This window comes from Rhinopithecus roxellana, chromosome 3 (genome assembly GCF_007565055.1).
Source record: "Rhinopithecus roxellana isolate Shanxi Qingling chromosome 3, ASM756505v1, whole genome shotgun sequence".
Lineage (NCBI taxonomy): Eukaryota > Metazoa > Chordata > Mammalia > Primates > Cercopithecidae > Rhinopithecus > Rhinopithecus roxellana.
The window spans coordinates 164,903,946-165,036,367 of NC_044551.1; the positions used below are offsets into that span (position 1 = coordinate 164,903,946).

General features: G+C 44.7%; 4 protein-coding genes and 1 long non-coding RNA gene across 32 annotated transcripts; 2 read left to right on the plus strand and 3 right to left on the minus strand.

Moving 5' to 3' along the window:
* Window positions 1–8,210: 8,210 nt before the first annotated feature.
* LOC104668284 (leucine-rich repeat-containing protein 37B-like) lies at window positions 8,211–59,268 on the minus strand. Of its 11 annotated transcripts, XM_030926628.1 has the most exons (12): window positions 59,133–59,268; window positions 42,362–42,451; window positions 34,031–34,140; window positions 30,607–30,772; window positions 26,550–30,088; window positions 24,752–24,823; window positions 21,546–21,617; window positions 18,336–18,407; window positions 17,625–17,705; window positions 14,358–14,429; window positions 13,681–13,755; window positions 8,211–8,431 (listed from the first exon to the last, which is right to left on the minus strand). In XM_030926628.1, the coding sequence occupies exons 4-12, from the start codon at window positions 30,742–30,744 to the stop codon at window positions 8,377–8,379; spliced, it is 4,176 nt and encodes a 1,391-aa protein (XP_030782488.1). In that variant the 5' UTR covers window positions 30,745–30,772; window positions 34,031–34,140; window positions 42,362–42,451; window positions 59,133–59,268; the 3' UTR covers window positions 8,211–8,376. The 11 variants fall into 11 exon arrangements, 10 of the variants coding, with proteins under 10 accessions (XP_030782488.1, XP_030782487.1, XP_030782486.1 ...); XM_030926627.1 differs by lacking the exon at window positions 42,362–42,451 and having other exon boundaries at window positions 34,055–34,140; window positions 59,133–59,264; XM_030926626.1 differs by lacking the exon at window positions 42,362–42,451 and having other exon boundaries at window positions 59,133–59,264.
* On the plus strand, window positions 9,792–62,815 carry LOC115896335. Of its 8 annotated transcripts, none has more exons than XR_004056218.1 (5): window positions 9,792–11,572; window positions 12,937–13,082; window positions 15,901–16,007; window positions 24,952–25,091; window positions 28,627–28,755. XR_004056218.1 is itself a non-coding variant. In XM_030926641.1 (4 exons), the coding sequence occupies exons 1-4, from the start codon at window positions 23,427–23,429 to the stop codon at window positions 62,524–62,526; spliced, it is 321 nt and encodes a 106-aa protein (XP_030782501.1). In that variant the 5' UTR covers window positions 23,360–23,426; the 3' UTR covers window positions 62,527–62,815. The 8 variants fall into 8 exon arrangements, 3 of the variants coding, with proteins under 3 accessions (XP_030782501.1, XP_030782500.1, XP_030782499.1); XR_004056219.1 differs by lacking the exon at window positions 12,937–13,082 and adding an exon at window positions 19,824–20,016; XR_004056220.1 differs by lacking the exon at window positions 12,937–13,082.
* LOC115896334 (leucine-rich repeat-containing protein 37B-like) lies at window positions 61,541–109,393 on the minus strand. Of its 9 annotated transcripts, none has more exons than XM_030926634.1 (10): window positions 105,853–109,393; window positions 104,059–104,130; window positions 101,146–101,217; window positions 98,277–98,348; window positions 97,562–97,642; window positions 94,301–94,372; window positions 93,624–93,698; window positions 74,371–74,454; window positions 66,222–66,331; window positions 61,541–61,822 (listed from the first exon to the last, which is right to left on the minus strand). In XM_030926634.1, the coding sequence occupies exons 1-10, from the start codon at window positions 109,356–109,358 to the stop codon at window positions 61,806–61,808; spliced, it is 4,161 nt and encodes a 1,386-aa protein (XP_030782494.1). In that variant the 5' UTR covers window positions 109,359–109,393; the 3' UTR covers window positions 61,541–61,805. The 9 variants fall into 9 exon arrangements, 8 of the variants coding, with proteins under 8 accessions (XP_030782494.1, XP_030782491.1, XP_030782493.1 ...); XM_030926631.1 differs by having other exon boundaries at window positions 61,541–61,998; XM_030926633.1 differs by lacking the exon at window positions 101,146–101,217 and having other exon boundaries at window positions 61,541–61,998.
* On the plus strand, window positions 89,696–104,776 carry LOC115896336. Of its 3 annotated transcripts, XR_004056224.1 has the most exons (5): window positions 89,696–91,729; window positions 92,881–93,026; window positions 95,841–95,947; window positions 99,428–99,620; window positions 104,259–104,776. It is a non-coding gene; the product is annotated as an uncharacterized LOC115896336 (long non-coding RNA). The 3 variants fall into 3 exon arrangements; XR_004056225.1 differs by lacking the exon at window positions 99,428–99,620 and having other exon boundaries at window positions 89,696–91,515; XR_004056223.1 differs by lacking the exons at window positions 92,881–93,026; window positions 95,841–95,947; window positions 99,428–99,620 and having other exon boundaries at window positions 89,696–91,515.
* An 8,506-nt stretch (window positions 109,394–117,899) lies between the features above and the next one.
* Window positions 117,900–121,192, minus strand: LOC104662210 (leucine-rich repeat-containing protein 37B-like). The gene is given in 2 exon segments (XM_010363190.2): window positions 117,900–120,534; window positions 120,972–121,192. A coding segment is annotated over 1 exon segment (2,175 nt). The 5' UTR covers window positions 120,096–120,534; window positions 120,972–121,192; the 3' UTR covers window positions 117,900–117,920.
* Between the last annotated feature and the right edge of the window lie 11,230 nt (window positions 121,193–132,422).

A 132,422-nucleotide genomic window follows, 5' to 3' on the forward strand; every position in this document is an offset into this window, starting at 1 on the left:
CCAAAGTGCTGGGATTACAGGCGTGAGCCACCGCGGCCGGCCCTATGGATATTTTAAGGCCAAAACCACAGAATAATTTAATTAGTTGTCCGTGACCAAAAAATTAACAGAGTGGACAAGCCATAATTAAACAAAATTCCTTTGTTGTGAGTGCAACCCCACATACTCTAATAAAAGTGGATGGCAATGGAAGAAATGAGATAGTAGATAGCAAAGAAATGAGCCATAAGCAAAAGTGGCCATCACTGGCCTCTGGAGATGGTCTGCACTGAGGCAAAGGGTTTGAGGAGTTCATTCTTTTAATTGCTACATATAATTTCATGGCATGAACATACCACCATTTAATCATCATTTTTGAAGAAAAACCACTTCAAACACTGCATCCATGAACAGGTTTATGCAACCTGTGTGCAGAGGTTTCCCTAGATTGTTTATCAGAATGAAGTCCTGGGTCGGGGTTATGGGATCGAACACTGAAAAATATTCCAAATTGCTAGCGTTCGTTTGTTTCCTGTTTTTACTTTTTACAACTTTTAAATGTTTGCTAATCAGATTAATATAAATTTTTATCTCATTGTTATTGAATTTGCATTTCATGATTATGAGTGAGGTTGACATCTTTTCACATGGCTTATTATCCATTCTGTTTTATTATGAAATGATCTGCCCATTATTTCCATTTTTATGAGGATACTTGTATTGTCCTAAAAGAGCTGTAGGATCTGTACCTAATCTACTGCTACTTAAGTACATTGCAATGTCTTCTCATCTCTATTTTGAATATTCACCTTATTTATGAGGTGTGAGTGTGTATGTGTGTTTCTGTGGTTTGACTCTTGTCAAAACATGAATCTTGGCAGACTGCTATCAGCAAGGTGGCTGACTGGAAGCCTTTACTGCTCATCTCCTCTACAAAGACAGCCGAAACAGTGAACAATTCTATTTTGATGAAAATAACTAAAGGAGCAGTGGAGTACTTCAAAGGAGTAGCAGAAACTCTGTGGAGCACACAAATGCAGGCAATGTGGTAGAGAACCGAAGAAACACCCGGCCTCCCCACCCTATTACCAACCAGGATCAGCTCAGAACAGGAGGAACCTTTCCCTGAAGGGAAAAGGTGAGCAAGAGGATTCCAGAAGACCTATCAACACCTTGGACACCTACAGTCCACTACGGGACCCCTGCTGTCTTTGAAGGCACTGGCCCCTCTGGGAAACTCGTAAGGGAATCCTGTGCTCTCCCCAGAGAAGGAGCCACATTGTGGCCCCACCAGCCACATGGCCCATGTGGCTCCTGCACTATTCCATCTTGGAACTGAACCACTGCCGAAGTGTGTCCTTCTCCAGGACAAGTGGCCATGGCACCCTTCTATCCCTGAGGCTAAGCCATTACTGAACCACTCCTGCCAAAAGATCTGCCCATCCATGAGCCAAACTGTTGCTACACCCTACCCTCTGGGGCCAAGCAGCTGTGGGACTCCTTCATATAACTACACCCCACCCCCCAGTCGCAGTTGCACCCTGCCCCTTGGGGCCTGAGCTGAAGCCATGCACTGCCCCCCAGGGAAAACTGTCTTAGGAAAGCTGCTCCATTTACGCCTCCCAGTCACTGCCCCCTCGGGCCCAAGCTGAAATGGCACTCGTGTCCTGAGGAAACAGTACCTTGGTCCCCCACAGCGGCCATGCTCCCCTGTGCCCAAGCGCAGCAGCACACTGCATCCCAGGGAAACAATGTCTTGGCCACTCAGAGCAGCCACATACATCCTGGGCCTGAGCTGAAGCAGTGTCACCTCCCAGGGAATCAGTTACTTGACTGAGCTGAAGAGCCATGTATCCGAAACTGAGCTGACTTGGTACCCCACGTTCCAGGAAACGGAGCAGTGGCTGATCTGAGACACCCCACACTACAGGTCAAACAACTCTAGTACCCTGCTTCCCTGGAACTGGACAAGCTTCCTAGAGTCTGAGCTGCTGAGACACCTCCTCATTCAGGAATAGAGTCACTGCCACCCAGGGCCCAAGCAACAACTGTGCTCCACCATTCCAGAGTTTTGCTGCCACTTCCACCTGGCCTCAGAGTCTGAGTTACTGCCGAGTCCTACCATCCCAGGGTCCAGACTCACCTCTAACAACGCATTATCATGTGGGACCGGAGTTGCCACTGTGCTCTACTGGCTCTGGTTATGAGTTGCAGCTGTCCCCTGCTCCCCAGGCCCAAATCTCCAGAGCATCTCTTCTTTCCTGGAGCCAGGCCACTGTTGTGCCCTACCTCCCAAGGTCCTAATCACAACTACAACCTGATGACCTGGCTCAAACTGCTGGGGGCTGGGGCTTCTCAGAATCACAGACTCTGGCAATCTGCATTCAACCCTAACTCAGAGGGGGAGCCTAGCCCAAGACCCAGCTGCCACAATAGGCTTGCAAGACCCTTGAGGCTAGGGCCCCAACTACACCGCTACTCTGAGCACACTGAGCCCTGGAACCCATTGTTGCTGAAACTGCTTGTAGGCCATGTCAGATCTAACACCAAGAGAAGCCCTCTTGGCTAAGTCTGCCCATTGTGGGGAAAACTAGAAGGACCCCAAAAGGTCTTGCCACCAAAGACCTAACAACCTGTGCTGCCCCTATCACTGCCACACATTCCTACAGCCTAGGCCACTGAGGCACCTACAGTCATCACTGACATTGACTGCAGCTGAAGAAGCTGCACAAAGGCTATGCCACTGCATCAACTCAGAACCAGAGCCACCACAGCCTTCACAACTGGCACACCAAAACCCGTATGCAGGTGAAAGTCTTTCTGTATTAAAGTTACTCGTAAAGTTTGTAGGACGTGATTGTTCCACAGATTTGCTGACATAAAACAGGAACACAAAAAAACATGAGAAAGGAAATATGACATCACCAAAGGAAAACAACTCTCTTGTAGCTGACCCCAAAGAAAAGGAAATTTACAATATGGCTGAAAAGAAATTCAAAATAATTATTATTTAAGAAAATTCAGCAAGAGGCCAGGCTCGGTGGCTCACGCCTGTAATCCCAGCACTTGGGAGGCCAAGGCAGGCAGATCACGAGGTCAGGAGATTGAGGCCATCCTAGCTAAGATGGTGAAACCCCATCGCTACTAAAAATACAAAAAATTAGCAGGGCTGATGGCGGCACCTGTAGTCCCAGCTACGCGGGAGGCTGAGGCAGGAGAATGGCGTGAATCCGGGAGGTGGAGCTTGCAGTAAGCTGAGATCACACCACTGCACTCCAGCCTGGGCTGCAGAGTGAGACTCCATCTCAAAAAAAAAAAAAAAAAAAAAGAAAAGAAAGAAAGGAAAAGAAAATTCATCAAAATACAAGAGAATACAGTAGAAAATTTCACAAAATCAAAATAATTTATTGTCTGAAAGAGAAATTTAACAAGAGATAGATGTCATAAAAAAGAACCAAATGAAAATTGGAGCTAAAAAACTCAATGAGTCAAATAAAAGACAATATAGAGCTTCAGCAGAAGTCTAGATCGAGGAGAAGCATCTCTGATCTTGCAGATAGATCCTTTGAAATTGTTCAGTCAGAGGAAAAAAGAATAATAAGAATGAAAAAGAGTGAAGACGACTGAGGGACTAATGGGACATCATTAATCAAACAAATGTTTGCATTATGGGAGTTCCAGAAGGAGAAGAGGAAAAAGACAGGGGCAGAAAGTTAATTAATTAAAATTGCTTAAAAACTTCCAAGTCTTGGAAGAGATGTAAGCATCCAGATACATAATGCTCAAAAGTCCCCAAACAGATTTAATCCAAAGGGGTCCTCACTGAGGCACATTATAATTACACACTGTCAAAAATCAAAGACAGAAAGAATTTTAAAAGGAATAACAGAAAAACATAAGTCATATACAAGGGAGTCTCGGCTATCAGCAGTTATTCAGCAAAAACTCTGCAGGCCAGGAGAGAATGGGATAATATAGTCAAAGATTGAAAGAAAACTGCCAGCCAAGAATATTATATCAAGCAAAGTTGTCTTTTAAAAATGAAAGAGATATAAAGTATTTCCCAAACAAGCAAAAGTTTAGGGAATAATCACCACTAGACTTGCTCTACAGAAAATGCTTAATGGAGTTCTTCAAGTAGAATTAAAGCGCTCTAATCACCAACATGAAAACATATGAAAGTATAAAATTCACTGGTAAAGGTAAATACATAGACAAATTCAAAATACCTGAACAGACGCTCTGTAAAACATGTATATCTTCTAGTATAAAAGCTAAAAGTCAAAAAAGGTAAAAAAAAATAGTGATTGATATGAGTGTTAAAATATATGTAATACAAAAAGTTATAAATTGCACATCTAAAATGTAAGTAGGGGGTAACCGTAGACGGAGTTTCGCTCTGTCGCCCAGGCTGGAGAGCAGTGGTCAGATTTCAGCTCACTGCAAGCTCCGCCTCCCGGGTTTACGCCATTCTCCTGCCTCAGCCCCCCAAGTAGCTGGGACTATAGGCGCCTGCCACCGCGCCCGACTAGGTTTTTGTATTTTTAGTAGAGACGGGGTTTCACTGTGTTAGCCAGGATGGTCTCGATCTCCTGACCTCGTGATCCACCCGTCTCGGCCTCCCAAAGTGCTGGGATTACAGGCTTGAGCCACCGCGCCCGGTAAAATTGTTTTTTAAATAAATGCTTAAATACTTATTGGAGAAGTAGGGTAGTATTGTATTAAGCCAAATGTAAACCCACGTAGGCTGTCCTAACATAAACTGAAAAAGGTAATTACTTTGCCTGATGTCAGAATCTTTGCCAGACTTTCCTGGGAGGCTGGCTGAAGAATGAAGGGAATGAATCAAGTGTCAGGTATTTATGTCTTATATGTAGAAAGGACTACATGTAAATTCTTGGCAACTTAATTTTAGTATTTTTTTTTTTATGAGACGGAGCCTTGCTGTTGCCTAGGTTGGAGTGCAATGGCGGGATCTTTGCTCACTGCAACCTCCACCTCCTGGGCTCAAGCGATTCTCCTGCCTCAGCCTCTTGAGCAGCTTGGATTACAGGTGCCCACCAGCACGCCTTGCTAATTTTTGTATTTTTAGTAGAGATGGGGGTTTTACTTATGTTGGCTACACTGGTTCTGGAAACTCCTGACCTCAAGTGATCTGCCCCACCTTGGGCCTCCCAAAGTGCTGGGATTACAGGCGTGAGCCACCACGCCCAGTCCTTAGATGTGTCTTGTGCTTTGCATGCAAGCGTGTGTTAGTAATGGACTTCTTTTGTAAAATGATTTTATTATACTAGAAAAGTGTGTGTATATATATACACACTTTCTGTGTGTGTGTGTTGTGTAATATATACATATATATATATATATATTTTTTTTTTTTGGACAGCATCTCTCAGGCTGGAGTGCAGTGGCGCGATTCCAACTCATGGCAACCTCCACCTCCTGGGTCAAGTGATTCTCCTGCCTCAGCCTTCTGCGTAGCTGGAATTACAGGCACCTGCCACCACACCCAGCTAACTTTTGTATTTTTAGTAGAGACGGGGTTTCACCATGTTGGCCAGGCTGGTCTTGAACTCCTAAACTCAGGTGATCCACCCACCTTGGCCCCGCAAAATGCTGGGATTATAGGCGTGAGCCATCACCTAAGGCCAAGTATATTCTTTTGATTTTAAAAATTAAAATAAAATCCAAACCACAATAAGATGCCACTTCACATTCACTAGCATGGGTGTAATTGTTTAAAAAAAATAAAAATAAAAAGTGTTGGAGAGGATTTGGGGAAACTGGAGAAAGTAAAACCATGTAGCACTGTGGAAAATACTTTGGCGGTTAGTCAAAAAGTTCAAATTAGAGCTACTATATGACCTAGTAATTCTATTCATACATAGTCAAAGGAATTACAAACATATACTCATGCAGGAACGTATACACATTTGTATGCAGCAGCATTATTCTCAATGACCAAAAGGTGGAAACAACCTCCATGTGCATTAACTGATGAATGGATGACACAAATGTGATTGATCCATATAATGGATGTATTCTTCAGCCTTGAAAGGAAGGAAATTCTGACATGGAGATCCCTTGATGGCATTATGCTAAGCAAAATAAGCCAGTTACCAAAGGAGAAATACTGTGTGATTCCACTCACATGAGGTACTTAGAGTGGTCAGATTCACAGAAACAGAAAGTAGAAGGGTGGTTACTGTGGGCTATGGGGAGTTAGTGTTTAATAGGTACAGAGTTTCAATTTGGGAAGATGAAAAAGTTCTGGAGATTTGTTGTAGAACAATGTGACTGTACTTAACACTACTGAATTGTACACTTAAAAATGGTTAAAGATAACCAGGTGTGGTAGCTGATGCCTGCAATCCCAGTACTTTGGGAGGCTGAGGTAGGAGGATCACTTGAGTCCATGAGTTCAAGATCAGCTGGGCAACATAGCGAAATCCTGTCTCTGCAAACAATGCAAAAATTAGCCAGGTGTGGTGGTGTGTGCCTGTGGTCCCAGTTACTTATGAGACTGAGGTAGGAGGATCACCTGAGCCTGGGGAGGTTAAGGCTGCAGTGAGCCGTGATCAGACCACTGCACTCCAGCTGGGAAGACAGAGTGAGACCCTGTTTCAAAGAAAACGTAGGGGGAGGGGGCAGTGATTAGAGTTTAAATGTTATGCCTACTTAACTGTTTGAAGTCACACACAAAAGTCTTATTTAGTGAAATCATGTATTTTATGATTTCATTTATATGAAATGTCCCAAATGGGCAAATTCATAGGAAGTAAATACTTGCCAGGAAATGGGAGAGGAAATGGGGAGTAGGGTCAGTGATTCTGGGGCTTCTTTCTGGGGTGATGAAAATGTTCTGGAATTAAATAGTGGTGATGGCTGTACAGCCTTGTGAATGCTATACTAAAACCCACTAAATTCTGCACTTATTTAAATGGGTGAATTTATGGTATATAAATTACATCTCAATAAAAATTAATAAAAAGGAGTGTTGTGAGGAATTGGGAAAACAAACACACACATATATATACATATATATACACACACATATATATACACATACATATATGCGCCTTAACCCTAATCAGTTCCCTTTGTCCTTTCTGCAACAAAGTTATACCCAACTGATACTATAAGGTATATAGTCCAGATCTATCTGTATCTCTCTCTCTCTCTCTCTGTGTGTGTGTGTGTATATATATATGTATATATACACCTTTATGTTTCTAGAAAAATATGCAAAATGGCTTGGTGAATTTTCTTTTTGATTTTAACACTTCAACTTTTTTTTGGCCAGTCGTGGTGACTCACACCTGTAATCCCAGCACTTTGGGAGGCCGAGGTGGGTGGATCACTGTAACCCAGGAATTCAAGACCAGCCTGGGCAACATATTGAGACCCCTTCTTTACAAAAAAATACAAAAATTCACCAGGCTTGGTGGCACGTGCCTGTAGTTCCAGCTACTTGAGAAGCTGAGGCAGGAGGATCACTTGAGCCTGGGAGGCAGAGGTTTCGGTGAGCCGAGATGGCACCACTGCACTCCAGCCTGGGTGAGAGTCAAACCTTGTTTCAAAAAAAAAAAAAAAAAAAAAATCCAGCCTCGCAGTGGCTTCTTCCTATAATCCCAACCCTTCCGGAGGCCTTTAAGGCAGGAGGATGCCTTGAGCCCAGGAGTTTGAGGCTGCAGTGAGCTATGATTCTGCCATTGCACTCTAGCTTGGGAGACAGAAACAGACCTTGTCACAAATATACATTTTTTTCTTTGCTTTCTTCTTCTTCTTTTTTTTTTTTTAAAGACAGGGTCTCACTCTTTCACCCTGTCACCCCCCAGGTTGGGGTGTAACGGCTCAACCTCAGCTCACTGCAACCTCCCAGGTTCGAGTGATACTCCCAACTCAGCCTACTAAGTAGATAGGACTACAGGTGCACACCACCACGCCTGGCTAATTTTTGTGTATTTTTTTGTAGAGATGGGGGTTTTGTCAGGTTGCCCGAACTCCTGGGCTCAAGCGATCCACCCAGCTCAGCCTCCCAAAGTGCTGGGATTACAGGTGTGAGTCATTGCGCCCGGCCAGTCTTTTCCTTTTACTGTGTCCGTGGTTCAACAGTTTCCTTTTTTCCTCGTTCTCTATGGACTTTCTACTTCATTTGGACTCTGCTTAGATTGGCCTAGTTTTCTCTTTAGTCAAATATTCAGGAAGCAATTTATTAAAATTAAAAATGATCTAACAAGCTTTATTTTTATTATTGTTAAAAATCCTCATTTTGAAGAACACAACCACAAAGTAAAGAATGTTATCGATTTAACCAGCAAAAAAACAATATTTAATAATAACATTTAAAAAACATGGCTCCAGGCCATCTGGATGCCTTAACTTGGGCTCAGGGTTCTAACACTGATGAGGCTTCTTTAGCTTTCTTTGATGCCCTCCTGTGGGATTTAATCTGTTTTGGAAGAAAACACAATTGAGATTATCCATCACAACAACCACTATCTCCAAATCTGTATTCATTCCTTTTTTCATTTTAAGTCTCATCTACCTGATAAGTTGTTTGAAGACAGGAATTGTATGCTGTTCAACAGAGCTTTGATTCTTCCACAGTTCAGTCATCCTTGCTATCCTGCGGGGGACTGGTTCTAGGATACTGCCCCCCGACCATGCCAGAATCGGTGGATGCTCAATCCCTTATAATGGTGCAGTATTTGCATATAACCAACACACATCCCCCCAAATACTTTATTTACTTACTTGGAGACAGGATCGTCCTGTCACTTAGGCTGGAGTGCAGTGTCACAATCACAGCTCACTGCAGCCTCAACCTCCTGAGCTCCAATGATTCTCCCACCTCAGTCACCTGAGTAGCTGGGACTACAGGTGCATACCACCACACCTGGCTATTTTTTTTATTTTTATTGAAGACAAGGTCTCACTATGCTGCCCAGGTTGGCCTCCCAAAGTGTTGGGACTACAAGTGTCAGTCACCATGCCTGGCCCCATGTACTTTAGGTCATCACTAATAAAATGTATAGATATTGTACAATGGCAGCAGTTGTTATACTGTACTTTCTATTTGTATTTTTATTGTTTCTTCTTTCAAATATTCACCTCATCCAGTTGAAACTGAAGATGTGGATCTGCTGATGAAGAGGACTAACTGTATCTAACTTAGGGTCTTGCATGCAGCTGACACTTAATGCATTTTATTGACTGTTTTAGCTAACATTCAATGGACAATTTCTAATAAAAAACTCTTAAAAGTATGAAAAAAAAGGAAACCTGCTCTAAAGTGGCAGGAAAACCACCCTGGGCAACATAGCGAGACCTTGTGTCTACAAAAAAAGTTTTAAAATTTCACTGCCTGCCTGTAGTCCCAGCCACTCTGGAAGCTGAGGCAGGAGGATCCCCTAAGCCCAGGATTTGAGGTTACAGTGAGCTAGATCACACCACTGCTCTCCAGCCTGGGTGACAACAAGGCCCTGAGAAAGAAAAAAAAAGGAAAGGAAGAAAAGGATGTAAGTATTGAAAAGGAAGAGACAGGCCGGGCACGGTGGCTCAAGCCTGTAATCCCAGCACTTTGGGAGGCCGAGACGGGCGGATCACGAGGTCAGGAGATCGAGACCATCCTGGCTAATACGGTGAAATCCTGTCTCTACTAAAAAAATACAAAAAAAAAAAAAAAAAAAACTCGCCGGGCGAGGTGGCGGGCGCCTGTAGTCCCAGCTACTCGGGAGGCTGAGGCAGGAGAATGGCGTAAACCCGGGGAGGCGGAGCTTGCAGTGAGCTGAGATCCGGCCACTGCACTCCAGCCTGGGCGACAGAGCGAAAAGAAAAGGAAGAGACAAAACTATCATTATTTGCATATGAAAATGATAAATGTTAGACAGTCAAAGAAGCCTAAGAGAATCAGCTAAGATTTTAGTGGAAGCAATATGAGGATTCAGTACGGTGGCTAGAAACAAAATCAAGAGAGCAGCACACAAAAGTCAAATACTTGTCAGATGTACCACCAATAACTAATTAGAAAATGGAAGTAAGTCCCATTTACAATGGCAATACAAATGTATGAAGTATTTAGGAAGAAAAATACAAAGATCTGTTATGTAACAAAAGACGTGTAAGATCTGTATGATGGAAACCCTAAAACTCTTCTGAAAGACATTAACAAGAAATGAATAAATGACATGAAATACCACGTTCCCAGAATGTTGTACAGATGTCAATTCTCAAATTAATCTACAAATTTAAGGTAATCCTATTCAAATCCCAAGATAGTTTTTGGTGGTAGCTATTTTTAAGACAGGGTCTCGCTCTGTTGTCCAGGCTAGAGTGCGGTGGTATGACCACAGCTCACTTCATCCTCAACCTCCCAGGCTCAAACAATCCTCCCACTTCAGCCTCTGAAGTCTCTCATATGGTGTCCAAGAAATGGGGACAAATCTCACAAAGGGACTAGGCTCAGGAGGGCTGGAATATTCAGGGAAGGTGTTTTTTTTGTTTTGTTTTGTTTTTGTTTTTGGAGGCAGAGTCTCGCTTTGTCACCAAAGCTCGAGTGCAGTGGCCCGATCTTGGCTCACTGCATGCTCTGCCTCCCAGGTTCACGCCATTCTCCTGCCTCAGCCTCACGAGTAGCTGGGACTACATGCGCCTGCCACCACGCACAGCTAATTTTTTGTATTTTTAGTAGAGACAGGGTTTCACTGTGTTAGCCAGGATGGTCTCGATCTCCTGACCTCATGATCCGCCGCCTCAGCCTCTGAAAGTGCTGGGATTACAAGCGTGAGCCACCGCGCCTGGCCTATTCAGGGAAGGTTTCAAGCAGAAAGATGAACTTGAGTTGGCTTTGGAGAGATTCATGGGACTCCCACAGGCAGAGTGAAATAAGGGCATTTTAGATGGACAAATGCACAGACAAGAGCAGAAATGCGGATGGTGTGACTGGGGTATGGTGAGGGGCTGATCTGGCTGGAATGGAGGGCTGCCACAATAATGGAAATGGTAAATGAGGCAAATAAGGTTGGATTGGGAGCATGGCGTCAAGGTTGCCAGCTTATTAAATCACTCTTCCAATATGCTAGCAGTGGCCTCTTGGGAAAAGTAATACATCATGTAATCGAACAAAAGGCAAACAGAGGCAAGCTCCAGGAATGGGCACTGTGAACAGGACTCGCCCCAGAGTAGCCAGATGTAGGCTTTAGACATGTTAATGCAGGTTGAGCATCTCTGAGCCGAGGGGGAATGTCTCACATGGTGTCCAAGAAATGGTGACACATCTCACAGAGGGCCGAGGCTCAGGAGGGCTGGAGTATGAGACATTCCCCCTCCCCTGTGAACTTAAAAATGTGGCCAACAATTTTTTTTTTAAATGGCTACTCTGTAGTGCTTTAACTGGACCTATTTAGACAATGCCTTACACACTGGAAAAGGATGATACTGTGTGAATCTAATAAGTCTACAAGACAATAGTTCTCTCTATTGGCTGTCTCCTTCCTCTCCAGGGTGATGACAACTTCGTGAGGGTGATTATACGTCTCTCATCATTTCAGCAACAAGGAAATAAATTAGTGGCAGAGTAAGGGGTGACTTGGTGAGTACATCTAATTGTTGACATCGTTTTACGTGGGAGAAATTTTGCTATTACATCAACTTCTTAAAATAGTCTAGTGGGATTAACTTGGTTTCATTTCACAGAGACCTCCTGGAAATGAGGATCCTTTAAAATCCTGGAATATATACTGCAGTAAAAGAACAAAGTATACCTCAGCCTTAAAGGACTGAAAAAGAATGTCAAGTAGCAGCAGGTGGGGAAGTGGCTTTGGTTTTCAGTTTGTGAGCTCTGAATCCACAAAAAGACAGGACTGCATTCTGAAAACCTGAATTACTGTCCTTACCTCAATGAGACAAAAAATTATAACCACAATTGTTAGTATTACAGTCACAGATACTGCCAAGATGATTTTGTAGTCAAAAGCATATCCTGGAAAGTCTTTCATGAGCCAAATCCCAGCTCTTTGGGAGACCAAGGCGGGTGGATCAAGTGAGGCCAGGAGTTTGAGACCAGCCTGGCCAACAAGAAACCCCATCTCCACTAAAAATACAAAAATTAGCTGGGTGTGGTGGTGCGAGGCTATAATCCCAGTTACTCAGGAGGCCGAGGGAGGAGAATCGTTTGAACCTGGGAGGCAGAAGTTGCGGTGAGCTGAGTGAAGGGGTGGCCTGCCCCTCCACACTTGTGGGTATTTCTCGTTAGGTGGAAACGAAAGACTTGAGAAAAGGAATAAAACACAGAGACAAAGTGTAGAGAAAGAAAAGCGGGGCCCAGGGGACCGGCGCTCAGCTAAAAGAGGACCCACGCCGGCACCGGCCTCTGAGTTCCCTTAGTATTTATTGATAATTATCTTTACCATCAAAAAGATAAGGGAGTGGCTGGACAACAGGATCCTTGTAGGGAGGAAATCAGCAGTAAGACATATGCACAAAAAATCCTTGTAACATGAGTAAGTTTAAAGGAAAATGCTGTGCCTTGAGATGTATATGTGACATCTCCATAAACCTTTTAGCAGTATTGCTCCAGCAAGTCCCACCTTATTCCTAAAGGCGGTTTCTCCTCACTCAGTAAACAAGGCACACAATGGGTACTACCCGGAGATGTTCCATTGCCCAGGGAGGGGCAGGAGACAAATGTTTTTCTCTTTCTTGAGATTTAAGAGAATGGTGATGACCTTTAACCATAAGCAGCCTTTAGGCACTTGTTTAACAAAGCACATCCTGCACAGCCCAAAATCCTTTTAAACTTAAGTCACCACAGCACATGTCTCTTGCAAGGACAAGGTTGGAGGTAAGGTCACAGATTAACAGCATCTCAAATACAGAACTAAATGGAGTCTTTTATGTCTACTTCCTTCTATATAGACATGGTAACAAGCTGATCTCGCTTTCTTTTCCCCACAGCTGAGATCTTGTTGCTGCACTCCAGCAACGAGGCTCTGTCTCAAAAAAAAAAGAAAAAGAAAAAGAAAAATCTGCTGGGTCGAGTGCGGTGGCTCACACCTGTAACTCAAGCACTTTGGGAGGCCGAGGCGGGTGGATCAATTGAGGTCAGGAGTTCGAAACCAGCCTGGCCAACATGGTGAAACCCTGTCTCTACTAAAAATACAAAAATTTGCTGGGCGTGGTGGCATGCACCTGTAAGCTAAGCTACTCGGGAGGCTGAGGCAGGAGAATCGCTTGAACCTGGGAGGCGGAGGTTGCAGTGAGCCTAGGTCATGCCGCTGCACTGCAGCCTGGGTGACAGTGAGACTCCGTCTCAAAAAAAAAAAAAAAAAAAAAAAAGCGAAGTGAAAGAAGCCAAACATAAGAGGCGACACGCTATATGATTTCATTGATAAGACATTCTGGAAAAGGCAAAAGTATAGGAACAGAAATCAGATTAGTAGCTAACAGGGGCTGATGGTGAGGGGAGGGAATCGACTACAAAGGGATACAAGGGGCCTTTTTGAGGCAACAGAAATGCTTGATATTGGGAATGTAGTGGTGGTTATGTAACTATACATCTGTCAAAACTCATCAAACTGTACCCTTAAAAAGGGTGAATTACATGAAAATTATATATCAATAAACCTGACTTAAAAAAATAATAAAACAAACCTAAAGATCCAATTAAGTAAAAATAAATCTAAGAAAAAAATAACTTACAGTTTTTCCAGTTCAATAGTCATCGTGAGAATGTTCTTAAGTGTTGCAAGTGGGACTTGTGTTTTTCCCATGTCTCTGAAGAAGAAAGCAGAAACATTCATGATATGAACCCCAATAAAACATTCTGTACTTAAAAAGATAATTCAAAGACATGTGATTACTTCAATATCGGCTTCTCTATAAAACAAGTCAGCTCAACAGTTTATTTGCCACAGAATTCCAGAGACCTCTTATTAAAGAAATTTGATTTGCATCATCAAATTAATGATATTCAAGAATAGAACTCACATTATTTTTTCTTTTTTTTTTTTTTTACCATTTATCTTACTTCTCATTTCATATTGCATTCAGCCATCTTGATTATTTACTCTTCTCTTCCTTTTTAGAATAATGAACACCTATTCTTCTTTGCTTTCTTGGTTAAGTAATATTCCTCCATGTGTCTACATGTTCCAAATCTATACAGGTTCTTCAACACTGTTCTCTTGCCCTGCTGGCTGTCTTGACCATTACACATCCTTTCTTAATCCTTTTCTTTGCCAATAACTTTTTTCAATAACTCAGTTAAAATTTAAATTATGACTTTTTAGCCTAAATGCAAAATACTTAATCTTTGATGAAAAATTTAAAAAGAGCATAAATCATCTCATGACTCATGAAAGTACTATAGTACTTACAAATATTTTAATGCCGGCAATTTAAAGAGATACGGATCTTCAACAGTTGTCAGAGGATTGCGATTGAGAATTCTGAAAAATGCAATAGAATTAAAATTATCTGCATTTTCAAAGTGTGAAATTGCATAAAAAGTTTATAGTCATTTTTTGGTATGGAACTTGTAGGTAAAAAAAAAAAACATTTTCTATTTTTACCTAATAAATCACCATTAGACTTCGTAAAGCACTATTCCTTTGGCAACTACCTAGGTCTCTAGAAGATAAAGTAGAGGAGAGAAACAGGGGAAGAAATAGAAAAAATTAAAAAAAGTGGATAGCAAAGGAAAAATATGCCACAGAACTTTTCAGGTCAAAAACCCTAGAAGTGACTATGTTGGTAGGAAGCCCTGACTCTGTAGGAAACACTATTTCTAGTGTCCTCCATAATTCAGGTTGCTTGTCCTACTTCAAGTTGCTCATTTTTGTTGTTGTTGCTGTTTTGTTTTGTTTTGTTTTTTTGAGATGGAGTTTTGCTCTGTCACCCAGGCTGGACAGCAATGGCTCCATCTTGGCTCATTGCAACCTCCACCTCCTGGGTTCAAGCGATTCTCCTGTCTCAGCCTCCTGAGTAGCTGGGATTACAGGTGCCTGCCACCACTCCCAGCTAATTTTTGTATTTTTAGTAGAGACTGGGTTGACTGGGTTTCATCATGTTGGCCAGGCTGGTCTTGAACTCCTGACCTCAGGTGATCCACTCCCTTCAGCCTACCAAAATGTTAGGATTACAGGTGTGAACCACTGTGCCTGACTGCTTGCCTTTTATCTTTGCAAAGTTTTTCAAATTCATGGTTTAATTTGCACAGTTAAGGAAAAAAATAGGACCAATTCTTTTGCTTTATAGCCAAAGAAAAAGGGATAAATCTAAGAGAAGGAAGAACGGGTCAAAACCATACTCCCATCATATACTCCCACTTGTCTTGTATGACATCACAGCCTTTGTTACATTGCATGTAATCACCTGTCTACTTGTCAGTCTCCTGGACTATCAGGCTCCTTGAGGGCAGAGACCACATCTTATTCTCATTGTCATCCCTGTGCCTGGCATGATGTCTGAAATTTACTAGGCATTTAATAAATGTTTATTGGGCCGGGCGTGGTGGCTCATGCCTGTAATCCCAGCACTTTGGGAGGCTGAGGTGGGCGGATCACCTGAGGTCAGGAGTTTGAGACCAGCCTGACCCACACGGAGAAACTCCATCTCTAGTAAAAATATAAAATTAGCCGGGTTTGGTGGTGCATGCCTGTAATCCTAGCTACTTGGGAAGGCTGAGGCAGGAGAATCGCTTGAACCTGGGAGGTGGAGGTTGTCGTGATCCAAGATCGCGCCACTGCACTCCAGCCTGGGCAACAAGAGCAAAACTGTCTCAAAAAAAAAAAAAAAAAAAAAGTTTACTGAATAAACAAACGACATTTTGTTTATATGTCAATAAAATGAATAAATTCATTTCGATGAGAATTTTTATTCCAAAATGCTGCAATCTATTTTCTTTTTAATTCTTTTCAGTGAACAAGAAAAAGAAAAGAAATAGGAAGAAATAAAAGAAAATCAGCCTTTACATTAACCCAAGAATCATCACTTTTGCAGAAATTATAAAAATAATAATAATTACAGTGAGTATCTATTGGGCTGCTAGGTGTTTGTGATCGGCATTTCACATTTAATCCTCACAACAACCTTCTGTGCTAGATATTATTGCCCTATTTTATAAATGAGGAAACTGAGGTTACACAACTTGTCCTAGGTCACCAAGCTATTAAGAAGCTAAACTGCTGGGTGCGGTGGCTCACGCCTGTAATCCTAGCACTTTAGGAGGCTGAGGCAGGCAGATCACCTGAGGTCGGGAGTTCAAGACCAGCCTGACCAACATAGAGAAACCCCATCTCTACTAAAAATACAAAATTAGCCGAGTGTGGTGGCGCATGCCTGTAATCCCAGCTACTAGGAGACTGAGGCAGGGGAATCGCTTGAACCTGGGAGGTGGAGGTTGCGGTGAGCCAAGATCGTGCCATTGCACTCCAGCCTGGGCAATAAGAACAAAACTCCATCCCAACCCACAAAAAAAAAAAAAAGAAAAGAAAAGAAAAGAAAGAAAGGAGAAGCAAAGCTGTAATCTGAACTCATGTGCTTAATCTATAGGAAGAAGAAGGGTTTACTTTAACCTTACGGGTTTTTACATTTTTCTTTTCTTTCTTTCTCTTTCTTTCTTCATTTCCCTCCCTCCCTTCCTTCTTTTGAGTCAACATTTCCATTTATTGGCCGGGCATGGTGGCTCATGCCTGTAATCCCAGCACTTTGGGAGGCCGAGGAGGGCGGATCATCTGAGGTCAGGAGTTCCAGACCAGCCTGACCAACGTGGTAAAACCCCATCTCTGTCAGAGTCTCGCTCTACCACCCAGGCTTGAGTGCCATGGCATGACCTCAGCTCACTGCAACCTCCGCCTCCCGGGTTCAAGCGATTCTCCTGCCTCAGCCCCTTGAGCAGCTGGGATTACAGGCACCTGCCACCATGCCCAGCTAATTTTTGTATTTTTAGTAGAGACGGGGTTTCACCACGTTGGTCAGGCTGGTCTCAAACTCCTGACCTCAGGTGATCCACCAACCTTGGTCTCCCAAAGTGCTGGGATTACAGGCATGAGCCACCACCACGCCCAGCCTTCATTTATTTTTTGTAACTTCTATTTTAGGTTTAGGGGTACATGTGCAGGTTTCTAATACAGGTAAATTGCATATCACAGGGGTCTGGTGTACAGATCATTTTGTCACCCAGGTAATAAGCATAGTACACAATAGGTAGCTTTTTGATTCTCACCCTCCTCCCACCTGCCACGGGAACAACAGCTCCCCGGTACCTGTTGTTCCTTTCTTTGTCCATATGTACTCAATGTATAGCTCCCACTTATAAGTGAGAACATGTGGCTCCCAAAGTGCTGGGATTACAGGCCTGAGCCACCCCACCCAGCAACAAGGCTAATTTGAGGGTCACTTGTTTGATGCCTTTTCTTGCCCATGCCAAAGGTCAGAACTAGCACAAGCAGAGCAGGTCATATATAAGCTATGTACGTCTCTTGGCCTCTTTGTACCTTAGTTTCCCCATTTGAGAAAAATGAATGGATCTTAAGACATACTTTTCAGAGTTCATAATGGGATTATACCCAGCTAACCAATAATTGTATGTATTTTTATACATAAATAGTTGTTTACATGTATTCATCTTCTATTTCACTTACAACTTGTGTAAAAACTGCATTCCGTGCCAGGCCTGAAATGTTCCAAAGCTCAGTTCTGCGAGTAAATTGCAACGAAGATTTCTACAAAAGAAGACACAAGCCAAAAGAAAAAAAAATTTCAGAACATTTATCATTTGTTGTGATTCTAATTTATATAGGATGGAACATAACCCTAATCCTTTCTCTATGCACTAAGGAAATCTCACTGTGGAAGATACTGGCTTATGATTTATACCTTACCATTGCACATGTGGTGCATTAGCTGCAAAACAGTGAATGCTCAGTAAATACCTGTGATAAGTGATCTTTATTTCTCTAGAACAGGATTTCACAACTTCAGTGCCATCGACATTTTGGACTCTATAACTGTTTGCTGTGGGCATTTGTCTTGTGCCTTGGAGGATGTTTAGCAGCATCCCTGGCCTCTGCCCACTAGATGCCAGGAGCACACTCAGTTTTGTCAACCAAAACTGTATCCAGACATTACCAAATGTCACCTGAGTACAAAATCACACCAGTTGGGAACCACTGCTCTCTCATGATTCACTATGATCTTTGTAATTCTCACACTAATCTTTGCTAGAGACAAAAAGGATTTGCTGTATAATTTTAGTAGCTTCCTACTGGTAAAATTTTAATCATATTTCAAAGAGGTTTACAATTAAGTTTTAAAAAAATTCCAAATGTAATCAAGTGATATTTGTAACTTACAGATATTGCAAAAATGGTAGTGGTTCAAATGTATGTCTTTCAACAAACTGTATTTTATTGCAGGATAAATCTCTAGGAAAAAGTAAAAGAAAAATATTGCCTTGATTAGTTATTAGAGGTTGATTAGTATGAATAATAGCAAGAGTTTAGAATAATATTGAATACACATTTTTCATCTCAAGTCTAAATGTCTCGACTTGTGTTTGAACTTTCCAGAGCTCCTAACCCTGCCCATACCTCTCCTAGAGTCTCACCTTCATGGTTTTCATAAATAGAATATACATCTTTTTTTTTTTTTTTTTTTTTTTTTTTTTTGAGGCCGAGTCTCACTCTGTCGCCCAGGCTGGAGTACAGTGGCCGGATCTCAGCTCACTGCAAGCTCCGCCTCCCGGGTTTACGCCATTCTCCTGCCTCAGCCTCCCGAGTAGCTGGGACTACAGGCGCCCACCACCTCGCCCGGCGAGTTTTTGTATTTTTAGTAGAGACGGGGTTTCACTCTGTTAGCCAGGATGGTCTCGATCTCCTGACCTCGTGATCCGCCCGTCTCGGTCTCCCAAAGTGCTGGGATTACAGGCTTGAGCCATCGCGCCCGGCCAGAATATACATCTTAATAGACTTTGGAATTAATTTTTCCTGAGAGCAGCAGACTTCATTAGATGCCCTTTTGTAGTCTCATCAAGTCCTAGATTATGAGCTCAAAGTTTTTATATATAGTTTCTAATAGTAAAAAAAATAGTCCCACTTTTTTTTTTTTTTTTGAGACGGAGTCTCACTCTGTCACCTGGGCTGGAGTGCAGTGGTGGGATCTCAGCTCACTGCAAGCTCCGCCTCCCACGTTTACACCATTCTCCTGCCTCAGCCTCCTGAGTAGCTGGGACTACAGGCGCCCGCCACCTCGCCCGGCTAGTTTTTTGTATTTTTTAGTAGAGATGGGGTTTCACCATGTTAGCCAGGATGGTCTCGATCTCCTGACCTCGTGATCCACCCGTCTCGGCCTCCCAAAGTGCTGGGATTACAGGCTTGAGCCACCACACCCGGCCATAGTCTCACATTTATACACCTTCCTAGTTTAGGTCTGTTTTCCTAAGCCAGTTCAATATCAGAAGAAATAAAACACATCCTTTCACATCATTTGAAAGGAAGTTACCCCTTTAACTAACACATAACTTTGAACTAATTCAAATCATATTCATAGAATCAATTTCTATCATATTAATAGAAACTCATTTTTGGTTTTATATTGCATTAATACTTCATGAAAGCAATTTCTTCAGTTATACAGTGATGGGGCTTGTCCCTCCCTCTTTACCTGGATTTAATTTGGAATTAATTTGGTGTAACGCTGTCTGGCTGATGTCTCCATCTCTAGTCTCTTCCTTCCTAAACTATCCTGCACACAGTCATCAGATAAACTCTCCAGAAGTGGTTTGCAAAGACCACCATTTCCTGGGAAATTATTGAAGATGCAAATTCTTGGTCCCACTCTAGACCAACTGAATCAGTAACCACGAGGGCGGAGTCCGGAACTGAGTTCTAACGCGCCCTCTCAGTGATTGTGATGCAGATCTATCTACAGCACTGCTGCAGTAACACGGTTCCCCACGATGGCTCCTCAGCTGGGCATTCAAAGCCCTAGAAGATCTGGTTCCAATGTCCTACTCTCCCTCCTTGTACTCTACAGGTACTCATGGCATTCCTCGAATACTTTCCTGTGATTTGCCCTTCTCCCATTTTCCTTTTGCAAGTTTAGAATATTTTCCCTAAGATGTCTGTCTGATGTTACACAATGGCCCTTCAAAGTCCTATTCAAACGGCATTGTTTAGTAACATCCTCCTGGGTCCAGATTGAAGGCATTTTCCCCTTTTCTATGCTCCAGAAACAATGTATCCCTCCTCATGCCCACATCCATTTCTTCTTTTTAATGTAGTTATTTTTTATACCATTTCTTCTGAGCATAAACTCCTTGCAAGCATGGACTAGGTCTTGCTCATCTGCATTGCCCACCATGTTTAAAACTGACACATGGAAATAAAGCAAATTCAAATATTTGTAAAATAAATGAATAGCTGGGGGAGTAGGAGGAAAATGACTATTTTAAAGGAAATGTAGTTTTATTACTTCACAGCCACTGTAGCACTTTGGCATCCACTTGAGGGTCTTTATATCCACTTGCCTTGATTCCTCTACATTTGAAAGAATGTTTGCAAAACAGCATCACTAATGAGCTTAATAAGGATTAACGACATACACACCTCTATGGACAAAGGATAAGAATCAAGCTTCCATAGCAATGAACATAGTATCTTCTCGTCTCTAAACAGACAGAAATACTATGCAGGTATCCCTTTCTTGGTAACAGGGCTGGGGAGACAGTTATTTTGTAATTGGTGAAGAGTTAGGGGCATTTCTGGTATGCTTCTTAGTGTAAACATTTCTAGCTCTACCACTTAACCATCATTTTAAACATCTGTTTTCATATAACAATTCTTGAAATGAAATCCTTAATACTAGTCTATTCTGTTGGTAGCTTAATATTCTTGATCTATTATTTATACAATTCAGCTGATTTTTAATATTTAATGTTATTTTAATTCATATTAAATTACCAAAAGTTTCTGGATTAATGATGTTCAAATGAATGTAGGTGGTCTATATTTTCTTCTCCTTTAGGTAACAATCTGAAGTTAACTTTAATTCCTTTCATCCTACTCAACTAATTTTTTCAAATCTTTTTTTGTGAAAGTCAGACAGTAAATATTTTAGGCTTTGTGGGCCACATATGATCTCTCACATATTTCTCTTTCTTTTCTTTCACTTTCACAGTCCTTTAAAAATGCAGAAACCATTCTTAACTTAATGGGCTATTTAAAAATAGACCATAGATTAGATTTGATCTATTGGTTGTAGACTGAATAGAAGAAGATGGTGTGTGAACCCTTATAAAACAAGGTTCATATGAGTGTCAGTCACTGCTCGTATCTTCTTACCATGTGAAACTTTTTTCTGTCTGCATTTTGTCTATATAATTTAAAAACTGAAAATGCACAGGACATAGCTAATGCTAGAGATGGGCTGAGACCCTATACAAACCTACAGAATTGCAGAATTTTATTGCTGGAAGAAATCTTAGGAGATTATCTAATTTGAACCCTGTATTCATTTTACGGATAATATGACTAAAAACTTATAAATGTGATTAACTAACTTACAAATACTGGAGAGATAGCAGGCCTTCAAATGAATCCTTATGTAATTCAGTCAAATAATTTTCACTGAGAATTCTGGAAAATGAAAAAGTCATTTCTAGATTAAAATGCAAAGTACAACTATTTGCCACACAGGACTATGTCCTGCATGTGGGGGAAAGCTGGGTCATGGTCATTTCAAGACAGTGGTATCTGCTCTGCTTTCATTCAAACCTTTCCTTACATTTTCCTTGTTGTGTCCATCTCTGTCCACCACTACACACACACACACACACACACAGGCACACACAGGAAAGCACACACACACACAAGCACACCCCTACCCACTCTTCCCACCAAACTGCCTCCTCTCTAGATCCCAAAGTCCCTGTTAGAATCCACCTCTGGGTGGCACCAAGATCAGCAGAACTTCCATTTCCTCCTCTTTTCCCAAACCTTATTATGAAAGCCCCACATGGAACCATGTCAGGGCTGCAAGTGAAGCCATTCAACCTTTTTCCCCTATCAAAAAAAATGTGAGAACTACAATGTGCATACAGTGCACAGGACATCAATGTTCTTTGTATTTTATTTAATTTAATTTCTGAGACAGGGTCTCATTCTGTTCCTAGACTGGTGTCAAACTCCTGGCTCAAGTGATCCTCCTGTCTCTGCCTCCCAAAGTGTTGGGATTGCAGACATGAGCCACCTCACCTGGCCAAATATTCAGTTTAATAATTAAAAAGGAGATACCCATATTGTTACAAAAGAACACTGCTAGCATCCCAGAAGCCCCAGTGTGCCCCTTTCCAATCAAATCCCTCTCTCTAAGCCAAATTAGGTAACAACTATCCTGACTTTTGTAATAATTGTCTTGCTTTTAAAATGTAGCTCTGGCCTGGCATGGTGGCTCATACCTGTAATCCCAGCACTTTGGGAAGCCAAGGCAGGTGAATCACCTGAGGTCATGAGTTCAAGACCAGCCTGGTCAACATGGTGAAACCCTGTCTCTACTAAAAATATAAAAATTAGCTGGGCATGGTGGCGGGCACCTGTAATTCCAGCTACCCGGGAGGCTGAGGCAGGAGAATTGCTTGAACCCAGGAGGTGGAGATGGTGGAGGTTGCAATGAGCCAAGATCGTACCACTGCACTCCAGCCTGGGCGACAAGAACAAAATTAGGTGTCAAAAAATAAATAAAGCAATTCTCCTGCCTCAGCTTCCCAAGCAGCTGGGATTACAGGCACCCACCACCACACCTGCCTAATTTTTGCATTTTTAGTAGAGACGGGGTTTCACCATATTGGCCAGGCTGGTTTCAAACTCCTGACCTCAGGTGATCCACCCGCCTAGACCTCCCAAGGTGCTGGGATTACAGGCGTGAGCCACCGCACCTAGCATGTGTTTTATTTTTAATTTAGAACTCATGTATGGCTTGTCTATATAAGTTGAACTGGTAATGTGACACACAAACTGTTGTGAAAAATGCCAGTTACTTCGAATGTAAGCATTTTTTCCAAAATCATTTGTGTCTACATCAATTCCTTCTATAAATCAGTAAGAAAAGGATGAAACAATTCAACAGGAAAAAGAACAAAGGATAGAAAACTCAGAGAAGAAACACAAATGTTCCATAAACATATAATGATATTTAATTAAATTCATGAGTAATCAGAAAAATTCAAATTTAGGTGGAATCCCTTTTATTCATCCATAACATCAACAAAAAGTTGGAGAATACCCAGCGGTGAAAAGGTGTGGGGGAAATGAATGATGTCATCTCCCCACACCTTTTCACGGCTGGGTATTTTCCAACTTAGAGTAAGTTGGCACAACATTTTTGAGGGCAATTAAAATTTTATATCTACATAGTCTTCACTTCAACAATTCCATTTCTAGATATCTATGCTACAGGAATACTTGCCCATGTTCACAAAGAAGCATGTACAGGGATTTCACTGCAGCAATGCAGGTAACAAGAAAACTAAGCATAATCTAAATATTCATCCATTGGGGAATTATTAAATAAACTATGATGCATCCAGACTATGGATGATGCAGGAGTTTAAATGAATGGGGTGACCATCTGAGTACTGGGAAGGAAAGAATCTAAGACATATCATGAAGTGAAAGAATCAAATTCCAAGATGTTACCATTTATGTAAAGAAAAAAGATTTTTCAAACAACACAACAAATCCATTTTGCTTTATGTAAATATGTATGTAGGCAAATGGGAAAAACTCTGGAAGGATGCATACTAAATGCAGAGAAGCATTACCTCAGGGATGAGGGAGTAGGGCACAAGGAGGGTTTTTGTTATAACTGTTATTGCATTTTTATACATTAAAAATAGAATCGGGCTGGGGGTAGTGGCTCATGCCTGTAATATGAGGATGTTAGGAGGCCAAGGTGAGAGGAGAACTTGAGCTCAGGAGTGCAAGACCAGCCTAAGCAGGATGGGAAGACCCTGTCTCTACAAAAAATACAAAATTGCGTGGGCGTGGTGGCGTGCACCTGTGGTCCCAGCTACTTGGGAGGCTGAGGTGGAAGGATCGCTTGAGGCTGGGAGGTGAAGGCTGCAATGAAATGTAACTGTGTCACTGCACTCCAGCCTGGGGGACAAAGTAATATCCTGACTCTGAAAAAAAAGAGGAAAAAAGAGAATATAACCATGTATTATTTGTATGATAAATAAATTTAAGTTGCCTCTTAAAGAGAGCCTACCAAATTTAATTTTAAAATAACCATAGGATTGCAATCAACAGAGGCTGGTTTGGGGAATGGAGGGGAAATATCTTTTTTCAGAGGTATTGACCTCAAAATTCTGGACTGAGAAGGATCTTTTTTTTTTTTTTTTTTTTTTTTTTTTTTTTTTTTTTTTTTTTTTTGAGACGGAGTCTCGCTCTGTCACCCAGGCTGGAGTGCTGTGGCCGGATCTCAGCTCACAGCAAGCTCCGCCTCCCGGGTTCACGCCATTCTCCTGCCTCAGCCTCCCGGGTAGCTGGGACTACAGGCGCCGCCACGTCGCCCGGCTAGTTTTCTGTAGTTTTTAGTAGAGACGGGGTTTCACCATGTTAGCCAGGATGGTCTCGATCTCCTGACCTCGTGATCCGCCCGTCTCGGCCTCCCAAAGTGCTGGGATTACAGGCTTGAGCCACCGCGCCCGGCCTGAGAAGGATCTTACAATGCAGTTAGTTTTCTGTCATATTCAGAGAGAATATACACTCACAGTTTCTCGGTCCAACTGTATGCTTTCCATACATTTCCATCAATGTGAAAAATATAGTTTCCGTGGAAATCTCTGTGAAGAAACACAGTTTATATCCTTGAATAGGCAGGACAAGAATGAACAGGATAAGTAAAAGAATCGTGGCAACCTTGTCGGGGATATTCCGTTACAGAAAATAACATCTGCTTTCTCATTTCCAGAGCTATCAGCTTCCCAGTTTGCGCAATTCATCAAGAAACAATGTGGGGCCACTGGCACAAATCATGAGGCATCTCCCGGAAGCTTAACTTCCTATCCATCCCATCTCTTGGACAGACGATGCCAGTTAATTACTTTGAATGTAAGTATTTTATCAAAAAGCACTTATGTGTCTAAACAAACTCCTACAAATCAACACAAAAATGGTAAATAATTCAACAGAAAAATAGGCAAAAGCTTATCACTATCAATAAATAAGTAGAAAGAAACTCTACGCCAGGTAGCACCAAAGCTTTGCCCTCTGTTGAAACATCCTAGGCTTTTTCTTTCCACTCTTATTACAACCGATCTGATTTGGCCCCTTCACACTTTACTCCTACGTTTTGCAAGACCTTTCTAAGTTGTCTCCCTGAAATAAGCTTTTCCTTTTGGGCGCTCTACATAGGGATTCTAAAATAATCCTTTGCATGTCTACACTTGAACATAAAGCAAAAAACAAAATAAAATAATTCTCCTGTTTTAGTAATTTAACCTCTCTTGCTTGGAAACTTTCAATGGCTTTCCACACCTCACTGTGTAATTTTCAAACTCCTGTAGCTGATAGTCAAGGTTTTACATAATCATATCTGCATTGCTCCCTCACCTAATTCTTTGCAGCCAGATTGGTCTACTAAATTCCAACCATACCTGTAGCCATGCCTTTGCCTAGACTGTACTCCCATTTTTTTTCTATTTAACAAATTATAGCTAGTCTTTAAGACCCAAGTAAAGTTTTAGCTTATCCATATAGCTTTCCTTGATCTCCACACCTCAAGGATCATAGATTCTGGTAAATTCTAGCACCGACAGTATGCATTTTCTTTTAGTGATTAATTATATATACCTCCCTTTTTATGCCTATTCTATTTCTTCCCTCCTATCATTTTCATGTTCTGGAGACAGTAGCATACTTGACCCTGGGTTTGACACAAAACGAGTGCTACGTATCGAAAGCCAGGGACAACGATGAGTTGTGGACATAACTAAAGGACTGAGTAATCATGTTAACAGCCAACACTCCTACATATGCTAGGCACTGATGAAGTGTTTCATATATTCACTCACCTAAATTTCACAACAATCCAATGAAATGGGAACTAGCATAACCCCCAGTTGAAAGGTGAGGAAACTCAGTCACAGAGCAGAATAACTTGCTCTGGGTCACCAACCTAATAAACAGACCTGGGTTCAACCCCAGGTAGCCTGGCTCCGGAATCAACTCTTAACCACTTAGAGCCTCATCACAGATCGGGAGAGGGACAGGCTGCTGTAAAGAGGGTGAAGCAAAAATGGGAGGAGAGCAGCGGTTAAGCAATGATGTGATAGGGCTAAATAAAAATGGATGAGAAAACAAGTAAAAGACTGGAGTAAAAGCAAAAGACTGGAGAATGGGTCTAACATTAAAGGAGAATAAGAAGGCAGAATTGACAAGCAAAGGTGAAAGCAGAAAGTCAGTTGTCAGTATGGCTTGGGGAGATAAAGGAGGCCCACGAAGGCCTCCAGGAAAAGGCTGCCACATCAGGCAGGACACAGAGGATGACTGAGGAAAGGTGATTCTTACAAGATGGTGAAGGTGCCATTGTAGGTGTTGGGCTCTGGCACAGGCACTTGGCGGAGCCTCTGCTTTGGGCCGAGATTAATACATGACAGCGTCTCATTTCCGCAGGTACAGAGCTCACATATGTTGGTGCTTGTGGAGGCCTTCTGTTCCTCTGATGCAGTTAAAGCCTTATTTTGGGTGTGACTTTCAGACTGCACCAATGAATCCTGAGTAGGTTCTAGTTCAGTATGTGGACCTGTGACTTCAGTCAGGCTTCGATGCAGAGTCTGAACCTGGTCTGGATGAGAAGCTGTAGTCTTCTCCAGGGCTGAAGAATGTCCAATCTCTATAATGGGCTCTGGAGTTACGGCAAGCCCTGGGTCTGGAGGCTGAGTCGAGGTCTCCTCTGTGGTTGGAGATGGTTTAACCTCTGTAGTAGGTTTTGTAGTTATGTTAAGCTTCAGGGCCAGAGGTTGAACTGTGACTTGAGTCAGGTGTGAATGCTGACCCTGACCCTTGTCTGAAGGTGGAAGTGTCACCTCAGGGTGTTCTGGAGGAGGAGCTGTAGTCATCAGGGCTGTAGAAAGTTCAACCTCCGCAGGGGGTTCTGGAGTGATGGTAAGTCGCAGGTCCAAAGGTTGAACTGTGACGCTGGGTGACATTGGATGCTGAGCTTCATGCTGACCTGGTGTTGGAATTGTTACCTCTTGATGTACTAGAAGTTGGGGTACAACTTTCTTAGTAGACTGAGTTGGGGTCTCCTGCATGGTTGGAGAAAGTTCAACCTCTGTTGTGGATTCTGGAATGATGGTAAGCCCTAGGTCCAAAGGTTGAACCATGGCTTGAGTCAGGTGTGAATGCTGAGTCTGAACCTGGTCTGAAGGTGGAAGTGTCACCTCAGGGTGTTCTGCAGGAGGAGCTATAGTCATCAGGACAGTAGAAAGCTCAACCTCTGTTGTGGATTCTGGAGTGATGATAAACCCCGGGTCCAAAGGTTGAACTGTGGCTTGAGTCAGGTGTAAATACTGAGTCTGAACCTGGTCTGGATGTGGAAGTGTCACCTTAGGATGCTTTGGAGGAACTATAGTCTTCTTCAGGGGTGTAGAACGTTCAGCCTCCGTAGTGGGTTCTGGAGTGATGGTAAGTCCCAGGTCCAAAGGTTGAACTGTGACGCTGGGTGACACTGGATGCTGAGCTTCATCCTGACCTGGTGTTGGAACTGTTATCTCTTGATGTACTAGAAGTTGGGGTACAACTTTCTTAGTAGACTGAGTTGGGGTCTCCTGCATGGTTGGAGAAAGTTCAACCTCTGTTGTGGATTCTGGAATGATGGTAAGCCCTAGGTCCAAAGGTTGAACCATGGCTTGAGTCAGGTGTGAATGCTGAGTCTGAACCTGGTCTGAAGGTGGAAGTGTCACCTCAGGGTGTTCTGCAGGAGGAGCTATAGTCATCAGGACAGTAGAAAGTTCAACCTCTGTTGTGGATTCTGGAGTGATGATAAACCCCGGGTCCAAAGGTTGAACTGTGGCTTGAGTCAGGGGTAAATACTGAGTCTGAACCTGGTCTGGATGTGGAAGTGTCACCTTAGGATGCTTTGGAGGAACTATAGTCTTCTTCAGGGGTGTAGAACGTTCAGCCTCCGTAGTGGGTTCTGGAGTGATGGTAAGTCCCAGGTCCAAAGGTTGAACTGTGACGCTGGGTGACACTGGATGCTGAGCTTCATCCTGACCTGGTGTTGGAACTGTTATCTCTTGATGTACTGGAAGTTGGGATACAACTTTCTTAGGAGGCTGAGTTGGGGTCTCCTGCATGGTTGGAGAAAGTTCAACCTCTGTCACGGACTCTGGCGTGATGCTAAGCCCCAGGTCCAAAGGTTGAACTGTGGCTTGATTCAGGTTTGAATGCTCTGGAGGTTGAGCTACAACTTCATTAGGGAGCTCTGGAGTCTCAGCTGGGGCCTCCTGCTGGGTTAGAGAAGACTCACCCTCCTCAGCGGTCTGTAGATGCTCAGCTTCAGCCTCCTGCTGGGTTGGAGAGGGGTTCTCACTATTAACAGGTTCCGGAGATTGAACTGAAGTCTCCTGTTGAATTGCTAAAGGTCCAGCCTCTTCCAGTGACTCTGGAGGCAGAGGTGGGCCCCCGTGCTGAGTGGCGGGAGGTTCTGCATCATTACCTGGCCCTGAGAGCTGAGCTGTAGCCTCCTGGAGGACTGGAGAAGTTCCCACCTCTGCACTAGGCTCTATTATGGTGAGCTGCGTGTCTGGACGCTTAACAGAGACATTGGGAAAATCTGAATGCTGAGTTTGATGGTGACCAGGAGGTGAAACTGTGACTTCATGATGTTCTGAGGGCTGAGCTGGGGCCTCCTGCTGGGATGGAGAAGACTCCACCTCCCCAGAAGACTCAGAAGGCTGAGCTGGCTGCTCCTGCTCACTGGGGGAAAGTTCAGCCTCTATAGGAGGACCTGGAAGCTCAGTTGGGGCCTCCTGTTGGATTGGAGATGGCTCCAACTCTTCTGGAGACTGACCTGGGGTCTCCTGCTGGGCTGGAGAAGATTCCACCTCCCCAGAAGACTCAGAAGGCTGAGCTGGCTGCTCCTGCTCACTAGGGGGAAGTTCAGGCTCCATAGAAGGACCTGGAGGCTCAGCTGGGGCCTCCTGTTCGGTTGCAGAAGGTTCCACCTCCTCTGGAGGCTGACCTGGGGACTTCTGCTGGGCTTGGGAAGATTCTGTCTCGTTTTCAGCCTCTAGAGTCATGGGAACCTCCACATCTGCAGGTTTAACTATAATGCCAGGCAAGTTATAAAGAGATTGATCCTCACTTGGGGGTTGAACTGTCACCTCAGGATTCGGTAGAGTTAGACTCTCCATAGAGGATGCTGGAGGCAGAGCTGGGGCCTCCTCTTGGGTTGAAGAAGGTTCTTCCTCTTCAGGGAGCTGTGGAAGCTGTCCTGGGGCATCTTGCTGGAGTAAAGAGGATTGGATGTCTTCAAGCATCTCTGGATTTTGAGTTTCAGGCTCTAGATGGAATTGAGAAAGTCCAACTTGCTCAGGGGGCCCTGGAGGCTCATCTGAGTTCACCCTGAGTTCTGGAGGCAGGCTGCTGGGATACAGTGTATCCATACTCGAATATTCATCCTGCAAAGTCTGTTTCTGATGCCCAGACTTGGATAATTGGTGTGGAATTCCATCAATCTCAGCAAGGCTCCAACGCTGAGCTAGATCTTTCTTCAGGTTCTTGGGCGAGACAATAAACGTAGTTGGTTTTGAAATCTTACTGTCTAGCGGAACAAGTCTTTCATCTGCCTGATGACCTGCAGACCGATCTAGATCTGCAGTTGGAATCTTAGTTTTGAGGCGAGGAAGCTGAACTAGGGTCTGGTTCTCATCCCCATCCAGCAGTGGGACCACCTCTGGGAGCCTTTCTTGCGGAGTCAACTTCTCATTTAAATCCTGGTGTGCAGCGGAGAACTGTTCTGGTCCCAGGGGGAGCTCTTCAGCTGAATCCGCGTCCACAAATGGAACCAAATTTTCAGTCGATTCCTGGGGTGGGGCTGACATCTGCGAAGAAGCAGACGGCCCCAGGTAATCAAAGTCCTCCGGGTCTGCCGGGGGAGTGGGCGCATGGGGAGATTCCCATGGGAGATGGGAGGAGTGGGAAGACCGGGGCTCAGGCGGCCCCAGGGGGTTAGAGGTCAGCTGGAGCGGGTCTTTGACCCACTCCAGAGGCTGAGCCTCCTTGACTAGTAGACACAATAGTTGCCACGTGAGGAGAGGCCATGGGCCCCAGAAACGCGGTCGGGACATGACACACGCGGGTGCTGCGCACTGAGCGGGAGTCATTCTGGCAACCGCAAGATGCTCGTGCCCCTTATAAGCGTGCACCCCGCCCTGTCTTTATGACGCTCTGTCTTTATGACACCTTTATTTATGCCACCTTTATTAGGCTTGTGTCCAGATCTGCTCCATGTCACCATGGCAATCTTATGTCACAATCCCGCCCAAACACCCCCTCCCACCCCGCCCGGCTGGAACACCCCTCCCCCTCCCCTTAGGGAGGAAGGATTTGGGCCACAGACCCAGGTGGTCCCAGGACTCCAGCAGCCTGCTGTGGTGTGGTGGGGTGGGGTCACGGGACCTTGCCTTGGGATCTTCAGAAGTGCTAGTCCAGTTGTGGCAGCCTGAACTCTTCCTCCTCCAAGGTGAAATCCGAGCATACTCTTCCTTTCAGGGAGAGCAACTGAGCTGCAAAATTGGCGCCAGTTAGGGTGGCAGGCACGACGCACATTACAGTCATTTATTCCAAACTGTTGCCGTTTTCACTAAACTGTTGCATGTTTGATAATGAATTCACCACCCTACTAGGTAGGGGCTGCCAGGGAATAAGCGAGGACTCCAGATTTTCTGTAGGAGGGGTGTTGAGGGTGGGCAATTCAGTCTGGGAAAGAAGGCTTTAATCCAAGTGAAGAGCCCTTTGCACTAGCAGGGAGGAGGCTGAACCGTCATCCTGCCTTGACTCAACACAGCCATTACCCTAGAAGTTACAGCGCCACCCTTCAGAGATCTACCCTGTGTGCACACATGGAGAAGCAGCTTAGGCTGTTAAAGTCAACATGTTAAATAATTTCCTGAAATGCGACTGTAATTAGAACACAGCTGACTTCCCCCACAGCCATTCTTACCTATTACTGTCTGGCACAATTATCAGCATGTAAACTCCAAGAAGGTGCTTCATCTTATTCCAGTGCCTAGCATAGGCATAGGGTGCATAGTGATGGTTTTAAAACTGAAGGGGGGCTGTGCACAGTGGCTCACACCCATAATGCCGGAACTTTGGGAGGCCGAGGTGGGCAGATCACTGAGGTCAGAAGTACCACACCAGCCTGATCAACATGCTGAAATCCCATCTCTACTAATAGCCGGGCGTGGTGGTGCATGCCTGTAATCCCAGCTACTCGGGAGGTTGAAGCAGGAGAATCACTTGAACCTGGGAGGCAGAGGTTGCAGTGAGCCTAGATCGCAACATCGCACTTTAGCCTGGGCAATAAGAGAGAAACTCCGTCTCAATAAAATAAAATAAAATAAAACTGAAGGGATTCCAAGATTCACCTTATTTTTTTTTTTTTTTTTTTTTTGAGACGGAGTCTGGCTCTGTGGCCCAGGCTGGAGTGCAGTGGCGTGATCTTGGCTCACTGCAAGCTCCGCCTCCCGGGTTCACGCCATTCTCCTGCCTCAGCCTCCCGTGTAGCTGGGACTACAGGCGCCCGCCACCGCACCCGGCTTATTTTTTGTATTTTTAACAGAGACGGGGTTTCACCGTGGTAGTCAGGATGGCCTCGATCTCCTGACCTTGTGATCCTCCCGTCTCGGCCTCCCAAAGTGCTGGGATTACAGGCGTGAGCCACCACGCCCGGCCAGATTCACCTTATTTAGGGATGGATCTTTGCTATAATCAGATTTCTGAAATCAGTGCTGGCTTCCTCTCACATTTCACAGGAACCTAGACTTCTTTTTTTTTTTTTTTTTGAGACGGACTCTGGCTCTGTCGCCCAGGCTGGAGTGCAGTGGCCGGATCTCAGCTCACTGCAAGCTCCGCCTCCCAGGTTCACGCCATTCTCCTGCCTCAGCCTCCCGAGTAGCTGGGACTACAGGCATCCGCCACCTTGCCCGGCTAGTTTTTTGTATTTTTTAGTAGAGACGGGGTTTTACCGCGTTAGCCAGGATGGTCTCAATCTCCTGACCTCGTGATCCAGCTGTCTCGGCCTCCCAAAGTGTTGGGATTACAGGCCTGGGCCACTGTGCCCGGCCAAACCTAGACTTCTTAAAGCTTGAAGTTTACTGGGTGGGTTTTATTTAAATTGAGTTAAAATAATTATTTTACAGGGAAGGACTTCAAAACACGTTGCAACTTCGGGGTGAAAGTTAAATAAAACACTCTAGCCCCAAATTAAGTTCCCACTGAAACGAAACTTTTGCTCCTTTTTTTAAAAAAAATTCCATAAATATTAAATAATGACTATTTTCTTTTGAGATTACTTTAGAAACTTAATCCCTATTTAAGAGCTTTCATATGCAGTCATGTGTTGCCTGCCATGTGAGGAGCTTGAGAAATGTGTCATTAGGTGATTTCACCATTGTGCTAACATCATGGCATATACTTACACAAACCTAGGTGGTATAGCCTACAGCACACCTAGGCTATATGGTATGGTCTATGACTCCTAGGCCACAAACCTCTACTATGTGTTACTGTACTGAATATTAAAGGCAACTGTCACAGAATGGCAGGTATTTGTGTATGTAAACATGGAAAAGGTATAGTTAAAATACTGTATAAAAGATAAAAATGGGGCCCAACCACAGTGGCTCATGCCTGTAATCCCAGCACTTTGGGATGCGGAGGTGGGTGGATCACCTGAGGTCAGGCATTCGAGACCAGCCTGGCCAACATGGCAAAAACCAGTCTCTAATAAAAATACAAAAATTAGCTGAGTATGGTGGTGCACGCCTATAATCCCAGCTACTCGAGAGGCTGAGGTAGGAGAATCACTTGAACCCAGGACGTAGAAGTTACAGTGAGCTGAGATCACACCATCGCACTCCAGGCTGGGCAACAGAGTGAGACTCCATCTCACCACCACCACCACCACCACCACCACCACCACCAAGATAAAAATGGTATGCCTGTATAGGGATAGCTCCATTATACTCCCATGGAACCACCATCATATATGTGGTCTACTGTTGACCAAAACTTCATTTTGCAGCACATGATCATAAATGATTGACAGAAAGATCTTCAGCAAAATAGTCCACCCAAGGTATATGGGAGATATTGAGATCCAAGTAATAAGCCATATTTGAAAGTCATTATAGTTTTTGAAAGCTGTAGCACAATCAGTCTTAAGGCCACTTACATTCTCCCCACATCTCTGGGATCCTGTTTGAAGGGAGTTCTAAAAAGGCCTGTGTTCAAGCAGCCCAGCATCCCTTACTCGTGGGGCCGGGGGAGACTAACCCCTCTCCTATCTCCACAACTGTAGTAATACAGTCCTCAGTTCTGCTCTCCAAACTTCAAATAAGGGGTCAGAGCCAAGGGTCAAGACTTTAGGAAAAGCCCCAGAAATACCCTGCACTCAAAATGCAGTTTCAGAGTTTCACATTTTCCTGAGAATGAAACAAATTATCCTCCAAATTCTGCTGCTTATTTTGAATTATGGTTATACTGGATATGTTATCTGACCCTTGAGTTTTTTTTGTTTTTCTGAGATGGGAGTTTCACTCTTGTTGCCCAGGCTGGAGTGCAATGGAGCGATCTTGGCTCACCACAACCTCCACCTCCCAGGTTCAAGCGATTCTCCTGCTTCAGCCTCCCGAGTAGCGGGATGCATGCGCCACTGTTTCCCCATGTTGGTCAGGCTGGTCTTGAGCTCCCAACCTCAGGTGATCCGCCTGCCTTGGCCTCCCAAAGCACGTTTGAGCCACTGCGCCCGGCCCTGTTACCTTTGAGTTTTTATCTCCACATACTTGAATTAAACCGGGTAGTTCTTCTTCCAATGTGACATCTACAATCTCTTCACTGGGTCTGTACTCCACAGCTATTTTATCACTTTCTGAAATACAGTTAGCAAGGATCAATTCAGAATGTTTTTCATTCTAAAACTTCCTGCATATATTGGTAGCAGCCCACAATGAGACATTATTTTGGTTTCTAAAAGCAGAAAATAAGAGCACTTTCCTGGAAGTTCCCTCATTATACCCTTGGATTTTTTCTTTTTTTTTAGAGACAGAGTCTCACTCTGCACCCAGGCTGGAATGCAGTGACACTATCAGAGCTCACTGCAGCCTGGAATTCCTGGGCTCAAGTGATCTTCCCGCCTCAGCCTCCAGAGTAACAGGGTCTACTCCCCTGTGCCCAGCTAATTCTCTTTTTTAGAGACATGGTCCCGCTTTGTTGCCCAGGTTGATCTCAAACTCCTGGCGTGAACTGATCCTTCTGTCTTGGTCTCCCAAAGTGCTGAGATTTCAGGCGTGAGTCACCATGTCTGGTCTCACAGCTCAGTTTTTAACATATGTATGAAATATCAACTGTGTTTGGGTCACAGGACTTTATGATGTTACAGATAGGAACTAACGAATAATAACATAGGAAATAAAAAATGTAGGAAACAAAAATGTTGAATCACAATATGACTAAAAGGATAGGCATCAGGTGTGGGGTCAAAGTAAGTTCAAATCCAAAATAGAGACCACGGGGCTAGTAGACACTTCACATTAGAAGCACAGCTGGGTGTCTACTCACTGAGAACCGGAATTCCACCAGATACAATGAACACAGCTTCAGAGTGAAAACATTTTAACATTTTTTTTGGCAGAAAATGGCCCACACATGCTCTATAGACAATACAGCTTCCTTCAAGGCAAACTAGAGCTATAATGCTTTTGGTCTAAGAAGTTTTGAGTGTGTGCAAGGGATACCTCTGCACACTAGGGAGAGGGAGACAACCCACACATTTGGCTTCGTTATTAAAGGTCCTCCCTCCCTGTAACCAGATGGGTTATTTCCCCTAAGATCCAGATGAGCAAAAATTCATACACATTCGATGAAATTCCAGAAGTTACCTTCAAACTCTGCTACTCATTGAATGCCATGAAGATATTGGAAAAAAGAAAAAGAAAAAAACAAAAAAACCACCTTTCTTCTCAACAAGGGATTGATATTATCACATTTGAGAGAACTTCAGAATCTCAGGCCTGAACCCAGGGCTGCTAAATTAGGATCTGCAGTTTCTCACAATCTTCAGGTGATTTATATGGTCATTAAAGTTTGAAAAGCTGCCTTGAAACAGTCCTTCCTAAAACTGAAGTGGAGGAGAAGCAAAAATCATCTGGTAAATTGTTCAAAGTAATCTCAAATGCAACCCAAATTTACAGAATCCCAGATGAAGCTCAATAATCTGTATTTTTATCCTTCTCCCCAAATAATTCTGATGTGCAGGCAAGTTTGAAAACCACTGCTTTAAAGAAAATGGATACTCCCCTTACCAAGCAGAAAGTAGGGTTTTGGAAACTCATGCAAGGGAAGCAAAAAGATGCCTCAGGAGGCAACAATTACAACAGGATTGATGCAAAAGGAAGCCGAAGCTTAACCAAAGACATTAATATGTGCCTACAAAAGAAAATGCTAAGGAAGTCAAGTGGTGTGCATGAATTCTGAAGACAAATGGAGAAGCAAAGAACAAAATTTGTCAATGAATTTCCAGCACAGTCTAGGTTAAGGGAGTGACTTTCTTGACTGAATGACACAGACTCTGGGCCACCTGGTCGGTTATTACCTTAATGGAGGAATTATATTACCATGTGCAGGTACTTTAATTAGAATGACCTGGCAGTTACTGAGGCAAAATGTTCTGCTCCTTTGTATCCTGCAACACAAGAAGGATCTACATGGATGTTCTCTTCTCTGAACTGTTTGGATGAACTGGTCAACGGCACTCATTATGCCTTGGGTTTTAAATCTGCATCGTGGTCATAATCTGTTAATTTCTCATATTTTTAACAAAAAGTTTGCCTATATATTTTAGACAGAAATTACCTTACTTTGCTGAAATTCTGAGAAATCCTAGACAGTTTTCAAGGCCGGGCTCAAATGTCACCTCTACTACCCTTCGCTGTGCCTCCTGGCACTGTGCTTCTGACACTCTGTACGGTCCCCCATGACAGCGTGAGCACGATTATATTACAGGCAATTACTCATGCCCCCCTGGCTCATTTGTTGACTCCTTTAGAGCACAGATCGTGTTTTATTTATTGTAGCAACTAAAACAGTGTTTGTTCAACCAATGACACCCATAAACAAAACTACCTGCCAAGGGCAGAGATGCAGGGGTAAAGTCATGCCAAGATTAAATCTCAGAAACCACTGTAGATTTTTCAGAGTTGACCAATACATTTATTGTATTAATTGTAAAAAAAAAATTTACAGTGTTTTCAGACTTCTAGACTTCAAAAGACAACTCTACACAATGCGTGTTTCTAGAAGGAAAACGTGTAACATTGTCCCCTTATTTCTAATTGGTATCTGAGAAAAAGAGGCCTCACTCAGTTTTGGTATAGGGAAGGGGGAAGTTCATTTCCAGCAGAATTTAATACTCCAGAACTAATAAAATCTAATTATTTAATCTGCTATTACATATCTATAAACCATGAATGGCATATCAACAAGAAATAATCTGTGATGCATTTAAAGCTTTTTAAAATGATGAAACGTATTTGTCAAATGTAACAAGGATACACCTTCTAATGTAGAATAGTGTCCCAGTCTAGTATTAACGTTATTAATGAACAAGGCTATGTTCTTCAAGTACATTCCATTTGCCCCCAATCCCTATCTTCTGTGTCAATAATAATATAAAAATCACCAGCTGGCTTTTATAGGTGCTTTCTTTTTTTTTTGAGACCGAGTCTCGCTCTGTCGCCCAGGCTGGAGTGCAGTGGCGCAATCTTAGCTCACTGCCACCTCTACCTCCCAGGTTCAAGCCACTCGCCTGCCTCACTCCCAAGTAGCTGGATTACAGGAGCCCATCACCACACCTGGCTAATTTTTATATTTTTAGTAGAGCTGTAGTCTCACTATGTTGGCCAGGCTGGTCTCAAATTCCTGACCTCAAGTGATCCACCCGCCTAGGCCTCCCAAAGTGCTGGGATTACAGGCGTGAGCCACCATGCCTGGCCTATACAGTGCTTTCTATTTGCCAGACATTGTGCTAAGCACTTTAAAGCACATTATCTCATTTTATCCTCAGATCAGCTCCATAAAATAGCTACCATTATTACCTCTACATGTATATAGATATACGTGTGTGTGTGTATATATATACACACACATATATATATATCTACATACATTGAAAGTCTCACCAGTGTTTTCACTTTTGCCTTCAACCACTATACATATTTTCAAGAGTTTAAGAGGAGAAACAATCATTTGTGTTTTAAAATTTTCCCAGATACCATTTCTGCTGCTCTTTCTTTATCTCTGAAGTTCTAGTATTACCACCGGTATAATTTTCCTTTGGCCTAAAGACCTTCTCATACGTTTATTTTAGAGCAGAACTCCTGTCAACACATTCTCTTAGATTTTCTTCATCTGAAATGTCTTTTTTCTTTTTCTTTTTGCCTTAATTGTTGAAGGATATTTTTGCTGGATATAGAATTCTGGATGGACATTTCTCTCAGTACTTTAAAGATGTTCTGCCATTACTTGAATCGCTGAAAGGCTTAAAGTTGGGGACCGGCTCTACCACATACATGTTTTACAGAAAGGTTCATTACTTTTATATCTTCATTGTGGACCATAACCTTTATCATCACTAAATCTTTGTCTCATTTGAGTTTTTAAATTTTGTTTGAACCTAAACTTTTGTAACTCCTTTCTTTTTATTTCCTACAATGTGGAGTTTATCGGGGACAACAAAGGCAGTTGGAAATACATAACTGGAGTTTAGAAGAGAGGTCTAGGTAGGAAAATAGATCTAGAAGTCATTGATATTTTGGTGGTAATTGAGTCAACTGATAATTAGAGGAAAGTTGGGGAAACTAAATGCTGAGGACTATCACATGTAAGAGGGATGTTTGAAGGAGGAATAACTGGTCAAGGAGATTGGGTCATGAGTGGCAACAGGAAATTTAAGAAGGATGTAGTGGCCAAAGGTATTATACATGCATTGTATATGTATGTAGATATATATCTTTCAATGTATGTAGATATATGTCTACATACATATACACTGTATGCATGTAGATATACATTGAAAGTATAGATATATATCTATATCTAATTGAAAGTGTATATGGATATATACACATATACACACACATATATATACAATTATAAGGGAGGGGGTTAGAATAAAGAAACCTAAATGGTTGCAATACTTTTATGTTTTATTTAGAGGTAAAATGCTAACTCTAAGTAGGTAGGTTAGGTATATATTTTGTAATTCCTACAGCAAAAACATAGCACAGATATGACCAAAAGCCAGTTAATAAAACATAACACTAAAAAATATTCATTTAATCCAAAAGTAGGCAGAAAAAAGAAACAGAAGAAACCCCCCAAAAAAGAGATAATCAGAAAACAAATAATAAAATAGGAAACCTAGATCCAGTCATTATCAATCATATTAAATGTAAATGGTCCAAAACACATTAATTAAAAGACACTGTCAGATGACATTTAAAAGAAAAATTAAAAAAAAAAAAAGAAACCATTTGAAAATACAATGATATGGCCAGGTATGGTGGCTCATGCCTATAATCCCAGCATTTTGGGAGGCTGAGGTGGGCAGGTGGCTTGAGCCCAGGAATTGAAGACCAACCTGGGCAACATGGCAAACCCTCATCTCTATTTTTACAAATTAAAAAGTAAATGAATATCATGATATATAGATTAAAAGCAAAAGGGTAGAGAAAAATATGTCATTCTAACACTAGTCAAAAACAGTATTATGTTACTAATATAAAACACTAATTTTATATTAGTATTAAATAATGGGTTTTTGTTGGTTTTTTGTTTTTCTAAGACGGAGTCTTGCTCTGTTACCCAGGCTAGAGTGCAGTGGCACAATCTTGGCTCACTGCAACCTCTGCCTCCCGGCTTCAAGCAATTCTCCTGCCTCAGCCTCCCAAGTAGTTGGCATTACAGGTGCTCACCACCACGCCTGGCTAATTTTTGTATTTTTAGTAGGGACATTGTTTCACTATCTTAGCCAGGATAGTCTCGAACTCCTGACCTCAGGTGATTCACCCGCCTCGGCCTCCCAAAATGCTGGGATTACAGGCATGAGGCACAGCACCCGGCCTTTATTTATGTATGAATTTATTTATTTAGAGATGGAGTCTTGCTCTGCTTCCCAGGCTGGGGTGCAGTGGTATGATCTTGGCTCACTGCAATATCCACCCCTTGGATTCAAGTGATCCTCTTGCTTCAACCTTCTGAGTAGTTGGGACTACAGACGTGTGCCACCGTGCCAGGCTGTTTTTCTATTTTTAGAAGAGACAGGGTTTCACCATGTTGGCCGGTCTGGTCTCGAACTCCTGACCTCAGGTGATCCACCCACCTTGGCCTCCCAACGTGCTGGGATTACAGGCGTGAGCCACCATGCCTGGCCAAATAATGGTTTTTAATATAATGATTATTACCAGAAATAAAGGTTATTTCAGAATGATAAAGGGGTCAAATAATCAAGAGGACAAAACTGTAAATGTTCCTGCATCTAATAACAGGGCCTCAAAATACAGGATATGTAAACAGACAGAATTTCAAGGAGAAAGAGAACAAACTCATAACAATCATTGTAGACTTCAACACTCCTTTCTCAGTAATCACTAGAACAAGCAGACAGGAAATCAGCAAGGATAGAGAAGACCTTAACATGATCAACCAACTTGACCTAATTATTATTTATGAAACACTTTACCTAACAGCAGCAGAATACATCTTTCCTATTACAAACTGAACATTCACCTAAACAAACCATGTTTCAGGCAATATACAAACCTCTAAATTTTCTTTTTTCTAATTCATCATACCAAGTATGTTATCTAACCATAATGGAATTAAATTAGAAACCAACAACGAAGATGTCTGGGAAATCCCTAAATGTTTTAAAATTAAACAGGATGTTTTAAAACAAATAATGGGTCAAAGAGTAAGTCATAATAGAAATTTTACAATATTGTGAACCAAATGAAAATGAAAATAAAACACATATCACAAATTCTAAGATATGTTTTTAAAAGTGCACAAAGGGGCTGGGCGCGGTGGCTCATGCCTGTAATCCCAGCACTTTGGGAGCCGAGGCAGGTGAATCACCTGAGGTCAGGAGTTCCAGACCAGCCTGGACAACATGGTGAAACCCCGTCTCTACTAAAAACCCAAAATTAGCTGGGCGTGGTGGTGGGTGCCTGTAATTCCAGCTACTCAGGAGGCTGAGGCAGAAGAATCATTTCAACCCAATAGGTGGAGGTTGCAGTGAGCCAAGATCGTGTCACTGCACTCCAGCCTGGGCAACAGAGCAAGATTTTGTCTCAAAAAGAAAAAAAAAAAAAAAAGCATAAAGGAGCACGATGGTTTAGCCTGGAATCCCAGCATTTTGGGAGGCCAAGGCAGGAGGATTGCTTGAGCCCAAAAGTTCAAGCCCACCCTGGGCAATATAGTGAGACCTCATCTCTATTTAAAAATAAAGAAAGAAAAATCAAAGAAAATGACGTATACATGCACAAGAGGATATTATTCAGCCATTAAAAAAGTGAATCCAGGCCGGGTGTGGTGGCTCACACCTGTAATCCCAGCACTCTGAGAGGCTAGGCAGGTGGATCACGAGGTCAGGGGTCCAAGAACTGACGGGCTAACACGGCGAAACCCCGTCTCTACTAAAAATACAAAAACTAGCCAGGCGTGATGGCGGGCGCCTGTAGTCCCAGCTACTTGGGAGGCTGAGGCAGGAGAATCGCTTGAACCCGGGAGACGGAGGCTGCACCGAGCCGAGATTGTGCCACTGCACTATAGCCTAGGTGACAGAGCAAGACTTCGTCTCGAAAAAAAAAAAAAAGTGAAAACCTTCATCTATAAAGCTTGAGGTTTAGAAAATAAAACCTGGAGGACATTATGTTAAGTGAAATAGGCCAAGGACAGATAGACAAGTATCACATATTCTCATTCATATATGAGAGATTAAGAAGTTGATGTCATGGAGAAAGGCAGTAGAATGATGGTTACCGGGGGCTGGGAAGCAGGTAGGGATGAAGACAAGTTGATTCATGGGCGTAAAAACTCAGTCAGATGGAATAAGTTTTAGTTTTTGTTTGCACAGTAGGGTGACTACAGTCAACAATAACTTAGTGCATATTTTAAAATAGCTAGAACATTTGTTATGCTCCCAATACAAAAAAAAGGATAAACATCTGAGATGATGGATAGCCTAATTAACCTGATTTGATCATTACACATTGTATGAATCTATCAAAATATTACATGCACCCTTATAAATATGTACACTCTACCTTAAGGAAACAGTGAAAAAAGAAGGTGTGGAACAACAGCGACCACAACAAAATCAAAGAGGAAAATCTTTGTGAACTTGGGTTGGTCAGGCCAGGAATCGGCAAACCATGGCCAATCCCCTACCTGTTTTTGTAATAATCAAAAGAATAACAATATAACTGATAATCTGAAAATTATGTGAAATTCAAACTGCAGTGTTCAAAAAGTTTTACTGGAACAGCTATTCCCATTCACTTACATATTGTCTATGACTGCTTTCATTGCTACAATGGCAGAGTTGCAACAGGGACAGCAAGCTTGAAATATTTACTATCTGACCTTCTACAGAAAAAGTCTGGCAAGGTCTGGGTCAGGCAGAGTTGTCAGATGAACACCAAATGTGTAAGAAAAAAATGTGGGAAATCAGACTTCATTACAATTTAAAACTTATGCTCTGGGAAAAAGACACTGCTAAGACAATGAAACACAAGGCACAGATGGGGAGAAAAGATATGAACATCACACAGCCTAACAAAACACTTATATCCAAAATATATAAAGAACTCTTACTACCCAATAATAAGAAATTGGCCAGGCATGGTGGTTAACGCCTGTAATCCCAGCACTTTGGGAGGCCAAGGCAGGCAGATTGCTTGAGCTCAGGAGTTCAAGACCAGCCTGGGCAACATAGCAAAACCCCATCTCCATTAAAAACAGAAAAATTAACCAGACATGGTGGCATGCACCTGTGGTCCCAACTACTTGGGAGGCTGAGGCGGGAGGATTACCTTGAGCCCAGGGTCGAGGGGAATGACAGACTGCAGCGAGCCAAGATCATGCCACTGCACTCCAGCGTGGGTGAAAGGGCGAGACTCTGTCTAGAAAAAAAAAATATATATATATATATAAGTAGAATAAGAATAAAGAAAGCGATCCAATTAAACATCTTAAATAAAGATTGGGGTATCTTGGCCAGGCATGGCAGCTCATGCCTGTAATCTCAGCACTTCTGGAGGCCGAGGCAGGCGGATCGCTTAAGCCCAGGAGTTCAAAATCAGTCTGGGCAGCATATCAAAACCCCATCTCTATAAAAAAAAAAAAAACAAACAACTAGCCAGCTGTGGTGGTGCGCACTGGCAATCCCAGCTACTTGGGAGGCTGAGAGGTGGGAGGATGGCTTGAGCCCAGAAGGTGGAGGCTGCAGTGAGTGGTGACTGTGCCACTGTTCTCCAGTCTGGGCAACAGAGCAAGACTCTATCTCGGAAAAAGAAAAAAAAAAAAAAAAAAAGATTTCAGTATTTTTCCATGAACAATAATATACAGATGGCAAATAAAAAGATGCACATAAAAAGAGACTCAGAACCATCAGTCACTAGGGACAAGCAAATTAAAAGCAGAAGGAGCTACCACCATATACTTATTAAGGTGGCTAAAAATAAAACAACAAAAACTGACGATGTCAAGTGCCAGGGAGGACACAGGGCAACTAGAACTCTTCACACATTTGCAGGTAAGAATGCAAAATGGTACAGCTACTTTGGAAAACAGTTTTGGCAGTTTCTTATAAACATACAACCCAGAAATCATACTCCTAGGTATTTACTCAAGAGAAACAAGTATTGTGTTCATACAAAAAACATTATGGAAATGTTTAGGGTAGCTTTATTCATAGCTCCCAAAAACTAGAAATAACTGAAATATTCAACTGTTGAGCAGATAAATGCACTGTGATACACTCATGTAAGGGACTGCTACTCAGCAATAAAGAAACTACTGACACAACAACATAGATGAATCACAAATACATTATGCACTGTACAGGTATAAACTATTTTATTAAAAAATTAAGATACCTTTTAAAAAGTCAAACAGGCCGGGCGTGGTGGCTGACGCCTGTAATCTCAGCACTTTGGGAGGCCGAGGCCGGCGGATTACCTGAGGTCAGGAGTTCAAGATCAGCCTGGCCAACATGGTGAAACCCTGTCTCTACCAAAAACATCAAAAGTGAGCCAGACGTAGTGGCGGGCGCCTGTAATCCCAGCCACTCAGGAGGCTGAGACAGAAGAATCGCTTGAACCCGCGAGGCAGAGGTTGTGGTGAGCTGAGATCACGCTATTGTGCTCCACCATGGGCAACAAGAGCGAAACTCCATCTCAAAAATAAATGAATAAATAAATAAAAGTCCAACAGTACATGAAAAAATAATGTGATCAAGAGAGGTGCGCTGCAAGAATGTAAGGGTGAATCAATATAATATCTACTAATATGATTCTATGAATATACACTACTATAATTAATATGTAGCAAGCAGGAGGAAAACTATATGATCATCTTAAAAGATGCTAAGGTGACATTTGACAAAATGTAATAGCCGTTATCTGATTAAAAAAAAAAAACTTACAAAAACAATTGAAACAGGCGAATACACTCAAACATTAAAGGCCTCAAACCAACAGCTAACCATTACATATCTGCATCAGCTCCGCTTAACCGGGACAGCACTAGATGCCTATCATTATAACTAACACGTGACACTGTGGTGGAGGTGGTGGTAGGGAATGTAATGTTTTTCCCTTTGTTTTTTTTTTTTTATTACCCAGGTTCCCATCAATGGTAGAGGCAATGTAATTTGAAGAGAAGAAGGAGATATAATAAGAATATCAGATGTGTACATGATTCATGTTTGCAGATGATACAACTTTATTCCTAGATAAAGTTATTCCAATCAAAGCAAAAGCTACAAGAAACAATTAGAAAAAAAGAATAGGTGGCTGAATTCAAAATTGTCTTTAAATTAATGAGTTTTCAACTAGAAGCCTCCTAGGAGAACAGGTATTTTTATAGACAAATTAAAGATAAAATGAGATTTCATGGTATAGGTGAAAATATTTAGCAAATAAATTATACTTCACCCAATTTTGTAAAAAGTATGTACATACACATGTGCTGGGTGCAGTGGCTCACGCCTGTAATCCCAACACTTTGGGAGGCTGAGGCTGGCAGATTGCCCGAGCTCAGGAGTTTGACATCGCCTGGGCAACATGGTGAAACCCCATCTCTACTAAAAAATACAAAAAATTAGCTGGGCGTGGCAGCGAGCACCCGTAGTCCCAGCTACTCGGGAGGCTGAGGCAGGAGAATTGCTTGAACCCGCGAGGCAGAGGTTGCAGTAAGCCGAGATCGCGCCACTGGGTGGCCTGGGTAACAGACTGAGACTCCTGCTCAAAAGAAAGAAAAAAAAAAGTATGTACGTACACATGTTCACCTAAAGATGGCTACCTAACGAGAGGAACCAAAATATTAATGTTCTGGGTTTTCTGAATTTTCTACATTCCTGATAAAGAGAAAAAGCAAAAATAAAATGTAAAGGTTTTACTAGATTTCCAGAAGCATTATTTATGAAAGTCAAAGCTTTTTTCCTAAACTAATTATCAAAATCACAGACTAATGAATGTCAAGAGCTCAAAAATGGGGTGAAAAAACTATGGCCAGCCACAGCCTGTTTTTGTAAGTAAAGTTTTATTAGAACACAGCCACACTCATTTGTTTACTTATTGTTTATGGCTGCTTTCATCCTACAAGGGCAGAGCTGAGCAGCTGTGACAGAGCCAGGTGGCGTGCAAAACCTAAAACATTTACTAATTGGTACCCTAAGAACAAGTCTGCCAATCCCCTGACCATCAGATAATCTAGTCCATCCTACACCGTACAGGTGAGTAAACTGAGGTCCACAGAAGAATGGCTTCTCTATGGTCCAAACTCAAGTTAAGTAAGAAGCAATGAAGACTCCATTTCCATGGTACTTTCTACCACGTGGCCAGGAAACTCTCACAACAGACATCCTGCTGTTTGGGAGGTAAACCTCAGTCTCCTATCACATCGCAAGTGAGTGTATTTGCCAATAAATTCATGAGAAGAGGACTTTGGGCCTAGTAACTATCCAAGAACACCTGCTAAAGGTCTGAGTAAACCTTAGTAGATTCTAGAAAAAGTTAATGTAAAAATCACATAGGCCAGGCGCAGTGGCTTACGCCTGTAATCCCAGCACTTTGGGAGGCCCAGGTGGGCAGACTATCTGAGTTTAGGAGTTTGAGACCAGTCTGGCCAACATGGTGAAACCTCATCTCTACTAAAAATACAAAAAAATAAGCTGGGCATGGTGGCATGCACCTGTAATCCAAGCTACTCGGGAGGCTGAGGCAGGAGAACTGCTTGAACCAGGGAGGTGGAGATTACAGTGAGCTGTGATCACACCACTGTATTCCAGCCTGGGTGCCAGAGTGAGACTCCATCAAAAACAAAAACAAAAACAAACAAAAAAAGACACATAAGCACAGACTAGGGAAGGTTTAAAAACAAACAGATGCTGAGAGTATAATCTGGTTCAGTCTTTTAAATGGCACACACTGTAACTCAACAATCCAGTCCCACTCCTAGAAGCCTACCCTATAGAAATACCAGCTTAAGGGACTAAAGATACTTCTCTACCACATTTAGGACAGCGCTGTCTGTAAAAGCAAAAAGGGCCTGAATTCTAGGCAAATAAATATTATCAGCAAATGCAGTTATGTGTTAATAAAGAAGGGGGCGCTTCACGTCTTTACCTTACAGAGGGTCCTAACCTTCTGAGCATGTAAATTTGTGACCCTTGCCATAAACAATCTCCACTGTTAGGTTTCTTCCGAGACACAGAAGATTCACAACTCACGCCATGAAGGCAGTGAAGGACAACCAGCATACCTGGAAGAAGGTAATCTTCCCAGTTTACAGAGGATCAGAGATCCAATGCATTTCACCTGGATAATTCAGACTCAAAAGCTCAAATATGTATCTGAAATTACAGTAAAGCCACTTTAAAACTTTTTATTCTTTGCACAGCACTTTGAAAGCACAGTACAGTCATAAGGTGGAGAAATGAGTAACTTACTGAATGAGACTTTCAGAAGTGAGTGAAATAATTTTGATGTCTACAGAAACGGGGAAAAGTGCACTTTCTTTCTGTCTACTTGTTCTCTTGATTACCGTGAGAAGAGTGTTGAAGTCTACAATATTGTTAAGGATGTGTCTGGTTCTCCTTGGAGTTCTATGAGTCCTCATGTATTTTGAGGCTCTGCTATTAAGTTCATAAACCTGTAGGAAGGATTGTTTTAGGATGGGCTAAGATGTTATTCACTGTTTTAAATGTTGGACCACTTCTTGGTCCAAGGACAAGAGAAATTCCACACAGATTAATATGCGCATTTCTGAAATACTTTTTAACTCCCATAAATAGAATATACACACAGACCTCAAAAGAGGCACTATGAACATTCTGAAATCGAGCAGGAAGCCATATTTCTAGTAAAATATATAAACTGCACCTACTGAATGTTGCCATTTGGTATGAATCACATGGCCATGCCGTTTCCCAAGTATGTGAATTACAGAACATATCCATGAGTAGAGAGGAGTCCAAGCATAACTTTCTTTCTTTTTTTTTTTTTTTTTGAGGCGGAGTCTCGCTCTGTCGCCCAGGCTGGAGTGCAGTGGCGCGATCTCGGCTCACTGCAAGCTCCGCCTCCTGGGTTCACGCCATTCTCCTGCCTCAGCCTCCCGAGTAGCTGGGACTACAGGCGCCCGCCACCGCGCCCGGCTAGTTTTTTGTATTTTTAGTAGAGACGGGGTTTCACCATGGTCTGGATCTCCTGACCTTGTGATCCGCCCGCCTCGGCCTCCCAAAGTGCTGGAATTACAGGCGTGAGCCACCACGCCCGGCCCAAGCATAACTTTCTTAGCAAATCTCAGGGGGTTCCATAGATAAATAATTTGACCAGTGACTCCTGAGAAAGAGGTTTTATGTAGGAGAATCCAGACACACTAGGGCATACTAACATCTCACAATTCAGTTTGCATATCAACATTTACACTTTAATAACACTGAAATTCTCAGTTATCAAATTTAATTTCTCAACCAAAAGTCTCTGAATCCTAGTCCTTCCTTCCCTTCTGGCCTACATATATGACTCTTAGCTTAATTTTACCAGGACTGTGGCAGAGTTTCTAATTATGTGTTAACTGACTGCCTCTTCACTCTACCACAAAGAACAACAAATAATGGAAAGTCATCTCACACGTGACCCCAAATCTTATTGCAGAAATGCGATACCATCACGTACACAAATAATGCGGGGCCCAGAGTCTCCACAAAGGAGGACCTCACACAGCCAGATCGCTGGGGCTACCCAAGCTGTGCAGGATTTAGGGCAAATACAAGGCTAGAAAAAAGAGATGTTAGGTAAATTCTCACTGGTCTAACACAGGCAGACTGCCTACAATGAGTCCAGGGGAACTTTCTGCAATGATGTGAAATGTCCCAAATGCTCTACACATTTGTGTGGTGCAATACACGTGGCTACAGAGCACTTGAAATGAACGTATAATAGCTAATGCCACTGGAGAAAGTGAAGTTTTCATTTTACTTTTTTTTTTTTTTAAGAGATGGGTTCTCATTCTGTCACCCAGCCTGGTGTGTGGTGGCACAGTCCATAGATGACTACAGCCTCAAACTCCTGGCCTCAAGCAATCCTCTCACCTCAGCCTCCCAAATAGGTAGGACTACAGGCACGCCATCCTATGCCCAACTATTTTAATTCTTTTGTGAAGACAGGGTTTTTACAAAACCCTGTTGCTCAGGCTGGTCTTGAACTGCTGCCTCAAGTGACTTCCCACCTCAGCCTCCCAAAGTATTGAGACTACAGGTGTAAGCCACCACGCCTGGCCTACTTAGTTTTAATTAATTTAACTCTCCACATGTGGCTAGTAGCTACCATACTGGACAGTACAGAGGGTGAAAACAATCCACAGGCTTTGACTCAACATTCAGTTCCACGGTTACCTGTGCTGCCTACTGCATTCAAGAGATTTAACCAGGCACTACAGAGACTGAATGGGACATTCCCTGCACAAAGTAGGTTGTAATGAAGGAAAGGCCGGATCATTAACAGGCCATTTCAGTTCCACGTCTTAACAGACAAAGATATAGATAAAGAGGTTAAGTAATTAAGAGGATAAAACAATCCTTCCTAAAGGTGTATGGACTTTAGGAAGGAGCCTCAAAATACATGAATACAGAGCCTCAAAACACATGAAGATTGCTAGAACTTCAAGGACAAACAGACAAATCCTTCACAATAGCTGTCGACTTCAACACTTCTCTCAGTGATCAACAGAACAAGTAGAAAGACAGATCTTAATAACACTATTAACAAACTTGACCTAATTGATATTTATGTAATATGCCACCTAACAAAAGCAGCATATAAAATTATTTTCAAGTACATATGGAACATTCACTTAGAGTGACAAAATTTTGGGGTGCAAAACAAACTTCTAAAAATGTTTTACAAAATTAAAGTCATACAAAGTATGCTCTCTGAACAAAATGAAATTAGAAATCAGTGCCGGGCGCGGTGGCTCAAGCCTGTAATCCCAGCACTTTGGGAGGCCGAGACGGGCGGATCACGAGGTCAGGAGATCGAGGCCATCCTGCCTAACACGGTGAAACCCTGTCTCTACTAAAAAATACAAAAAACTAGCCGGGCGAGGTGGCGGGTGCCTGTAGTCCCAGCTACACAGGAGGCTGAGCCAGGAGAATGGCATAAACCTGGGAGGCGGAGCTTGCAGTGAGCTGAGATCCGGCCACTGCACTCCAGCCTGGGCGACAGAGCAAGACTGCGTCTCAAAAAAAAAAAAAAGAAAAAAAAGAAATTAGAAATCAGTAACAGAAAGATACCTAAAAAATCCCCAAATATTTGGAAACTAAAATAATTAATGCACATGGTCCTGGAGGTTAAGGGGGTGGGAACCAAAGGAACTCAGCCCCACCTGGGGGTACAGGGAATGGTGATCAGAGAAGGCAGGCTGGAGAAGGTGATGGATGGGTGACTAGGAGTTAGGTGTGTGGGAACTACAAAGAAATCAATATTACTAGATCAATTTGAGATGAAGAGAAGAAATAAGGAGTGAATAAGGAAAAGAGAAATAAGGGAGATGTAAAAAGTAAAGCAGAGGTTCCTCTTCAAAGACTTTCCTCCCTGTCTAATTAGGAATAAATAGTAACTTCTCTTAGAAGCAACATTTATTCAAAGACCTGTGCTAACCTTCTTAAATATCTGCTAGCCGTAATAAAAAAATCAATGTGCTTTATGTTCTTAGCTCCCACGATGTACCGTAAATATTTGCCCTGGCATGCTTATAGTGGTCCAAGCAAGCATTAGGTCATAGCCTGTTCCATTTTATTTTATTTATTTTATCTTATTTTATTTTATTTTATTTATTTTTTTGAGATGGAATTTCACTCTTGTTGCTCAGGCTGGGGTGCAATGGCACGATCTTGGCTCACCACAACCTCCGCCTCCCAGGTTCAAGTGATTCTCCTGCCTCAGCCCCCTGAGGAGCTGGGATTACAGGCAAGTACCACTATGCCCGGCTAATTTTGTATTTTTAGTAGAGATGAGGTTTCTCCATGTTAGTCAGGTTGGTCTCAAACTCCCAACCTCAGGTGATCTGCTCAACTCGGCCTCCCAAAGTGGGGGGATTACAAGCATGAGCCACCACACCTCGCCTCCTCTTCCTTATTTAAAAGTGTTTTTACCTTTCTCAACATTCCATAAGTTACTTCTTCCTTCCTTTGTTCCCCTCTACTTTTGCCTCTTTTAGAAGTTCTAAGTTACTAGCCAATAGGGACAAATACAGAATGTGAGGTCCCCTTCCAGTCAAAGGAAAGCAGACACAGCAGTAGGGTAGACGCTTCAGTTTATAAATGACCCTGTCTCCTTTGTTCGGTGCACTCTCATGGCGAAACTGCTGGCGAGTGTACCCTTTCTGCGGGAAGTAAAAATGGCCTTACTAAATAAATTACATTTCTGTTCAAGTGCTATTTCTTTACGGCACTGGGGAGCAGCAAGCATTTCAAACAGGAGATTTAGAGGTCAGTTCATCCATGACTCCTTTTCTCCCACTCACCACATCCCAGCCTAACCAATCTATCATTAAGGATTCATTCCAACTCCTGAATTATTTTCTGCCAGGCGCAGTAGCTCACACCTGTAATCCCAGCACTTTGGGAGGCCAAAGCGGGTGGATCACTTGAGGTCAGAAGTTCGAGACCAGCCTGGCCAACACGGTGAAACTCCCTTCTACTAAAATTACAAAAATTAGCCAGGCGTGGTGGCACACACCTGTAGTCCCAGCTACTCAGGAGGCTGAGGCAGGAGAATCGCTTGAACCCAGGAGGCAGAGGTTGCAGTGAGCCATGGTCATGCCACTATACTCCAGTCTGGGTGACAGAGTGAGACTTTGTGTCAAAAAAAAAAAAAAAAAGAAGTTAAAATTTAATTTGCAATAATTCAGCAAATAATCGTAGTTATCTACCTAAGAGAAATGAAAACACATGTATAGATAAATGTACACAAATGTGCTCAGCAGCATTATTCATAATAGGCAAAAAGTGGAAACAGTTCAAATGTCCATCAACTTACGAAATGGATAAGCAAAACATGATCTCTGGGCACAGAGGTGTGTGCCTGTAACTCTAGCTACTCTGGAGGCTGGAAGGCTGAGGCAGGAAGCCTGGGCCCAGGAGTTTCAGGTCAGCTTGGGCAACATTGCAAGACCCTGCCTCCATTAAAAAAAAAAAAAAAAAAAAAAAAAAAAAAAAAAAAGTGGTATAGCCATACAATGAAGTATAGCCATACAGTGAATATAGTACTGATACATGCTAAGATATATATAAACCTTGAAAACATTAGGCTAAATGACAAAAGCCATACATTATATTATTCCACTTAATAAGAAATGTCCGTAAGAGACAAATCAACAGAGAATGAAAGTAGATTAGTGGCTGCCAGGGGATGAGCAGGAGGGAGGTGAAGAACAGGGAGTGACTGCTGTAGGTATGGGCTTCTTTTGCAGGGGCATAAAAACGTGCTGGATTAGGTAGTGTTAACGGTTGCACAACTCTGTCAATATACTAAAAAAAACCTAAATTATATACTTTACAAGGGTTACATTTTACAGTATGTAAATTATATCTCCATAAAGCTGTTACCTTTTAAAAACTGAATTTTCATAAATATTGCTTGAAAATCATTCTGCAATTTAAAAGATGTTCAGTAAATGTTAACTATTACTGTCACTGTTTTTAAAATGTGACAATCACAAAATAATATTTCAAAATAACTATCTAGAAAAACATAAAAATTTTAGATATATGCCAGCAGACAAAACAATTAAAACATTATATTTAATTACGTGCATTTTAATTCTTTCCATATGGTCACTTTTGATCTTTTAAAGTGCATTTTAATGTATAATTTTTTTTTTTTAAGTTAAGAAACATGTTGCCTCCTGATGCTTATGTTAAAGAACCAAAAGCATGAAAAAAATTAGAGGCCGGGCGCGGTGGCTCAGGCCTGTAATCTCAGCACTTTGGGAAGCCGAGGCAGGTGGATCACAAGGTCAGGAGTTCAAGACCAGCCTGGCCAATACGGTAAAACCCTGTCTCTATTAAAAAGTACAAAAAAATGGGCCGGGCGCGGTGGCTCAAGCCTGTAATCCCAGCACTTTGGGAGGCCGAGACGGGTGGATCACGAGGTCAGGAGATCGAGACCATCCTGGCTAACACCGTGAAACCCCGTCTCTACTAAAAAATACAAAAAACTAGCCGGGCGAGGTGGCGGGCGCCTGTAGTCCCAGCTACTCGGGAGGCTGAGGCAGGAGAATGGCGTAAACCCGGGAGGCGGAGCTTGCAGTGAGCTGAGATCCGGCCACTGCACTCCAGCCTGGGCAATAGAGCGAGACTCCGTCTCAAAAAAATAAATAAATAAATAAATAAATAAAATAAAATAAAATAAAATAAAAAGTACAAAAATTAGCCGGGTGTAGTGGTAGGCGCTTGTAGTTCCAGCCACTCAGAGGGCTGAGGCAGGAGAATTGCTTGAACCCGGGAGGTGGAGGTTGCAGTGAGCCTAGATTGTGTCACTGCACTCCAGCCTGGGTGACAGAGTGAGACTCCGTCTCAAAAGGAAAAAAAAAATTAGAATAATTAGTGTCAGTGTTAAGCTAGTGCTGAGATCATAGCCACTGTCAACAGACACTCAAAGAGAAGGAAGAACAAGATGCGCAACAGGACTCAGGGAAGATCTCCCAGGAAGAGGGATTTGAGCCTGGCTAAGGAGCAGGAAGAGAAAAGGGCATCAGCTAGGATTTGCTCCTGCGTTACCCAGATTATGACTTACCCACCATAACTACCACTCTCTCACCCCTATGTCTCCACCAATAAGGGTCTTTAGTCAAAGGGAAGACACAGGGTCTTGAGGACTGAGGAAAGGAGGGCCTAACAGAAGAGAGCAGAGCTCCTGGTCTTAACATGCCCAGTCCTGTTATATGCATGTTTCATACAAACTTCCAAATGCGCCCATGGGTGAGCACAATAGAAAAGCACGAACTGTATGCAAGACTATTTATTACTACATAACTAGGACACGGCTCTCTACTACTCACAAATCATGTTGCCTAACTTTTTCAAAACCCTTTTGGCTCTCATTTTCATTCCCATGTTTAACTTCTTGAGGTGCTGATACCTGAAAACAGATGTCATTAATTTCCCTTATAATCTTGACCTCCCTATTGTTACCAAAAGTACTACCATTCTTAGGGAGGCATAGGTGATGCATTCCTCTCTCTACACTCTATGTGTCAAGGCCTGAAGAACTCGAAAGTACCTCCTGGACTGCTCTTCCATTCAGGACTACAAAACCCACCAGCTACTATCTCGTCCTTGTCAATCCGTCCTGCAGAACAGAAGCTGTGCTAAACTTCATGGCATCCCTCTGAAATCATACCCCACTCTTTCAACATCTTCCGATCATCCCAATACCTAAAATTAAAGATTTGAAATAGATTTGAAGGAGAGAGAGAGTTTCAGGCCACTTCCCTAGTAATTCTCTCAGTTTGGGAGAAAGGGCTACACCCGTGGTTCAACAGCATCTCTGTGATTTGATGTGGTTCTGTTTCACGTTTGTGCATGGTGCTGCTGGGAATACAGCATATCTCCTCGGGGTGCTCAGGAGGGAAAAAGGTCTCAGGATCACGATCTAGCCCAATCTTTATTCTACAGATGAGGGGGAAAGTACAGTTGCTATAGCCTGATCCTCGAGGTACTGCTGAACACAGCATACAAGGGAGCTTTGGTTTATTTCCTATTCACACCCTCAGGCTCTTGTTAAACCAAGTTACTTGAGACTGCCCACACTTTACAAGTGTCTGCCACTCCTCCTGCTCCCTCCCCCTCCCTCCTTCAATCTGCCTGTCCTTACTCTCCACAAGCCCATCCAGGAAGCCTACACCCACACCAATCCCCTTAAACAGGGTATATAATCTCGCCCTCCTTTAAATGCCCACTGCACTTTGTACCTCGCCTGTAGCAATCAGAAATTATACTGAAAAGATATTAAGTTGACACTGGTGGGAATAATATTGTCAAACCAGTGACAAATTCTGTTTGAGGTAAATCTGTGGTTCACTCATGGCATCTCTGCCACTGATCTCCACTGTCACAATCCTTAGAGGACATAAATCACTAACTCTCCCAGGACAACACCAGGGCTTTTGTTTTATGAAGTCATCAGAGGTTCCAAGTTTTAAAATTCCTGGTAAGTATTCTCAGAAGTCTCACACAAGACTGAGACTGAAACACAACATTCTGTTTTAAATACAATTTCTTCAAATTAGCAAATGCTTAATTTCAAAGTGCTGTCAGAACTTCACCAAATGCCTATTGAAAACACTTCCTACACAATCCTTCTCATTATATTGGCAATGTCATAAAACCTATAGGCTGAAGTAATTCTAAATTTAAAAAGTCAAAATAAATTAAAGCATTATTCAGCCATATGCCTTCAGCTTAAGCAAACCTAGGTGATTTCAATTTTATACTAAAAAGTTGTCATCCTTACACTTTTTCCATAAAAGGAAAAGTCTTCAATAAATAAACCTTGCATGACTTTAGTAATATCAACTAAAGTCTTTGCATTAAGTTATATTAGTCACAAAATACTGAGTTATTTCTTATATTAGGAGTGGGTGATTTCTTATGTTACGAATGCCAAATGTCAGTAACTAAGCCAACGTTGCAAACTATAAAAATTAATCAAATTACTCTAAATTACCAATAAAGTAAATTCCTCTTTCAGCCTTCGCAGTACAACAGGATTCAAATTCATCAATCATACATCTTTATGTGTTATTCGGATATCTTAAACCATTCTTTTCTTCCATCTACACATTTACCTGACAGCCCTCCACCCAGGAAGTACAGATTATAAAACCACTCAAACTAGTACTGAGCCTAAACAACTCACTGTCACGCGTTGTTACTCATTCGAGCCAAGTGGGCATATTCTAAAAGTTTAGAACTCAAAACGTCACTCACATCTGGGGGGGTGGGGGGCAAGAGAAGGGAACTTAGAGGGCAGGTCAATAGGTGTATCAGTCCACCATGGCACACGTATACCTATGCAACAAACCTGCACATTCTGCACATGTACCCCATTTTGTTTTTAGAAGAAATAAGGAAAAAAAAGTCACATCCATTTTACCATAATCTTAAGAAATAATGTGCTGCGCCGGGCGCGGTGGCTCAAGCCTGTAATCCCAGCACTTTGGGAGGCCGAGACGGGCGGATCACGAGGTCAGGAGATCGAGACCATCCTGGCTAACATGGTGAAACCCCGTCCCTACTAAAAATTACAAAAAACTAGCCGGGCGAGGTGGCGGGCGCCTGTAGTCCCAGCTACTCAGGAGGCTGAGGCAGGAGAATGGCGTAAACCCGGGAGGCGGAGCTTGCAGTGAGCTGAGATCCGGCCACTGCACTCCAGCCTGGGTGACAGAGCGAGACTCTGTCTCAAAAAAAAAAAAAAAAAAGAAAAGAAATAATGTGCTGCAAAAGGTAAAACATCCAAATTAACATCACAGACAATAAAGGAAAATGCCAGGCAAGCAATATGAAACAGCAACTCAAAAACAAAGTAAGTCTTGCAATGAAAAACATTCACTGGGCTGGGCGAGGTGGCTCACGCCTGTAATCCTAGCACTTTGGGAGGCCGAGGAGGGCGGATTGCCTGAGTTCAGGAGTTCGAGAACAGCCTGGGCAACACGGTGAAACCCCATCCCTACTAAAATACAAAAAATTAGCTGGGCGTGGCGGTGTGCGCCTGTAGTCCCAGCAACTCGGGAGGCTGAGGCAGGAGAATTGCTTGAACTCGGGAGGCGGAGGTTGCAGAGAGCCAAGATTGTGCATGCCATTGTACTCTAACCTGGACGACAGAGTGAGACTCCGTCTCAAATGAATAAATAAATAAATAATAAAAATAAAAACATTCACTGATCAAATCATCCATTAAAACCCAATTAGAAAAGAACAACAACAAAAAAAAAACTTTTTTTTTGTTAGAACTAAAATTAGAACAAATTTTAGTTTCCTAAATCCAAAATATTTAGGGGTTATGACACCCACTGTAGAATTATCAAAACTTCATCTATTACAAGTTCTCATCTACTAACAATAATTTATCCAACCAACCTTTGATGAGCAGCCGCTATGCGCAAAACACTGTTACAGGAGCTGCAGGGGAATAAGCTCAACACTGTCTCTACAGAGTTAATCATTTCATATACGGATACGACAAGTAGACACACAGTAGGCTCCAAGTGTCATTAAAAAAAAAACACAAAATGTCAGGCCGGGCATGGTGGCTGACGCCTGCAATCCCAGCACTTTGGGAGGCTGAGGAAGACGGATCACCTGATGTCGGGAGTTTGAGACCAGCCTGACTAACATGGAGAAACCCCGTCTCTACTAAAAATACAAAATTAGTCAGGTGTGGTGGTGCATGCCTGTAATCCCAGCTACCTGGGGGGCTGAGGCAGGAGAACTGCTTGAACTTGGGAGGCGGAGGTTGCAGTGAGCCGAGATCGTACCATTGCACTCCAGCCTGGGCACTAAGAGCAAAACTCCTTCTCCAAAAAAGAAAAACAAAATGTCACAAAAGTATCAAAAGTAAACACATTTTTTTAAAGGACACCTAGCTACAAATTGCAATTTAAGTCAGCATATGCACAACCATCAATCCTAAATATTATTTGCTAGGCCTTCAAATAGGACTTACTGCCCTGCCAAAATGTCTCAGCTCTAACCAGAAAAACCTTCCTCCACAGGTGTATGCAATCCAGTCTCCATGTTTCAATTACCGGCTCTGGGTACAAAGACGAACATGTGATTTCTTAAGGTAAAAAATTATTACTGGCCGGGCGCGGTGGCTCAAGCCTGTAATCCCAGCACTTTGGGAGGCCGAGACGGGCGGATCACGAGGTCAGGAGATCGAGATCATCCTGGCTAACATAGTGAAACCCCGTCTCTACTAAAAATACAAAAAATCAGCCGGGCGAGGTGGCGGGCGCCTGTAGTCCCAGCTACTCGGGAGGCTGAGGCAGGAGAATGGCGTGAACCCGGGAGGCAGAGCTTGCAGTGAGCTGAGATCCGGCCACTGCACTCCAGCCCAGGCGACAGAGCGAGACTCCGTCTCAAAAAAAAAAAAAAAAAAAAAAAAAAAAAAAATTATTACTATAAAAGATGTACTAGGCCAGGCGCGGTGGCTCACGCCTGTAGTCCCACTACTTTGGGAGGCCAAGGTGGGCAGATCACGAGGTCAGGAGTTCAAGACCAGCCTGGCCAACACGGTGAAACATCATCTCTACTAAAAATGCAAACATTAGCCAGGCGCGCTGGTGGGCGCCTGTAATCCCAGCTGCTCTGGAGGCTGAGGCAGGAGAATCCCTTGAGCCCGGGAGGTGGAGCTTGCAGTTAGCCAAAATTGCATCATTGCACTCCAGCCTAGGCGACAGAGCAAGACTCCGTCTCGGGGGGGGGGGGGGGGGGGGGAAGCATTAAAAATTAGGTTGGCAAGAACTTACAGGTATTCCTTTCTACATATAAGACATACACACCGGACACTTGATTCATTCTCTTCATTCTTTAGCCAGCCTCCCAGGGCAAGTCTGGCAATGATTCTGACTATAGGGCAAAAGAAACTACCTTTTTCAGTTTATGTTAGGACAATCTACGTGGGTTTACATTTGGCTTAATATAATACTACCCTACTTCTTCAGTAAGTATTTAAGCATTTATTTAAAAAAAAAAAGACATTTTTCAATTTAACCACTTCTACTACCCTAGTTTCTCTGAGAAAGACATGACACAACTCACTTCAAGGAAAAAAGGGTCCTTTTTCCTCACAAATATTTCCTCATAAACTTTATTTTTCAAATGTTTTTAAAACCAGATTCTAATTTGATTAATCTAGATTTGCAAAATTATAAAGGAAAGTCTTGCCGGTTGTTGCTTCGGTTAATTTCACAATTTAGTAAATTGCAACCACGTATTTAATACAAAATAGACTTTGCGGTGGGGGCAGGGGGCGGGGGTGTTTAACAAAATGTACCAGCCTAAAGAAATTGTTCTGTGTGAAAATAGAAGAGGGGTTACCATGGAAAAATTCACTACGGATTTCGGGAGGGCCTTTTCCTCAGAAAGAGAGTGAAAAGAAAAAGTCACTGTGTAAGAAATCTGATACTGACGCTGTGACAGAAGTTGGTCCAAAAGTTCATCTTCCGCGATTATGTCCAGAGGATCAACTAAACATCTTCTGCAACAGGTGACACGAAACTGCATTTCCCAAGCAAGGCAAAGCGATCAAACGAGTTAAGACGCGCGTTCCTGCGGTCTTATACTTTTATTTTTGATTTAACCAAAACAATTTTGAATCGGATGAATTACCAAATTTGGTTGGGTCTTGTTTGGCTTTCTGCTTGGCTTTTTAATCAGCCATTTACCAGCAGCTGTTACACGGGCCCATCAGCACTCGAAGAATAAAAACACACAGGACCAGATAAGGTTCCCCTACTAACCCAAATGATCCGTTTCCTTAACACAATTTAAAAACCACAGCTAGGGGTGTGAAAACAGGCATGTTTTTGTGTGTGTTTGTGTGCCACAATCTGTCCAAATCCTTAACTCCCTTTTAAGGAACAGATATATAATAAAAATCCGAAAGGAACCACATTAGAAACGCCAAGAGGTTTGCAAAACATGAAGCTTCTTTCATTCCGGAAAACCACATCAAAACAAGGGGAGAAAAATGAATGCAATGGATATGTGTTTGCCAAAGTTTCAATCCTGCCCGGTGGAGACACTGCACCGGCACAAATTTTGAGGAGGAAAAAGAGGGGGTTGGCGGGGGGCGGGGGGCGGGGGGGGGGAGCGAGCGAGTGCGGCCTGAAAACTGCCAACAATGCAATCTCCACTTTGAACAATGTGCCTCTTTCCCGCTCGCATTTCCCCACTGCTTAGGGGTCGGCGGGGTGGGCGGGAGGTCGGAGCAGGATGCACACCACATAAGTGAGCAAGCGGGGAGGGCAGAGGAGGTGAGGAAGGTGTCTGCAGCAACTGAGCTGGGTGGGTACCTGGAGTGCTGCTGTAGGTACTACGGCTCCTGAAGCTGCTTTCCGTGTAGTAACTGGCGTCCTGGTCGTTGTCTTCCAGCCCCTCCCGGTAACTGGAGTCATCATCGTGCACCACTTTGTTGAGGACGCTCCGGGCCGCGGTGGTCCGGGCTAGGTGGCTGCCCCAGCCCCTCGCCAGCCCGGGTCGCTGGTGCTGGCGCCGGGGCCGGGCGACGGCAGCGGCTTCCTCCGGCTACTGCTGCCCACCCTGGGCGAGCTCAGCCGCGTCTTGGGCGCCACCTCAGCCTGGCGGCTGCCCACCTGCCCCGGCTGCTACCGCGTAGCGACGAGCGGAGCCTTCAGATGGGTCCGGACGTGGGCGGCAGCATCGGGGCGGGACTCAGCGCTACACAGCGGGAGCCGCGGGATGCTTGGTCAGCCTGCCCCACGGGCCCTTTGTTGGAGCCCGAGGCGAGGAAAGAAGGGAAAGTGGACGGGGAGGGCCGGGGGCAGTGGGGAGGCCCTAGGGGTCGGCCGGCGGAAGCGGGTAGAGGGAGGAGGCTCAACCGAATTGCTGGGGCCCCCACTCCGGATCGCCTTCAACCGCCATCTTATTTCTTCCGGCTACTGGGGCGCAGTCACGGGAGCTGCGCCGTCACGGGAGCTGCGCGGCCCACGAGCCTGGGACTGGGCGAGGTGGCGCGGCGGCCGCTAGGGGGAGCGCGGGAACATTGAGTCGGGGGCGGAGAGCCCAGGGCGCCGGGGCTCAGCGCGGCGCGGCGCGGCGCGGCTGGACTCCGGGCGCGGGTGGCGTGGCTGAGAGAGGCCCGCAGTTCGCTACGTGCCCCGCGTCTAAGGCCTTCGGAGACCACAGTCTCCGCCGACCCCTGGCTGGAGCCCAAAGCTGGCCGGACTTCCTTCCGGCGGCTCCGACAGGAAGGCGGGAGAGCCCCCAAATGTCATTCCCCTCCCGCCCTCTAGGGAAACAGCGAGAGAAAGAAAAAAAAAGTCGCGGAGGTGGGCGGCCCGAGCGACCTAAGGGACGGGGCAGCGCCAGCGACCGAGGGAAATTAGTCGGGGTCGGGGGACAGGGAGACAAGCCCCCAGAATTTAGGAAACTGCGAGGCTTGGAGCTGGAGTCCTGAAATTAACTCCGATGACAATTGCTCCGGATCTGTGCCAGGAGCCACAATTGCTCCTTGTGTGTCCACAATTGCTTTTTTTCTTTGAGACAGGGTGTCACTCTCATACCCAGGCTGTGGTGCAATCATAGCTTACGGCAGCCTCGAACTCCCAGGCTCAAGGGATCCTCCTGCCTAAACTTCCCATGTAGCTGGGACTACAGGCACAGGCCATCATGCCTGGCTAATTTTTGTAATTTTTTTGTAGAGACAGGGTCTTGCCATGTTGCCCAGGCTGGTCTTGAACTCCTGGGCTCAAGTGATCTGCCCACCTTGGCCTCCCAAAATGTTGGGATTACAGGCGTGAGCCACCGCGCCAGACCCATTAGGCGTTTCTTAACCTCTCTGCATTTAGTCTCTTAACCACTCTTATTTAGTAAGAGTGCTGTCAGCCAGGAACCGTGGCTCATGCCTGTAATCCCAGCACTTTCGGAGGCTGAGGCAGGAAGATCACCTGAGGTCAGGAGTTTGAAACCAGCCTGGCCAACATAGTGAAACCCTGTTTCTACTAAAAATACAAAAATTAGCTGGGTGTGGTGGTTTTTTTTTTTTTTACTTTTTTGGGGGAAGCTTCCATTGCAGCACCCATGACACCACAGCACTCTAGCCTGGGCAACAGAGCGAGACCCTGTCTCAAAAGCAGCCACCACCAAAAACTATGTTGGGATTTTAATAGGATTACATTAAATTTGTAGATTAATTTGAGAATTGACATCTGTACAACATTCTAGGAATGTAGTATTTTATGTCATGTGTTCATTTCTTGTTAATGTCCTTCAGAAGAATTTTAGGGTTTCCATTATGTAGATCTTACACATCTTTTGTCAGATAAAAGATCTTTGTATTTTTCTTCCTAAATACTTCATACATTTGCATTGCCATTGTAAATGGGATCTTTCTTCCATTTTCTAATTAGTTAATGGTGATACATATGAAAAGTATTCGAGATTTGTGTGCTGCTCTCTTGATTTTGTTTCTAGCCACCGTACTGAATCCTCATATTGCTTCCACTAAAATCTTAGCTGATTCTCTTAGGCTTCTTTGACTAACATTTATCATTTTCATATGCAAATAATGATAGTTCTGTCTCTTCCTTTTCAATACTTACATCCTTTCCTTCCTTTCCTTTTTTTTTCTTTCTCAGGGCCTTGTTGTCACCCAGGCTGGAGAGCAATGGTGTGATCTAGCTCACTGTAACCTCAAACTCCTGGGCTGAAGGGATCCTCTTGCCTCAGCTTCCTGAGTGGCTGGGACTACAGGCAGGCAGCTAATTAAAAAAATTTTTTTTGCAGAGACAAGGTCTCACTATGTTGCCCAGGCGGGTTTTCCAGCCACTTTAGAGGAAGGACTCAGATTTCCTTTTTGTCCTACTTTTAAGAGTTTGTTGTTAGGAATTGTCTGTTGAATGTTAGCTAGAACGGTCAATAAAATGTATTAAGTGCCAGCTGCATGCAAGACCCCAAGTTAGATACAGTCAGCCTCTTCATCAGCAGGTCCACATCTTCAGATTCAACTAGATGAGGCCGAATACTTGAAAAAAGAAACAAAAATACAAATAAAAAGTATAACAACTGTCACCATTGTACAATATTGATACATTTTATTAGTGATGACTTAAAGTCCCTGGGACCAGGCACGGTGGTTCACACTTGTAATCCCAACACTTTGGGAGGTCGACCTTGGCGCATAGTGAGACTTTGTCTTTACTAAAAAAAAAAAAAAAAATTATCCGGGTATGGTGGTACGCACCTGTAGTCCCAGCTACTCAGGAGGCTGAGGTGGGCGGATCACTGAAGCACAGGAGGTTGAGGCTGCGGTGAGCTGTGATTGTGACACTGCACTCCAGCCTGAGGGACAGAGGGAGATCCTGTCTCTAAGTAAGTAAATGAAGTATATGGGGGGATGTGTGTTGGTTATATGCAAATACTGCACCTTGTATGTAAGGGATTGAGCATCCACAGATTCTGGTATGGTGTGGGGGTGGTATCCTAGAACCAGTCCCCCGCAAGATAGCAAGGATGACTGAACTGTGGAAGAATCAAAGCTCTGTTGAACAGCATACAATTCCTGTCTTCAAACAACTTATCTCCTCAGGTAGATGAGACTTATAATGAATAAAAGGAATGAATACAGATTTGGAGATAGTGGTTGTTGTGATGGAAAATCTTAATTGTGTTTTCTTCCAACACAGATTCGTTGGAAGAAGAGAAGGGCATCAAACGAAGATAACTTGAGCCCAAGCTAAGTCGTCTGGATGGCCTGGAGCCATGTTTGAAAAATTTTACTATTAAGTATTATTTTTACTGATTAAATCAATGATAACGTTCTTTACTTTGTGGTTGTGTTACTCAAAACAGGATTTTTAACAATGATAAAAATAAAGCTTGTTAGATCATTTTTAATGTAATATATTGGTTCCCGAAGATTTGATTAAAGAGAAAACTAGGCCAATCTAAGCAGAGTCCAAATGAAGTAGAAGGTCCACAGAGAACAGGGGAAAAAAGGAAGTTGTGGAACCACAGACACACACAGTAAAAGGAAAAAATTGGCCAGGCACAATGGCTCACACCTGTAATCCCAGTACTTTGGGAGGCTGAGGTAGGTGGATCACTGGAGCCCAGGAGTTCGGGCAACATGACAAAACCCGCATCTCTACAAAAAAATGGGCAACATGACAAAACTCCCATCTCTACAAAAAATACACAAACAAAAAACATTAGCCAGGTGTGGTGGTGTGCACCTGTAGTCCTAGCTACTTGGTAGGCTGAGGTGGGAGTATCGCTTGAACTTGGGAGGTGCTGGTTGCAGTGAGCTGAGATTGAGCTGTTGCACGCCAACCTGGGTGACAGGGTGAAAGAGTGAGACCCTGTCAAAAAAAAAAAAAAAAAAAAAAAAAGGAAGAAAGGAAAGAAAAGAAATTTGCTTAATTAAATTAATTTATTTTTGTGACAACGTCTCTTTCTGTCTCCCAACCTGGAGTACAATGGCAGAATCACAGCTCACTGCAGCCTCAAACTCCTGGGCTCAAGGCATCCTCCTGCCTTAAAGGCCTCCCAAAGTGTTGGGATTACAGGAATAAGCCACTGCGAGGCTAGATTTTTTTTTTTTTTTTTTTTTTTTTTTTTTTGAGACGGAGTCTCGCTCTGTCGCCCAGGCTGGAGTGCAGTGGCCGGATCTCAGCTCACTGCGAGCTCCGTGGCTAGATTTTTTTTGAAACAAAGTTTGGCTCTGTCACCCAGGCTGGAGTGCAGTGGTGCCATCTCGGCTCACTGCAACGTCTGCCTCCTGGGCCCAAGTGATCCTCCTGCCTCAGCTTCTCAAGTAGCTGAACTGCAGGCACGTGCCAACATGCCTGGCGAATTTTTGTATTTTTTGTAAAGAAGGGGTCTTGATATGTTGCCCAGGCTGGTCTTGAATTCCTCGGTTAAAGTGATCCACCCACCTCGGCCTCCCAAAGTGCTGGGATTACAGGTGTGAGTCACCACGACTGGCCAAAAAAATGTTAAGTGTTAAAATCAAAAAGAAAATTCACCAAGCCATTTTGCATATTTTTCTGGAGCGATATAGATACAGATACAGATATATATATATATACACAGAGAGAGATAAAGATATACAGATAGTTCTGGACTGGACACCTTATGATAATATAGTATCAGTTTAACTTTGTTGCAGAAAGGACAAAGGGAACTGATTAAAGACTTAAGGCATATATATACATATAATGTTTTCCCAATTCCTCATACCATACCTTTTTATTAATTTTTATTGATATAATTAATTTATATACCATAAATTCACCCTTTTAAATAAGTGCAGAATTTAGTGGGTTTTAGTATAGTATTCACAAGGTTGTACAACCATCACCACTATTTAATTCCAGAACATTTTCATCACCCGAGAATCATTGGCCCTACTCCCCATTTCCGGGCAAGTATTTACTTACTTCCTGTAATTTGCCCATTTGGGACATTTCATATAAATGAAATCATACAATACACAATTTCACTAAATAAGACTTTTGTGTGTGGCTTCTTTCAAACAATTTTTAAAAATTGTGGTAATATAGGCATAACATAAAATTTATACTCTAATCACTGCCCCCCTCTTTTCTTGAGACAGGGTCTCACTCTGTCGTCCCAGTTGGAGTACAGTGGTGTGATCATGGCTGACTACAGCCTCAACCTCCCTGGGCTCAAGTGATCCTCCCGTCTCAGTCTCACAAGTAACTGGGACCACAGGCACACATCACCACACCTAGCTAATTTTTGCATTGTTTGTTGAGACAGGATTTCGCTATGTTGCCCAGGCTGGTCTTGAACTCCTGGACTCCAGTGATCCTCCCATTTCAGCCTCCCAAAGTGCTGGGATTGCAGGTGTCAGCTACCACACCTGGTTGTCTGTAACCACTTTTAGGGGTACAATTCAGTAGCGTTAAGAATATTCACATTGTTGTACAACAAATCTCCAGAACTTTTTCATCTTCCCAAATTGAAACTCTGGACCTATTAAACACTAACTCCCCATTCTCTCCTTCTCCCTGCCCATGGGAAACACCTGTTATGCCCAGACCGTTTATTCCCCAAAGAAGACCACCAGAGTCCAGAGTCAAAGCCAAGCGGCAAGGATCTTTACTGCAAGTTCGAACTTGGTCCCTCCGTTCCACAACATACAAGAGGGCCCCGAACGATGCATGTGCCCGCTTTTTATAGCCCGATGTATACAGGATATGTAAGGTTACAGAGGAACAAAGGAATTCTTTTGGTCGCAGCATCACAATTGGTTAATACTTTAAGTTATACATTTAACAGTTTTCTATTTGTTCCCACGCATTTAGTAAAACTACAAACGGTTGTGACCTTATCGGGGGCTCTCTAGGTGGTGTTTCTGAGATATATGGGGGGATGTGTTTGTGTTGGGCTCAGGAAGTTGAGACAAATAGAGGAATGTGTTTGTACTGGGCCCAGGACTGAGATATATGGCAGACACCGGTAATTAGAACAGAACAGAGCAGGACAGGGACTTTCACAACGCTTGTCCTTACAACGTCTGGAATCTATAGATAACCTAATCGGTTAGGTCCGGGTCGATCTTTAACTAGGCTCAGGGCGCCGCCCGGGCTGTTTGCCTGTGGACTTCATTTCTGCCTTTTAGTCTTTTCATTTGATCTCTTTCACACCCTTCTACTTTCTGTCTCTATGAATCTGACCCCTCTAAGTACCTCATGTGAGTGGACTCACACAGTATTTCTCCTTTGGTAACTGGCTTATTTCGCTTAGCATAATGCCCTCAAGGGTTCTCCATGTTGTAACGTGTCAATTTCCTTCCTTTCAAGGCTGAAGAATACATCCGTTGTATGGATCAATCACATTTGTGTCATCCATTCATCAGTTAATGCACATGCAGGTTGTTTCCACCTTTTGGTCATTGAGAATAATGCTGCTGCATACATATGTGCATGTGTTTCTGCATGACCATTTGTTTGCAATTCTTTTGACTATATATGTATGAATAGAATTACTAGGTCATATAGTAGCTCTAAGTTTAACTTTTTGAGTAACTGCCAAAGTATTTTCCATAGTGCTACATGGTTTTACATTCTCGCTAACAATATATAATGGTTCCAGTTTCCCCAAATCCTCCCCAATACTTTTTATTTCTATGTTTTAAAAATAATTACAGCCATGCTAGTGAATGTGAAGTGGCATCTCACTGTGGTTTGGGTTTTCAATTGTATAATATTTTAATTTTTAATATCAAAAGAATATACTTGGCCTGAGGTGGTGGCTCACACCTGTAATCCCAGCATTTTGGGGGGCCAAGGTGGATGGATCACCTGAGTTTAGAAGTTCAAGACCAGCCTGGCCAATATGGTGAAACTCCGTCTCTACTAAAAGTACAAAAATTAGCTGCGTATGGTGGCACGCACCTATAATCCCAGTTACTCTGGAGGCTGAAGCAGGAGAATCATTTGACCCGGGAGGTGGAGGTTGCCCTGAGTTGGAATCGCACCACCAAACTCCAGCCTGAGAGGAGACGCTGTCCAAAAATAAATAAATAAATAAATAAATAAATAAATAAATAAATAAATAAATTTTCACACTAAATTATTTTCTTGTATAATTAATAAAATTATTTTACAAAAGAAGTCCATTACTAACACACACTTGCATGCAAAGCACAAGACACATCTAACGGCCAGGCATAGTGACTCACGCCTGTAATCCCAGCACTTTGGGAGGGAGGCTGAGGCAGGCAGATCACTTGATGTCAGGAGTTCGAGACCAGCCTGGCCAACATAGTGAAACCCCAGCTCTACTAAAAATACAAAAATTAGCCAGGCGTGCTGGTGGGTGCCCGTAATCCTAGCTGCTCGGGAAGGTGAGTCAGGAGAATCGCTTGAGCCCAGGAAGTGGAGGTTGCAGTGAGCCAAGATTGCCCCACTGCACTCCAGTCTAGGCGACAGAGCAAGTATTCCTCTAAAAAAATAAAATAAAATAAGAGTACTAAAATTAAGTTGGCAAGATTTTACGTGTAGTCCTTTCTACATATAAGACATAAATACCTGACACTTGATTCATTCCTTTCTTTCTCCAGCCAGTCTCCCAGGACAAGTCTGGCAACAATTCTGGCAACAATTCTGACCATCGGGCAACAGAAATTACTTTTTACAGCTTATGTTAGGACAACCTACGTGGGTTTACATTTGGCTTAATATAATACTACCCTACTTCTCCAATAAGTATTTAAGCATTTATAGAAAAGTGGAAACTTTTCAATTTAACCACTTCTACTACCCTAGATGATCTGAGAAAGACGTGACATACCTCACTTCAAGGAAAAAAGGGTCCTTTTTGCTCACAAGTATTTCCTCATAAACCTTATTTTTGAAATGCTTTTAAAACCAGATTCTAATTTAATTAATCTAGATTTGCAAAATTATAAAGGAGAAGTCTTGCCGGTTGTTGCTTTGGTTAATTTCACAATTTAGTAAACTGCAACTAAGTATTTAATACAAAGCAGCCTTGGGTGGGAGCGGCGGGGGGAGGGGGGGTTGTTTAACAAAATGCATCTCATTACCAGCCTAGAGAAACTTTTCCGTGTGAAAACAGAAGAGGGGTTACCATGGAGAGATTCATTATGGATTTCGGGAGGGCTTTTTCCTCAGAAATAGAGTGAAAAGAAAAAGTCGCTGTGTAAGAAATCTGATACTGACGCTGTGTGACTCAGAAGTTGGTCCAAAAGTTCATCTTCCGCAATTATGGCTAGATGATCAACTACACATCTTCTGCAACAGGTGACACGAAACTGCATTCCCCAAGCAAGGCAAAGCGATCAAAGGAGTTATGACGCGCGTTCCTGCGGTCTTATACTTTTATTTTTGATTTAACCAAAACAATTTTGAATCGGATGAATTACCAAATTTGGTTGGGTCTTGTTTGGCTTTCTGCTTTGCTTTTTAATCAGCCATTTACCAGCAACTGTTGCACGGGCCCATTAGCACTCGAAGAATAAAAACCAACACACAGGACCAGGTAAGGTTCCCCTACTAACCCAAATGATCCGTTTCCTTACCACAATTTAAAAACCACAGTTAGGAGTGTGAAAAGAGGCATGATTTTGTGTGTGTTTGAGTGCCACGATCGGTCCAAATCCTTAATTCCCTTTTAAGGAACAGATATATAATAAAAATTCGAAAGAAACCTCATTAGAAATGCAAAGAGGTTTGTAAAACAAGAGGCTTCTTTCATTCCAGAAAACCACACCAAAACAAGGGGAGAAAACTGAATGCAATGGATATGTGTTTGCCAAAGTTTCAATTCTGCCGGCGGAGACACTGCACTGCACGTATTTTGAAGAGGAAAACAGGCGGTTGAGGAGGGGTGAGAGAGATCGAGCGAGTGCGGCCTCAAACTGCAACAATGCAATTTCCATTTTGAACAATGCACCTCTTTCCTCTTGTAAATCCAGTTTTTTTGCCACTTGATGTGCCCTCCATTTCCCCTCTGTTTGGGGGGTCGGCGGGGTTGGGGGGAGACCGCAGCAGGATGCACAGCACAGGAGTGAGCGAGGGGGGAGGGCAGAGGAGGTGGGGAAGGAGTCTGCGGCAACTGGGCTGGGTGGGTACCTGGAGTGCTGCTGTAGGTTCTATGGCTCCGGAAGCTGCTTTCCATATAGTAACTGGCGTCCTCGTCGTCGTCTTCCTGCTCCTCCGAGTAATCGGAGTCATCGTCGTCCTCCTCCATCTCATCCTCCTCATTGTCCTCAGACTCGTGGGTCTCCTCGGTGTGGCAGTCCTCTTCTTCCATCTCCTGCTGTCGTGGTCATTGTGCACCACCTTGCTGACGGCCCTCAGGGCCACGGTGGTCCCGGCCAGGTGGCCGCCCCCGACTCCTGTCCCTCCCCCGCCGCCGCCCGGGGGCGCTGGTGCTGCGGGGGAGGGATGGGGGAGTAGGGAGGGCAGGGGACCGGCGACGGCGGCTTCCTCCGGCTGCTGCTGCCCCTGCTGGGCGAGCTCAGCCGCGTCTTGGGGTCCATCTCAGCCTGACCTGCGGCCCATCTGCCGCGGAGGCTACCGAGGTGCTGTGAGCGAAGACCCTCGATGGGTCCAGAGGTGGGCCGTGGCGGCGGTGGCAGGGCTCCGAAGCGGGAGCCGCGGGCTGCTCGGGCGGCCTGTCCACCTGCCCCTCCGATTGTAGCCTAGGCAGGTGGGAGAAGGTAAAGCGGAGAGGAAGGGGCGGGCGCAGTGGGGGCGGTGGGCAGCGCTGGGGCGGGTGGGGAGGCCCGCGGTGCCCGGCGGGAGGGGCCCGGCTGGCGGAAGGGGCTGGAGGGAGAAGGCTCAATCAGAATTGCTGGGGCCCCACGCCGGATCGCCGTCCGCCGCTATCTTGTTTCTTCCTTCTCCCAGAGCGGAGTCACGTGAGCTGCACCGCGGGAGAGACTGGGACGCCGCGAGGCGACGCGGCGGCTGCTGCGGGGAGCGCGGGAGTGTGGAGTCCCGGGCGGGAGCTCGGAGCGCCCGCACTCGGCGCAGCGCGGCGCGGCTGGACTCCGGGCGCCACCGGTGGCGCGGCTGAGAGGGGCGTGCAGTTCGCGAAACGCCCCTTGTCAAAGGCCTTCGGAGACCACAGTCTCCGTGTGGAGCCCAAAGCGGGCCAGACCTCCTCCCCGGATCTCCCCTTCTGCGGCTGGGAGAGGAAGGCAGGGGAGCCCCCAGGTATCATTCCCCTCTCGCCCCATCGGGAAACTGATGCTGAAAGAGCCAGAGAGAGAAAGAAAAAAAAAAATCGCGGAGAGGGGCCGCCCGAGCGACCGAAGGCACCGGGCAGCGCCAGCGACAGAGGGAAATTTGTTGGGGGAGACAAGGAGACAAGGCCCCAGAATTTAGGGAACTCCGAAGCTTGGAGCTGGAGTCCTGAAATTGACTCAGAAGACAACCGCTGTGGATCTGTGCCAGGAGCCACGCCTTGAGGGAAGGGCGTCCTAAGACCTGTTGCGTGGAATCCCCACTGGGAAAGCCTCAGTAAACTCCAGAACGCAACTGCTGCACGTTCCAATCTCCCGCCACCTTCCTAATGCCTTAGCTAGGACCTCGACCACCTCAGCAAGAAGTTACCTCTCCTTTGCCGTGGAAAAGAGGGAATCTTGTCTGAAACCTACTTCAGAACGGTGTTACATGTTTGTATTATCGGGAAATAACCTTAATTTATTGACCTGACATGTCACTAGCTTTCAGCTTAGCCCAGGGGACGAATCATGATGACATTTCAGGCACCCTCAAACCTTATCACAGGGACTCAACCCTAAGTGGTTGAGGTCAGCTCTTCAGATAAGAAAAAGGTTTTATAAACATATATTAATATTTATTGAGATAAGTGACCACCAAAAGTAACTTTTTTTTTTTTCCTTTGAGACCGAGTCTCACTCTGTCACCCAGGCTGGAGTTCAGTGGCGCGATCTCGGCTCACTGCAAGCTGCGCCTCCCGGGTTCACGCCATTCTCCTGCCTCAGCCTCCCGAGTAGCTGGGACTACAGGTGCCCGCCACCATGCCCGGCTAATTTTTTGTATTTTTAGTAGAGACGGGGTTTCACCGTGTTAGCCAGGATGGTCTCGATCTGACCTCATGATCCCCCCATCTCGGCCTCCCAAAGTGCTGGGATTACAGGCGTGAGCCACCTTGCCCGGCCTCAACCAAAAAGTAATTTAAAGAAAAGTAGTTGGCTGGGTGCCGTAGCTCACACCTGCAATCCCAGCCCGTTGAGAGGCCAAGGCCAGACGATACATTGAGATCAGGAGTTCGAGACCAGCCTGGGCAACATAGCAGGACCTTGTCTCTAGAAAAAATTTGAAAAATTAGCCGGGCATGGTGGTGCACACCTGTGGTCCCAGCTATGCAAGAGGCTGAGGTGGGAGGATCCCTTGAGCCTGGGAGGTGGATGTTGCACTGAGCCGTGATTGCACCACTGCACTCCAGCCTGAGTGACAGAGCAAGACCCTGTCTCAAAATTTTTAAAAAAGAAAGAAAGAAAAATACTTAACAGGATTCTGTACATCAAATGACTTATTTCAACCTAGTTAGGAAAATGGGGCCGGGCGCGGTAGCTCAATCCTGTAATCCCAGCACTTTGGGAGGCCGAGATGGGCGGATCACTAGGTCAGGAGATCGAGACCATCCTGGCTAACACGGTGAAACCCCGTCTCTACTAAAAATACAAAAAACTAGCCGGGCGAGGTGGCAGGCGCCTGTAGTCCCAGCTACTCGAGAGGCTGAGGCAGGAGAATGGCGTAAACCCGGGTGGCGGAGCTTGCAGTGAGCTGAGATCCGGCCACTGCACTCCAGCCTGGGCGGCAGAGCAAGACTCCGTCTCAAAAAAAAAAAAAAAAAAAAAAGGAAAATGGAACACATATGTGAAATGAAGATTAAAATACAGGCACTAATTGCCAAATAAATGCATTCAATACAATTTGGTTGAGCTCTAAGGGTGACAAATGTGTCTATGTCTCCAGGGACCAGGTAAGTAATGTAAGTCAATAAAGTAGGCAAGGTGAAGACCTAGGCCAATGGAAATGCCCATATTTTGTTTGAAGAGGGTGGCCAGGCGTGATGGCTCAGGCCTGTAATCTCAGCACTTTGGGAGGCAGGCGGATCACCTGAGGTCAGGAGTTCGAGACCAGCCTGGCCAACATGGTGAAACCCTGTCTCTATTAAAAATACAAAAAAATTAGCCGGGCGTGGTGGTGCACATCTCTAATCTGAGCTACTCAGGAGGCTGAGGCACAAGCATCATTTGAACGCAGGAGGCGGAGATTACAGTGAGCCGAGATCATGCCACTGCACTCCAGCGTGGGTCACAGAGCAAGACTCTGTCAAAAAAAAAAAAAAAAAAAAAAAAAAAAGCGGGTGGGGGGTGAGATTTGGGGAGACTGAGTGAAGTGGGGGACTGAGTGAAGCTGGTCCCTGAGTGGCAGGTAGGCAGAGGAGCAGGCCAGCAGCAAGGCTGGGATAGGAAACCTGAAGCTTCCTCCCCAAGCTGAGAACTCAAAGAGGGAATGAAATGATTCCAGGAAAACATACTAAATTCCCACTGTATGTCCACAGAACTCCCAACTAATTCAGTTCAAACAATAAATTCACCATCTAAGATCACCAAACCTTTCAGAAGAAAAGCCACTATGACAGAGTGACTCAACAGCCAGCCAGCAGCAGAGTCAACAATAAAATCCCAGAATTAGGTACCCAAAGACTGTTAGAAACCAAAAAGAGAACAGTTATGATACGTAATGTTTTCAAAAATAAAAAAGTACAATCACAAAGATGAACTATCAAACACAAATTATTAGGAATGAACAAATATATATATAGTCTGTTTGTTTGTTTGTTTTGAGACAGAGTCTTACTCTTTTGCCCAGGCTGGAATACAGTGGTGTGATTATGGCTTACTGCAGCTTCAACCTTCCCAGGCTCAGATGATCCAACTCAGCCTCTTGAGTAGCTGGGACTACAGGCATGCACCACCTCACCTGGCTAGTTTTTAAACTTTTTGTAGAGATGTAGTTTGTCCATGTTGCCCAGGCTGATCTTAAACTTCTGGATTCAAGTGATCCATCCAATTTGGCCTCCCAAAAGGCTGGGATTACAGGCATGAGCCACTGTGCAGGCCCCAAATAGATTTTTTAATAGTTTAGAAATGAAAAACAGGAGCCGGAGGCCATTATCCTTAGCAAACTAAAGCAGGAACAGAAAACCAAATACTGCATGTTCTCACAAGTGGGAGCTAAATGATGAGAACACACGGACACAGAGAGAGGAACAACAGATACTGTGTCCTATAGGAGGGTGGAGGGTTGGAGGAGGGAGAGGATCAGCAAAAATAACTAATGGGTACTAGGCTAGGCTTAGTATCTGGGTGACAAAATCATCTGTACAACAAACCCCCATGACACAAGTTTACCTATAACAAACCTGCACATGCACCCCTGAACTTAAAGCTAAAAAAAAAATTATTAAATCAGTAAATGAACAATCCTACTGATAAAATGTAGAATTTCATTTCATGTCATGGTGAAATGGCATGGTGGTGGGTGCCTGTAGTCCCAGCTACTTGGAGGCTGAGGCATGAGAATTGCTTGAACCCTGGAGGCAAAGATTGCAGTGAGCCGAGATCGCACCACTGCACTCCAGTCTAGGCAATAGACTGGGACTCCATCTCAAAAAAAAAAAAAATTCTTGGCAGTTTAATATTAGATAAATTCCTTGGCAGTTTAATACTAGAAATGCAACTTGGCAATGTGAGCTAAGCTTTTACCTGAGAGTCATAATGTAAAAGAGAAAACTTTGTGATCCAATGAATTAAGCAATTAGTTCTCAAAAAATACAAGTAGGTGCAGCTAATGAGAAGAATTTGGTATTTTGTGCCTAGTGCCAGTCCTGCTCAAGAGGAGGAAAATAGGGAAAACAAAACACTGCACAAGATGGCAAATTTTTTTCTCACTTAAAAGAGTCGGGAGAGGGGCATTCAGCCACTTAGACTATTCGTTTTCGGTTACTTCAAAAGCAACTCTTTGCAGTTTCCAAAAATTATCTTGCATCCAAATGTCGTTATACAGTAAGCTCCACGAGGGGACTATACTTGACATTCTTCAAGATTTAGTTCAGAGATTCCTCTGCTTATCCATTTAATTCATTCAATTATTTATTTTATTTTCATTTTATTTTATACTTTTGAGACTGAGTCTTGCTCTGTCATCCAGGCTGGAGTGCAGTGGCGCAATCTTGGCTCACTGCCACCTCCATCTCCTGAATTCAAGCAATTCTCATGCCTCAGCCTCCTGAGTAGCTGGGATTACAGGCTCCCACCAGCATGCCTGGCGAATTCTTGTATTTTTAGTAGAGACGGGTTTTGCCATGTTGGCCAGGCTGGTCTCGAACTCCTGACTTCAAGTGACCTGCCCACCTCAGCCTCCCAAAGTGCTGGGATTACAGGGGTGAGCCACCATGCCCAGCCAATTTGATGATGATGATGATTATGATGATTATTATTATACAACTCCCAAGTGCTGGGATTCTCATTCTGTCATCCACGCTAGAGTGCACTGGCATGATCTCGGTTCACTGCAACCTCCACCTCCCAAGCCCAAACAATCCTCCCACCTCAGCATCCCAAGTAGCTGGGACCAGAAGCACACGCCACATACATGGCTAATTTTTTGTAATTTTTGTGGTAGAGATCGGGTTTCATCAGGTTGCCCAGGCTGGTCTCAAACTCCTGAACTCAAGTGATCCACACGTCTCGACCTCCCAAAGTGCAGAGATTACAGGCATGAACCACCATGGCTGGCCTCATTCAATAAATATTAATTGGTTACCACTGCAGGCCCTGGAGCTACAGTGACAGCATGACCCGTCAAACCGTTGAAGATTACTTTTAAAAAATAGTAATGGCACCTGTTATAAGATCTACTGATCTACAGCAGCATAAACCAAGAAAAAAAGTGTGGTAAAACTGACAGATAAATAGAAAAGGACTTCAGGAGAGTGGCTAGCATAGACCATAGGAAAATATTTGTATATTCTTACCATGTTGGGTGCTCCCGTTGTGTAATTCTTGTTATATGGTTTAGATACTGGATTCTTCCAGAGGCGATTCTCCTTTCTTCCCAGCTTAAATAAAAATATCGAGTGATAAGGTATTAACAGGAAACTTGGACACAGAATGTTTTCAGTGCAACAAGCAAGCCAGTAAGACATCTGCTGTTACAAATCAGGAATGCCAACCTGAAGTAACAATTCACAGAATACAGAATTTTTTCAACTTATTTTTAGAACTGCATAATAGATGTTATGGGATTCCGAAGCTTCTAAGGTATTTATGTTGAGGTGTTACAAATAATTTCCATCAGCCACACTCTGAGAATTTTCAATAATGTCAACAATACTCAATTAAATTCATACTAATTTCTCCAGATTATGGAAAATGGCTATACTAAAAATATATTTAGCCATGAAATTAATTAAGGTCATACAACTGGTGAATAGAATAGTAAGGCTTGAAACCCAGGTAGTCTAAAAATAAAAATTACACATATTATTTTTTAAAATTAAATTTGACTAGAAAAACATATAAAAGCTTTTCTTTTCTTTTTCTTTTTTTTTTTTTGAGACGGAGTCTCGCTCTGTCGCCCAGGCTGGAGTGCAGTGGCCCGATCTCAGCTCATTGCAAGCTCCGCCTCCCGGGTTTACGCCATTCTCCTGCCTCAGCCTCCTGAGTAGCTGGGACTACAGGCGCCGCCACCTCGCCCGGCTAGCTTTTTTTTGTATTTTTAGTAGAGACGGGGTTTCACCGTGTTAGCCAGAGATGGTCTCGATCTCCTGACCTCGTGATCCGCCCGTCTCGGCCTCCCAAAGTGCTGGGATTACAGGCTTGAGCCACCGCGCCTGGCCCAAAAGCTTTTCAAAGCATTACTACCCAAACTAACATTTCAAAAATCAAGACTGTTGGCTGGCATGGTGTCTCGCACCTGTATTCCCAGCATTTTGGGAGGCCAAGGTAGGTGATCACCTGAAGTCAGGAGTTTGAGACCAGCCTGGCCAACATGGTGAAACCCCGTCTCTACTAAAAATACAAAAATTAGCCAGCTGTGGTGGTGCGTGCCTGTAATCCCAGCTACTTGGGAGGCTGAGGCTGGAGAACCGCTTAAACTGGGGAGGTGGAGGTTGCAGTGAGCCAAGATAGAATCATTGCACTCCAGCCTGGTCAACAAGAGCGAAACTCTGTCTCAAAACAAACAAACAAACAAACAAAAAATCAAGGTGGCCACTTTCTTTTCTTTTTTTTTTTTTTTTTTTTTTTTTGAGACAGAGTCTCCCTTTTTCTCCAGGTTGGAATGCATGGCGCGATCTCGGCTCACTGCATCCTCCACCTCCCAGGTTCAAGTGATTCTCCTACCTCAGCCTCCCGAGTAGCTGGGACTACAGGGGGGCACCACCACGACCAGCTAATTTTTGTATTTTAAATAGAGATTGGGTTTCACCATGCTGGCCAGGATGGCCTAGATCTCTTGATCTCGTGATCCTCCCGCCTCAGTCTCCCAAGGTGCTGGGATTACAGGGGTGAGCCGTCATGCCCAGACAAGGTTGCTACTTTCTATCAACTCTTTATCATAATTCATTTAATGAAAAAGAGGCAAATGACTGTAGAAATGTAATAATGGGAATACTTTTACAAAGATATTGGCAGAGGTTGAAGGGCTCTAAAAAACAGAAAATAAAGAGATGCTAGAGATATTTCCCCCCTGTGATTACAATTACAGTACAGTAATGTAGGGCAAGTTTAGAACAATAAGCCTTATTGCTGCTGGTACTCTCTCAATATTAACTAGTTATTTCAACCCTAAATTTTCTTTCTTTTTTTTTTTTGTTTTGTTTTGTTTTGTTTTTCTGAGACAGAGTCTCGCTCTGTCGCCCAGGCTGGAGTACAGTGGCGCAATCTGGGCTCACTGCAACCTCCACCTGCCAGGTTCAAACAATTCTCCCACCTCAGCCTCCTGAGTAGCAGGGACTACAGGTGTGCGCCACGATGCCCAGCTAATATTTTGTATTTTGTTTAGTAGAGATGGGGTTTCACAATGCAGGCTGGTCTCGAACTCCTGACCTCGTGATCTGCCTGCCTCAGGCTCCCAAAGTGCTGGGATTACAGGCATGAGCCACCACAGCCGGCCCTAAATTACCTTTTCAAAAATATCATAATCTACCTCACATCTATAAAAGAGCTAACAGACATACCTGGAAGCTAAAGTGATCTATAAACAGTGAATTATAGTGATTTTTAACAGTTTAAGCAAAATGAGTAAATACCATAACCTGGGTATAAAATTTTGTATAAAAGTAACTGGAGCTAAAATTTAACCATTTATACACTTAACTGGATGCCAGTTATTACATGTAAGTTATATCTCATTGACATTAATTAAAAATACTTTGATTGTTAAAAATAAAATCAGAAGAGAGTCAGAACTAGTATCAAAGAGACCAGTGATAAAAATCATGACTTTACAATCAAGACAGGTTTGTGTGTTTTGGCTCTGCCACTTACTGTGTGACCCTAGGCAAAGTACTTAACTTCTCTAACTCTTAGTTTTTGAGGATAACAATAGCAGTAGCAAGAGAAATAATAGTAGCGAATTATTTATGAAGAACTTACTTTATGAAAGACACTGTGCTAAAGTGCTTTACCTGAGTTATTTCATTTATCCTCTCAACAGTTGATGGAGTATGTACATAATCAAAATTTCTATCTTTTTTTTTTTTTTTTGAGACGGAGTCTCGCTCTGCCACCCAGTCTGGAGTGCAGTGGCCGGATCTCAGCTCACTGCAAGCTCCGCCTCCCGGGTTTACGCCATTCTCCTGCCTCAGCCTCCCGAGTAGCTGGGACTACAGGCGCCCGCCACCTCTCCCGGCTAGTTTTTTTGTATTTTTTAGTAGAGACGGGGTTTCACCATGTTAACCAGGATGGTCTCGATCTCCTGACCTCGTGATCCGCCCGTCTCGGCCTCCCAAAGTGCGGGGATTACAGGCTTGAGCCACCGCGCCCGGCCTAAAATTTCTATCTTTAGAAGACATCTGGCTTAGCTTATTTTAATACTTTAGAATGACCTCTTTGGTTTCTACTAAAATTTATAATTTCTTTTCCCATAGATTTTTCCCTTTAAGAGTAATATTAGAATTCTAAGGTTTTCTACACTTTATCATATTCATGGAAGAAGCCTAATTCCTTTTTTACCATAGTAATGGTGCATAGCAGAGCCATTGCTGTACTTAAGAAGAGGCATGTTAAGGGTATATTCACGTACCAAGGGGTTTGAAAAGTCCACATTAATTTGAGTTTAATACTTGATAATCTGACCATCTAAAAAAATACACTGGGCCAGGCCCAGTGGCTCATGCCTTTAATCCCAGCACTTTAGGAGGCCAAGGCGGAGGGATAACGAAGTCAGGAGATGGAGACCATCCTGACCAACATGGTGAAACCCCATCTCTACTAAAATACAAAAAATTAGCCGGGTGTGGTGGCGCATGCTTGTAGTCCCAGCTACTGGGGAGGCTGAGGTATGAGAATCGCTTGAACCTGGGAGGCAGAGGTTGCAGTGAGCCGCCATTGCGCCACTGTACTCCATCCTGGTGAGAGAGCGAGACTCTGTCTCAAAAAAAAAAACCACAGAAAACAAAAAACAAAAACCTGTATTCTAGGAAGAGGGCCATCCTGGCATTCCAGTAAGAGCAATCCTTGGATTCCATGAGTTTGAACAGGACACCATTATCCAGTGTAGTATAAAACCACCACAAAAAATGAAGAAGCAAGAGATGTGAATTCTAGAGCAGGCTGTAGTAACGAGTTTAGCACTGTAGCCTTGAACGAAACACTTAATAAACAAGGTTTAGATGATCCCCATCTGAATAATGAGAAAGTTAGGTTAATGATATCCCTGAGTCCTTCTTTGCTGCTCCAGTATTGTTTAATTCTAGTTCTGCTGACTCTTCCAAAAGACAGAAAGAGGTACAGTCAAACTTGATAATAGATAGATTAGCAAAAGTATTATTACAGATTAAATAATTATTTATTATGATTACATCTAAGAACCCTTCATTCAAAGAAGGGTCTCAAAATTCTGAAATCTTCCAGTTCTGTGAACATTTTGAAAGATCCGTTTTGAAAGATCAGTGCAACACAGAGCTCCCTTACAAGGTCAGTGTACACCTACGCTGTGGTATCGTCCTACATTAAAAGAGACAATCTCTTAATATATTTAACATTCAATGCTAAATTTACTCTACTTTTTTGTTTATTAATTTCTTTAGATCTTATGTGAGTTTATTTAGCATACACATCTGGGCTAAAATCCCATTACAATGGCTAACAGTATGTTTTACATTATATAAAAAATAATTCTACAGAAGCAAACACACAATAAAAACCTGTTGAAAAAAGAATTCCCATTTATGTTCCAATGGAAAGACCCACCCAAAAGACTGTCACCTGGTTATGCTAAGTCACCTTATAAATCCGTTATGAAAACCACTTCTAATGTCTTGAACCTGGTCTAATCTTCTAAATGCCCAGATTGGTGATAAACTGAGCTACAGTTAAGTAGTTAATAGAGCTGTCAAACACTCAATGTTTAATCTGTCTTTAACTTTTAATTTTGTCACAGCTGTTTTATATATTATACCATTCTTATCCCTTTGTAATTGCCCTTTAACTGCCACCTTAAACACTGCAGTCACCTCAATAAAAACATTTCGTCCACAAATCCACCAAAACCAGAAAAGGGTACTAAGGCATTTTAAAAGGCATATACATCCTGACAGCTTTCTTTTTGCCGTTCTGGATATCAATCATTTCTTAACATTTTTAAATTAACTGGAAATGAAGCATCAGCTCTCACTAACTGTTTTACATATTTAAAACCGCACAATATAGAGGGGTGAGAAGTTGTAACTACAATGACATAAATGTTCTGGATGATGGGAATAGACTGTGAGAATACACATCTTTCTAAACTGTAGAAAGCTTGGTAATAATTAGAAAGTAATGACGTAGTAGCAGTAAGAAGCATTTGAAAATACACATACAAGAGCTGTCAATTTTAGAAGTTATCAATTTGGGATTACAGGCGTGAGCCACCACACCTGGTCCAGTGTATTTTTTTAGATGGTCAGATTATTAAGTATTAAACTCAAATTAATGTGGACGTTTCAAACCCCTTTGTACATGAATATACCCTTAATATGCCTCTTCTTAAGTACAGCAGTGGCTCTGCTATGCACCATTACTATGGTAAAAAAGGAATTAGGCTTCTTCCATGAACATGATAAACTTTATAACTGTAATATTACTCCTAAAGGGAAAATCTATGGGAAAAGAAATTATAAATTTTAGTAGAAACCAAAGAGGTCATTCTAAAGTATTAAAATAAGCTAAGCCAGATGTCTGCTAAAGATAGAAATTTTTGATTATAATAGTTCTTTTAAGTTGTACGAATCTTAGTAATATTTCTGTCATTTAATAGTAAGTCTTCAGTCCAGAGACCGAAAAGGCACAGGAGGACAAGTTGTGGACTGCAGTCGTTTCTTTGATAATGATTTACCAGACGTGTAAGCTAACATCACTGAAATCGTTCAAGAAATATATAGATAATATACTAAAAAGAGTAGAAATAAGTTGGTGTTTATTGTATATTAAATGGTGTTTATTGTATATTGAATGTAGATTTTCCTTCTAATGGTAAAATTCATGGAGGATCTTGTCACAACAAATTTATAAAATAAGCCACAAATTAGATGTGTTAAATTTGGTTATTAAGAGTTTTGACTAGGAGACAAATGAAATTTCTTGACAAATATAACTCTCTTGTAAATATTATCTAGTTAAAAAAAGTTGCTTGATTAAATTACTCAAAACAGGCCATGCAAGTGCTAAATAGAAACATTGCTGTATTTAACAGAGATGTGATGGATAATTTGTGTAATAGTAATTAAAATAACATAGTAACATTTAATTGAGCATGTATATGTCAGAGACTGTTATAAACACTTCATGTACATATCATTTAATTCTCATAGCATCTTGGAAGGCAGTATATAGCCATGCTTCTGAAATCAGACCACCTGAATTCTAGTCCTTACTCTTCTGTGTACTGGCTTTATGACTTTAATTTATTTAACGTCCATGGGCTTTGGTTTATATTTATTTACAAAACAATAAGAGCGATGATAGTACATACTCCAGAAACTGTTGAGAGGATAAATGAAATAACTCAGGTAAAGCACTTTAGCACAGTGCCTTTCATAAAATAAGTGCTTCATAAATAATTAGCTACTATTATTTCTATTGCTACTACTGTTACCCTCAAAAACTAAGAGTTAGAGAAATTAAGTAATTTGCCTAAGGCCACATAGTAAGTGGCAGAGCCAAAACACACAAACCTGTCTTGTTTCTAAAGTCATGATTTTTATCACTGGTCTCTTTGATACTAGTTCGGACTCTTTTCTGATTTTATTTTTAATATTCAAAATATTTTTAATTAACATCAATGAGATATAACTTACATGTAATAAATTGCATCCATTTAAGTGTATAAATGGTTAAATTTTAACTCCAATTATTTTTTATACAAAATTTTATACCCAGGTTATGGTATTTACTCATTTTGTTTAAACTTAAAAATCACTATAATTGTTTTTTTTTTTTTTTTTTTTTTTTTTTTTTTTTTTTTTTTGAGGCGGAGTCTCGCTCTGTCGCCCGGACTGGAGTGCAGTGGCAGGATCTCAGCTCACTGCAAGCTCCGCCTCCCGGGTTTAAGCCATTCTCCTGCCTCAGCCTCCGAGTAGCTGGGACTACAGGCGCCCGCCACCTCGCCCGGCTAGTTTTTTGTATTTTTAGTAGAGACGGGGTTTCACTGTGTTAGCCAGGATGGTCTCGATCTCCTGACCTCGTGATCCGCCCGTCTCGGCCTCCCAAAGTGCTGGGATTACAGGCTTGAGCCACCGCGCCCGGCCTATAATTGTTTATAGATCACTTTAGCTTCCAGATATGTCTGTTAGCTCTTTTATAGATGTGAGGTAGATTATGGTATTTTTGAAAAGGATATTTAGGGCCGGGTGCAGTGGCTCATATCTGTAATCCCAGCACTTTGGGAGCCCAAGGCGGGTGGATCACAAGGTCAGGAGTTTGAGACCAGCCTGCCTGGTGAAACTCCATCTCTACTAAACAAAATACAAAAAGTTAGCCAGGAATTGTGGCGCACGCCTGCAGTCCCAGCTACTCGGGAGGGAGAATTGTTTGAACCCGGCAGGCAGAGATTGCAGTGAGCCGAGATTGCGCCACTGCACTCCAGCCTGGGTGACAGAGCAAGCCTCTGTCTCAGAAAAAAAAAAAAAAGGAAATTTAGGACGAATTAACTAATCAATATTGAGAGTACCAGCAGTAATAAGGCTTATTCTAAACTTGCCGTACATTACTGTACTGTAATTGTAATCATGGGGAAAAAACCCTAGCATCTCTTCATTTTCTGTTTTTTAGAGCCCTTCAACATCTGCCAGTATCTCTGTAAAAATATTAACATTATTACATTTCTATAGTCATTTGCCTCTTTTTCATTAAATGAGTTATGATAAAGAGCTGATAGAAAGTAGTGGCCTTGGCCAGGCGCGGTGGCTCACGCCTGTAATCCCAACACTTTGGGAGGCTGAGGCAGGAGGATCATGAGGTCAAGAGATCAAGACCATCCTGGCCAACATGGTAAAACCCAGTCTCTACTTAAAATACAAAAATTAGCTGGATGTGGTGGCATGTGCCTGTTGTCCCAGCTACGCAGGAGGCTGAGGTAGGAGAATCACTTGAACCTGGGAGGCAAAAGTTGCAGTCAGCCGAGATGGTGCCACTGCACTCCAACCTGGCAAAAGAGGGAGACTCCATCTCAAAAAACAAAAAGAAAAAGAAAAAAAGAAAGTAGCCATCTTGATTTTTTGTTTGTTTTGAGACGGAGTTTTGCTCTTGTTGCCCAGGCTGGAGTGCAGTGGCGTGATCTCGTCTCACTGCAACCTCCACCTCCCTGGTTTAAGCGATTCTCCAGCCTCAGCCTCGTGAGTAGCTGGGATTACAGGTGCGCACCTCCACGCGCAGCTAATTTTTGTATTTTTAGTAGAGATGGGGTTTCATCATGTTGGCCAGGCCAGTCTTGAACTCCTGACCTCAGGGGATCCGCCTACAGTAGCACTCCAGGTACCCACCCAGCCCAATTGCTGCAGATTCCTTCCCTACCTCCTCTGCCCTCCCCCCTTCCCCTTGCTCACTCCTGTGCTGTGCTTCCTGCTCTGATCGCCCCCCAACCCCGCTGACCACCGAAATAGGGGAAATGCAAGGACACATCAAGTGGCAAAAATACTAGATTTACAAGAGGAAAGAGGTGCATTGTTCAAAATGGAGATTGCATTGTTGCAGTTTGCAGGCCACACTCACTCGATCTCTCTCCCCCACCAACCAACCCCTTCTTTTCCTCTTTAAAAATTGTGTGCAGTACAGTGTCTCCACTGGGCAGGATAGAAACTTTGGCAAACACATATCCATTGCATTCATTTTTCTCCCCTTGTTTTGCGGTGATTTTCTGGAATGAAAGAAGCCTCTTGTTTTGCAAACCTCTTTGCATTTCTAATGAGGTTTCTTTCAGATTTTTATTGTATATCTATTCCTTAAAAGGGAATTAAGGATTTGGACAGATTGTGGCACACAAACACACACAAAAACATGCCTCTTTTCCCTAGCTGTGGTTTTTAAATTGTGTTAAGGAAACGGATCATTTGGGTTAGTAGGGGAACCTTATCTGGTCTTGTGTGTTTGTTTTTATTCTTCGAGTGCTAATGGGCCCGTGCAACAGCTGCTGGTAAATGGCTGATTAAAAAGCAAAGCAAACAGCCAAACAAGACCCAACCAAATTTGGTAATTTATCCGATTCAAAATTGTTTTGGTTAAATCAAAAATAAAAGTACAAGACCGCAGGAACGGGCGTCTTAACTCATTTGATCGCTTTGTCTTGCTTGGGAAATGCAGTTTCGTGTCACCTATTGCAGAAGATGTGTAGTTGATCATCTGGACATAATCGCCGAAGATGAACTTTTGGACCGACTTCTGTCACACAGCGTCAGTATCAGATTTCTTACACAGCCACTTTCACTTTTCACTCTATTTCTGAGGAAAAGGCCCTCCCGAAATCCATAACGAATTTCTCCATGGTAACCCCTCTTCTGTTTTCACACAGAAAAGTTTCTCTAGGCTGGTGCTGAGATACATTTTGTTAAACACCCCCTACCCCGCGCAAAGGCTGCTTTGTATTAAATACATAGTTGCAATGTACTAAATTGTGAAATTAGCATAACCGAAGCAACAACTGGCAAGACATTTTCTTTATAATTTTGCAAATCTAGATTAAATTAGAATCCGGTTTTAAAAGCATTTAAAAAATAAAGTTTATGAGGAAATATTTGTGAGGAAAAACGACTCCTTTTTCTTTGAAGTAAGGCATGTCATGTTTTTCTCAGAGAGACTAGGGTAGTACAAGTGGTTAAAATGAATTACGTTTTTATTTTTTATGTTTTTTTGAGACGGAGTTTCGCTCTGTCGCCCAGGCTGGAGTGCAGTGGTCAGATTTCAGCTCACTGCAAGCTCCGCCTCCCGGGTTTACGCCATTCTCCTGCCTCAGCCCCCCAAGTAGCTGGGACTACAGGCGCCTGCCACCGCGCCCGGCTAGGTTTTTGTATTTTTAGTAGAGACGGGGTTTCACCGTGTTAGCCAGGATGGTCTCGATCTCCTGACCTCGTGATCCACCCGTCTCGGCCTCCCAAAATGCTGGGATTACAGGCTTGAGCCACCGCGCCCGGCAAAATTGTTTTTCTAAATAAATGCTTAAATACTTACTGAAGAAGTAAGGTAGTATTATATTAAGCCAAATGTAAACCCACGTAGGCTGTCCTAACATAAACTGAAAAAGGTAATTACTTTTGCCCGATGGTCAGAATCTTTGCCAGACTTGTCCTGGGAGGCTGGCTGAAGAATGAAGGGAATGAATCAAGTGTCAGGTATTTATGTCTTATATGTAGAAAGGACTACATGTAAATTCTTGGCAACTTAATTTTAGTACTTTTTTTTTTTTTGAGACGGAACCTTGCTGTTGCCTAGGTTGGAGTGCAATGGCGGGATCTTGGCTCACTGCAACCTCCACCTCCTGGGCTCAAGCGATTCTCCTGCCTCAGCCTCTTGAGCAGCTTGGATTACAGGTGCCCACCAGCACGCCTTGCTAATTTTTGTATTTTTAGTAGACATGGAGTTTTACTATGTTGGCCACACTGGTCTGGAACTCCTGACCTCAAGTGATCTGCCCACCTTGGCCTCCCAAACTGCTGAGATTACAGGCGTGAGCCACCACGCCCAGTCCTTAGATGTGTCTTGTGCTTTGCATGCAAGCGTGTGTTAGTAATGGACTTCTTTTGTAAAATAATTTTATTATACTAGAAAAGTGTGTGTATATATATACACACTTTGTGTGTGTGTGTGTGTGTATATATATATATATATATATATTTTTTTTTTTTGGACAGCATCTCTCAGGCTGCAGTATAGTGGCGCGATTCCAACTCATGGCAACCTCCACCTCCTGGGTCAAGTGATTCTCCTGCTTCAGCCTTCTGAGTAGCTGGGATTACAGGCACCTGCCACCACACCCAGCTAACTTTTGTATTTTTAGTAGAGACGGGGTTTCACCATGTTGGCCAGGCTGGTCTTGAACTCCTAAACTCAGGTGATCCACCCACCTTGGCCCCGCAAAATGCTGGGATTACAGGCGTGAGCCATCACCTAAGGCCAAGTATATTCTTTTGATTTTAAAAATTAAAATAAAATCCAAACCACAATAAGATGCCACTTCACATTCACTAGCATGGGTGTAATTGTTTAAAAAAAATAAAAATAAAAAGTGTTGGAGAGGATTTGGGGAAACTGGAGAAAGTAAAACCATGTAGCACTGTGGAAAATACTTTGGCGGTTAGTCAAAAAGTTCAACTTAGAGCTACTATATGACCTAGTAATTCTATTCATACATATATAGTCAAAGGAATTGCAAACATATAATCATGCAGAAACGTATACACATATGTATGCAGCAGCATTATTCTCAATGACCAAAAGGTGGAAACAACCTCCATGTGCATTAACTGATGAATGGATGACACAAATGTGATTGATCCATATAATGGATGTATTCTTCAGCCTTGAAAGGAAGGAAATTCTGACATGGAGAACCCTTGATGGCATTATGCTAAGCGAAATAAGCCAGTTACCAAAGGAGAAATACTGTGTGATTCCACTCACATGAGGTACTTAGAGTGGTCAGATTCACAGAAACAGAAAGTAGAAGGGTGGTTACTGTGGGCTGGGAGAAGGAGAGAATGGGGAGTTAGTGTTTAATAGGTACAGAGTTTCAATTTGGGAAGATGAAAAAGTTCTGGAGATTTGTTGTAGAACAATGTGAATGTACTTAACACTACTGAATTGTACACTTAAAAATGGTTAAAGATAACCAGGTGTGGTAGCTGATGCCTGCAATCCCAGTACTTTGGGAGGCTGAGGTAGGAGGATCACTTGAGTCCATGAGTTCAAGATCAGCCTGGGCAACATAGCGAAATCCTGTCTCTGCAAACAATGCAAAAATTAGCCAGGTGTGGTGGTGTGTGCCTGTGGTCCCAGTTACTTATGAGACTGAGGTAGGAGGATCACCTGAGCCTGGGGAGGTTAAGGCTGCAGTGGGCCGTGATCACACCACTGCACTCCAGCTGGGAAGACAGAGTGAGACCCTGTCTCAAAGAAAAGGTAGGGGGAGGGGCAGTGATTAGAGTTTAAATGTTATGTTATGCCTACTTAACTGTTTGAAGTCACACACAAAAGTCTTATTTAGTGAAATCATGTATTTTATGATTTCATTTATATGAAATGTCCCAAATGGGCAAATTCATAGGAAGTAAATACTTGCCAGGAAATGGGAGAGGAAATGGGGAGTAGGGTCAGTGATTCTGGGGCTTCTTTCTGGGGTGATGAAAATGTTCTGGAATTAAATAGTGGTGATGGCTGTACAGCCTTGTGAATGCTATACTAAAACCCACTAAATTCTGCACTTATTTAAATGGGTGAATTTATGGTATATAAATTACATCTCAATAAAAATTAATAAAAAGGAGTGTTGTGAGGAATTGGGAAAACAAACACACACATATATATACATATATATACACACACATATATATACACATACATATATGCGCCTTAACCCTAATCAGTTCCCTTTGTCCTTTCTGCAACAAAGTTATACCCAACTGATACTATAAGTTATATAGTCCAGATCTATCTGTATCTCTCTCTCTCTCTGTGTGTGTGTGTGTGTGTGTGTGTATATATATATAGATATATATATATACCTTTATCTTTCCAGAAAAATATGCAAAATGGCTTGGTGAATTTTCTTTTTGATTTTAACACTTCAACGTTTTTTTGGCCAGTCGTGGTGACTCACACCTGTAATCCCAGCACTTTGGGAGGCCGAGGTAGGTGGATCACTGTAACACAGGAATTCAAGACCAGCCTGGGCAACATATTGAGACCCCTTCTTTACAAAAAATACAAAAATTCACCAGGCTTGGTGGCACGTGCCTGTAGTTCCAGCTACTTGAGAAGCTGAGGCAGGAGGATCGCTTGAGCTTGGGAGGCAGAGGTTGCAGTGAGCCGAGATGGCACCACTGCACTCCAGCCTGGGTGAGAGTCAAACCTTGTTTCAAAAAAAAAAAAAAAAAAAAAAATCTAGCCTCGCAGTGGCTTCTTCCCGTAATCCCAACCCTTCCGGAGGCTTTTAAGGCAGGAGGATGCCTTGAGCCCAGGAGTTTGAGGCTGCAGTGAGCTATGATTCTGCCATTGTACTCCAGCTTGGGAGACAGAAACAGACCTTGTCACAAATATACATTTTTTTCTTTGCTTTCTTCTTCTTCTTTTTTTTTTTTTTTAAAAGACAGGGTCTCACTCTTTCACCCTGTCACCCCCCAGGTTGGGGTGTAACGGCTCAACCTCAGCTCACTGCAACCTCCCAGGTTCAAGTGATACTCCCAACTCAGCCTACCAAGTAGATAGGACTACAGGTGCACACCACCACGCCTGGCTAATTTTTGTGTATTTTTTGTAGAGATGGGGGTTTTGTCAGGTTGCCCGAACTCCTGGGCTCAAGCGATCCACCCAGCTCAGCCTCCCAAAGTGCTGGGATTACAGGTGTGAGTCATTGCGCCCGGCCAGTCTTTTCCTTTTACTGTGTCCGTGGTTCAACAGTTTCCTTTTTTCCTCGTTCTCTATGGACTTTCTACTTCATTTGGACTCTGCTTAGATTGGCCTAGTTTTCTCTTTAGTCAAATATTCAGGAAGCAATTTATTAAAATTAAAAATGATCTAACAAGCTTTATTTTTATTATTGTTAAAAATCCTCATTTTGAAGAACACAACCACAAAGTAAAGAATGTTATCACTGATTTAACCAGCAAAAAAAACAATATTTAATAATAACATTTAAAAAACATGGCTCCAGGCCATCTGGATGCCTTAACTTGGGCTCAGCGTTCTAACACTGATGAGGCTTCTTTTTTTTTTTTTTTTTTTTTTTTTTTTTTCTGAGACGGAGTCTTGCTCTGTCGCCCGGGCTGGAGTGCAGTGGCCGGATCTCAGCTCACTGCAAGCTCCGCCTCCCGGGTTTATGCCATTCTCCTGCCTCAGCCTCCGGAGTAGCTGGGACTACAGGCGCCCGCCACCTCGCCCGGCTATTTTTTTGTATTTTTAGTAGAGACGGGGTTTCACCGTGTTAGCCAGGATGGTCTCGATCTCCTGACCTCGTGATCCGCCCGTCTCGGCCTCCCAAAGTGCTGGGATTACAGGCTTGAGCCACCGCGCCCGGCCCTGATGAGGCTTCTTTAGCTTCCTTTAATGCTCGTCTGTGGGATTTAATCTGTTTTGGAAGAAAACACAATTGAGATTTTCCATCACAACAACCACTATCTCCAAATCTGTATTCATTCCTTTTATTCATTTTAAGTCTCATCTACCTGATAAGTTGTTTGAAGACAGGAATTGTATGCTGTTCAACAGAGCTTTGATTCTTCCACAGTTCAGTCATCCTTGCTATCCTGCGGGGGACTGGTTCTAGGATACTGCCCCCCGACCATGCCAGAATCGGTGGATGCTCAATCCCTTATAATGGTGCAGTATTTGCATATAACCAACACACATCCCCCCAAATACTTTATTTACTTACTTGGAGACAGGATCGTCCTGTCACTTAGGCTGGAGTGCAGTGTCACAATCACAGCTCACTGCAGCCTCAACCTCCTGAGCTCCAATGATTCTCCCACCTCAGTCACCTGAGTAGCTGGGACTACAGGTGCATACCACCACACCTGGCTATTTTTTTTATTTTTATTGAAGACAAGGTCTCACTATGCTGCCCAGGTTGGCCTCCCAAAGTGTTGGGACTACAAGTGTCAGTCACCATGCCTGGCCCCATGTACTTTAGGTCATCACTAATAAAATGTATAGATATTGTACAATGGCAGCAGTTGTTATACTGTACTTTCTATTTGTATTTTTATTGTTTCTTCTTTCAAATATTCACCTCATCCAGTTGAAACTGAAGATGTGGATCTGCTGATGAAGAGGACTAACTGTATCTAACTTAGGGTCTTGCATGCAGCTGACACTTAATGCATTTTATTGACTGTTTTAGCTAACATTCAATGGACAATTTCTAATAAAAAACTCTTAAAAGTATGAAAAAAAAGGAAACCTGCTCTAAAGTGGCAGGAAAACCACCCTGGGCAACATAGCGAGACCTTGTGTCTACAAAAAAAGTTTTAAAATTTCACTGCCTGCCTGTAGTCCCAGCCACTCTGGAAGCTGAGGCAGGAGGATCCCCTAAGCCCAGGATTTGAGGTTACAGTGAGCTAGATCACACCACTGCTCTCCAGCCTGGGTGACAACAAGGCCCTGAGAAAGAAAAAAAAAGGAAAGGAAGAAAAGGATGTAAGTATTGAAAAGGAAGAGACAGGCCGGGCACGGTGGCTCAAGCCTGTAATCCCAGCACTTTGGGAGGCCGAGACGGGCGGATCACGAGGTCAGGAGATCGAGACCATCCTGGCTAATACGGTGAAATCCTGTCTCTACTAAAAAATACAAAAAAAAAAAAAAAAAAAAAACTAGCCGGGCGAGGTGGCGGGCGCCTGTAGTCCCAGCTACTCGGGAGGCTGAGGCAGGAGAATGGCGTAAACCCAGGAGGCGGAGCTTGCAGTGAGCTGAGATCCGGCCACTGCACTCCAGCCTGGGCGACAGAGCGAAAAGAAAAGGAAGAGACAAAACTATCATTATTTGCATATGAAAATGATAAATGTTAGACAGTCAAAGAAGCCTAAGAGAATCAGCTAAGATTTTAGTGGAAGCAATATGAGGATTCAGTACGGTGGCTAGAAACAAAATCAAGAGAGCAGCACACAAAAGTCAAATACTTGTCAGATGTACCACCAATAACTAATTAGAAAATGGAAGTAAGTCCCATTTACAATGGCAATACAAATGTATGAAGTATTTAGGAAGAAAAATACAAAGATCTGTTATGTAACAAAAGACGTGTAAGATCTGTATGATGGAAACCCTAAAACTCTTCTGAAAGACATTAACAAGAAATGAATAAATGACATGAAATACCACGTTCCCAGAATGTTGTACAGATGTCAATTCTCAAATTAATCTACAAATTTAAGGTAATCCTATTCAAATCCCAAGATAGTTTTTGGTGGTAGCTATTTTTAAGACAGGGTCTCGCTCTGTTGTCCAGGCTAGAGTGCGGTGGTATGACCACAGCTCACTTCATCCTCAACCTCCCAGGCTCAAACAATCCTCCCACTTCAGCCTCTGAAGTCTCTCATATGGTGTCCAAGAAATGGGGACAAATCTCACAAAGGGACTAGGCTCAGGAGGGCTGGAATATTCAGGGAAGGTGTTTTTTTTGTTTTGTTTTGTTTTTGTTTTTGGAGGCAGAGTCTCGCTTTGTCACCAAAGCTCGAGTGCAGTGGCCCGATCTTGGCTCCCTGCATGCTCTGCCTCCCAGGTTCACGCCATTCTCCTGCCTCAGCCTCACGAGTAGCTGGGACTACATGCGCCTGCCACCACGCACAGCTAATTTTTTGTATTTTTAGTAGAGACAGGGTTTCACTGTGTTAGCCAGGATGGTCTCGATCTCCTGACCTCATGATCCGCCGCCTCAGCCTCTGAAAGTGCTGGGATTACAAGCGTGAGCCACCGCGCCTGGCCTATTCAGGGAAGGTTTCAAGCAGAAAGATGAACTTGAGTTGGCTTTGGAGAGATTCATGGGACTCCCACAGGCAGAGTGAAATAAGGGCATTTTAGATGGACAAATGCACAGACAAGAGCAGAAATGCGGATGGTGTGACTGGGGTATGGTGAGGGGCTGATCTGGCTGGAATGGAGGGCTGCCACAATAATGGAAATGGTAAATGAGGCAAATAAGGTTGGATTGGGAGCATGGCGTCAAGGTTGCCAGCTTATTAAATCACTCTTCCAATATGCTAGCAGTGGCCTCTTGGGAAAAGTAATACATCATGTAATCGAACAAAAGGCAAACAGAGGCAAGCTCCAGGAATGGGCACTGTGAACAGGACTCGCCCCAGAGTAGCCAGATGTAGGCTTTAGACATGTTAATGCAGGTTGAGCATCTCTGAGCCGAGGGGGAATGTCTCACATGGTGTCCAAGAAATGGTGACACATCTCACAGAGGGCCGAGGCTCAGGAGGGCTGGAGTATGAGACATTCCCCCTCCCCTGTGAACTTAAAAATGTGGCCAACAATTTTTTTTTTAAATGGCTACTCTGTAGTGCTTTAACTGGACCTATTTAGACAATGCCTTACACACTGGAAAAGGATGATACTGTGTGAATCTAATAAGTCTACAAGACAATAGTTCTCTCTATTGGCTGTCTCCTTCCTCTCCAGGGTGATGACAACTTCGTGAGGGTGATTATACGTCTCTCATCATTTCAGCAACAAGGAAATAAATTAGTGGCAGAGTAAGGGGTGACTTGGTGAGTACATCTAATTGTTGACATCGTTTTACGTGGGAGAAATTTTGCTATTACATCAACTTCTTAAAATAGTCTAGTGGGATTAACTTGGTTTCATTTCACAGAGACCTCCTGGAAATGAGGATCCTTTAAAATCCTGGAATATATACTGCAGTAAAAGAACAAAGTATACCTCAGCCTTAAAGGACTGAAAAAGAATGTCAAGTAGCAGCAGGTGGGGAAGTGGCTTTGGTTTTCAGTTTGTGAGCTCTGAATCCACAAAAAGACAGGACTGCATTCTGAAAACCTGAATTACTTGTCCTTACCTCAATGAGACAAAAAATTATAACCACAATTGTTAGTATTACAGTCACAGATACTGCCAAGATGATTTTGTAGTCAAAAGCATATCCTGGAAAGTCTTTCATGAGCCAAATCCCAGCTCTTTGGGAGACCAAGGCGGGTGGATCAAGTGAGGCCAGGAGTTTGAGACCAGCCTGGCCAACAAGAAACCCCATCTCCACTAAAAATACAAAAATTAGCTGGGTGTGGTGGTGCGAGGCTATAATCCCAGTTACTCAGGAGGCCGAGGGAGGAGAATCGTTTGAACCTGGGAGGCAGAAGTTGCGGTGAGCTGAGTGAAGGGGTGGCCTGCCCCTCCACACTTGTGGGTATTTCTCGTTAGGTGGAAACGAAAGACTTGAGAAAAGGAATAAAACACAGAGACAAAGTGTAGAGAAAGAAAAGCGGGGCCCAGGGGACCGGCGCTCAGCTAAAAGAGGACCCACGCCGGCACCGGCCTCTGAGTTCCCTTAGTATTTATTGATAATTATCTTTACCATCAAAAAGATAAGGGAGTGGCTGGACAACAGGATCCTTGTAGGGAGGAAATCAGCAGTAAGACATATGCACAAAAAATCCTTGTAACATGAGTAAGTTTAAAGGAAAATGCTGTGCCTTGAGATGTATATGTGACATCTCCATAAACCTTTTAGCAGTATTGCTCCAGCAAGTCCCACCTTATTCCTAAAGGCGGTTTCTCCTCACTCAGTAAACAAGGCACACAATGGGTACTACCCGGAGATGTTCCATTGCCCAGGGAGGGGCAGGAGACAAATGTTTTTCTCTTTCTTGAGATTTAAGAGAATGGTGATGACCTTTAACCATAAGCAGCCTTTAGGCACTTGTTTAACAAAGCACATCCTGCACAGCCCAAAATCCTTTTAAACTTAAGTCACCACAGCACATGTCTCTTGCAAGGACAAGGTTGGAGGTAAGGTCACAGATTAACAGCATCTCAAATACAGAACTAAATGGAGTCTTTTATGTCTACTTCCTTCTATATAGACATGGTAACAAGCTGATCTCGCTTTCTTTTCCCCACAGCTGAGATCTTGTTGCTGCACTCCAGCAACGAGGCTCTGTCTCAAAAAAAAAAGAAAAAGAAAAAGAAAAATCTGCTGGGTCGAGTGCGGTGGCTCACACCTGTAACTCAAGCACTTTGGGAGGCCGAGGCGGGTGGATCAATTGAGGTCAGGAGTTCGAAACCAGCCTGGCCAACATGGTGAAACCCTGTCTCTACTAAAAATACAAAAATTTGCTGGGCGTGGTGGCATGCACCTGTAAGCTAAGCTACTCGGGAGGCTGAGGCAGGAGAATCGCTTGAACCTGGGAGGCGGAGGTTGCAGTGAGCCTAGGTCATGCCGCTGCACTGCAGCCTGGGTGACAGTGAGACTCCGTCTCAAAAAAAAAAAAAAAAAAAAAAAGCGAAGTGAAAGAAGCCAAACATAAGAGGCGACACGCTATATGATTTCATTGATAAGACATTCTGGAAAAGGCAAAAGTATAGGAACAGAAATCAGATTAGTAGCTAACAGGGGCTGATGGTGAGGGGAGGGAATCGACTACAAAGGGATACAAGGGGCCTTTTTGAGGCAACAGAAATGCTTGATATTGGGAATGTAGTGGTGGTTATGTAACTATACATCTGTCAAAACTCATCAAACTGTACCCTTAAAAAGGGTGAATTACATGAAAATTATATATCAATAAACCTGACTTAAAAAAATAATAAAACAAACCTAAAGATCCAATTAAGTAAAAATAAATCTAAGAAAAAAATAACTTACAGTTTTTCCAGTTCAATAGTCATCGTGAGAATGTTCTTAAGTGTTGCAAGTGGGACTTGTGTTTTTCCCATGTCTCTGAAGAAGAAAGCAGAAACATTCATGATATGAACCCCAATAAAACATTCTGTACTTAAAAAGATAATTCAAAGACATGTGATTACTTCAATATCGGCTTCTCTATAAAACAAGTCAGCTCAACAGTTTATTTGCCACAGAATTCCAGAGACCTCTTATTAAAGAAATTTGATTTGCATCATCAAATTAATGATATTCAAGAATAGAACTCACATTATTTTTTCTTTTTTTTTTTTTTTACCATTTATCTTACTTCTCATTTCATATTGCATTCAGCCATCTTGATTATTTACTCTTCTCTTCCTTTTTAGAATAATGAACACCTATTCTTCTTTGCTTTCTTGGTTAAGTAATATTCCTCCATGTGTCTACATGTTCCAAATCTATACAGGTTCTTCAACACTGTTCTCTTGCCCTGCTGGCTGTCTTGACCATTACACATCCTTTCTTAATCCTTTTCTTTGCCAATAACTTTTTTCAATAACTCAGTTAAAATTTAAATTATGACTTTTTAGCCTAAATGCAAAATACTTAATCTTTGATGAAAAATTTAAAAAGAGCATAAATCATCTCATGACTCATGAAAGTACTATAGTACTTACAAATATTTTAATGCCGGCAATTTAAAGAGATACGGATCTTCAACAGTTGTCAGAGGATTGCGATTGAGAATTCTGAAAAATGCAATAGAATTAAAATTATCTGCATTTTCAAAGTGTGAAATTGCATAAAAAGTTTATAGTCATTTTTTGGTATGGAACTTGTAGGTAAAAAAAAAAAAACATTTTCTATTTTTACCTAATAAATCACCATTAGACTTCGTAAAGCACTATTCCTTTGGCAACTACCTAGGTCTCTAGAAGATAAAGTAGAGGAGAGAAACAGGGGAAGAAATAGAAAAAATTAAAAAAAGTGGATAGCAAAGGAAAAATATGCCACAGAACTTTTCAGGTCAAAAACCCTAGAAGTGACTATGTTGGTAGGAAGCCCTGACTCTGTAGGAAACACTATTTCTAGTGTCCTCCATAATTCAGGTTGCTTGTCCTACTTCAAGTTGCTCATTTTTGTTGTTGTTGCTGTTTTGTTTTGTTTTGTTTTTTTGAGATGGAGTTTTGCTCTGTCACCCAGGCTGGACAGCAATGGCTCCATCTTGGCTCATTGCAACCTCCACCTCCTGGGTTCAAGCGATTCTCCTGTCTCAGCCTCCTGAGTAGCTGGGATTACAGGTGCCTGCCACCACTCCCAGCTAATTTTTGTATTTTTAGTAGAGACTGGGTTGACTGGGTTTCATCATGTTGGCCAGGCTGGTCTTGAACTCCTGACCTCAGGTGATCCACTCCCTTCAGCCTACCAAAATGTTAGGATTACAGGTGTGAACCACTGTGCCTGACTGCTTGCCTTTTATCTTTGCAAAGTTTTTCAAATTCATGGTTTAATTTGCACAGTTAAGGAAAAAAATAGGACCAATTCTTTTGCTTTATAGCCAAAGAAAAAGGGATAAATCTAAGAGAAGGAAGAACGGGTCAAAACCATACTCCCATCATATACTCCCACTTGTCTTGTATGACATCACAGCCTTTGTTACATTGCATGTAATCACCTGTCTACTTGTCAGTCTCCTGGACTATCAGGCTCCTTGAGGGCAGAGACCACATCTTATTCTCATTGTCATCCCTGTGCCTGGCATGATGTCTGAAATTTACTAGGCATTTAATAAATGTTTATTGGGCCGGGCGTGGTGGCTCATGCCTGTAATCCCAGCACTTTGGGAGGCTGAGGTGGGCGGATCACCTGAGGTCAGGAGTTTGAGACCAGCCTGACCCACACGGAGAAACTCCATCTCTAGTAAAAATATAAAATTAGCCGGGTTTGGTGGTGCATGCCTGTAATCCTAGCTACTTGGGAAGGCTGAGGCAGGAGAATCGCTTGAACCTGGGAGGTTGTCGTGATCCAAGATCGCACCACTGCACTCCAGCCTGGGCAACAAGAGCAAAACTGTCTCAAAAAAAAAAAAAAAAAAAAAAAGTTTACTGAATAAACAAACGACATTTTGTTTATATGTCAATAAAATGAATAAATTCATTTCGATGAGAATTTTTATTCCAAAATGCTGCAATCTATTTTCTTTTTAATTCTTTTCAGTGAACAAGAAAAAGAAAAGAAATAGGAAGAAATAAAAGAAAATCAGCCTTTACATTAACCCAAGAATCATCACTTTTGCAGAAATTATAAAAATAATAATAATTACAGTGAGTATCTATTGGGCTGCTAGGTGTTTGTGATCGGCATTTCACATTTAATCCTCACAACAACCTTCTGTGCTAGATATTATTGCCCTATTTTATAAATGAGGAAACTGAGGTTACACAACTTGTCCTAGGTCACCAAGCTATTAAGAAGCTAAACTGCTGGGTGCGGTGGCTCACGCCTGTAATCCTAGCACTTTAGGAGGCTGAGGCAGGCAGATCACCTGAGGTCGGGAGTTCAAGACCAGCCTGACCAACATAGAGAAACCCCATCTCTACTAAAAATACAAAATTAGCCGAGTGTGGTGGCGCATGCCTGTAATCCCAGCTACTAGGAGACTGAGGCAGGGGAATCGCTTGAACCTGGGAGGTGGAGGTTGCGGTGAGCCAAGATCGTGCCATTGCACTACAGCCTGGGAAATAAGAACAAAACTCCATCCCCCCCACAAAAAAAAAAAAGAAAAGAAAAGAAAAGAAAGAAAGGAGAAGCAAAGCTGTAATCTGAACTCATGTGCTTAATCTATAGGAAGAAAAAGGGTTTACTTTAACCTTACGGGTTTTTACATTTTTCTTTTCTTTCTTTCTCTTTCTTTCTTCATTTCCCTCCCTCCCTTCCTTCTTTTGAGTCAACATTTCCATTTATTGGCCTGGCATGGTGGCTCATGCCTGTAATCCCAGCACTTTGGGAGGCCGAGGAGGGCGGATCATCTGAGGTCAGGAGTTCCAGACCAGCCTGACCAACGTGGTAAAACCCCATCTCTGTCAGAGTCTCGCTCTACCACCCAGGCTTGAGTGCCATGGCATGACCTCAGCTCACTGCAACCTCCGCCTCCCGGGTTCAAGCGATTCTCCTGCCTCAGCCCCTTGAGCAGCTGGGATTACAGGCACCTGCCACCATGCCCAGCTAATTTTTGTATTTTTAGTAGAGACGGGGTTTCACCACGTTGGTCAGGCTGGTCTCAAACTCCTGACCTCAGGTGATCCACCAACCTTGGTCTCCCAAAGTGCTGGGATTACAGGCATGAGCCACCACCACGCCCAGCCTTCATTTATTTTTTGTAACTTCTATTTTAGGTTTAGGGGTACATGTGCAGGTTTCTAATACAGGTAAATTGCATGTCACAGGGGTCTGGTGTACAGATCATTTTGTCACCCAGGTAATAAGCATAGTACACAATAGGTAGCTTTTTGATTCTCACCCTCCTCCCACCTGCCACGGGAACAACAGCTCCCCGGTACCTGTTGTTCCTTTCTCTGTCCATATGTACTCAATGTATAGCTCCCACTTATAAGTGAGAACATGTGGCTCCCAAAGTGCTGGGATTACAGGCCTGAGCCACCCCACCCAGCAACAAGGCTAATTTGAGGGTCACTTGTTTGATGCCTTTTCTTGCCCATGCCAAAGGTCAGAACTAGCACAAGCAGAGCAGGTCATATATAAGCTATGTACGTCTCTTGGCCTCTTTGTACCTTAGTTTCCCCATTTGAGAAAAATGAATGGATCTTAAGACATACTTTTCAGAGTTCATAATGGGATTATACCCAGCTAACCAATAATTGTATGTATTTTTATACATAAAAAGTTGTTTACATGTATTCATCTTCTATTTCACTTACAACTTGTGTAAAAACTGCATTCCGTGCCAGGCCTGAAATGTTCCAAAGCTCAGTTCTGCGAGTAAATTGCAACGAAGATTTCTACAAAAGAAGACACAAGCCAAAAGAAAAAAAACTATTTTAGAACATTTATCATTTGCTGTGATTCTAATTTATATAGGATGGAACATAACCCTAATCCTTTCTCTATGCACTAAGGAAATCTCACTGTGGAAGATACTGGCTTATGATTTATACCTTACCATTGCACATGTGGTGCATTAGCTGCAAAACAGTGAATGCTCAGTAAATACCTGTGTGAAGTGATCTTTATTTCTCTAGAACAGGATTTCACAACTTCAGTGCCATCGACATTTTGGACTCTATAACTGTTTGCTGTGGGCATTTGTCTTGTACCTTGGAGGATGTTTAGCAGCATCCCTGGCCTCTGCCCACTAGATGCCAGGAGCACACTCACAGTTTTGTCAACCAAAACTGTATCCAGACATTACCAAATGTCACCTGAGTACAAAATCACACCAGTTGAGAACCACTGCTCTCTCATGATTCACTATGATCTTTGTAATTCTCACACTAATCTTTGCTAGAGACAAAAAGGATTTGCTATATAATTTTAGTAGCTTCCTACTGATAAAATTTTAATCATATTTCAAAGAGGTTTATAATTACATTTTATAAAAATTCCAAATGTAATCAAGTGATATTTGTAACTTACAGATATTGCAAAAATGGTAGTGGTTCAAATGTATGTCTTTCAACAAACTGTACTTGATTGCAGGATAAATCTCTAGGAAAAAGTAAAAGAAAAATATTGCCCTCGATTAGTTATTAGAGATTGATTAGTATGAATAATAGCAAGAGTTTAGAATAATATTGAATACACATTTTTCATCTCAACTCTAAATGTCTTGACTTGTGTTTGAACTTTCCAGAGCCCCTAACCCTGCCCATACCTCTCCTAGAGTCTCACCTTCATGGTTTTTATAAATAGAATATACATCTTAATAGACTTTGGAATTAATTTTTCCTGAGAGCAGCAGACTTGATTAGATGCCCTTTTGTAGTCTCATCAAATCCAAGATTATGAGCTCAAAGTTTTTATATATAGTTTCTAATAGTAAAAAAAAAGTCTCACTTTTTTTTTTTTTTTTTTTTTTTTGAGACGGAGTCTCGCTCTGTCACCTGGGCTGGAGTGCGGTGGTGGGATCTCAGCTCACTGCAAGCTCTGCCTCCCAGGTTTACACCATTCTCCTGCCTCAGCCTCCTGAGTAGCTGGGACTACAGGCGCCCGCCACCTCGCCCGGCTAGTTTTTTGTATTTTTAGTAGAGATGGGGTTTCACCATGTTAGCCAGGATGGTCTCGATCTCCTGACCTCGTGATCCACCCGTCTCGGCCTCCCAAAGTGCTAGGATTACAGGCTTGAGCCACCGCACCCGGCCATAGTCTCACATTTATACACCTTCCTAGTTTAGGTCTGTTTTCCTAAGCCAGCTCAATATCAGAAGAAATAAAACACATCCTTTCACATCATTTGAAAGGAAGTTACCCCTTTAACACATAACTTTTAACTAATTCAAAGCATACTCATAGAATCAATTTCTATCATATTAATAGAAACTTATTTTTGGTTTTATATTGCATTAATACTTCATGAAAGCAATTTCTTCAGTTATACAGTGATGGGGCTTGTCCCTCCCTCTTTACCTGGATGGTGTAACGCTGTCTGGCTGATGTCTCCATCTCTAGTCTCTTCCTTCCTAAACTATCCTGCACACAGTCATCAGATAAACTCTCCAGAAGTGGTTTGCAAAGACCACCATTTCCTGGGAAATTATTGAAGATGCAAATTCTTGGTCCCACTCTAGACCAACTGAATCAGTAACCACGAGGGCGGAGTCCGGAACTGAGTTCTAACGCGCCCTCTCAGTGATTGTGATGCAGATCTATCTACAGCACTGCTGCAGTAACACGGTTCCCCACGATGGCTCCTCAGCTGGGCATTCAAAGCCCTAGAAGATCTGGTTCCAATGTCCTACTCTCCCTCCTTGTACTCTACAGGTACTCATGGCATTCCTCGAATACTTTCCTGTGATTTGCCCTTCTCCCATTTTCCTTTTGCAAGTTTAGAATATTTTCCCTAAGATGTCTGTCTGATGTTACACAATGGCCCTTCAAAGTCCTATTCAAACGGCATTGTTTAGTAACATCCTCCTGGGTTCAGATTGAAGGCATTTTCCCCTTTTCTATGCTCCAGAAACAATGTATCCCTCCTCATGCCCACATCCATTTCTTCTTTTTAATGTAGTTATTTTTTATACCATTTCTTCTGAGCATAAACTTCTTGCAAGCATGGACTAGGTTTTGCTCATCTGCATTGCCCACCATGTTTAAAACTGACACATGGAAATAAAGCAAATTCAAATATTTGTAAAATAAATGAATAGCTGGGGGAGTAGGAGGAAAATGACTATCTTAAAGGAAATGTAGTTTTATTACTTCACAGCCACTGTAGCACTTTGGCATCCACTTGAGGGTCTTTATATCCACTTGCCTTGATTCCTCTACATTTGAAAGAATGTTTGCAAAACAGCATCACTAATGAGCTTAATAAGGATTAACGACATACACACCTCTTTGGACAAAGGATAAGAATCAAGCTTCCATAGCAATGAACATAGTATCTTCTTGTCTCTAAACAGACAGAAATACTATGCAGGTATCCCTTTCTTGGTAACAGGGCTGGGGAGACAGTTATTTTGTAATTGGTGAAGAGTTAGGGGTATTTCTGGTATGCTTCTTAGTGTAAACATTTCTAGCTCTACCACTTAACCATCATTTTAAACATCTGTTTTCATATAACAATTCTTGAAATGAAATCCTTAATACTAGTCTATTCTGTTGGTAGCTTAATATTCTTGATCTATTATTTATATTCAGCTGATTTTTAATATTTAATGTTATTTTAATTCATATTAAATTACCAAAAATTTCTGGATTAATGATGTTCAGATGAATGTAGGTGGTCTGTATTTTCTTCTCCTTTAGGTAACAATCTGAAGTTAACTTTAATTCCTTTCATCCTACTCAACTAATTTTTTCAAATCTTTTTTTGTGAAAGTCAGACAGTAAATATTTTAGGCTTTGTGGGCCACATATGATCTCTCACATATTTCTCTTTCTTTTCTTTTACTTTCACAGTCCTTTAAAAATGCAGAAACCATTCTTAACTTAATGGGCTATTTAAAAATAGACCATAGATTAGATTTGATCTATTGGTTGTAGACTGAATAGAAGAAGATGGTGTGTGAACCCTTATAAAACAAGGTTCATATGAGTGTCAGTCACTGCTCAGATCTTCTTATCATGTGAAACTTTTTTCTGTCTGCATTTTGTCTATATAACTTAAAAACTGCACATGCACAGGACATAGCTAATGCTAGAGATAGGCTGAGACCCTATACAAACCTACAGAATTGCAGAATTTTATTGCTGGAAGAAATCTTAGAGATTATCTAATTTGAACCCTGTATTCATTTTACGGATAATATGACTAAAAACTTATAAATGTGATTAACTAACTTACAAATACTGGAGGGATAGCAGGCCTTCAAATGAATCCTTATGTAATTCAGTCAAATAATTCTCACTGAGAATTCTGGAAAATGAAAAAGTCATTTCTAGATTAAAATGCAAAGTACAACTATTTGCCACACAGGACTATGTCCTGCATGTGGGGGAAAGCTGGGTCATGGTCATTTCAAGACGGTGGTATCTGCTCTGCTTTCATTCAAACCTTTCCTTACATTTTCCTTGTTGTGTCCATCTCTGTCCACCACTACACACACACACACACACACACACACACACACACACAGGAAAGCGCACACACACACAAGTGCACACACACACACACAGGAAAGCGCACACACACACAAGCACACCCCTACCCACTCTTCCCACCAAACTGCCTCCTCTCTAGATCCCAAAGTCCCTGTTAGAATCCACCTCTGGGTGGCACCAAGATCAGCAGAACTTCCATTTCCTCCTCTTTTCCCAAACCTTATTATGAAAGCCCCACATGGAACCATGTCAGGGCTGCAAGTGAAGCCATTCAACCTTTTCCCCCTATCAAAAAAAATGTGAGAACGACAATGTGCATACAGTGCACAGGACATCAATGTTCTTTGTATTTTATTTAATTTAATTTCTGAGACAGGGTCTCATTCTGTTCCTAGACTGGTGTCAAACTCCTGGCTCAAGTGATCCTCCTGTCTCTGCCTCCCAAAGTGTTGCGATTGCAGACATGAGCCACCTCACCTGGCCAAATATTCAGTTTAATAATTAAAAAGGACATAGCCATATTGTTACAAAAGAACACTGCTAGCATCCCAGAAGCCCCAGTGTGCCCCTTTCCAATCAAATCCCTCTCTCTAAGCCAAATTAGGTAACAACTATCCTGACTTTTGTAATAATTGTCTTGCTTTTAAAATGTAGCTCTGGCCTGGCATGGTGGCTCATACCTGTAATCCCAGCACTTTGGGAAGCCAAGGCAGGTGAATCACCTGAGGTCATGAGTTCAAGACCAGCCTGGTCAACATGGTGAAACCCTGTCTCTACTAAAAATATAAAAATTAGCTGGGCACGGTGGCGGGCACCTGTAATTCCAGCTACCTGGGAGGCTGAGGCAGGAGAACTGATTGAACCCAGGAGGTGGAGGTGGTGGAGGTTGCAATGAGCCAAGATCGTACCACTGCATTCCAGCCTGGGCGACAAGAACAAAATTAGGTCTCAAAAAATAAATAAAGCAATTCTCCTGCCTCAGCTTCCCAAGCAGCTGGGATTACAGGCACCCACCACCACACCTGCCTAATTTTTGCATTTTTAGTAGAGACGGGGTTTCACCATATTGGCCAGGCTGGTCTCAAACTCCTGACCTCAGGTGATCCACCCGCCTAGACCTCCCAAGGTGCTGGGATTACAGGCGTGAGCCACCGCACCTAGCATGTGTTTTATTTTTAATTTAGAACTCATGTATAGCTTGTCTATATAAGTTGAACTGGTAATGTGACACACAAACTGTTGTGAAAAATGCCAGTTACTTCGAATGTAAGCATTTTTTCCAAAATCATTTGTGTCTACATCAATTCCTTCTATAAATCAGTAAGAAAAGGATGAAACAATTCAACAGGAAAAAGAACAAAGGATAGAAAACTCAGAGAAGAAACACAAATGTTCCATAAACATATAATGATATTTAATTAAATTCATGAGTAATCAGAAAAATTCAAATTTAGGTGGAATCCCTTTTATTCATCCATAACATCAACAAAAGTTGGAGAATACCCAGCGGTGAAAAGGTGTGGGGGAAATGAATGATGTCATCTCCCCACACCTTTTCACGGCTGGGTATTTTCCAACTTACAGTAAGTTGGCACAACATTTTTGAGGGCAATTAAAATTTTATATCTACATAGTCTTCACTTCAACAATTCCATTTCTAGATATCTATGCTACAGGAATACTTGCCCATGTTCACAAAGAAGCATGTACAGGGATTTCACTGCAGCAATGCAGGTAACAAGAAAACTAAGCATAATCTAAATACTCATCCATTGGGGAATTATTAAATAAACTATGATGCATCCAGACTATGGATGATGCAGGAGTTTAAATGAATGGGGTGACCGTCTGAGTACTGGGAAGGAAAGAATCTAAGACATATCATGAAGTGAAAGAATCAAATTCCAAGATGTTACCATTTATGTAAAGAAAAAAGATTTTTCAAACAACACAACAAATCCTATTTTGCTTTATGTAAATATGTATGTAGGCAAATGGGAAAAACTCTGGAAGGATGTATACTAAATGCAGAGAAGCATTACCTCAGGGATGAGGGAGTAGGGCACAAGGAGGGTTTTCGTTATAACTGCTATTGCATTTTTATACATTAAAAATAGAATCGGGCTGGGGGTAGTGGCTCATGCCTGTAATATGAGGATGTTAGGAGGCCAAGATGAGAGGAGAACTTGAGCTCAGGAGTGCAAGACCAGCCTAAGCAGGATGGGAAGACCCTGTCTCTACAAAAAATACAAAATTGGGTGGGTGTGGTGGCATGCACCTGTGGTCCCAGCTACTTGGGAGGCTGAGGTGGAAGGATCGCTTGAGGCTGGGAGGTGAAGGCTGCAATGAAATGTAACTGTGCCACTGCACTCCAGCCTGGGGGACAAAGTAATATCCTGACTCTGAAAAAAAAAAGAGGAAAAAAGAGAATATAACCATGTAATATTTGTATGATAAATAAATTTAAGTTGCCTCTTAAAGAGAGCCTACCAAATTTAATTTTAAAATAACCATAGGATTGCAATCAACAGAGGCTGATTTGGGGAATGGAGGGGAAATATCTTTTTTCAGAGGTATTGACCTCAAAATTCTGGACTGAGAAGGATCTTACAATGCAGTTAGTTTTCTGTCATATTCAGAGAGAATATACACTCACAGTTTCTCGGTCCAACTGTATGCTTTCCATACATTTCCATCAATGTGAAAAATATAGTTTCCGTGGAAATCTCTGTGAAGAAACACAGTTTATATCCTTGAATAGGTAGGACAAGAATGAACAGGATAAGTAAAAGAATCGTGGCAACCTTGTCGGGGATATTCCGTTACAGAAAATAACACCTGCTTTCTCATTTCCAGAGCTATCAGCTTCCCAGTTTGCGCAATTCATCAAGAAACAATGTGGGGCCACTGGCACAAATGATGAGGCATCTCCCGGAAGCTTAACTTCCTATCCATCCCATCTCTTGGACAGACGATGCCAGTTATTACTTTGAATGTAAGTATTTTATCAAAAAGCACTTATGTGTCTAAACAAACTCCTACAAATCAACACAAAAATGGTAAATAATTCAACAGAAAAATAGGCAAAAGCTTATCACTATCAATAAATAAGCAGAAAGAAACCCTACGCCAGGTAGCACCAAAGCTTTGCCCTCTGTTGAAACATCCTAGGCTTTTTCTTTCCACTCTTATTACAACCGATCTGATTTGGCCCCTTCACACTTTACTCCTACGTTTTGCAAGACCTTTCTAAGTTGTCTCCCTGAAATAAGCTTTTCCTTTTGGGCGCTCTACATAGGGATTCTAAAATAATCCTTTGCATGTCTACACTTGAACATAAAGCAAAAAACAAAATAAAATAATTCTCCTGTTTTAGTAATTTAACCTCTCTTGCTTGGAAACTTTCAATGGCTTTCCACACCTCACTGTAACTTTCAAACTCCTGCAGCTGATAGTCAAAGTTTTACATAATCATATCTGCATTGCTCCCTCACCTAATTCTTTGCAGCCAGATTGGTCTACTAAATTCCAACCATACCTGTAGCCATGCCTTTGCCTAGACTGTACTCCCATTTTTTTTCTATTTAACAAATTATAGCTAGTCTTTAAGACCCAAGTAAAGTTTTAGCTTATCCATATAGCTTTCCTTGATCTCCACACCTCAAGGATCATAGATTCTGGTAAATTCTAGCACCGACAGTATGCATTTTCTTTTAGTGATTAATTATATATACCTCCCTTTTTATGCCTATTCTATTTCTTCCCTCCTATCATTTTCATGTTCTGGAGACAGTAGCATACTTGACCCTGGGTTTGACACAAAACGAGTGCTACGTATCGAAAGCCAGGGACAACGATGAGTTGTGGACATAACTAAAGGACTGAGTAATCATGTTAACAGCCAACACTCCTACATATGCTAGGTACTGATGAAGTGTTTCATATATTCACTCACCTAAATTTCACAACAATCCAATGAAATGGAAACTAGCATAACCCCCAGTTGAAAGGTGAGGAAACTCAGTCACAGAGCAGAATAACTTGCTCTGGGTCACCAACCTAATAAACAGACCTGGGTTCAACCCCAGGTAGTCTGGCTCCGGAATCAACTCTTAACCACTTAGAGCCTCATCACAGATGGGGAGAGGGACAGGCTGCTGTAAAGAGGGTGAAGCAAAAATGGGAGGAGAGCAGCGGTTCAGCAATGATGTGATGGGGCTAAATAAAATGGATGAGAAAACAAGTAAAAGACTGGAGTAAAAGCAAAAGACTGGATAATGGGTCTAACATTAAAGGAGAATAAGAAGGCAGAATTGACAAGCAAAGGTGAAAGCAGAAACTCAGTTGTCAGTATGGCTTGGGGAGATAAAGGAGGCCCACGAAGGCCTCCAGGAAAAGGCTGCCACATCAGGCAGGACACAGAGGATGACTGAGGAAAGGTGATTCTTACAAGATGGTGAAGGTGCCATTGTAGGTGTTGGGCTCTGGCATAGGCACTTGGTGGAGCCTCTGCTTTGGGCCGAGATTAATACACGACAGCGTCTCATTTTCGCAGGTACAAAGCTCACATATGTTGCTGCTTGTGGAGGCCTTCTGTTCCTCTGATGCAGTTAAAGCCTTATTTTGGGTGTGACTTTCAGACTCCACCAATGAATCCTGAGTAGGTTCTAGTTCAGTATGTGGACCTGTGACTTCAGTCAGGCTTCGATGCAGAGTCTGAACCTGGTCTGGATGAGAAGCTGTAGTCTTCTCCAGGGCTGAAGAATGTCCAATCTCTGTAATGGGCTCTGGAGTTACGGCAAGCCCTGGGTCTGGAGGCTGAGTCGAGGTCTCCTCTGTGGTTGGAGATGGTTTAACCTCTGTAGTAGGTTTTGTAGTTATGTTAAGCTTCAGGGCCAGAGGTTGAACTGTGACTTGAGTCAGGTGTGAATGCTGACCCTGACCCTTGTCTGAAGGTGGAAGTGTCACCTCAGGGTGTTCTGGAAGAGGAGCTGTAGTCATCAGGGCTGTAGAAAGTTCAACCTCCGCAGGGGGTTCTGGAGTGATGGTAAGTCGCAGGTCCAAAGGTTGAACTGTGACGCTGGGTGACATTGGATGCTGAGCTTCATTCTGACCTGGTGTTGGAATTGTTACCTCTTGATGTACTAGAAATTGGGGTACAACTTTCTTAGTAGACTGAGTTGGGGTCTCCTGCATGGTTGGAGAAAGTTCAACCTCTGTTGTGGATTCTGGAATGATGGTAAGCCCTAGGTCCAAAGGTTGAACCATGGCTTGAGTCAGGTGTGAATGCTGAGTCTGAACCTGGTCTGAAGGTGGAAGTGTCACCTCAGGGTGTTCTGCAGGAGGAGCTATAGTCATCAGGACAGTAGAAAGCTCAACCTCTGTTGTGGATTCTGGAGTGATGATAAACCCCAGGTCCAAAGGTTGAACTGTGGCTTGAGTCAGGTGTAAATACTGAGTCTGAACCTGGTCTGGATGTGGAAGTGTCACCTCAGGACGCTTTGGAGGAACTAGAGTCTTCTTCAGGGGTGTAGAACGTTCAGCCTCCGTGGTGGGTTCTGGAGTGATGGTAAGTCCCAGGTCCAAAGGTTGAACTGTGACGCTGGGTGACACTGGATGCTTAGCTTCATCCTGACCTGGTGTTGGAACTGTTATCTCTTGATGTACTGGAAGTTGGGATACAACTTTCTTAGGAGGCTGAGTTGGGGTCTCCTGCATGGTTGGAGAAAGGTCAACCTCTGTCACGGATTCTGGCGTGATGCTAAGCCCCAGGTCCAAAGGTTGAACTGTGGCTTGATTCAGGTTTGAATGCTCTGGAGGTTGAGCTACAACTTCATTAGGGAGCTCTGGAGTCTCAGTTGCGGCCTCCTGCTGGGTTAGAGAAGACTCACCCTCCTCAGCGGTCTGTAGATGCTCAGCTTCAGCCTCCTGCTGGGTTGGAGAGGGGTTCTCACTATTAATAGGTTCCGGAGATTGAACTGAAGTCTCCTGTTGAATTGCTAAAGGTCCAGCCTCTTCCAGTGACTCTGGAGGCAGAGGTGGGCCCCCGTGCTGAGTGGCGGGAGGTTCTGCATCATTACCTGGCCCTGAGAGCTGAGCTGTAGCCTCCTGGAGGACTGGAGAAGTTCCCACCTCTGCACTAGGCTCTATTATGGTGAGCTGCGTGTCTGGACGCTTAACAGAGACATTGGGAAAATCTGAATGCTGAGTTTGATGGTGACCAGGAGGTGAAACTGTGACTTCATGATGTTCTGAGGGCTGAGCTGGGGCCTCCTGCTGGGCTGGAGAAGACTCCACCTCCCCAGAAGACTCTGAAGGCTGAGCTGGCTGCTCCTGCTCACTGGGGGAAAGTTCAGCCTCTATAGGAGGACCTGGAAGCTCAGTTGGGGCCTCCTGTTGGATTGCAGATGACTCCATCTCTTCTGGAAGCTGAGCTGGGGTCTCCTGCTGGGCTGGAGAAGATTCAGACTCCCCAGAAGACTCAGAAGGCTGAGCTGGCTGCTCCTGCTCACTGGGGGAAAGTTGAGACTCGATAGGAGGACCTGGAAGCTCAGTTGGGGCCTCCTGTTGGATTGCAGATGACTCCATCTCTTCTGGAGGCTGAACTGGGGTCTCCTGCTGGGCTGGAGAAGATTCAGCCTCCCCAGAAGACTCAGAAGGCTGAGCTGGCTGCTCCTGCTCACTGGGGGAAAGTTCAGCCTCTGTAGGAGGACATGGAAGCTCAGTAGGGGCCTCCTGTTGGATTGCAGATGACTCCATCTCTTCTGGAGGCTGAGCTGGGGTCTCCTGCTGGGCTGGAGAAGATTCAGCCTCCCCAGAAGACTCAGAAGGCTGAGCTGGCTGCTCCTGCTCACTGGGGGAAAGTTCAGCCTCTATAGGAGGACCTGGAAGCTCACTTGGGGCCTCCTGTTGCATTGCAGATGACTCCATCTCCTCTGGAGGCTGAGCTGGGGTCTCCTGCTGGCCTGGAGAAGATTCAGCCTCCCCAGAAGACTCAGAAGGCTGACCTGGCTGCTCCTGCCCACTGGGGGAAAGTTGAACCTCTATAGGAGGACCTGGAAGCTCAGCTGGGGCCTCCTGTTGGATTGCAGATGACTCGATCTCTTCTGTTGGCTGAGCTGGGGTCTCCTGCTTGGCTGGAGAAGATACAGCCTCCCCAGAAGACTCAGAAGGCCGAGCTGGTTGCTCCTGCTCACTCGGGGAAAGTTGAAACTCTATAGGAGGACCTGGAAGCTCAGTTGGGGTCTCGTGTTGGATTGCAGATGACTCCATCTCTTCTGGAGGCTGAGCTGGGGTCTCCTGCTGGGCTGGAGAAGATTCAGCCTCCCCGGATGACTCAGAAGGCTGAGCTGGCTGCTCCTGCTCACTGGGGGAAAGTTGAAACTCTATAGGAGGACCTGGAAGCTCAGTTGGGGTCTCCTGTTGGATTGCAGATGACTCCATCTCCTCTGGAGGCTGAGCTGGGGTCTCCTGCTGGGCTGGAGAAGATTCAGCCTCCCCAGAAGACTCAGAAGGCTGAGCTGGCTGCTCCTGCTCACTGGGGGAAAGTTCAGCCTCTATAGGAGGACCTGGAAGCTCAGTTGGGGCCTCCTGTTGGATTGCAGATGACTCCATCTCTTCTGGAGGCTGAGCTGGGGTCTCCTGCTGGGCTGGAGAAGATTCAGCCTCCCCAGAAGACTCAGAAGGCTGAGCTGGCTGCTCCTGCTCACTGGGGGAAAATTCAGCCTCTATAGGAGGTCCTGGAAGCTCAGTTGGGGCCTCCTGTTGGATTGCAGATGTCTCCATCTCTTCTGGAGACTGAGCTGGGGTATCTTGCTGGGCTGGAGATGATTCAGCCTCCCCAGAAGACTCAGAAGGCTGAGCTGGCTGCTCCTGCCCACTGGGGAAAAGTTGAACCTCTGTAGGAGGACCTGGAAGGTCAGTTGGGGCCTCCTGTTGCATTGCAGATGACTCCATCTCTTCTGGAGGCTGACCTGGGGTCTCCTGCTTCGCTGGAGAAGATTCAGCCTCCCCAGAAGACTCAGAGGGCTGAGCTGGCTGCTCCTACTCACTGGGGGAAAGCTGAGCCTCTATAGGAGGACCTGGAAACTCAGTTGGGGCCTCCTGTTGGATTGCAGATGACTCCATCTCTTCTGGAGGCTGAGCTGGGGTCTCCTGCTGGGCTGGAGAAGATTCAGCCTCCCCAGAACACTCAGAAGGCTGCGCTGGCTGCTCCTGCTCACTGGGGGAAAGTTCAGCCTCTATAGGAGGACCTGGAAGCTCAGTTGGGGCGTCCTGTTGGATTGCAGATGACTCGATCTCTTCTGGAGGCTGAGCTGGGGTGTCCTACTGGGCTGGAGAACATTCAACCTCCCGAGAAGACTCAGAAGGCTGAGGTGGCTGCTCCTGCTCACTGGGGGAAAGTTCAGCCTCTATAGGAGGACCTGGAAGCTCAGTTGGGGCCTCCTCTTGGATTGCAGATGACTCCATCTCTTCTGGAGGCTGAGCTGGGGTCTCCTTCTGGGCTGGAGAAGATTCAGCCTCCCCGGATGACTCAGAAGGCTGAGCTGGCTGCTCCTGCTCACTGGGGGAAAGTTCAGCCTCTGTAGGAGGACCTGGAAGCTCAGTAGGGGGCTCCTGTTGGATTGCAGATGACTCGATCTCTTCTGGAGGCTGAGCTGGGGTGTCCTACTGGGCTGGAGAAGATTCAACCTCCCGAGAAGACTCAGAAGGCTGAGGTGGCTGCTCCTGCTCACTGGGGGAAAGTTCAGCCTCTATAGGAGGACCTGGAAGCTCAGTTGGGGCCTCCTGTTGGATTGCAGATGACTCCATCTCTTCTGGAGGCTGAGCTGGGGTCTCCTTCTGGGCTGGAGAAGATTTAGCCTCCCCAGAAGACTCAGAAGGCTGAGCTGCTTGCTCCTGCTCACTGGAGGAAAGTTCAGCCTCTATAGGAGGAACTGGAAGCTCAGTTGGGGCCTCTTGTTGGATTGCAGATGACTCCATCTCTTCTGGAGGCTGAGCTGGGGTCTCCTGCTGGGCTGGAGAAGATTCAGCCTCCCCAGAAGACTCAGAAGGCTGAGCTGGCTGCTCCCGCTCACTGGGGGAAAATTCAGCCTCTATAGGAGGTCCTGGAAGCTCAGTTGGGGCCTCCTGTTGGATTGCAGATGTCTCCATCTCTTCTGGAGACTGAGCTGGGGTATCTTGCTGGGCTGGAGATGATTCAGCCTCCCCAGAAGACTCAGAAGGCTGAGCTGGCTGCTCCTGCCCACTGGGGGAAAGTTGAACCTCTGTAGGAGGACCTGGAAGCTCAGTTGGGGCCTCCTGTTGGATTGCAGATGACTCGATCTCTTCTGGAGGCTGAGCTGGGGTCTCCTGCTTCGCTGGAGAAGATACAGCCTCCCCAGAAGACTCAGAAGGCCGAGCTGGCTGCTCCTGCTCACTGGGGGAAAGTTCAGCCTCTATAGGAGGACCTGGAAGCTCAGTTGGGGCCTCCTGTTGGATTGCAGATGACTCCATCTCGTCTGGAGGCTGAGCTGGGGTCTCCTGCTGGGCTGGAGAAGATTCAGCCTCCCCAGAAGACTCAGAAGGCTGAGCTGGCTGCTCCTGCTCACTGGGGGAAAGTTGAGCCTCTATAGGAGGACCTGGAAGCTCAGTTGGGGCCTCCTGTTGGATTGCAGATGACTCCATCTCTTCTGGAGGCTGAGCTGGGGTCTCCTGCTGGGCTGGAGAAGATTCAGCCTCCCCAGAAGACTCAGAAGGCTGAGCTGGCTGCTCCTGCTCACTGGGGGAAAATTCAGCCTCTATAGGAGGTCCTGGAAGCTCAGTTGGGGCCTCCTGTTGGATTGCAGATGTCTCCATCTCTTCTGGAGACTGAGCTGGGGTATCTTGCTGGGCTGGAGATGATTCAGCCTCCCCAGAAGACTCAGAAGGCTGAGCTGGCTGCTCCTGCCCACTGGGGGAAAGTTGAACCTCTGTAGGAGGACCTGGAAGCTCAGTTGCGGCCTCCTGTTGGATTGCAGATGACTCGATCTCTTCTGGAGGTTGAGCTGGGGTCTCCTGCTTGGCTGGAGAAGATTCAACCTCCCGAGAAGACTCAGAAGGCTGAAGTGGCTGCTCCTGCTCACTGGGGGAAAGTTCAGCCTCTATAGGAGGACCTGGAAGCTCAGTTGGGGCCTCCTGTTGGATTGCAGATGACTCCATCTCTTCTGGAGGCTGAGCTGGGGTCTCCTTCTGGGCTGGAGAAGATTCAGCCTCCCCAGAAGACTCAGATGGCTGAGCTGGCTTGCTCCTGCTCACTGGGGGAAAGTTGAGCCTCTATAGGAGGACCTGGAAACTCAGTTGGGGCCTCCTGTTGGATTGCAGATGACTCCATCTCTTCTGGAGGCTGAGCTGGGGTCTCCTGCTGGGCTGGAGAAGATTCAGCCTCCCCAGAAGACTCAGAAGGCTGCGCTGGCTGCTCCTGCTCACTGGGGGAAAGTTCAGCCTCTATAGGAGGACCTGGAAGCTCAGTTGAGGCGTCCTGTTGGATTGCAGATGACTCGATCTCTTCTGGAGGCTGAGCTGGGGTGTCCTACTGGGCTGGAGAAGATTCAACCTCCCGAGAAGACTCAGAAGGCTGAGGTGGCTGCTCCTGCTCACTGGGGGAAAGTTCGGCCTCTATAGGAGGACCTGGAAGCTCAGTTGCGGCCTCCTGTTGGATTGCAGATGACTCCATCTCTTCTGCAGGCTGAGCTGGGGTCTCCTTCTGGGCTGGAGAAGATTCAGCCTCCCCAGAAGACTCAGATGGCTGAGCTGCTTGCTCCTGCTCACTGGAGGAAAGTTCAGCCTCTATAGGAGGAACTGGAAGTTCAGTTTGGGCCTCCTGTTGGATTGCAGATGACTCCATCTCTTCTGGAGGCTGAGCTGGGGTCTCCTGCTGGGCTGGAGAAGATTCAGCCTCCCCAGAAGACTCAGAAGGCTGAGCTGGCTGCTCCTGCTCACTGGGGGAAAATTCAGCCTCTATAGGAGGTCCTGGAAGCTCAGTTGGGGCCTCCTGTTGGATTGCAGATGTCTCCATCTCTTCTGGAGACTGAGCTGGGGTATCTTGCTGGGCTGGAGATGATTCAGCCTCCCCAAAAGACTCAGAAGGCTGAGCTGGCTGCTCCTGCCCACTGGGGGAAAGTTCAGCCTCTATAGGAGGACCTGGAAGCTCAGTTGGGGCCTCCTGTTGGATTGCAGATGACTCCATGTCTTCTGGAGGCTGTGCTGGGGTCTCTTGCTGGGCTGGAGAAGATTCAGCCTCCCCAGAAGACTCAGAAGGCTGAGCTGGCTGCTCCTGCTCACTGGGGGAAAGTTCAGCCTCTATAAGAGGACCGGGAAGCTCAGTTGGGGCCTCCTGTTGGATTGAAGATGACTCCATCTCTTCTGGAGGCTGAACTGGGGTCTCCTGCTGGGCTGGAGAAGATTCAGCCTCCCCAGAAGACTCAGAAGGCTGAGCTGGATACTCCTGCTCACTGGGGGAAAGTTGAGCCTCCGTAGGAGGACATGGAAGCTCAGTAGGGGCCTCCTGTTGGATTGCAGATGACTCCATCTCTTCTGGAGGCTGAGCTGGGGTCTCCTGCTGGGCTAGAGAAGATTCAGCCTCCCCAGAAGACTCAGAAGGCTGAGCTGGCCGCTCCTGCTCACTGGGGGAAAGTTCAGCCTCTATAGGAGGACCTGGAAGCTCAGTTGGGGCCTCCTGTTGGATTGCAGATGACTCCATCTCCTCTGGAGGCTGAGCTGGGGTCTCCAGCTGGGCTGGAGAAGATTCAGCCTCCCCAGAAGACTCAGAAGGCTGAGCTGGCTGCTCCTGCTCACTGGGGGAAAGTTGAGCCTCTATAGGAGGACCTGGAAGCTCAGTTGGGGCCTCCTGTTGGATTGCAGATGACTCCATCTCTTCTGGAGGCTGAGCTGGGGTCTCCTGCTGGGCTGGAGAAGATTCAGCCTCCCCAGAAGACTCAGAAGGCTGAGCTGGCTGCTCCTGCTCACTGGGGGAAAATTCAGCCTCTATAGGAGGTCCTGGAAGCTCAGTTGGGGCCTCCTGTTGGATTGCAGATGTCTCCATCTCTTCTGGAGACTGAGCTGGGGTATCTTGCTGGGCTGGAGATGATTCAGCCTCCCCAGAAGACTCAGAAGGCTGAGCTGGCTGCTCCTTCTCACTGGGGGAAAGTTGAACCTCTGTAGGAGGACCTGGAAGCTCAGTTGCGGCCTCCTGTTGGATTGCAGATGACTCGATCTCTTCTGGAGGTTGAGCTGGGGTCTCCTGCTTGGCTGGAGAAGATTCAACCTCCCGAGAAGACTCAGAAGGCTGAAGTGGCTGCTCCTGCTCACTGGGGGAAAGTTCAGCCTCTATAGGAGGACCTGGAAGCTCAGTTGGGGCCTCCTGTTGGATTGCAGATGACTCCATCTCTTCTGGAGGCTGAGCTGGGGTCTCCTTCTGGGCTGGAGAAGATTCAGCCTCCCCAGAAGACTCAGATGGCTGAGCTGCTTGCTCCTGCTCACTGGGGGAAAGTTGAGCCTCTATAGGAGGACCTGGAAACTCAGTTGGGGCCTCCTGTTGGATTGCAGATGACTCCATCTCTTCTGGAGGCTGAGCTGGGGTCTCCTGCTGGGCTGGAGAAGATTCAGCCTCCCCAGAAGACTCAGAAGGCTGAGCTGGCTGCTCCTGCTCACTGGGGGAAAGTTCAGCCTCTATAGGAGGACCTGGAAGCTCAGTTGAGGCGTCCTGTTGGATTGCAGATGATTCGATCTCTTCTGGAGGCTGAGCTGGGGTGTCCTACTGGGCTGGAGAAGATTCAACCTCCCGAGAAGACTCAGAAGGCTGAGCTGGCTGCTCCTGCTCACTGGGGGAAAGTTCAGGCCTCTATAGGAGGACCTGGAAGCTCAGTTGGGGCCTCCTGTTGGATTGCAGATGACTCCATCTCTTCTGCAGGCTGAGCTGGGGTCTCCTTCTGGGCTGGAGAAGATTCAGCCTCCCCAGAAGACTCAGATGGCTGAGCTGCTGCTCCTGCTCACTGGAGGAAAGTTCAGCCTCTATAGGAGGAACTGGAAGCTTCAGTTGGGGCCTCCTGTTGGATTGCAGATGACTCCATCTCTTCTGGAGGCTGAGCTGGGGTCTCCTGCTGGGCTGGAGAAGATTCAGCCTCCCCAGAAGACTCAGAAGGCTGAGCTGGCTGCTCCTGCTCACTGGGGGAAAGTTCAGCCTCTATAGGAGGACCTGGAAGCTCAGTTGGGGCCTCCTGTTGGATTGCAGATGACTCCATCTCTTCTGGAGGCTGAGCTGGGGTCTCCTGCTGGGCTGGAGAAGATTCATCCACCCCAGAAGACGCAGACGGCTGAGCTGGCTGCTCCTGCTCACTGGGGGAAAGTTCAGCCTCTATAGGAGGACCTGGAAGCTCAGTTGGGGCCTCCTGTTGGATTGCAGATGACTCCATCTCCTCTGGAGGCTGAGCTGGGGTCTCCTGCTGGGCTGGAGAAGATTCAGCCTCCCCAGAAGACTCAGAGGGCTGAGCTGGCTGCTCCTACTCACTGGGGGAAAGTTGACCCTCTATAGGAGGACCTGGAAACTCAGTTGGGGCCTCCTGTTGGATTGCAGATGACTCCATCTCTTCTGGAGGCTGAGCTGGGGTCTCCTGCTGGGCTGGAGAAGATTCAGCTTCCCCAGAAGACTCAGAAGGCTGCGCTGGCTGCTCCTGCTCACTGGGGGAAAGTTCAGCCTCTATAGGAGGACCTGGAAGCTCAGTTGGGGCGTCCTGTTGGATTGCAGATAACTCGATCTCTTCTGGAGGCTGAGCTGGGGTGTCCTACTGGGCTGGAGAAGATTCAACCTCCCGAGAAGACTCAGAAGGCTGAGGTGGCTGCTCGTGCTCACTGGGGGAAAGTTAAGCCTCTATAGGAGGACCTGGAAGCTCAGTTGGGGCCTCCTGTTGGATTGCAGATGACTCCATCTCTTCTGGAGGCTGAGCTGGGGTCTCCTTCTGGGCTGGAGAAGATTCAGCCTCCCCAGAAGACTCAGATGGCTGAGCTGCTTGCTCCTGCTCACTGGAGGAAAGTTCAGCCTCTATAGGAGGAACTGGAAGCTCAGTTGGGGCCTCCTGTTGGATTGCAGATGACTCCATCTCTTCTGGAGGCTGAGCTGGGGTCTCCTGCTGGGCTGGAGAAGATTCAGCCTCCCCAGAAGACTCAGAAGGCTGAGCTGGCTGCTCCTGCTCACTGGGGGAAAATTCAGCCTCTATAGGAGGTCCTGGAAGCTCAGTTCGGGCCTCCTGTTGGATTGCAGCTGTCTCCATCTCTTCTGGAGACTGAGCTGGGGTATCTTGCTGGGCTGGAGATGATTCAGCCTCCCCAGAAGACTCAGAAGGCTGAGCTGGCTGCTCCTGCCCACTCGGGGAAAGTTGAACCTCTGTAGGAGGACCTGGAAGCTCAGTTGGGGCCTCCTATTGGAATGCAGATGACTCCATCTCTTCTGGAGGCTGAACTGGGGTCTCCTGCTGGGCTAGAGAAGATTCAGCCTCCCCAGAAGACTCAGAAGGCTGAGCTGGCTGCTCCTGCTCACTGGGGGAAAGTTGAACCTCTATAGGAGGATCTGGAAGCTCAGTTGGGGCCTCGTATTGCATTGCAGATGACTCCATCTCTTCTGGACGCTGAGCTGTGGTCTCCTGCTGGGCTGGAGAAGATTCAGCTTCCCCAGAAGACTCAGAAGGCTGAGGTGGCTGCTCCTGCTCACTGGGGGAAAGTTCAGCCTCTATAGGAGGACCTGAAGCTCAGTTGGGGCCTCCTGTTGGATTGCAGATGACTCCATCTCTTCTGGAGGCTGAGCTGGGGTCTCCTGCTGGGCTGGAGAAGATTCATCCACCCCAGAAGACGCAGACGGCTGAGCTGGCTGCTCCTGCTCACTGGGGGAAAGTTCAGCCTCTATAGGAGGACCTGGAAGCTCAGTTGGGGGCTCCTGTTGGATTGCAGATGACTCCATCTCCTCTGAAGGCTGAGCTGGGGTCTCCTGCTGGGCTGGAGAAGATTCAGCCTCCCCAGAAGACTCAGAGGGCTGAGCTGGCTGCTCCTGCTCACTGGGGGAAAGTTGAGCCTCTATAGGAGGACCTGGAAACTCAGTTGGGGCCTCCTGTTGGATTGCAGATGACTCCATCTCTTCTGGAGGCTGAGCTGGGGTCTCCTGCTGGGCTGGAGAAGATTCAGCTTCCCCAGAAGACTCAGAAGGCTGCGCTGGCTGCTCCTGCTCACTGGGGGAAAGTTCAGCGTCTATAGGAGGACCTGGAAGCTCAGTTGGGGCGTCCTGTTGGATTGCAGATGACTCCATCTCTTCTGGAGGCTGAGCTGGGGTGTCCTACTGGGCTGGAGAAGATTCAACCTCCCGAGAAGACTCAGAAGGCTGAGGTGGCTGCTCCTGCTCACTGGGGGAAAGTTCAGCCTCTATAGGAGGACCTGGAAGCTCAGTTGGGGCCTCCTGTTGGATTGCAGATGACTCCATCTCTTCTGGAGGCTGAGCTGGGGTCTCCTTCTGGGCTGGAGAAGATTCAGCCTCCCCAGAAGACTCAGATGGCTGAGCTGCTTGCTCCTGCTCACTGGAGGAAAGTTCAGCCTCTATAGGAGGAACTGGAAGCTCAGTTGGGGCCTCCTGTTGGATTGCAGATGACTCCATCTCTTCTGGAGGCTGAGCTGGGGTCTCCTGCTGGGCTGGAGAAGATTCAGCCTCCCCAGAAGACTCAGAAGGCTGAGCTGGCTGCTCCTGCTCACTAGGGGAAAATTCAGCCTCTATAGGAGGTCCTGGAAGCTCAGTTGGGGCCTCCTGTTGGATTGCAGCTGTCTCCATCTCTTCTGGAGACTGAGCTGGGGTATGTTGCTGGGCTGGAGATGATTCAGCCTCCCCAGAAGACTCAGAAGGCTGAGCTGGCTGCTCCTGCCCACTGGGGGAAAGTTGAACCTCTGTAGGAGGACCTGGAAGCTCAGTTGGGGCCTCCTGTTAGATTGCAGATGACTCCATCTCTTCTGGAGGCTGAACTGGGGTCTCCTGCTGGGCTAGAGAAGATTCAGCCTCCCCAGAAGACTCAGAAGGCTGAGCTGGCTGCTCCTGCTCACTGGGGGAAAGTTGAACCTCTATAGGAGGACCTGGAAGCTCAGTTGGGGCCTCGTATTGCATTGCAGATGACTCCATCTCTTCTGGAGGCTGAGCTGGGGTCTCCTGCTGGGCTGGAGAAGATTCAGCTTCCCCAGAAGACTCAGAAGGCTGAGGTGGCTGCTCCTGCTCAGTGGGGGAAAGTTCAGCCTCTATAGGAGGACCTGAAGCTCAGTTGGGGCCTCCTGTTGGATTTCAGATGACTCGATCTCTTCTGGAGGCTGAGCTGGGGTCTCCTGCTGGGCTGGAGAAGATTCAGTCTCCCCAGAGGACTCAGAAGGCTGAGCTGGCTGCTCCTGCTCACTGGGGGAAAGTTCAGCCTCTATAGGAGGACCTGGAAGCTCACTTGGTGCCTCCTGTTGGATTGCAGATGACTCCATATCTTCTGGAGGCTAAGCTGGGGTCTCCTGCTGGGCTGGAGAAGATTCAGCCTCCCCAGAAGACTCAGATGGCTGAGCTGGCTGCTCCTGCTCACTGCGGGAAAGTTGAACCTCTATAGGAGGACCTGGAAGCTCCGTTGGGGCCTCCTGTTGGATTGCAGATGACTCCATCTCTTCTGGAGGCTGAACTAGGGTCTCCTGCTGGGCTGGAGAAGATTCAACCTCCCCAGAAGACTCAGAAGGTTGAGCTGGCTGCTCCTGCTCACTGGGGGAAAGTTCAGCCTCTATAGGAGGACCTGGAAGCTCAGTTGGGGCCTCCTGTTGGATTGCAGATGACTCCATATCTTCTGGAGGCTGAGCTGGGGTCTCCTGGTGGGCTGGAGAAGATTCAACCTCCCCAGAAGACTCAGAAGGCTGAGCTGGCTGCTCCTGCTCACTGGGGGAAAGTTCAGCCTCTATAGGAGGACCTGGAAGCTCAGTTGGGGCCTCCTGTTGGATTGCAGATGACTCCATCTCTTCTGGAGGCTGAGCTGGGGTCCCCTGCTGGGCTGGAGAAGATTCAGCCTCCCCAGAAGACTCAGAAGGCTGAGCTGGCTGCTGCTGCTCACTGCGGGAAGGTTCAGCCTCTATAGGAGGACCTGGAAGCTCAGTTGGGGCCTCCTGTTGGATTGCAGATGACTCCATCTCTTCTGGAGGCTGAGCTGGGGTCTCCTGCTGGGCTGGAGAAGATACAGCCTCCCCAGAAGACTCAGAAGGCTGAGCTGGGTGCTCCTGCTCACTGGGGGAAAGTTCAGCCTCTATAGGAGGACCTGGAATCTCAATTGGGGCCTCCTGTTGGATTGCAGATGACTCCATCTCTTCTGGAGGCTGAGCTGGGGTCTCCTGCTGGGCTGGAGAAGATTCAACCTCCCCAGAAGACTCCTAAGGCTTAGCTGGCTGCTCCTGCTCACTAGGGGGAAGTTCAGGCTCCACAGGAGGACCTGGAGGTTCAGCTGGGGCCTCCTGTTGGGTTGCAGAAGGTTCCACCTCCTCTGGAGGCTGACCTGGGGACTCCTGCTCGGCTTGGGAAGATTTTGTCTCGTTTTCAGCCTCTGGAGTCATGGGAACCTCCACATCTGCAGGTTTAACTGTAATGCCAGGCAAGTTATAAAGAGATTGATCCTCACCTGGGGGTTGAACTGTCACCTCAGGATTCGTTAGAGTTAGACTCTCTATAGAGGATGCTGGAGACAGATCTGGGGCCTCCTCTTGGGTTGAAGAAGGTTCTTCCTCCTCAGGGAGCTGTGGAAGCTCCCCTGGGGCATCTTGCTGGAGTAAAGAGGACTGGATGTCTTCAAGCATCTCTGCATTTAGAGTTTCAGGCTCTAGATGGAATTGAGAAAGTCCAACTTGCTCAGGGGGCCCTGGAGGCTCATCTGAGTTCACCCTGAGTTCTGGAGGCAGGCTGCTGGGATACAGTGTATCCATACTCGAATATTCATCCTGCAAAGTCTGTTTCTGATGCCCAGACTTGGATAATTGGTGTGGAATTCCATCAATCTCAGCAAGGCTCCAACGCTGAGCTACATCTTTCTTCAGGTTCTTGGGCGAAACAATAAATGTGATTGGTTTTGAGATCTTACTGTGTAGCGGAACAAGCCTTTCATCTGCCTGATGACCTGCAGCCCGATCTAGATCTGCAGTTGGAACGTTACTTTTGAGGCGAGGAAGCTGAACTAGGGTCTCGTTCTCATCCCCGTCCAGCATTGGGACCACCTCTGGGAGCCTTTCTTGCGGAGTCAACTTCTCATTTAAATCCTGGTGTGCAGCGGAGAACTGCTCTGGCCCCAGGGGGAGCTCTTGAGCTGAATCCGGGTCCACGAATGGAATCAAATTTTCAGTCGATTCTTGGGGCAAGGCTGACATCTGCGAGGAAGCAGAGGGCCCCAGGTAATCAAAGTCCCCCGGGTCTGCCGGGGGAGTGGGCACATGGGGAGATTCCCATGGGAGATGGGAGGAGCGGGAAGACCGGGGCTCAGGTGTCCCCAGGGGGTTAGAGGTCAGCTGGAGCGGGTCTTTGACCCACTCCAGAGGCTGAGCCTCCTTGACTAGTAGACACAGTAGTTGCCACGTGAGGAGAGGCCATGGGCCCCAGAAACGCGGTCGGGACATGACACACGCGGGTTCTGAGCACTCAGCGGGAGTCATTCTGGCAACCCCAAGATGCTCGTGCCTCTTATAAGCGTGCGCCCCGCCCTGTCTTTATGACACCTTTATTTACGCCACCTTTATTAGGCTTGGGTCCAGATCCGCTCCATGTCACCAGGGCAATCATTTTTTTATTTTTTGAGACGGAGTCTCGCTCTGCCGCCCAGTCTGGAGTGCAGTGGCCGGATCTCAGCTCCAGGGCAATCTTATGTCACAATCCTGCCCAAACACCCCGACCCCTCCCCTTAGCGAGGAAGGATTTGGGCCACAGACCCAGGTGGTCCCAGGCCTCCAGCAGCCTGCTGTGGTGTGGTGGGGTGGGGTGACGGGACCTTGCCTTGGGATCTTCAGAAGTGCTAGTCCAGTTGTGGTAGCCTGAACTCTTCCTCCTCCAAGGTGAAATCCGAGCATACTCTTCCTTTCAGGGAGAGCAACTGAGCTGCAAAATTGGCGCCAGTTAGGGTGGCAGGCACGACGCACGTAACAGTCATTTATTCCAAAATGTTGCTATTTTGGCTAAACTGTCGCATGTTTGATAATGAAGTCACCACCCTACTAGGTAGGGGCTGCCAGGGAATAAGCGAGGACTCCAAATTTTCTGTAGGAGGGGTGTTGGGGGTGGGCAATTCAGTCTGGGAAAGAAGGCTTTAATCCAAGTGAAGAGCCCTTTGCACTAGCAGGGAGGAGGCTGAACCGTCATCCTGCCTTGACTCAACACAGCCATTACCCTAGAAGTTACAGCGCCACCCTTCAGAGATCTACCCTGTGTGCACACATGGAGAAGCAGCTTAGGCTGTTAAAGTCAACATGTTAAATAATTTCCTGAAATGCGACTGTAATTAGAACACAGCTGACTTCCCCCACAGCCATTCTTACCTATTACTGTCTGGCACAATTATCAGCATGTAAACTCCAAGAAGGTGCTTCATCTTATTCCAGTGCCTAGCATAGGCATAGGGTGCATAGTGATGGTTTTAAAATTGAAGGAGGGCTGTGCACAGTGGCTCACACCCATAATGCTGGAACTTTGGGAGGCCAAGGTGGGCAGATCACTGAGGTCAGAAGTTCCAGACCAGCCTGATCAACATGCTGAAATCCCATCTCTACTAATAGCCGGGCGTGGTGGTGCATGCCTGTAATCCCAGCTACTCCGGAGGTTGAAGCAGGAGAATCACTTGAACCTGGGAGGCAGAGGTTGCAGTGAGCCTAGATCGCAACATTGCACTTTAGCCTGGGCAATAAGAGAGAAACTCCATCTCAATAAAATAAAATAAAACTGAAGGGATTCCAAGATTCACCTTATTTTTTTTTTTTTGAGACGGAGTCTGGCTCTGTGGCCCAGGCTGGAGTGCAGTGGCGTGATCTTGGCTCACTGCAAGCTCCGCCTCCCGGGTTCACGCCATTCTCCTGCCTCAGCCTCCCGTGTAGCTGGGACTACAGGCGCCCGCCACCGCACCCGGCTAATTTTTTGTATTTTTAGTAGAGACGGGGTTTCACTATGTTAGGATGGCCTCGATCTCCTGACCTTGTGATCCTCCCGTCTCGGCCTCCCAAAGTGCTGGGATTATAGGCGTGAGCCACCACGCCCGCCCAGATTCACCTTATTTAGGGATGGATCTTTGTTATAACCAGATTTCTGAAATCAGTGCTGACTTCCTCTCACATTTCACAGGAACCTAGACTTCTTTTTTTTTTTTTTTTGAGACGGAGTCTGGCTCTGTCGCCCAGTCTGGAGTGCAGTGGCCGGATCTCAGCTCACTGCAAGCTCCGCCTCCCAGGTTCATGCCATTCTCCTGCCTCAGCCTCCCGAGTAGCTGGGACTACAGGCGTCCGCCACCTTGCCCGGCTAGTTTTTTGTATTTTTTAGTAGAGACGGGGTTTCACCGTGTTAGCCAGGATGGTCTCAATCTCCTGATCTCGTGATCCAGCCGTCTCGGCCTCCCAAAGTGCTGGGATTACAGGCTTGAGCCACTGCGCCCGGCCAAACCTAGACTTCTTAAAGCTTGAAGTTGGCCGGACTTCAAAACACGTTGCAACTTCGGGGTGAAAGTTAAATAAAACACTCTAGCCCCAAATTAAGTTCCCACTGAAATAAAACTTTTGCTCCTTTTTAAAAAAAAAATTCCATAAATAGTAAATAATGACTATTTTCTTTTGAGATTACTTTAGAAACTTAATCCCTATTTAAGAGCTTTCATATGCAGTCATGTGTTGCCTGCCATGTGAGGAGCTTGAGAAATGTGTCATTAGGTGATTTCACCATTGTGTTAACATCATAGCATATACTTACACAAACCCAGGTGGTATAGCCTACAGCACACCTAGGCTATATGGTATGGTCTATGACTCCTAGGCCACAAACCTCTACTATGTGTTACTGTACTGAATATTAAAGGCAACTGTCACAGAATGGCAGGTATTTGTGTATGTAAACATGGAAAAGGTATAGTTAAAATACTGTATAAAAGATAAAAATGGGGCCCAACCACAGTGGCTCATGCCTGTAATCCCAGCACTTTGGGATGCGGAGGTGGGTGGATCACCTGAGGTCAGGAGTTCGAGACCAGCCTGGCCAACATGGCAAAAACCAGTCTCTACTAAAAATACAAAAATTAGCTGAGTATGGTGGCGCATGCCTATAATCCCAGCTACTCGGGAGGCTGAGGTAGGAGAATCACTTGAACCCAGGAGGTAGAAGTTACAGTGAGCTGAGATCACACCATCGCACTCCAGCCTGGGTAACAGAGTGAGACTCCATCTCAACAACAACAACAACAACAACAAGATAAAAATGGTATGCCTGTATAGGGATAGCTCCATTGTACTCCCATGGAACCACCATCATATATGTGGTCTACTGTTGACCAAAACTTCATTTTGCAGCACATGATCGTAAATGATTGACAGAAAGATCTTCAGCAAAATAGTCCACCCAAGGTATATGGGAGATATTGAGATCCAAGTAATAAGCCATATTTGAAAGGCATTATAGTTTTCGAAAGCTGTAGCACAATCAGTCTTAAGGCCACTTACATTCTCCCCACATCTCTGGGATCCTGTTTGAAGGGAGTTCTAAAAAGGCCTGTGTTCAAGCAGCCCAGCATCCCTTACTCATGGGGCCGGGGGAGACTAACCCCTCTCCTATCTCCACAACTGTAGTAATACAGTCCTCAGTTCTGCTCTCCAAACTTCAAACAAGGGGTCAGAGCCAAGGGTCAAGACTTTAGGAAAAGCCCCAGAAATACCCTGCACTCAAAAAGCAGTTTCAGACCCCAGAAATACCCTGCACTCAAAAAGCAGTTTCAGAGTTTCACATTTTCCTGAGAATGAAACAAATTATCCTCCAAATTCTGCTGCTTATTTTGAATTATGGTTATACTGGATATGTTATCTGACCCTTGAGGTTTTTTTTGTTTTTCTGAGATGGGAGTTCACTCGTGTTGCCCAGGCTGGAGTGCAATGGAGCGATCTTGGCTCACCACAACCTCCACCTCCCAGGTTCAAGCGATTCTCTTGCCTCAGCCTCCTGAGTAGCAGGATGCATGCGCCACCGTTTCCCCATGTTGGTCAGGCTGGTCCTGAGCTCCCAACCTCAGGTGATCCGCCTGCCTTGGCCTCCCAAAGCACTGGCATTACGTTTGAGCCACTGCGCCCGGCCCTGTTACCTTTGATTTTTTATCTCCACATACTTGAATTAAACCGTGTAGTTCTTCTTCCCATGTGACATCTACAATCTCTTCACTGGGTCTGAACTCCACAGCTATTTTATCACTTTCTGAAATAAAGTTAGCAAGGATCAATTCAGAATGTTTTTCATTCTAAAACTTCCTGCATATATTGGTAGCAGCCCACAATGAAACATTATTTTGGTTTCTAAAAGCAGAAAATAAGAGCACTTTCCTGGAAGTTCCCTCATTATACCGTTGGATTTTTTCTTTTTTTTTTGGAGACAGGGTCTTACTCTGCACCCAGGCTGGAATGCAGTGACACTATCAGAGCTCACTGCAGCCTGGAATTCCTGGGCTCAAGTGATCTTCCCGCCTCAGCCTCCAGAGTAACAGGGTCTACTCCCCTGTGCCCAGCTAATTCTCTTTTTAGAGACATGGTCCCGCTTTGTTGCCCAGGCTGATCTCAAACTCCTGGCTTGAACTGATCCTTCTGTCTTGGTCTCCCAAAGTGCTGAGATTTCAGGCGTGAGTCACCATGTCTGGTCTCACAGCTCAGTTTTTAACATATGCATGAAATATCAACTGTGTTTGGGTCATAAGACTTTATGATGTTACAGATAGGAACTAAGGAATAATAACATAGGAAATAGCCGGGCGCGGTGGCTCAAGCGGGCGGATCACAAGGTCAGGAGATCGAAACCATCCTGGCGAACACAGTGAAACCCCGTCTCTACTAAAAATACAAAAAACTAGCCGCGCGAGGTGGCGGGCGCCTGTAGTCCCAGCTACTCAGGAGGCTGAGGCAGGAGAATGGCGTGAACCCGGGAGGCGGAGCTTGCAGTGAGCCGGAGATTGCGCCACTGCACTCCAGCCCAGGAGACAGAGCGAGACTCTGTCGCAAAAAAAAAAAAAAAAAAAAAAGAGGACCAGAGTTAAACGCGCCCCTTGGGGGTCCCCTCCTTCACTTCATAAATGGGAAAAGCAAGGTCTAGGCAGGGAAAGGGACTCAGCCAACGTCACATACACAGTACACTGATGGCCGAGCCAGGATTAGGACTCCCAGCATACCTCGTAGCCTTCTCTAATGAAAGATTTTGCTGCTGGGTTCTTCTTTATCAAGTGTTGGTCACACATTATCTCTCTCTGTGTTTCTTAAAACAATTATTCTTTAATATCATTATATATTCAGTAAGTGTTCAAATTTCCACCTATTTTATGTCAGAAAGCATTTTCTAACATTTTGATTAAGTCAAGATCCAAACAAGATGCACACAATATGATTAGTTGATGTCTCTTAAATCTTTTAATCCATGGATTCCTCTTTCATCTTTCTCTTCTTCCCTTTATTCTTGTTTTGTTTTTTTTTTTTTTTCAGATGGAGTTTCCTCTTGTCGCCCAGGCTAGAGTGCAGTGGTGCGATCTCAACTCACTGCAACCTCTACCTCCCAGGTTCAAGCAATTCTCCTGCTTCAACCTCCTGAGTAGCTGGGATTACAGGCACCTGCCACCATGCCTGGCTAATTTTTGTGTTTTTCATAGAGATGGGGTTTCACCGTCTGGGCCAGGCTGGTCTCAAACTTCTAACCTCAAATGATCCACCTGCCTAGGCCTTCCAAAGTGCTGGGATTACAGGCATGAGCCACTGCACCTAGCCTTCTTTTATTCCTGAATAAGCCCTATCATACATCCGGCAGATATCACCCACAGTCTGGATTTTGATTACTGCAAATCCATGATGTCATTTATACACGTTTCTCTGTCTTCTATATTTCCTATAAGTGGATAGTTGAATCTAGAGGCCTGATCAGATGAAGATTTTGAGTTTTTGGCAAGACTTGTTCTTAGTAGGTATTATGTTCTTCCACAGAAGGCACAGAATGTCTAGCGACTTCCTTTTTGTGACATTAATAGCTATTGACGTTCAATGTCTAGACCAGTTACTCCACTGGGGGTTAGAAATGGTGATATTCTTTTTTTTTTTTTGGTGGGGTGGGGAGACAGAGTCTCACTCTGTCGCTTAGCCAGGATCTTGACTCACTGCAACCTCCACCTCCTGGGTTCAAGCGATTCTCGTGCCTCAGCCACCTGAGTAGCTGAGACTACAGACATGTGCCACCACACCTGGCTAATGTTTTGTATTTTTAGTACAGACAGGGTTTCACCAGCCAGGTTGCCCAGGCTGGTCTCGAACTCCTGAGCTCAAACAATCAGACGGCCTCGGCCTCCCAAAGTGCTAGGATTACTGGCATGAGCCACTGTGCCTGGCCCAGAAATGGTAATATTCTAGTTCTATCATCCAGTCTTCATTTATTAGCTGGATTACTTCTAAAGAGAAACTCCTTCTCATTAACTATTCCATTTACCCGGAGTCTTATCTCATCAATACTGGGAGGATTCTGGGTACATGGATTATCCCCACTTCCAGCTACTCAGGCAGCTAAGGCACAATAATCACTTGAACCTGGGAGGTGGAGGTTGAAGTGAGCTGAGATTGGGACACTGCACTCCAGCCCAGGGCAACAGAGCCAGACTCCATCTCAAAAAAAAAAAAAAAAAAAAGATGATTATTGGATCAATTCTCCTTGTGCCTCCTCCCAGTCATTACTCCATAAAAGGTAATCACTATATTGACTTCTAACAGCATAAATGTTCAATATTTTATTTTTCAGTAGAGATCATGGTAGCTTACATAAAGTACATCAATAGCAAAGTTAGACTAACTTTACAGAAATTTACAGTCTCTTCGAGATTAGCCTACTTGAAATGTGAACTTGACATTCTAAGTAAAGACTTAACGGCCGGGCGCGGTGGCTCAAGCCTGTAATCCCAGCACTTTGGGAGGCCGACACGGGCGGATCACGAGGTCAGGAGTTCGAGACCATCCTGGCTAACACGGTGAAACCCCGTCTCTACTAAAAAATACAAAAAGCTAGCCGGGCGAGGTGGCTGGTGCCTGTAGTCCCAGCTACTCGGGAGGCTGAGGCAGGAGAATGGCGTAAACCCGGGAGGCGGAGCTTGCAGTGAGCTGAGATCCGGCCACTGCACTCCAGCCTGGGCGACAGAGCGAGACTCCCTCTCAAAAAAAAAAAAAAAAAAAAAAAAGACTTAAAAGCAGTGCTGGGTCTACACCTCTGACCAAGCTCTTGGAAGTCTATAAAGATCTTCAGACCAGGCAGGGTGGCTTACCCCTGCAATTCCAGCACTTTGGGAGGCCGAGGCAATAGGATCACTTTATTTTTTACTTACTAAGATAACAGAAAACAAGGGAGGATTGCTTTAGGTCAGGAGTACGAGACCAGCCTGGGCAACATAGCAAGACCCTGCCTCTATTTTTAAAAATAATACGAAAAAAAAAAAAAAAAAAAAAAGACCTACATCCGTGTTCCAGAGACTGTGATTTATTTTCCTTTTAAATTGCTAACCAAAGAAAGCTTTACTCCTGGGCAGGGGAGGGGGAAGACACAAAGAGGATAGGCAATCAACCATTCATTCGAACTCTGGTGACCACAGAGGGGAGGTAACCAAATTCCACAGGCCTCACCGCTGAAATTCAACAGTGGCCAGCAGTAGCTTAATATCATGGATTACGCCCAAATACACAACATTCCTTTCTAGGATGAGAGAAAGCAAGCCCAGAATTTTTCCTATTCACAAATATGGAACATGCTAGGAGAGGGAAGGTATTTCCCGTTCAGATGGCCCCTGAGGCAGAGACAGTTCCCCAGATTCCCCCTGCCAACCGCACAGACACACCCCCTTGACCTCCCTCTCCTCTTTTCTCTTCTTGCTACTCATGTGCCCCAGACCCCCGCGGTCCTGACACCCCTGCGCCGCTGGAGACCCTCTGGGGTATGATGGCTCCGATTACAGGGCCTTTTTGGCACGCTCACTCTCCCGGCCCCAAGCGCCAAAAGTGCATTAGGGAGAAACGTCGGCACGACGTCAAGAACACGAACGAGTGCGGTGGCCCAGGTGAGCGTGCGCGGCAGCCAGGCACGCCCGGCTCCCGGGGAAGGACGCTGAGTGCCTTTTTTATCCGGGCCGCCAGGCCGCTCCTTCTCAATTTGTGCGCCCCTGGAAGAGCAGAGAGAGGGCCTTGCGTGGAACCTACGAAGCCTCCTTCGGTTCCTCGCTGCTCCCGCCGTCGAGAGGGCAAAGAAGGAACAGCGGAGCCCAATACCTTTCCGCAAGCCACCGCCACCCTCCAGTTTCCGGCCCGCAGACGAAGTGGAGATCCAGCCAGGTCTTGAGTGCTGCCGCCCCAGGTGAGCCAGAGATTCACCTGTTGCCACTCAAGCTACCGCTACCTACATCACCGCCGACTCCGCTGCCTTTAGGATTTCGGCTCAGCTCAGCTAAACCACAACCGGCGTGGGGACAGGAACAGCAACCAACCAATCACCCACCGCCTCCTGGAGCTTTTGCAGCAATGAGCTGGAAGTTTTATGAGTGACGACACATCTGACCAATGCAAGAACAGTAAGGGCCTAGGAGGGAGGGAGCGCCGTAGGCGACGCCACGAAGCTCTGGCAATACCCTGTTCATCTTCAAATGACAGCTCAGCGAGTTCCGGCGAGACACGCCCACGTCCTCCATGCCACGTGCGACCAATCAGAAAAGGAAAAGGATTGTCTATTTGCACAGCCACTCCGCTGGGAAAATCGCTGAGGTTTGAGCTAACCCGGGAGCGTTCACACCAAACGGGAGCGGACATGTGGGCAGGGCAAGGTTAATAGTGCCATGGAAGGAAGTTTACCGCAGTTGAGTTATACGTAGAAATTAGTTTGGGGAGGTGTTCCGCGTAGGAAATACCAGACACTGATACTGAAATTAGGCATAAGGAAGTTTTCCTATTCCGCCTGAGGCTAGACTGCCCTCCCACCTCTAAACAGATTTTCAACAGTTGGGGAAAATACTGGCCACCCGCACCTCGTTAAGACGTCGCAGAACCATTCGTGGTTTCTGAGCAATGCTTTCCATAATCAGTTCCCTAAATGTCCACCTTGTTAGCTAAACAGGTTACAAACGCCTGTAAATGGTACATAACTGAAATCATCAGAATTACAAATATCTATTAAACATACGCTATGTGCCAGAACCTATATCAAGAACTTTAGCCGGCGCGGCACGGTGGCTCAATCCTGGAAGGCCAAGGCTTTGAGCTAAGAGTTCGAGACCAGCCTGAGCAACATGGCAAAACCCCACCTCTACAAAAAAAAAAAAAAAAAAAAAAAAATTAAAAATAGCCGGGAATGGTGGCACACGGCTGTAGTCCTAGCTACTTGGGAGGCTGAGGCAGGAGGATCACTTGAACCCGGGAGGTCGAGGCTGCAGAGAGCCATGATCACGCCACTGCACTCCAGCCTGCGTGACAAAGTGAGACCCTATCAAACAAACAAACAAACAAAGTTAGAAGGTATTGCTAGAATTGACTAAATAAATAAGAAAAAGAATTTTACCTGCAGGACCGTCACATCCAGTGAATTAGAAACTATTTTCCCTGCTGTTTTACAGAAAAATATTAAGTAGCCTGGGTCTGCCCCACTCCCACACCTTAATCTTTTTTTTGTTTGTTTTTTGTTTTGAGACGGGGGTCTCACTCTGTCGCCCAGGCTGGAGTGCAGTGGCACGATCTCAGCTCACTGCAACCTCCACTCGCTGCAATCTCCGCCTCCCCGGTTCAAGCAATTCTCCTGCCAGAGCCTCTCGAGTAGCTGCGATTACAGGCACACACCACTGCGCCCGGCTAATTTTTGTATTTTTAGTAGAGACGGTGTTTCACCATGTTGGCTAGGCTGGTCTTGAACTCCTGAACTCAAGTGATCCACCCACCTTGGCCTCCCAAAGTGCTGGGATTACAGGCATGAACCACCGCGCCCAGCCACCTTAATCTTTTTAAACAAATACAGAATTGAAACTGCCCTCACAGGATTAAGGAGAGCTACAAGCCAGGCTTTGGCTTTAAGACAGCATTATATATAGTTAGCTATTATCTAGGGTGCACAAGTGTACTTTGACCTACTTCCCTGCAGCTGCTAACTCACTGAACGTCACCCAGCATGCTAGACCACCTGCTACCTGTTTCCCCACGGTTCTTACCATGAGTAAGAATTTCTGACGCTAGACTCATAAGATCTTTCTGCTCAAGAACTGTTTGTTTTTCAGATCCTGAATTCTGACATACCCCACCAAGAAACCCACTCAGCACAAGAATGAGGTTTCTTCAATTCAGCAACTAGGAAAACAAGTACGCCTACAAAGAAAAGTGAGAAAATTCATGGAGAATTTGAACTCAGAACCAGCTCCTCAGAGCTGATCTTTTCTGGGGGAAGCCAGGGCACGCGCCGGGTGCTCTTAACGGCAAGGCCATGTTTAAGAGAGTCTGGAGGCCAGGCGCGGTGGCTCACGCCTACAATCCCAGCACTTTGGGAAGCTGAGGCGGGTGGATCACAAGGTCAGGAGATCGAGACCATCCTGGCTAACACGGTGAAACCCCGTCTGCACTAAAAAACACAAAAAATTAGCCGGGCACGGTGGCGGGCGCCTGTGGTCCTAGCTACTCGGGAGGCTGAGGCAGGAGAATGGCGTGAACCCGGGAGGCAGAGCTTGCAGTGAGCCGAGATAGCGCCACCGCACCCCAGCCTTGGCGACAGAGTGAGACTCCGTCTCAAAAAAAAAAAAAGTCTGGAAGCACAGAGCAAAATGGACATTCGAGGGCGAACAACTGCTGGCAAAGGGATAACAAAAAACTTCACCTTCAAAAAATAAATCCTTTTGTTTTGAGACAGAGTTTCTCTCTGGTCACTCAGGCTGAAGTACAATGGCACAACCTCCGCTCACTGCTACCTCCACCTCCTGGGTTCAAGCGATTCTCCAGCCTCAGCCTCCTGAGTAGCTGGAATTACAGGCACCTGCCACCATGCCCAGCTAATTTTTGTATTTTTAGTACAGACGGGGTTTCACCATGTTGGCCAGGCTGGTCTTGAACTCATGACCTCAGGTGATCTGCCCGCCTCGGCCTCCCAAAGTGCTGGGATTACAGGTGTGAGCCACTGCACCCGGTCAGCTCATTTCTTTATCGTGCTGCATAATATTCCACTGTCTGGATATACCACAGTTTATTTATCCATTCACCCATTGAAGGACATTTTGGTTCCTTTCCAGTTTTGGTAATTATGAATAAGCTGCTATAAACATCCGTGTGCAGATTTTTGTGTGGACATGTTTTACTTATACCCAATTCTTACTCAGCTCCTTTGGGTAAGAGTATGTTTAATTTTGTAAGAGACAGCAAACTGTCTTCAAGAGTGGCTGTTCCATTTTGCAATGAATGAGAGTTCCTGTTGCTCTATGAAAATCCACTGTTTGAAAGAGCTGGCCAGACAAGGTGGCTCAAGCTGTAATCCTAGCACCTTGGGAGGCTGAGGTTGGAGGATTGCTTGAGTCCAGGAGTTCAATATCAGACTGGGCAACATGGTGAAACCCTGTCTACAAAAAATACAAAAGTTAGCCAGGCATGGTGGTACATGCCTGTAGTCCTAGCTATTGGGGACGCTGAGGTGGGAGGATTGCTTGAGTCTGGGGACGCAGAGGTTGGAGTGAGCCAAGATGGTACTACTATACTGCAGCTTGGGTAACAGCGAGACCCTGTCTCAAATAAAAATAAAAATAAACCAAAATGGTAACAGTGATTATATTTGGATGGTAGGATGATGGGTGATTATTTGTTTTTCCTCCTTTTCCTCCCCTGACTCGTTTTCTTGTCTCTCTCCCTCTGTCTCTCTGGTGAGGGGAGTGTCTTTTTTCCCATGTACTTTAACAAATGACTATGTATAATTTTTTTGTTTTTTGAGACCGAATTTCACTCTTGTTACCCAGGCTGGAGTGCAATGGTGAGATCTTGGCTCACCGCAACCTCCGCCTCCCAGGTTCAAGCGATTCTCCTGTCTCAGTCTCCCGAGTAGCTGGGATTACAGGCATGTGCCACCATGCCCGGCTAAATCTGTATTTTTAGTAGAGATGGGTTTCTCCATGTTTGTCAGACTGGTCTCGAACTCCCGACCTCAGGTGATCCACCTGTCTTGGCCTCCGAAAGTGCTAGGATTACATGTTTGAGCCACCACACCCAGCTATGTATAATTTTTATAGTCAGAAAAAAGATACTTTAATTTTTAAGGAGTCATATGTATTTATATTTACTCTCAAAGATACAAGCACTGTAATTAGAAGAGTAAGTACAGCACTGTAATTGTAATAGTTTTGTTTGCCCAATGCACAGTGAGTCAGCATACAGAGACCCCTGGCTGCAGCAAAGAAAGAAGTTTAACAATCACAGGGCATCTGAACGAGGAGATGGGAAGAAGCCTCAAATCCACCTCCCTGAGAGGTTTGGGGGACAGGGCTTTTAAGTCCTCTGGACAGGGGCTGTAGTGTGGGGATCGATGATTGGTCAAGAAGTGAAGGGCGAAGTCATGAGACAGGGAGACCAAGAAACCTCATTCTTGTGCTGAGTGGGTTTCTTGGTGGGGTATGTCAGAATTCAGGATCTGAAAAACAAACAGTTCTTGAGCAGAAAGATCTTATGAGTCTAGCGTCAGAAATTCTTACTCATGGTAAGAACCGTGGGGAAACAGGTAGCAGGTGGTCTAGCATGCTGGGT

Excerpts from the sequence above, each read along its gene's own strand:
- LOC115896335 (XM_030926639.1), top strand. The coding sequence starts at position 23,427 with ATGCTACAGGAATACTTGCCCATGTTCACAAAGAAGCATGTACAGGGA. Across the intron at positions 23,494-24,951 it reads ATTTCACTGCAGCAATGCAG|AGCTATCAGCTTCCCAGTTT; the intron begins GTAACAAGAAAA and ends TCTCATTTCCAG. Across the intron at positions 25,092-35,525 it reads GCCAGTTAATTACTTTGAAT|GCAAGTTTGAAAACCACTGC; the intron begins GTAAGTATTTTA and ends TCTGATGTGCAG.
- LOC104668284 (XM_030926621.1), bottom strand. The coding sequence starts at position 30,370 with ATGACTCCCGCTCAGTGCGCAGCACCCGCGTGTGTCATGTCCCGACCG. Across the intron at positions 24,824-26,549 it reads AATGGCACCTTCACCATCTT|AGATTTCCACGGAAACTATA; the intron begins GTAAGAATCACC and ends GTTTCTTCACAG. Across the intron at positions 17,706-18,335 it reads CTACCATTTTTGCAATATCT|AAATCTTCGTTGCAATTTAC; the intron begins GTAAGTTACAAA and ends CTTCTTTTGTAG.
- LOC115896334 (XM_030926631.1), bottom strand. The coding sequence starts at position 109,358 with ATGGAGTCATCTGCAATGCAACAGGAGGCCCCAACTGACCTTCCAGGT. Across the intron at positions 104,131-105,852 it reads AATGGCACCTTCACCATCTT|AGATTTCCACGGAAACTATA; the intron begins GTAAGAATCACC and ends GTTTCTTCACAG. Across the intron at positions 98,349-101,145 it reads CTGCTATCCCTCCAGTATTT|AGATTTATCCTGCAATCAAG; the intron begins GTAAGTTAGTTA and ends ACTTTTTCCTAG.